The sequence below is a fragment of the Festucalex cinctus genome, chromosome 12 (assembly GCF_051991245.1).
Source record: "Festucalex cinctus isolate MCC-2025b chromosome 12, RoL_Fcin_1.0, whole genome shotgun sequence".
NCBI classification, from domain to species: domain Eukaryota; kingdom Metazoa; phylum Chordata; class Actinopteri; order Syngnathiformes; family Syngnathidae; genus Festucalex; species Festucalex cinctus.
This window is the reverse complement of record NC_135422.1, coordinates 12693860-12838038: the sequence shown is the minus strand read 5'-3', so window position 1 is coordinate 12838038 and position 144179 is coordinate 12693860. Positions and strand designations below refer to the sequence as shown.

The following is a 144179-nucleotide window of genomic DNA, read 5'->3' as shown; positions in this document are numbered from 1 at the left end:
AGCAATATTTTTGAAATATACATACATGTATGTTTTTCAGGTGCCTGAGTGTCTGTAACAGAAAAATAGATATGACAAATAAAATGTCTCGTAAAAAGTGAACTGTAAACCGTATATTTTATTACCTAAAAACACATCACAAAATGATAGAATAAATGTGAAAAAAAATTAATTCCTAAATTGTCTGGATTGACCCTATACTCTCAGGCAGCGTCAGCCATTTCTCAACAAAGGCCCAGAAACGCCAACATTGTGTGGAGGAGTCATACGCCCACTGGATTTCTATAACAATAGTGCCTGTTTAGGCAACGATAATGTGGGTGGATTATGCGTGGGATCTGTGGTCACTCCTCTCACCTCTCAAGGTGGATAGTTAACTCTGCACCGCACAGCTTTGCGGCAAGACGCTACAAGCGTTGTTGTCTTTATGCTCTAAATTTGGCGACCGTGTCTGCCTCAAAATAAACTTTAGCTATACATTGGGCGCCACAAAACGGAAATCATAAATCACACAGTCAGTTTTTTTTTATTTTTTATTTTTTTATTGTACAATGCGTCCCCTTGATGATGGTGAGTTCAGCTCGGGTTATGTGGCTTCCAGAGGGGCTGATGTGTACTGTAGTTCAATAAGACCACTGCTTAAAATAGCAAAGCCAACTGCATCCCTGTGAGAATCATTACATAATATAGCCACACCTTACGAGTTGAATTAGTTGTGGCTGCGTAGGCCTACATGGCCGACTTGCTTTGCAGCTAATCAAATCTTTGACATAGCAGAAGAAAAAAACTGAATTGTTGGAGCCTAAGTCAGAGATCAAAGTGCAAAAAGTACATTTATATGGAACAACAAACAGACTTGGTGTAAAGTTGGCCAGGGTGATCAGAGATCACCACTGCAAATTGTGTCATCCATGGAAGATGCATTTTCTGGGTGTAAGCATAGCTACTAGCTAGCAAGCTAACTACATATTGTAGTGGTAGAAATGTGTAGTAATAACTAACCAACCGCTGATGTAAATGAAGCGGCTCAAATTGTAATGTAGCTAATGCCTGAGCAAGTGTTTTAATCATCCCTAAAAAAATCTGGAACAATGAAATTGTGAAAAACAATTTGTTATAAGTACAGTACTTCATTCTACTAGTTTTCAAAACCATAATTTATTTAGAAATAAATCTCTTCATCCACTTAACAGGGACTTTAACATCAGTTGTTGTCATTAAAATAAAATATCAATTCATTTTATTTTTTATTTTTTATTTTTTTTTAGCATGTTACACAGTTTTGAAAACAAAATAAACAAGATGGAAGGGTAAAATGGAGCAGGACTCTTTGGTTATTTTGGCCTGTTTGGGTTTGAACTCAAACACAGTCCCCAAATGTGCGAGGTACTTTGTGAATGAAACGCCACAACACAGAGGTGTGCTAAACTATTTACTGACTCTTGCGGTTCGAGGTTTCAGTAGACCTTGGCGGCATATCAACAAAAAGCAAACTGAGGCACCTGGACCCAAAACATCCTGTACCTTCTCTCAGATCTGTTTTTCCTGTTCATTAAGTATCTGACAAAATTCCCTAACCCACTTGACCAAATTGCACATGTAAAAATCAGGAAAAGAGGCTCTTCCTTTATTTTCAGTGTGTTTGTTGCTCATCCAAGGACGTCCCAGAATAAACTGGGATGAGGACACAGGAAGAGGAGGAGGTTCGTCCTTTTGGTTTGGGTTTTTGGTAGCTGTCTTCCAAGCCAGACTTGATATTTACAGCAGAAGGTGGCAGTTTGGATGCAAAAAAACATGCAGGGTACTGTCAGTAATGTGGGCATTTGCCACAGCAGGTTGCTCTGTGACACAGCACGTCCCCACCGATGTTTTCAGTTCTTACTCGAGAGACCGGTTTGTTTTGACCACCATTTTTGGACAAAATAAATGTAGGGGAAAAAAAGAACTCAGGCTAAAATCAGCTGTTTGGCGAAGAAACAAGGCAGACTCCGCCAAGTGTAAATTATAACTGTAAATTCAAAAATAAAGTCGATGACAACCAATGTGTGGAAAAATGAAACATCACTAACACTTAAAGATGAGCCAACAGCAAATTAAAAAAGACAACAACATAAAAAAAACTGCCCCCTTGCAAAAGTTGGGAGGTGTTGTTTTCAGAGCTTCAGGAGTGAAGGGATTGCATCTCTGCTGGGTGTGACCATCGTCAAATGTTGCCTCCATGCAAAAGCAGCCATTTATCTGCATGTTGGAAACCTTTTCACCCAAAATAGTGCATACAGGTCATTATTTTATTTATGTATTTATTTATTTATTTATTTATTTATTTATTTATTTATTTCCCCAGAGGTCGCCTTACTCACCTGTGCAAATGTATATGAAAAAAGGTGTTAATGCTATAATAACATGCAATGGATATAACAAGTCTACTTACCTCTGTTCAAATGCCTGGTTTTGGGATATAAATAAAATTACATCAAGATAAACTGTTTTCAAACTTTTTCAAACAATATTATGCCCTATAACCGCAAAGCCCATAATACAAATGAAAGAAGAGGGGAAGTAAAACTAGCCAACTGACAAAAAATGTGGTAGCAAAAGTGTGCACACCTTCATAACTGGGGATGTAGCTGTGTTCAGAATGAACTAACCACATTCAAAATTTAGTTCAATAGGAGTCAGCAGCACACACCAGTCACCATTTAAAGTGCCTCCCATAAACCCCAAATAAAGTTCACGTTTATTTAACGTGTGGATAAAGAATATATGCCACTGAGTGTTTACCTGTCTTCCTGTGGTTCGCCACAATTTTTGTTCAATTCTCTGTTGCTTATTGTTAGCCGGTCTATGATGTTATTATATGTTAGCATTCATTCTGAGGCAAACCTCAATTTTATTTTTGTTATACTTTTTGTTATACTTGTTATACTATACTATTGTGTGCTTCTATTACTTATACTGAATATACTTACTGTATATTGTATATATTTTATAATATATTTATGATATGAACTACCACAGACAATTTCGTTGTGTGTTTTCCCAAACTTGGCCAATCAAGGCGATTCTCATTCTGATACATGATTGTAAATTTGTGAAACTGAGCCCCTTGATTTTGCGAAGCTAAACATGATGTGTACTTACTAAATAGTCTGCATGTTCACATCACTCTTGGTGGTCAGCTGTGATAATAAACACTTGCTGGTGGTCTGCACCAAATTAAAAAAAAAAAAAAAAAAAAAAAAAAAAGTCCCCGAAGACAAACTAAAGAGTTTGCCGCGTGTTTCTCATGGCTGTCCGAACGTCACAAAGCCATTGTGCTCTATAATTTGGGTGCAGTGACCACGACGTCGGACCTGTACAAGCGACGCTGGCTCCACATGTAAGACTCTCCCTCCTCAAAACAATAATAACAGTAATGTAGCGGGTCAGGCAATGAATAAAGCACAATGACGGCTTATTGAAAGGGTGATTTCCAGTAGGGCGGGCCGCTGATCTTCTTTGTCTCTAATCTCCCCTTTATAATCCATAATGCAGACGGCGTCCCCAAGTGTATTGGCCTTCGTACCGTTGGCCTCAAACTTGACCCGTTTTTGACATTAGACGGGAATAAAAATGCCACGAATGTCAATTCTTTCAACCGGATATTTGGTTACTTGACTTATCCCACATTGTGAGACTACATGCTGTAAATGTGTGTGTATATATCATAGGAGAGTGTTAGCAGTTTTCAAGAGTGAGCTTAAAACAGTCCTGTGAACTATATGTGTATTCACTAAGGGTGTCACGATTTCGATTTTTTATCGAAATCGATCGAAATTACGTCACGATTTCGAGCATCGAAATAGAAGAGAGGACACACGATTCGATGCCCCCCCCCCCCCCCGCGCCCGCCGCCACCGCCGCCACCGCCACCTCCCAGGAAAGCAAATGAGACGCAGCCATTCAGCTACTAGCTAACGGCACTTGTTAGCTGACTTCTCCTGCAGTCATGATGGCAAGCGCGGACAGACACATCAATGGTGCTTCAAGCCGCTCCCGCTTCTCTCGTCACCAGTTTGGAAACATTTTGCGTTCCCGGTGAGTTATGTCGACAACGTTCACGTTGTCGATAAAAAGACCACAGTTGCAAGATATGCTATGTGCGCGTACTGTACTCGGCCACGGTGTTACGCCCGGCTCGTCAAGGGGAAGGGAAGTAACACAATAACAGAAAATATAGAGTAGATAAACACGGGTCGACTTTAACATCTGAGTAGTTTTAATTGAAATTTCAGGCAGGGGTTTGACAAGGGAGTGAAAGTGGAAGGTGAACAAATAATAACCGCATTTGACAGAACTGACAGAACGGAGGAGAAACAACAATACACGGATACACAATAGCGTCGCGCTGGCACAGTCGTCCAATCGGAGTGTCGCGCTGGCACAGTCGTCCAATCGGAGTGTCGCGCTGGCACAGTCCTCCAATCAGAGTGTCGCGCTGGCGCATTCAAACTGAATGGCCCGAGCCGCCAGCCGTAACAACGGGAAACACGACAAACATGACGGGACATTTACGCAGGCATCACAAAGATTTAGATTTATCAAATTCAACTAGAAGTGGGAAAACAACGGTCCAACCAACTATTTCATCCTCATTTACAGTGAAACTTCCACACACTTCAGCTCGCGCGAAACGCCAGATCCATAGGTCTATTTATAGCAGCAGACCTGCAGCCTTGGAAAACGCTGGATTCAAACATTTAATTAGTGTACTTGAACCACGCTACAGTATGCCCAGCAACTGTAAATGTTGGGATATAGTTTGTTCAGGCTGTATTTGTTCCATGACTTTGGATACAATATATTTTTTGTTGTTGTTGCACATTGCACATTATTTTAAGAGGAACGCACAGCACACTGTTGTAACCAAAAACAGTCAATAGATGGCAGGCACCCACTGTGACTTTTTGTTTTTGTTTTTTTATTTTTTATTTTACACTTCAGTAAGAACAAGACGGTTAACTTTATATTGTAAATAAATTCTTTGAATTTGATCATTCCTGCCTAATGTCAATTATCATATATTACATAAATTTACACAAAAATAATATGGAAATTGCATCACCTATATGTAGCCGATCTTTTGAAATAAGATTTACTGTACAATGAATAGAACCAATGATCATAGACTAGCCTTAGCCTACAGAAGCATATGCCTCTGTGTTATAAAGTGGGGGAGCGGAAAAAAAAAAAAAAAAAAAAAAATCGAAAAAAAAATCGAATCGTGACCCCAAAATCGAAATTTAAATCGAATCGTGGAGTTGGCGAATCGTGACACCCCTAGTATTCACCACATTCACGCTGGTTTCCACAGAAACATACACCTGTTGGTCTTTGAAGGGAGGAGTCTCATGACAGTGAAAGAGTAAAATAGCATAGGAATATAGAATGAAACTCATACAGAGGTCAGAAATCTGGAACTGTAAAAACCAAAGACCTGCAATGTGCAGCATTTAAAAATTTAAACTAGGTGTCAGGCGATTAAAAATTGTAATCGTAATTAATCACATGACTTCAATAGTTAACTCACAATCAAAAATTTTACATGTTTTAAATGTACAATAAAATATTTGTCATACTCTTGTTAACATCCATCCATCCATCCATCCATCCATCCATCCATCCATTTTCTAGACCGCGTATTCCTCACAAGGGTTGCGGGGGATGCTGGCGCCTATCTCAGCTGGCTCTGGGCAGTAGGCGGGGGACACCCTGGACTGGTTGCCAGCTAATCGCAGTCTTGTTAACATAAAATTGAAAAAAAATGTTAAACTAATAGAAATATGGCTGCATATTTCAGTTATTGAGACAGCAATTTCATAATCGTACAATTGAGGTAAAATAAAAAAAATAAAATAAAAAATACCGTACTGTAACAAATGAGGGGCATATTCACTAAGAATGCGCTGCGTCCGGTAATAGCGCGAAATATTGCACCACAACTGCACCCGCAGTCTGCGCCCAGTTACCCACTTATTCACTAAGGATATTGCTCTAATCATATACCGGCGCAAACACGCCCACAAAACTGACAGCTTGGAGCAAATTTGCACCTGATTTACCACACATGGCATTAGATTTGCGCCAAGAACATGGTTGTTATAGTAACAGTTGCGAGAAAGATGACATTATCAGAAAGCAAGGTTGGACCAAGAGTAAGCGTTTATAGCGCCATTAAGATGTACAGAGCAGAGAGGACGACGACGACGTCATTCATTCATAGAGTACTAATTATTGGTGCGATCGTTTTTCAAAAGTATATTCTCAGAGGTTGGCGTGGGCGTACAGTATGCATCTGGCACGTAAAAAAATGATCGTAAAATGCCTCCCTGCCATTGCCAATCAGCCCGGGTTACGTTATGTGTCTTAAAACAAACATAGACAGATTTCCCCCTCCCTCTCTTTTTCTCTCTCTCTCTCCTCTCTGCGTGATCTGCCGTGGATTTTGTGCTGCAAATGGCACGTACTGCTGTCATGATAGAGGTTGGAGCATTTAATACATGCTTTCCAAAAACGATATTTGCGTCACGCAAACTCGGCGTGGCTATTTGCGCTGGCGTAGGTGAATTAGACGCTGCATATCAATGAGTCTCATTTGCATTGGGGTGGGCATATTTTGCGTCAAATGTATGCAAATTACCTAATTTACATACACGCAAATAACACCAGCGCACCGTGACGCAATCTGTTCGGCAGAGCCCTGAGTGATGGATGTCCCCATTTGCGCGTGTTTAGTGAATTAGGCGCTCGCAGGTTGCTCCATTTTTCCTGATTAGCCCGGTGCAAAGCCGACGCAAACCTTTAGTGAATAGACCCCTGAGTGTGATATTGATTTGTGTTGAGGTCATTTTTCTGCCACTAGATGGCATAATTGCATGACAGCTCAGTGGATTAGCTATCTAATCTTCAACGTGAAGTAACTTGTGAAATTCTGCACATTTTCAAAATTGCAAAATACAACTTGACCCTAGTCTCAACAAATATATACATCTATATTCAATTTATTACTGCCAAATTTTGACATGGACGTGTATGCTGTATTGAGACTAGAATTCCCTTAGTAGGCTACAGGCTTTCCAAATAAGGGGCAGTCATTAATTGTCTGTTAAAAAAAATTAGTGGCGTTAAAGGAACTTTAAATTACTCAAAATTAACCCACTAATTTTGACACCCCTAATTGAAATATTGATTCAGGATTAACCATTCATTTATTAATGCTGCACAGGCTAACAAATTTGCATAGATCTGTCAAATAACTCCAGACAAAACCATTATAGGTCCTTGACCCGGGTCAAACCGAATCAGAGAATATAATGCGCGTATGAAAAATGAGCAGCATGTAAGGTTTAAACTGGGATTTAAAACTTCGAAGCAGAGTTTCCGTAGGTTTTATCCCCAAACCCTCTTCATACTCTCTTGCAGAGACTATTTGTGGATTTCCAAACGGACTCTCCAAATGTGGAAGTCTGAGGTCCTGTGGTCAAGGAAGAGTCTAATACAAGTTTGCTTTGCGGTCGATGCCCAGACAGGTTGAGTCAGAGCGTAACTTTAAATACAAAGTCCACCACGATCTGTTCCGTGACGCAGGATGACTTTCTATAGCAATGTTTTAAGTAATAGCAGTATTAATTGTCATTTGTACTGAAGGGGGCATATTATGGAAAATGGACCTTTTAGTATTTGTAAAAAAATAGTTGGGTCTCTGTTGTGTCGGCCCATTAGGGATGTGCATCTCTCCAATAAAAGATGATTGGCTATCTTTATCATAATGGTTTGATCCAGTCAGAAAATAGGCAGACATTATTTTCATTCTTTTCCAAAATAAAAGCAGATGCTTGCAAATGGCTGAAATTCCAAGGACTATTTTAAGTTAACCAATGACTCTAAACCATTAATCAATTATCAAAATAGTTTATTCATTTGAAAATCAATTAGTTGTTGATTAATTAATTCATTATTCCACCTCTACTATATTGTATGATCACTTCCTTGTGAAACAAATCAAAGATGTATGTGGTTGGGCACCATTTGCATGAGGGAGATGATACAGCAACCGTTTATTCATGTTGAGAAATAGGCAATCTTAAAAAAAAAGTTTAAATGAAGTTTTCTCTCTCAATGTTCTCAAAGTGTTTGTCTACTAAAGGGTTAAAGTGGAAGTCAACCTGAAACATTTCTTGACGATGATATGTTATATGTGACCTTACTAGTCTAAACATAACAATCCGATTAATATTACATTTGTGGAATATGAATTATGAAGCAAAATCCAGCCGTTTTTAATCCATCTCTGGGGGCGGCCATTTTGCCACTTGCTGTCAACTGAAGATGACATCAGTGTTGCTCAGGCTCAGTCAACGACCTATCACAGCTCTCACATTGACGTCATCTTCAGTCAACAGCAAGTGGCAAAATTGCCACCCCGTGAGTTGGATAAAAACAGCTGGATTTTGCTGCTTAACTCATATTCCACTAACACAATATTAACCAAGATACCATATTTAGACTAGTGGGGATGCATAGAACATATTATTGTCCAAAAAAGAAAATTTTGGAGTTGACTTCCCCTTTTAATAATTTTCCATTGACAGAAATTGGCATCTCACTATTTGTCAGCTAGTACCAGTAACTAACGTAGCATTCTACAGCTACACTCAGCGCTCCTTCTTGTCAAATGAAATCAAATGTCACATCAGAACGAAATGGAGTCCATTGTTCACAAAAAAAAGTTGCCAGCTAGACCGTTAGCTGCAAGCGTGAGAAGCAGTCTACATCTTTACTCAGTGCACCTTGTTAAACATCACAAACAGATGGATTTGCGTACACGTGACGATCTTTCGTGCCATTTAAGTGGTTGTATCTTGACGGCATGCCGATAAACAAACGTGGTTACTTCAAAGTCCATGGGAAAATTCGGCTCCTTTTTGCAGTATGGGTGCAAATCTATCTTTAACAAACTGGGATGTTTATTTTATTAAAAAGATTAAGGGGTGCAGCGTGTCGTGCGTCGATGTCATTTAAAGCGGGTTTCAAATAAGCGGGATGGCAAATGCCCTAAAATGCCCAAATTTGAGGCTTGACACCTCCACAAAGCATTGGGTGGCTGCGTCCACCTCTTTTTACAAGGACCCTTTGGCGTGATTAAAAGAGTGAAAAAAGAGGGAGTCAGGTGGCGCTAGAAGGCAGATGGAGATTTTTAACTTGCATGGACGGCTCATTAAAAGTTTCCAGACGGAAAAGTAAATGAATCTAAGCCAACATTGGCTTCTTCTGACCATTTGAGCCAGCGTTGCCACGGCGACTTTGCCAAGCCAAAACCAGGTACCACAAAGGTCTTTCCCTTCAAAAGGAGCGTATTTTGTAAAATTTTTAGGTCTTGGTGGTGCCAAATGCATATGTCTCCTTTGATATATATAATTTCAGTATTTTTTATTTTTTTTTTACAGTTGGAATATCACCAATTACATGAATGTTATTTTACCAGAATAACAGAATTTAATATTTAGAAAATACAATTAGTTATATCATTAAGATTAATTTAATATACTGTAATAGAAATATTTTTGAGAGGAAAAAAGTGTACACGAATAAAGCTGTATTATGAGAAAGAAGTCAAAATACTCGGAAATGTGGAAAACATTTTACCAGAATGAAGTCATATTAAAAAAAATCATTTTATAACCTAGTAAGTTTTATTGTACTTGTACTTTATTCTGGTACTTGTGTAACTATTACACAAGTACCAGAATAAAGACATAATATCCAGAAAAAAAGTAACATTTAAGAAAAATAATGTGTACAAGTATAAAATTGTAATTATTATGGGAAAGTTTTTGCGTGTCGTATTGTTGCACGAATAAAATTGAAATATGCGAAGATAATGTAATAAAGTACAATACGGAATATTACAAGAATAATGTAAGTAAATGTAAATGTAATGTAAGTAGTAATCTGTAGAAAATAATCACGTTAAGAGGAAAAAAAGTTAAAATGGGCAAAAAGTGGCGATTTTTACCGTATTAAAGTTGTATTATCACAAGTAACATTGAATTATTACATCAATAAAATCACGAGTTCAATAATAGTTGTAATATTACAAGAATAATATCAAAGTATTATGGGAATAATTATAATACATTACAAGAAAAAGTCTTTTCCACAAATATGTTATAATATTCAGAAAATAATAACTTGTAAGGGTACAAAAGTTCTGTCTTTGATCACAGTGCAGGAGGGTTTGTTCACAGACGCATTTTCAGAAATTGTCAGGTAACTAAATGTGAAATGTAAATTCACACTCGATGGTGCAAGCATTCCAGAGACCAAACATTTGGAAACAAACATTAAATTAAAGAGTCTTTTTTTTTTCCTGTATTCTATGTCCAAGTTTTTATTCACCACAGGGAGGCCCCAAGTACTCAGTAAACAGGTGTCACGTAATGCTTCAAATGATCATAACAGGTTACTCAAAGGTGTAATCTGTTTCCATAGCAACGGAGGTGCCATTCACTTTCACTTCCAAATCCCCTGAAGCCCCTCACTCGCTTGATTGTGCGCTGCAATCTCATATTTGACCTCTGCAGGGCGCCGTGCTTTGCCCCAGTGAAATCAAGCTAATTACATCCCAACTAGGCAAAGCTATATTTCCCCCCTTTATTATCCCTCTCAAATTCGGCAACCGCGAAACACCCTTTTCCTAATTAAAGGTCGGAAAAGTGCCAGAACCTAATATTACCTGCAACAACCTAACATTTTTTTTTTTTTTGCTGTATTCTGCAATAAAAAAAAATTAAAAAAAAGGCGGCCTGTTTTTCAGGCCTCTCCCAGTCAAATAAGACACAGTGTGTCTGCTTTAAATCAACAATATGGCATTCAAGTAAGGGCTTTTAAATCATTTGATGACACACTAGCATGTAATTAGGAGAGCCGCTCCTGTGTTGTTGCTATGGTGATTCCTAATGACCTACTTTTAGCGGTCTGTTGATGGCGAACCAGCCTGGACCACCAGTAGTTTGTGTTAGTGCTAACTTCAATGCTAATTTTTATTGTTCAGGCTCATTGGTCCCAGTGCTCCCTCTCTTGGGGGCTGATCGGGCTTTCTCATTGGGCCTGGCAGACCACCCTGGGTGTGGGTATCTCAACTGGACACCCTGGCCCATGCTTCCCCCTTCAGGACGGCCGAGACCGAGTACATCTGTCCTTATTTGCCACAATAATTCCGGACACTAGACTGAAGGTCTAACATTCGTGCATTTAAGATATCTCTGTAGACACGCCTACAGTATAGGATTTAATTGCATGCTGTGGAGGCTACTCACAGTGACACAGCCTGCATGATTATGACACTTTCTCGCACTGTCCTCTCTCCCGCATTCTCAAGATCCTATTGGTGTTCATCTACTGACTCCCACCATACACTCTTCTTTCTTTTTTCTCATGAAGAGTTGTTCAGGTGAGGTAATTCTGCCTCAGTAAAATATTTGTGGCTCGAAAGCCAGCCAGTAATATAATGGTTTTTTTAAATGGACAAATTTATTTATTTATTTTTAATTTTGCCAAGATTATTTATTTATTTTTTATTTGTTTGTTTGTTTGTTTGTTTGTCTGTTTAGTTATAGTTATAGTTTTACTAGGGGTGGGACGATACGGGTAAACCACGATTCGATACTGTGACGATATTTGGCTCACGATATCGATAATATCACGATACACAATATCTACGATTTTGTCATGTTGTTTGTACAAGCAGCACAAATTAGCACCACTGGAAGTTAAGCCGAGGTACACTTGTTAAGTACATTTCTGGTTTGTTTTATTTCCTTTTATTACCATATTCCCATTATTTCCATGGAAAGTTTCCAACTTTGAAAATTCGCAAAATTGTGCAAACTTTAGTAGGAACACGGCTTGAACTATGGCAACAGCGACAAAAAATTAATCAGTTGAAAAATTTGACCTGACAAATAAACTAATCAGTAAAATCGATGAATCGCAAGCCATACAACAACATAAGCATACGTTTACAACAGTAGCGGGATCACGATCCACAGAGCACATACAAAAAAAAACTCTTACAAGGTAGTCCCTACATCGCGGCCAAAGACACATTTAAAACAATTTATGGCCTTCAACATGTTGCTTTGAGTAATTTACTGCCATAGTTTTCATTAGGCGACAAGTTGAGCGTATATGACGCAGTGTTCCAGAGCTCTGGGTTGTTGTTTTTTTGGGGCCGTTTGGACAATGGAAAGCTGTTTTTAGGATGCGGCAGTGATTCGCGGCGCCATCCCCGCGAGCGGTTTTGTGATTTATCGCCATGCGAGGGTTTGACATATGAACATTAAAACTAAGCAAGAAGTGAAACGAGTGACGACAAATGGATTAATTGGAAGACGAAGTGTCTTTTTCTTTCACACATCCTGAACACTACGCATCCACTCCTGAAATAAGCTTTAAGTGTGGCTGCTGTGCAGCCACAAAGTGTACGTCAGTGCACAATCGTCTATTCGTTTCATGGAACTTTTTGATGGAAGCCTTGATGCTGTAGTCAAAATAGAATGGTAATTGTATGCTCAAACAAATGATTACAGCCCCCAAAAAATTTACCGGTCTGATTGCCTGAAATAACTTCTAGGAACTCGTTTTTTTCCCCTTGACTAGAATAGTCAAAGCCTTTATTAGTCCTGCTTTGGGAAAATTATGGTTTTACAGAAGAAAGTGTGCAAAATGCAGTACACAAGGACTTCAGACTTGCATGAAATCTGCTGTCACAAAATCAAATATTACCTTGAATAAAGAGCCACATGCTGCTTCACCACATCTAGACACTGACATTATCTGATCACATTTAGCAGCCTGTTCTTATAAAATTTTCATGACGAAACAACAAAGACAGTTTCCCTTAGCATCATGAAATGTGGTAGTCGTCTGTCATGCATAGTCCTCCAGAAAAGTCTCAAGATCCTGTGGCAAAAATCCACAAGGATGTGTTGTTGATATGTTATGAAGGGTCCATGTTCAGAAAATCACAAGGAGTCGACCGTTTCGGCTGTTTAATTTCAAAGAGGGACAGGTCCTAGGAATGTTGTAAATTCAACCTTCGAAGCCAGATTCACTCAGCAACATGAAATTCGGTAGACGTCTCTCATGAGTAGAACCACAAAAAAAGTCTCAAGAACTCAGGCCTGAAAAGACACTAGATGTTTGCCATTTCTGTTTAAAGAAGCCATTATTCAGTCATTTTAGTGCTTTTGAGGGGGTTTTCAAAACAAGCTAGTATTTAGACAATTCTGCCACTGAAGCCGGTTTCACTTGGCAATGTGATATTTTATTTACATCAATCACCATTAGACACACAAGACCCAAAAGTCTCAAGAACCCGTCTCAAAAGGAACAGGAAGTCAGCAATTTGGGTTAGAAGCTTCTACGGCAATTGTGGCCATTTCCAGGGGTTGTTCCAAGATTCACCACTCATAAACAAAATGAAGGCCCTGATTCCAATTCACATAGTAACATGACATTTGGTTGTCTATCATGAGTAAACATACCAAAAAAGTCTCAAGAAGCCATGCCAAAAATGCACATGAAATCTGCCATCTTACTTTGAAGCAGCCATTTTAGGGTCGTTTTTTCCCAGGTGTTTTACAAAGACAGACTTGTAAAACTTTAGAAAAATTCATCCCCTGAAGCCAGTCTCACTTAGCAACATGGAATTTGGTTGGCATGTCTATAATGAGTAGACTCATGAGTAGACAAAAAAAAGTTTTAACAAACCATGCCTGAAAACATACCGGAAGTTGTCCATTTTGGTCATAGCCGCCGACCGTTTATGACCCACAGACCATATGTTCCCTACCACTCTCATGCGGAATGTGACTTTTAGTTTAAACGTTATTGTGACTCCAAGTGATTGATATCAAGGGGGGCCCTTTTTCTCATTTAAACTCGCAAGAGACAGTGTTAAAATGTCTAATTATGCTCGCCATGTTTTAATGTTCTACAACGTTCCCATGGCTCATTCGGCACTCTGTAATCAAGTCGCACGAGACGCAGCGTCACCGATAGAAGGCGGCAAGAACACAAGTCGTTGGCAGACCTTTCATTACGGGCCCTATTCACACGGCATACAACAAGGAGACGTTTTTATGGAACTTATTTTCATCACCTGCACATTACCACGCATCCCTTAGAATTACCAGAGGGCCTACTTTTGATTTATGACGAGACTTCCATTTGATTCATAATTATTTACTTGCATATTGCGCAGTAAATGACAGTAGGGCTTACTATCATTATAGGGTGTGCAACAATGCAGCAATCCTAGCCGCCCCAAGTATTTTTATTTTTTTTTAACATAATGGGAAAAATACAGGACTCTTGCTTGTGTGCCTTTATTTAACAGAAAACTCATATTTCTTTTCCAACAACAATGTTCTAAATCACACAGATGACAAAAGAAAAATATTTTTATGTGTTTTTGACCACTTGTTGCTAGGCAGAATTCAACTGAACAGTGTTTCCCAGCCTTTATTGAGCCATGGCGCATTTTTGACATTTTCAGCCTCCCTAAACACAACCAAACTAAAAGTATACAATACCGAAATAATGGTGGTGTCTTCTCAAATTGCTCACAAATGTACTTACTGAGTCTAAAAAATGTGCCTGTGGTACGCAAATCTATTATTTTGCTATGTGAATGGCAACATACAGTGCCCGTATCTTAAATTTTGCTTACAAGTGAAAGCAAAAAATCAGCCCTTGTATCTTGAACAACTTTAAGTCGGGTCACTTTAAGGCATCACTAGATATAGCGTCACCTGCAGCGGAGGTACAACATTTTACTACGTATTTCCCTCGTCCACCCAATAAGTTTTGCCTTACTCAGCAGTTCTTCTTGGTTCCATTTCCAGTAGCCTACTTTTGTATTGGTTGATGACACGAGGTGATATACCACACCATAAGGCCATTGTATTGTATTTAAAATAGGTAAGTGGACCTAATTAGAAGAAAGTGGCGTAAACATGCTGCTGTGCCAGAAAAGAGCTCCAAGTGAAAAAAAAAAAAAAAAACCTTCATTAAAAATAAGAGCATTAGCTACTCGCGATACAGATCATTTCACTAATGCTACTTAATTTGTTTAGGAAAGTATTCATGGCGTCATAAGCACTTAACCTAAAAATATTATGTGCAGCATATGAAAACAACATTAGCTGGAGATGAATAGACTGCACAATCTAATGGGGGACAAAAATGCTACGTTAGCATCTCTTGATTGCTGCAAACTATGTAGCTGTAACTTGCTACGTTAGCTTCTCACGCTAACCATTATTCGCTGACTGGCTAGCAGTCATATGCTAAGTAAGCCAGTGCTTCTCAATTATTTTTTGTGACACCCACGACCCCCCCAACATTTTCATAAATATATACACACAGGTTGTACATAAGCAGACAAGTCCAGGCATAAGAGGATGTTTTTTTTTTTTTTTTTTTTTTGGTCACCCCATGTTTGCGTCTTGCTTAGCAACTAGCAAGATAGCCGCCACAAGTGTCACATGTACACTGTATGTAGCCTACTCTGTGAGCAGAGTGGGTGTAGATTGCTTTGTTAGCTAGCTGCAACGTGTTTGTCACTTATGTGTGGTCTTCTATATTAGCTTCTTGCCCTAGCCGCCGACTGCCTCGCTGCCATATGCTTGCCACTGCTAGTTTACCGTCTCACACAAGCCACTAATGTATTTTTACACTTGTGTGACCCTCAGAAATATAATTTATTGTACAGTGAAAAAAATGTTTGAAGGTGGTTGTATTTCCATGTATGGCGACCACGACTACATGTGTGCATGTGTGCTCAGGGACAGCAGGGAGAGTGTGTTGTGGTTTCGGCTCCTTGGCGCCGCCAGAATTTCCCAAAACCCCACCGAGATGTAGAGTAAAAGCTGCCATCAAAGACTAGAGTAAAAAAAAAAAAAAGATGTTTGATCATCCTTTCTTGGGGTATTTCCCGCCATACCGTCTGTGCTGTATCTATAGAATTTGTGACTGCGGCCCATCCGAAGGGTTAGTGCTACCTTAGCATTATTGCTAATTGACATTCTCCTTGTTTCCTGGCGACTGCTGACTGACTGAAAAATGCGTCACGAAGGACATAGCGGGGCAATTTGTGGCTTGAGCTGCAGTTATGATGCATAGCGTGGTTTCATGTGGTCATTTTTTTACTAACTGTCCCCAGAAAGCTTCTTTCAGGGAGCTACCTGTTTGTGTGTGCGACACATGGATGGCTAAATGAAAAATGCTATTCCATGTTAACGCAAAATCTATATAAGTTAGCCAGTTGCTAGCAGATTGTTAGTGCAAGAAATTAACAGCAATCTACAGATAAGTGAAGAGCATATGGCTGATAGCCTGTTAATGATTAGCTTTAGGTCGGCTTGCATGAGAAGGTAACATAGCCGCTAGCAGTTAGCTAGTTGGCAGATAGCTGCCCACTAGCTGGCTATTTTTACTGTCTGTCGCCTACAAAACTAAATTATCACTGGAAGATACAAAACCATTTTGATACTATATAAACTATCGGATGTCGCCTTTTTGAAATCAGTGAACTGCTCCAGAGAACACAAAATTGTGCATATTTATGCAAGAAATCAGCTAGCCAGTCGTCTGATAATAGCTTGTGACTAGGGTGAGAAGCTAAAAAGAGTGAAAAGCGTATGGCAGCTAGCATGAGAAGCTACTGTATTAATGTACGTACGAATGACAAGCATTCGTATGTTAGCAAATCGGCACAATATACCATGCTAGTGACAAGCATATGGCAGCTAGCCAGTCAGTGATCAGCTAACTAGGCTAGCTTGATAAGCTAACACAGTACTCAACATACAGTACATGCAACAAGCATATTTTTTTTCTATTTTGGTACTCTAGGAACAACATGGTAACACAAGTATACTGTACACATGCTTTTGTTTTTTTTAATATACAAATACAACATGTAAACAGATATATGCCACAGTCCAGACATATTTCTTTCAATTTAGAAAAGCACACAACAGAATATTTATAACCCAACACCAAAGCATGCTCTGAGCGTGTGATGTGTGCGTCCACTCCGCACTAAAGTGACCACCGAGGCGACACTCCTGCACCCGTGGGTGTGTGTCGGCATGTGAGGAAATGAGGAAACAACAAAGTAGACATTTTGTCATGTTACATCCACGTTCCAAAATGGACTTATGTTTTCCCCTTCAAAACTAAACTTTCTCTAAAATGTATGCAATATTGTAGGCCTTGTTTGATTTTACAACTTTATCAGCATGTTCATGGCCAAAAGCATCTTTAATTTTTAAGAAAAAAAACAAAAACTTATTTTAATGCTTACAGGGTTTTTTTACGTACATTAATTCCTATCATTAGTATAAAATATCTATTTTTTCAGCCCCTCAAGTTCCAGTTTGCACAATGCGCATATTATAAAACAACCTAAAACATGATATTGAAAAATATATATTTGCAGTGCCACTTTTTTTTTTCCCTTCTATTGCTGATAGTACAGTCTTTCTAAACTCTGGTAAGAAGGGATTCAGCAAGCATGGGCAATGCATTGTATAAATAACTAGTTTCAAAATACAAAAAAAAAGCTAGCATTGCACAAAATACAATGACAAAAGCTCGCCTTGCATTTTTATTTATTTTCCTGAAGGGTGGCACATTCCCATTTCCCAGTACTAAAGTACAACGCAAAGGACGCCGCAGACTGCACTCGTCAATTAGACAACCGCCGTCGGTCAACCTAAAGACCAAAGGCAATTTTCAAAAGCATGTGGCCATTCGTGTCACACATGCACCACTCTGATGCTGTATATATTAAGAGCATGGGGTCCGTGTGGTGTTTATCCACGCCGTGTATTAATGTGCGTTTACGGCCTAAAAGGGACAAGACAATTACGGGTTTGAAGAGAGAGTAATGTAAACAGGCTGTTGGCTAATGGCTGTTGGCTTATGATTGTACATCTTGTGCACTGGAGATGAAGTCAGAGGCATTTTTTTGTCTTTCAAATTTAAGTAAAAGGCATATCATTAAGTTAGAGGACACTTGGATATATTTGTCTATTTCATCGCTCAGGAAAACCATAATGTCTTTTATTTTTTTCGGTGAACGTTGTCAGCATTCTACAGTATCTCATAGGGATGTAACGATATCCAAACGTCACGATACGATATTATCACGATATGAAGGTCACAATACGATAATTATCACGATATTGTGGGGGCATTGGCGATTTAAAAAATATCCATCCATCCATCCATTTTCTTGACCGCTTATTCCTCACAAGGGTCGCGGGGGGTGCTGGCGCCTATCTCAGCTGGCTCTGGGCAGTAGGCGGGGGACACCCTGGACTGGTTGCCAGCCAATCGCAGGGCACACAGAGATGAACAACCATCCACACTCACAAGCACACCTAGTGACAATACGGTGCGCCCAATTAACCTGCCATGCATGTCTTTGGAATGTGGGAGGAGACCGGAGTACCCGGAGAAGACCCACGCGGGCACGGGGAGAACATGCAAACTCCACCCAGGAAGGCCGGAGCCTGGACTCGAACCGGAGTCCTCAGAACTGGGAGGCGGACGTGCTAACCACTCGGCCACCGTGCCGCCCTTAAGAAATATCACAATACTGTAAAAAAGAGAGCTCATACTAAAAAAAGCAAATTATTGTGCTTTTGTACATAACAGCAATGCATATAAACCACCTACAATCTCAAATAACAATATTAAGGCACTTACTTGATAATGCAAGCACACATTGATCGCTTCACAAGAGAATTAGGTTCCCCTTCTTCTGACAATTAGCATAGATTTTAAACATAGAAGGCCAAAACATCCCGAATGAAAATTAAATTGTACTAATAAAATAGCCACTAGAAGGTGCTAGAACTGCACAAATGGAAATCAACCTGACTTTTTTTAAACAGATGTGTTTAAATATTGTGAACATGACGACGACGATATTGTGGCAGTTTTAATATCACAATATCACAATATTGCCCTTATCGTGACATCCCTAGTATCTTACTAAAGTGAGTACACGCCTCACATTTTTGTAAATATTTTATTATTGACTATGGGCTTGGCCACTACGCTGCATCAATCCTTTTTTTTCCCCTAATTATTTGCCATGAGGTACCAAAATGGACTTCCAGGACCAGTAAGTGTGAGGGCAAGAGCTACAAATTTACCTGTTAACACGAATAGGGAACGAGAATTTTGGCCTCACTCCGAGCTGTAATATTAATATATACAGGTTGCATCTCAGTATAGTGCTTGCGTGGGTTTTCTACGGGTACTCCGGTTTCCTCCCACATTCCAAAGACATGCTTGACAAGTTAACTGAACTCTCTAAATTGTCTGTAGGTGTGGTTGTTCGTCTATATGTGCCCTGCAATTGGCTGGCAACCAGTTCAGGGTGTACCCCGCCTACTGCCCGAAGCCATCTGGGATAGGCTCCAGCACCCCCGCGACCCTTGTGAGGAAAAGCGGCTCAGAAAATGGATAGATGGATGATCTTTATTGCAGAAAAGTGCCAGAAGTAACCATTTGATTCCATTTGAGGTTCTTCATTAAAGTCAACACAAATAGCGAATCAGGAATTTGACAGCAAATCAGGAGCTCTAATAATAATATTATTGAATAGAATGTAAAGCACTAAACAGTGTGTGCATCATGATGTAATGCCTTTTCTCGCTTCATTTCTGCCTTTTACTAAAAATTGACAAAGAAATAGTTTGCTACTTGTGATTGTGTCTTAATATGTCTTATGTATTTTTTTTTGTTCTGTCATCAATTTGTAAACATGTTATTAAAGTTGCTCTATAGATAGAGTTATTATAATGAAAATAATATTTAAAATGGGAAAAAATGGAAGTCTGCTGGCCTCGTTTGTATTTGCCTTCATTTCTTTATCTTCCTGTTTCAGTGTGAGCGTCATGTAGGCCACGGCCAGCAAAATGTGATGGGGCCTCTCATGGGGCTACAACCATTACAGTCAGTTGAGCATTTAATAAAGGTGGCGCACCATTAGATTAGTACTTCCTCAACAGAGCTATCTTGCGCTCGGGATTCAAAGCATCCTCCAGGGGATGCTTGGGGAAAATCTGCACACCAATCCTGATTGAGATTAATAACCATTTTAGTCATTCATGCGCATTAGTATGCCATGAGTCTATTATATTCATTTATTTGTATTTTGTTATTATTCTATCTTACTTGAGTTTGATTTGGTATATTTTTTGTTTTTGTTATTTAAGTATTGGCCTGAGTTGATGTAAACCCTCAAGAGGGCGCCATCCACCTCCTTTCTGCCCACAAGGCGCTGCGCCATGCTTATAACTGCAGTCAGAAAGTCTCTCAGGCCAGGAAGTGCAGACACCCTTCTGTGTCATCCCTGTCTAGACACAGGCGGATGACTTTTCTCGGGTCCAGCTCAAAACGTGCAGTGACGTCCATTTCAAAACATGTTAATAAGCAGAGTACATATTTATCAACCTTAAAGACCAGTTGGAGCATTTTCATCTTTTCTAATACTGTACCATACCATACGATTGACATGTAGTGTCCGATGTGTTATGAGTGATCAAAAAAAAAAATTGCTGACAAATTTCCCCACTCTTACCATGTTTCATTACATTTACTTTACAGCTAAAATCATTCAAAAAAAGGAAACAAGGTGGACGGCAAAATGGGCAACATAGAGCCCAGAGAGTTAATATTAACAGTGATTCGAGAAAATAGGATGGCACAACAAATGCGGCCGTGTTAGCGCGACGATCGTCCGCGACGTGATGCAGCTCGCCATCTGCTGCTCTCACTTGCCAACTGGAAGGTGTCAGCGAGGCGTGCGCACCTGACGCTCAAGCTGTTCTGATAGGCCAGATAATACACGCCAGTGGTCATTTTATTAGGTTCAACTGCTTATCAGTAGCAAATAAAAAGTAATGGCTCTATACCATGAAACCCGATTACATTTTAGTAAAAATTGGGATTATTTTTCAAGATTATAATTTTACTGTGGTAAAAGGCCAGTTGTTCCAAGATAGCAGGCTAAGCAACATCCATCCATCCATTTTCTTGACCGCTTATTCCTCACAAGGGTCGCGGGGGGTGCTGGCGCCCATCTCAGCTGGCTCTGGGCAGTAGGCTAAGCAACAATTAACTAAATTGTCACACAATGGGTCACCAAGACTTCATTCGTATGGTGGTAGCCGCGATATTGTGAGTGAACCGTGTGATCGTTTCTGCTGTTTGGGCCACGGGAGCTCATGTATGGTAAATTTTGCTGATGAGAAAAGGAATGAAGTTGCTTGTGACATTAAGAACTGGCTGTGTTGGGCTTGCCAAAGGAGGCCAATTTAAAAGTAACACAAGGAAGGAAGTTAGTGGTGACTGTTTTGACCATATTCTTCACTCTTTTGGACCTACTCACTGAAGTACGTACATATTTATCATTAAAGTCAGGGGGGGTGACCTCCTTTAAGATTTTCTTTTCCCAACCCAAAAAAAAAAAAGTGAGCTGTCAAAGTTGTCCAGACAGCTATGGTGGCGCTAGCTAGCTGGCAAACATACCGCACCATTAGTTGTGCTTCCTGTCTAAAATCACCCTCAGCTTTACTAATGAAACACTGTATTACCAATATTAAGTGCTAAACTTGTAACTGGGAATAAAAAAAAATAATAATTATGGAAAATGTTCAAGCTTACATATCATTATCATTGTATCATAATCACTGGAGTCATGTGGATACCCTGTCATGAAAGCTTGGCAGCACTGTGGTATATTCAATTCATGGCCAGGGTTGCATTTTGTTTTATTTCACCTTTTATTTTATGTTATAGTTCATTTTAGTTCATGTTTGTGTTGTTATGAATGAAACGGACGTTTGTTTTGTACATCCCAGTAATTATCATTATGGCCCGACCAACTTTGATAACATGGATCTTTGGCTCATTGAAAAAATTCTTTCGGATTTGTAATTGAGCACCCCTTCTGTATATGAATGAACACTTTTGCACATATTTAACGTCATTAAATTGAGCAGTATACAGGTTCGTAATGCAGCTCGCCACTTGTGCACAAATTTGCCAATATAATGACAGAAATCGCGTGTGAGCACATAAAAGCCAAAGCGGCTTAAACGTCGGTCAAGCTGTGACTCATGAATAAGACATGTCCTTTTCTCTTGTTTCATCCCCTGATAGAGGCGCCAATGAGTGGGTGCCTTTGTTCCAACGCTGACCACACTGAACAATGAATAAATGCCTTCTCCCGATAGTGCTCTTTTATGAACTGCGTTTCACCTCGTGTGAGTCACCAAATTGGCAGCTTTGCAATCGCTCCAGCACTTTCAAGGCCTCCTCCAGTAAGCTACCAGCGTCCAGACCCCCTAATGCAGCGACACCGGGTACCACCAAGTACTTTGAGGATCACTGCAAATAAGCACAACTTGGGGAAAACACAATACCTTGCTATCTCCACCACCGACCACCATTTGGCTTGGCCGATGCTGAGGGTCTTTTTGAGGCGCTAATCCAATGCGCAGTAGTCTCACAGTGCTCAAGGCAGACGCCTCAAGACGTAGGGGAAACATATCGCTGATGTCACCACCCCCTCGGGCCACTGCGGAAGAGGCCGCTGGCATACACCCGTCTTCATAACAAACATGCCCGAGGGAGAGGGGGCACATGATAGTTCATACTGTAACATCCAGAGAGAATTTGCATTGCTTTGCTGTTTGCACATTTTTGTTATTAAATCAGTACAGGCAGCTTATAACCATGTGTGGCTGTAAACATCTGGCCGAAAGATCCAAGTCTGTTGTAGAGGAAGTCACGTGATCCTATCAATGACAATAGTGTAAAAGTCAAAATATATGCACAATAATAAGATACTGCTTGTCAAATACTAAATACTATACAATACTAAATAAAGTGCTTGTTCAATTGAAACAATGTCAAGTAGACTTGGACAAACAAGAATTCATCTGATGGGAACAATGACAGTGACGTGTAACTTGTAAATAGTGAGCTCATTTATTGTATTATTTAGTTTTTAATAACATATATATACTTACATACACTTTATAAACACATAAACTCTTTGTAAACACAGATTAAGATGAGAGAAATCAAATAGTGTTTATATTTCTTTCCTTTATTCAGCAACTTCGGCCTCCTCATTCAGTGTCATTTATACAGAACTGCATTTAACGACTTTGTGAAGGTGCACAATTTGATGAATGCCACTAATACCATTGTAAATATGTTTCTACAAGCAGCATTGAAGCACAGAAATGCAATAAAATAAATGTTAGTAGGATAGAGCAGGTTCGTAGGACAAGTAGGTTGGGGGCGTCTTTCAGAGTAGGATGAAAGGAAGGGTAGAGTGGGATTGAGCAAATCAGCTGGTATGATTTTAATGTAGCGGGGAGGTTGGATTAGGGTAGATTATACAAGCAGGTAAGTAGATATAATATAGGGGGAGTGTAAAGTATGTAGATTTAACAAGTAAGTAGAACAAGTCGAAGGCAAGGTTTAATATAGTAGGGGTGTTTTGTGGTGTATAGTACGTAGTGTAAATAGGTCGGTGGGTGGAGTGTAATATAGTAGGTATGGAATAGGGTTGGGTAGAATTGGTAGGATATAAAATAAAAAGTGTAGTATGTACAGTAAAATAGAGTCTGCAGATAGGGCAAGTAGGTTGATCAATTAACAGCTATGCAGGAGGAGTATGCATTGTAAACAAGCAGACAAGTAGGGTATAAAATATTTGATATGTTAGAGTGGGTATGTCGGTAAATACGGTATGATATAGCCGGAAAGTAGGACAAGTTGGTCAGGAGAAAAATATGGTAGGTAGAGTTAGCTGCTAGTGTATAATTGGGTAGGGTGTAATATGTTATAGGTAGGTACAGTACAGTAGGGCAGGATAGGCCTGGTAGATAAGACAAGTAGGTAGGAGGAAAAAAAAACAAAAACTAAAATACTTTCCTGCGCAACTAAAATCTAATGTGAAACTTAACAAAAAGCTTTAAAGTTCCGCACAGACATAACATTTAAAGACACTGTTGATCTTTACGCGATACCTCCCATTCGTAAACATTAGCTCGATTGCTACATTGATTGTAGGTTATCACTTCTCGCGTCCGCAGTCGGTGCACAGGATGTTGTCACGCTGGGTGAGAAAGCCTCGGCCCACCAGGGACACGGAGCACTGCCCGCACGTGAAGCACTCGCTGTGCCACTGACGCTCCTCGAATGAGATATATTTGGCCCCAGCCAGACCTGCACAAAAAAAAAAAAAAAAAAAAAAAAAATGTTTGAGTCATTCCAGATTTGGGCATTTTTTTCCAAGCTAACAAATTGATTATTTCACAATATACATTAATAATTGTGCCCACAGATGTACATTCTAAAATGAATGAGAGGTAAATGAATGATCTCTTACTGGTGATGGGCTTGGTGCAGCCCACGCACTTCTTGGCGTAGAGGTCGCTGAAGCATTCCAGGCAGTAAGGGTAGTTTTCCCTGGAGGTGAAACGTTGGCCCGACAGCTGCTTCCTGCAGCCGATGCACAGGAAGCACTCGCGGTGCCACGGCTTGTCCTGGTATGTCACGCCGCCCGTAGTGATGGCCTGGTGAATACCATGCACTCTCGTGACTATTCCAGTATGGTATGAAATCACAACAAACATTCTTCTTCTTCTTCTTCTTCTTCTTCTTCTTCATTCATCTTCATTATTCTCACTTGTAGTAGATAGTATTACGTACAATCTTGTCGCGAAAAATCTCAAAAGCAGAATACCATGCACTGTCGTAAGCCCAAACAGCAACACACTAATTCGTGAATTCACCATTTGTTAAGAATTCACTCTATTATTAGTATTAAAAATAGTTAGCATATGATTCACTGTTGTGCATATTTGAATGTGAACCTCTAGGCCAGGGGTGTCAAACTCACGTTAGCTTAGGGGCCGCATGGAGGAAAATATATTATCAAGTGGGCCGCATCGGAAAAATAACGGTATATAACTTAAAAACAATTGCTGTCATTTATACGCAGATTTTCGTAGACCAGACCTAAATTACGGAGCTCAATTGTAATCATATTGTTCCGAAAAATAACACAAATGCAAATAGAACACAGCAACACTTTGCCGGTATACATTCTGGACGTGTGAAATCGACCTGTTTTGCATATATATTGTTCCCAGAATGCACTGCATGGCGCAGTTAATGATGTTATAAGGACGTTTATCCTTGTCATATCTATTTGTGTTACCAGTAATTGAATTTGTGTCGTATTTAACACATTTATGTTGGTGTATGATTACAAAAAAAAAATAATAATAATTAAACAAACTGTAGTTAAAGTTGTGTGTAAAATAATGACATCCCGGACGACGATTCCCTGGACAAGTTGTATTGGTCATCTGAGGACTGCTTGTGAAATTACAAAGTTATATGTTTTGATTGTGGCTGGCTGATTAATTAGTCGGACATTACAATTTTTTTTTTTTTTTTTTTTTTTAACTTAACAAAATTATCTCGCGGGCCGGATTAAACCCATTTGCGGGCCGTATGTTTGACACCCCTGCTCTAGGCATTTGTCTTCGTATTTGAAATAAATAGGGGGATCGTACACACAGTGTTGCTGGGGGGGCGTATATGTAGCAGAATACCATGCAGTGTCGTGACTATTTCAATGTAAAACTCCGCTCAGCCATTTATCTTCTTCACAATAGAGAACAAGATCATACACAAGCTTTTTTGACAAAAACGATTGCATGTCTATGGTGAAAGTCCAGTCATTGATTTTCGTATAATGCAGTAGATAGGATTGCACACAGTACTATTGTAAAAAGCGCAGCTGCGGCATACCATGCACAATCATGACCATTCCAATATAAAAAGCCTTGTGGCATTATTTACAGTCAGGAAAATTAGTTGGATATTACACAAGGTTGCTGCAAAAAGGGTGACAATAGCATAACATGCAGTCATGACTTCCTCTGTAATACTCCAAATATGCATTTGACAGTATGTAGAGTTATTCTAAAAAATATATATATATATATATATATATTTTTAAATCAGTATTTTAAAATGGTTTTTGAATATACAGTTATACAGTATTATTTTTTTTCCGGGATTTTTTTTTTTAAAGCTAAGACTAAAACCAATAAAAAACTAAATTAAAACAAACATTAAAAAAAAATAAAAAAAATAGCAAACCCTCTCTGAAATCTAATTAAAACTAACTGGAATAAAAACACACTATAACAAAAAAAAGAAAAAAACTTTAACGAAAGAACAACCACTGTCATGACTTTTCCTCTATAATACTATAATATGTATATTTCTTCTAAAAACAAAACAAAAAAAAAATACAATATTTGAAAATATTTTTTGAATATACAGTATTTTTTGTTGTTTTTTTTTCTGGGATTTTTAAAGGCAAACACTAAAAATAATGGGGAAAAAAACTATATTAAAACAAAGCATTTTTGAAAAAATAAAAACTAGCAAACCCTCTCTAAAAGCTCATTAAAACTAATTGAAATAAAAACCCACTATATAACAAAAGAAAATAAATAAATAAAAGAAAGTCTTCACTATTGATAGTAATACTCCAGGAAGATATTTGTCAACAAAATATCATAACACCATTGGTTGTTCAGATAGCAACATATCATGCACTGTCCTAACTCCGAACGACAGCACGCTGAGCTCACCTTCTTACAAGCACAGCACTGGTAGGCAAACTGCTTCTCGAAGCAGCCCACGCAGTAGTAGCCGTCATCTTTGGGGATGAAGGACTTGGTTCCGATGGGCTGCTGGCAGCGGTGGCACAGGAAGCACGTCTCATGCCAACTGTTGCCCTTGTACTCCATTTTGCGGGAACCTGACACGGGGCAATGAGAGCGGCTCAAAATAGTTTCGCCTGGAGTGAGCTAACGCTAGTGTTTGTGTTGGAGGGGATTTGGCACATAGCTCTACTGTATTATATCCGAGCGGGTAGACATATTTTGCGTGCAAGGCCGTTGGATGGACGGTAAAATAGCGCAATGTAATCAGAACCCCGGACTGTGTCGGGAGGTACGCATACCTGGCATGACCGTCTTCTTGCAGGTGGCGCACTTGGATGAGTAGTCGTGGGCGTAGCACTCGGTGCACAGCATCAGATCATCCTTGGCGGCGAAGGCCTTCTCCACCAGGGAGCGGCTGCACTTGGCGCAATTGAAGCACTCCTCGTGCCAATGACGGTCCTTATAGGACAGGTCCTAGTCACAGCATTGGGCAGATGAGTAAGCGCATGTCATACTTTGTGCTATTTTTTGGGACTATAAACAAGTTCAAGTTACTGCCAGTGGTTGACTGCAACATTTCATGAAGTGTAATGGGAGTCACTATTTGGCAAGCAGTAGGTTATGTTGACAATTTACATGTTTATAGTTCATTACCACTACATCAATCAAAAGACTTTTAATGTATGAATTCTTCATGGTCTCACTATTTGGCAGGCAGTACATCTGTGATCAGTCAGACTCACTGTCCCTACTTTGGAAAGTGGTATTTCCCTCTTAGTGATCCTAATTATTTTTAATTGCAGATTATATCATAATCGCTTTAGTACGTAATAGATTAGTCTCACATTTCACTCTCATTGTTCCTAATGTGTTTTAATGGAGAATGAAGTCGCACAGGATTACTATTTGGCAAGTGGTAGCACTGTTCGTGATGACTTCCTGATGGTGAATTGAGAATGGCATCACTATTCTGTATAGTTCACGCTCACTCTTGCTAATAACTGCTAATGGGGATTCAAGTTAAGTGAGACCACTATTTGGCAAGTAGTTGTTCACGGCCACTGTTCCGAGTTTGTCTTTTAACAGTGGGGTCACTATTTGGCAACTGCAATGATTTGTTCTTTGATCCCATTTGGTAACTAGCATAAGGTATTCTCATTTTTTGGCAAGTTGTAGGTCAGGCTGACTGTCCTTATTTAATCACATAGTCTCACTATTTGGCAAGTAATATGTTATATTTGCTGTTCCTTTTTAATGACCGAGTCTGTTTGCATTTGGAAAATTTTACTTTAGTCAAGAGACTGCTAATATTCTATTACATCACAATAACATCACTACTTGGCAGCAAGCAGTTGTCCACTCACACTGTTCATAATGACCTCTGATGTAGAATTTAATTATTATTTGTATTTATTTGGCAGTTTTATTGTCTCTTAAATTAATGCTAATGTCCATGGATGCCTGCAGCAGTTAAAGTCACAGGGGACTCACAATTTAGCAAGTCATACTTTATTCTTACTGTTCTTATCCAATGATTTATGGCTGTGTATTAAAGATAGTATATTATAAATATATACTGTAGGTCATATTATGGGGAATTGAGTTTTAATTGTTAATGTGGATAAAGATCCAGAGCCACTTTAGAGCAGAATCACTAGCAAGTAACGGCGATAATGACTTGTAAGGGTGAATTGTTAAATATAAATGCAAACAGTTTTTGCAACATTTTTTACTTTGATTTAATGGACATTGTGCTGCTCCATCTTGATTGTGTTTTTACCACCCGGGGGCAGTATAATGCTACACATACGAAGCTCTGATGTAACGAAGACTGTCGAATTAAGCTTCAATGACATAAATCGCAAAGCATAAACAATATATGCCTGTGAGTATTATTGTTTGTGCATCTTTTGTGGTCAAACATAAACGTTTATAGCTACCGCAATATTGATGCTAGTTTTGTCAGTACACGTTTCGCATTATTTTAGCGTTAAGCTAGCAGACTTTTCGGAACAAAGTTACTGTATGTGGATTGATTAAATACACAATGTGTGATTGTTTATGTTTTGTTTACGATAAATTGTAATCAGGAGGGGCAAAAAAACCAAACTCTTCGCCAAGTGCCAAAATTGCACACGGCACTCTCAGAAATGTTTACTCAAAAATCAAATTTTTTGCTTACAATGCAGAGCGAAAAAAGTTCGAAGCATTTACATGCCGAGTTCTTACCTTGCAGTTGGCGCCAATGGGCTTGGTGCAGCTCTGGCAGCAGTTGGCAAACAGGCTCTCGTAGCACTTGGTACAGTACTGTGTGTCCTCTTTCATGATGTACTTCTTCCCCAGCAGGGAGTCTTTGCAGTAATGGCAGTCGAAGCGCTGTTGGGTGGACATGGTTGTTTCTGATTGTTGGCCTCAGCAAGAATGAGGATGAGACGTGCCGAGTACAGGCGGTATGGAAAAAAGGGGTGAGGAACGGATTAAGGGGTATCCACCGGGCCAAGGGGTGTCTTCTATAAATACTGCCTCTCTTATTAGCTATAATCTCCGGGGGAGGGCAGAAGTGCGCCGCTGCATCATTCGGCACCTTTTAAGGGAGACCATGTCCAGCTCATCACTAAGCCTTTTCAACTGCGGGCCAGAAAAGAAGGCCTGGAGGTTTGGAAAGCCGTTTGAGAAGTTATTCCGTATCCTTGGTAGCCATCTTGAGGTCCATGTATAAGTACGCTGTTTGTCATCAACTGTAAGACAATTGGGTGCAGTAGTGGAACCACTTTCTTAATGGTAACGTTTTTTTTCCTCACAGTCCAAGTGGAAGGCAGAAAAAACGTAACTAGTAACTATTAATGCGCCGAATTGTCTTACTAGTGAGGAAAGAGCATATTTGTACATGAACCTTAAGATGGAAATCAAGGGTCCTGTTTCCATACAAACTGGCAAATCTTCTTTTTGGTGCTGGAGCAAGTTACCGTGTTTGGGAATTTGGCAGACTGCGACTCGCTGGTCGTTCCAGTGGACCGAGGGCGTTTTCTATTACACGCTCTCAGTGCAACTAACAGTTTGGTGACAGAAAGTCGACTAGACTTTATACCAGGTGGAAACAGGTCTAAGTTGTGGCGCAGGTGCTGTTGCGCAATCCAGGGAGATTCTTATGACATTAGCGTGCAACGAACCCTCGCATCATTGTTGAAATCAATTCATTGAATGAATAATTATTATTATTATCACCTTGAATATTTGTTTAACGCACACCCCTGACTGTGGCACAGCTGATGTAGTGCGTGGGAGGGGTGTTGTCACGCACAGATGCACGATCGGGATTGGAAGGCGGTGCATTGAGAAAGGAACGGTCAGGTTGGGGATAGATACATGAAGCCTGGCGACATATTTAAGTCTCCAGAGGTTATCGCCAGCTCATTCTGTCACCACACTGGCACAAATCAGTGACAATCCGGTGATCCGGTCATGCACTTTTCTGTATAGTGCAGAGATGTCTTAGTGCGAGATGAGAGTGTGCCATGAGAAGAGCCGCTCTGATTGGCGACGAATGGGGTCAGCTGTGTTCACACCCACAGTATCACACACCGCCCTTTTTATGACGGCTTGGTGAAATTACTAACACCGGGTCTAACACGCCTCAGTGCAGATTTACACTGGATTTCCACTGGTCACAAAAATAGAGCCCAGAAGAAGACGCTTGCAGTAATAGCTGCAGAAATGTTTTTTGCAGAGGATCAAGAATATATGCAAATGTGAGTATTGTCTGTGTGCATGTGTTGCTACCATTTGTGTCCAAATATCAATTGTTTAAAGGTTGAGAAATAGTGCCGTATTTATGCTTCTTTCATTAGCCTATCTATGTTGATTCCTGTTATGTGTTAGGATTAAGCTAGCGGACTTTCATAAGGCAAAGTAAGTGTGGGTTAGTTAAATACACAAAAGATAATTCTATTGGAATATGTTGTTTTGTAGTATGGCTGTGCAATTAATTGAAATTCAAATACAATTTATTATTACACTCCACAATTACAAAATTGGCAAAGTCATAAACAAAAACAAAAGATTATTAATACTAATTGTTAGTTGTTTAAATTTGTCTATTTGTAGCCTTTTTAAAAAAAATAAAAAATAAATAAATCTAATTTAATAAATCACGCTTGGTCCAAAAGGAACTTGCATAATTGTAGTGTTCCAAATAAATGTATTTGTCTTAATTTTTATTTTTATTTTATTTTTTTTACATATTTTAACATTTTCTTGTTTTTGTACCAAAAAAACTAATCATGATTTCCTTTATTACCAAATTAATTATGATTAATATTTTCTTCCTAATCTACGTAAACTTCCACTGTTGGTGGAAATATTTTTTTGCTTCTAAGTCAAAGCAAAAGAGCTGGCCAAGCAACCGCTTATATCTTAAAAAACTCCTCAATTGGGTCATTCATAAGTTGAGGCACTCAACGTGTAGTGCATGTGCTTGTCTGTCATAGCGACGTATCAACAAAGTCAAATCCTCCTTTTTTTGTGTGTGTGCGGCATCAACAAGTGATTGACAGTCGGCAAATTACTTTTCAGTCTTGTACTAATGTGCTCCTATCGTTTTTCCTAACGGATCAACGGGGGCAGACATCTTCATAAAAATAGCCCCGGGAAGACCACCGGCCTGGCTCACGGGCTAATCCTCCAACACACACACATACATGCGCGCGCACCCCCACACATATAAACACACACACATGGAGAGGTCAGTGACAGGGACGCTCCCCTGCCAACTATCTCCTGTCGACATGTAACATTCCCTTGGTGTGCGTTAAACAAGACGTCTCGAAGGAATAATTTACACTGACCGTGATTTGACTCGATTTTCCATTTTGTAAGAAGATTACACAAAGAGTCGGATTAAAGTGCAACTGTACTCGAGTCCAGTGGATGACAATAAAAAAAAAAAAGTAAAGCCCTTAAAGTGTCAGCACCTCGGAAGACTTCAACAAATTGCATTCCATTTTTTTTTATCCCTGTTATGAAGCTTAGATTTTTTTTTTAGCATCACTGACAGACGACAGGTGCTTCAACATTGTACACAACACCAAAATGAAAATGAAAAAACATGGTGATCTCGCATGTTCTTAATCCTCTCATTTTGATTGGCGAGGGTCAGATTGTGGTCTTAAATAGGCCTTTTTATTTGCCGCCGGACCTTGGTGGCGCTCTTATCTGAATGTGCTCAGGTTTTGTCAATCCGAGGTTGTTTGAAGCATTTACACCGACGACCCCCTTTCAAGTCGACGACTTGTGGGAGAGAGAGCGCCCGTCGGACACGTCAGCGCGGCACAAAGGCCTCGCCGACAGCTGGTTGGCATGGCGATGACATCCTAAGTGGCATCCATTAGACGGGGGCCCGCTAATGACACAAACGCGCCACCCCCCCTCCGGGTACAAATGGTGCTCCAACAAATAGGACAAGCAACGGTTATGGGTTGGGAGGTTGGTTTTGGGCGGGGGGGTTGGCGAAAGAACTTTGCACCTCTTCAGGGAGGACCAATCAGGGAGTCTCACCTCCCACTGGGTCTGACCCATTTTCCCGCATTTTTCAACAAATCCATAGAAAGATAAAGCATGTTGGAAATCAACCACAAATGTAAAGGTGCTTATCTACGGCACTTTTCGCAACGTATAGCACGGGCCGGGTAGGGTGCAGAACGGAGCAGGCATTACTCAGACATCACAACATGGCATTAATTACAGAATTCCTCCATATTCTCCTTCATTCTGTTTTCACTGTATAACTCCACCAAAATCTCTTGCTATTTTATATATATATTTTTTTTTGCTATTATTTTCCAACCAAGAAAAAAGCCTGGTGAGCCACCAATATGGGCCAATATCACAATATCAATTAGTGCTGTCTCTATCGAATATTTTTAGAATCGATAATGTATTGCTTATTCAATCGATTAATCGACTAATCGGATTTATTTTAATTTTGCATTATATTAGCTATATTTAGCAGTAAAAAGTTAATATTTTGTCTATAATTAATGTGGTAACTTCATTATTTTTCATGTACAATTAATATCTTTAAAAAGTAATTTTTCTACTTGCTGTTGACTGATAATGGCATCACCTGTGCTGAGGAAGTACGTAACGACCAATCGTAGCTCAGTTTACTGACCAAACCCAGAAAACAGGTGAGCCATGATTGGCCGTTACCTACTTCCTCAGCACAGGTGATGTCATCATCAGTCGACAGCAAGTAGGAAAATTACTTTTTAAAGGTATTAATTGTACATGAAAAATAATGACGTTTTCAAATTAATTCTGGACAAAATATTCACTTTTCACTGCTGAAAATTTTTCAATAAGTCAAGTATCCCTTTAACCAGCGATTGGTGTTCATTTAGTACTTGGTTTTCATATAGTCATTTAAAAAAAAGGGAGGGTGGGGTACTATATTACCGGTTCAGTCGTTGTTTTAAAAACAGATGTTTGCAAATGTCTTGTTTTGATTAAAAGCAGAAGATAATGAGTCTTCTTTCATGAATGACTACGGAATCAGTGAACAATTTTCATTATTTTCACGATTTTAAATGAAAAAAAATTGCTCCAAACAATTACTCGATTATTAATTTGATAATCAATTACTTGTCAATCAATTAATTTTGAGCGCTAATATTGATTTTTTTTATTTATTTTTTCTTAATATTGTGCGGCCCTAAAGTGGGTCAGCAATAGTGAGATAAAGAAGTTGATAGGACGGTAGTTTGGTCAAGCGACAGATCCAGAAAGCGAAGTTGGTTGGTCCAATCGATGTATGGACGGATGGCTTGATAGGGTAACCAATATACAAAGGATAACTAGGTTGATCAATAAATGGGTAGATGAAATTTTTTGATGGTTGAAATAACAGATGGACGGAAATAGAGAGGAATAAGTGGCAAGAAGATTAAATGATGTGAATTAATTTCAAATGCAGACAATTGGGAAGCGATGGAGTCTGTGGACTCTCTAATGCAGAGGAACTTTGTGGCTTGGGGTTTAAAATGACATTTTAGAATAAGTTTGAGTTTTTTTCATATTTGAGTGTAGTTAGTCAGGTGCGCAGACAAAAGTATGACTGGACAGATGTCTAAATCGGTTCCAGGTTAGCTGGTCACGAGATTTGTCACCATATATACTGTCAGCCAATCGGTCCTTACTGGGATGCACAGCTTTTTACTATACTGTATATGTACCGTATATAAGTATATATATTTTTATGTGTTGATAGGGTTACAGTACAGATCATGTTAAGGGAGTCTCGCTGACAATTCCTTGACTCTTGCCGATTGGGGGGAGCCTCTTACACCGTCAACCGAGCTTCCCTATTAATCCTCGAATAGAACCAAGGGATTAATGACATCACTGAACCCACTATCACACACACATGCACCCACACACGTAGGCAGAGGTGGCAGTACAGATACTGCAAAAAGGTGGAAGTACAGTGGTATTTGTAACTTTTTTTAGTGGAAAAAAGTACATTTTCATAAACAGATTAATTATATCTCCATTTGTTTCAATGGAGGAAGCTAATCTGGGATACGAGTGATGAATTAAAGTCCTAAATTAAGATTCTACTGTACTCAAGTACCTTTACAAACTGACTTACCTGTCGGTACAGTAACCAAGTATTTGTACTTCATTACTTGCCGCCAGCGCGCGGAGGATCGAGATGCAAATAGCAACGTGTTTGCGAGGGTCAGGGCGTAACTAACAACAGGCGGCGGGCGGATTGAGGCGTAACCACCACAACGCGCTCTCCTCTCCATCATCAATCACTTATCTGGCCTTTTCTCAAGCTATTTATACCGGGCCCACACGCATTATATTGCACTCAATGTGCCTCTGCGTGTAAACTACACTTGAGCTGCACTACATCATCTTCGGGCAGTGTCGTTGCAAATAAATGGGCAAATGCTCCACTCACTGTTAAGATAGGTAGGTACACTTGTTCGGAAAGCATTTATCACATGATTGATTTTCATGTACTAGTACTTTCTTTGTCCACACTAGTAAGATTGTGGTGCTTTGAGATGCAAGTTTAATTTGCTCTATTTCCTCACTTATTGGAACGGAAATGCTATAAATCATTGCAGCCCTCCACCATGTCAAAATTATGTGCAATGATAAAAAATGCACTCTATTGTATTGTGCTTTATATTTTAAAAAAAAATACAGTAACGACATTATTAAATCGAATTATAAGGAATTAATTGAATCGTGCTGCCCGCCTGCTTTGGCCACTTGGGGGCAGTATAAGAAAGTCAATATATACATGGATCACCTGTCATGAAAGCCATCCACTGTTTCACTTCTTTATTTTTTTTCTTTGACACTAGTTGACATCTAGAGTTCAAATACAACATTTGGCAAAATACAGTGATTTGGCAAAAATTAAGAAAAAAAGAAAATAACTCCACTGACCCATTTCAAATGGGCCAAACGCTTGACACACACGTTGATCCCACGTACGATGTTTGTGTGCATGTGTGTGTGTTGTTTTTAGGACAGAGATACGGAATGGCATCCCTCTGCGAGAGCGACACATTCGCGCGGAGGCTGCACAAGTTTGGCAAAACAAGAGCGAGACAAGCAGGCCAACGCAACAAACACGCTTGAGCAATTAAGTCGTAAAAACTCGGTAAAGGTACCACGACACTTGCATCAATTTCAGGAGAGTGCGACACCAACTCTTAAAAAATATACACAACACATCCTTTCTCATCCCTCTTGTGTCACATGACATTGTTTTTCTTTTCTTTTTACATAAGTACAAGTTTCACTATGGCACTCCATAGGAAAAAAGATTCTTTCCAGCAGTGGTGAGCAGTTTGATACAAATACAGATAATATCGATACTGACGTTGATATTGTTATCAGTAAGAATAAGATGGATTTTACAGGTTTTTTTTAAAAAATCAAATGTACATTAGGCCAATTTTTCCATAAATTCAAGGATTTCATACTTTGGTAATCTATTCGCTAGTTGTTTTGTTATTGTGTTTTAAAACCAGAAAAGAACTGCATGAAAAGTATTTGTATTGAATTTCTACTGCAAATACTATACTATAAATGTTAATGATAATCTTTTTTATTTTTTTTTAATGTGGAAAAATAGTGCATTGAATGGTGAAATTGTATTCATTGTATTTTAATATATGTTTTAAATATATTTATTTACTACTTTAATAGTGAAAACAAGTGTTTTTTATATATATATTATTTATTTTTAAAATTCAGACAGGAGAATAAATAAGGAAAATTAGTTTTCTTGCTTTTCTATCAGCTTTGCTTAAAATGTCTTCAATTTAGCTATAAAATTCTAATTTTGCCATTGAGTGACGCATCAACCTTAAATATCCGAAAGGAGCATTATTAGTATTGGTACAGTATTTGTCGGTATTGGCAATACCAGCCCTGCATTTATTTCTTATTAAACGGAAACCAAATATTGCACACCACTACTTTCCAGTGTATGGCAGAAGATAGAAATTATTTTGCATAAAAGGCTGGCTTTGCACAATAAAGGTAGGGGCTCCTCAGTTTATGAGCAAGTTCACTTCAGAACGTGCCGTAGTCTATCACACAGTAGTAAAGTCAGAATTACAGTTAGTACTTGTAATAAAAACACCTGTGAATCATAAATATAAAACAATATAATTAAAAAACAGAAGGTACAGTGTTAATCATGTATTCTTACGCACAACACTTCAAAACATCGTATGCAAGAAGAACTTGTCATTTGTGTGCAAAAATAATATCAATACTGGGGATAGGCATTGGGATCAAGTAAGGATCCAGTCTCTTTTCTAAAAAAAAAAAAAAAAAAAAAGAAAAAGAAAAAGTGAGATGGAAGTATTGAAATGGGACATCAGAGCATTTAGAGTCTTGTATCCATATTTTTTTTAAAAAAAAAGGACTCACTCTCAATTGGTTTGTGAGAGAGAACATCCTGACGTCAGGAATGGGAAATTGGGCGACATCCACGTAGACCGATGTGTGATAACAGCCATCACATTTGGAAAAAGGATCCAAGAATTTGTCCACTTGTGTTACCGTCTAATTCAGCCAAGACTCGATTGTTGGACGTCTCTGAATCTGCCAACAATCATCAATGTTCAAGCGTTCCAACATTTACCATCACACATCTTAGAGTGAGGTTCAAAATTGGGCCGAATTTCAGTGCTGTTCAAAGGAGCTTTCCGGTACAAAAAAAAAAGTGCAGAAAGTTGTTCACATTTCTTGCTCTTGTGAATGTACACTTGCCACAATATTAGACACCCCTGAACCATCTAATATGAGAAATGTGCTTAAAAGTCTGCTTTGACAAACATTAAGTACAAATGCATCATCATTATGTGACTGCTGAAACGCTTGTCAAATCTGTTGCTAACCAAAACAGCAGCACCTACCAAAGCCCGTAAACAGTATTAAAAGTGATCTCGTGTTATATGCATTCGTATCTTTTCGAAGGCAGACAGTGCAGCACGTCTGGAAACACTGAGCATCTGTCTGTACTGTACGTCTGTCTGCTTGTGCGCTAAAATACGGGGAGACACAGAAATAAAAGTCACATGTTGGACTGTCATACCATAAAGCACATAGCAGCAAAACTTTCAAATAAACCGTAAAAATGATCATAATAATAATAAATATACACAAATAAATGTGTATTTGGAATGCTAGAAAAATTAGATACTGTAAAGCAGAACTCATAGATGACAGCATCCAGTCCCCGCCAAGGGATCACCTAGTCACACAAAAACGTCATTATAACTCAACACGTCAGTGACTACAGCCAGAAGTGTTGACAGCTTTTTTTTTTTTTTTTCCATTTTCTTTGGCTTTTCTTTTTAGCGAGGCATATTCCAGAAGAAGGCCTCAATGTTACAAGTAGGGATATCCAAACATCACGATACGATAATTATCACGATATTGTGGGGAGGTTTGGCGATATATAAAATAAAAAGCTCACGATACTGTGTAAAAACTCACAATATTGCCCAAAAATAATTCAGTTATTTGTTAAAAAAAAAACTCATATTGGGAGGAAAAAGCACAATATTATGTTTTTGTACATAACAGTAGTAATAGACAAATATGTTTGGCCATGTTTTTGTCATGTGCTCCTATTGACGAATATATGACTATGTAGTTCACAATGTTGTGTTCAGCTGAAGTAATGTAGTAAATTTCATGTACTTTTTTTTTTAATGGAGATGTTGTAAAAATGTTTGCTGGTATGACTGTTTTATATGAGAAATAAACACTGCAGTGGCCAAAGCATTCCTAATTCAAATTAAACTTCTCTAATTAGAGTTATGCAGCAAAATCCAGCCGCTTTTATCCATCTCAGGGGGCGGCCATTTTGCCACTTGCTGTCGACTGAAGATGACATCAGAGTTGCTCAGGTCATGGCCAATCACAGTTCACCCGTTTTCTGAAGCTGAGCTGTGATTAGTTGATTTCTGAGACCTGAGCAACTGTGATGTGACTCGACGGCAAGTGGCAAAATGGCCACCCTCTAATATTGATTAAAAACTGCTTCATTTTGCTGCAGAAAACCATATTTTCACTAGTGGGGCTGCATAGAACATATTATTGTCAAGAATTTTTGTGGAGGTTGACTTCACCTTTCATATCGCAATATCACGATATTGCCCCTAACATGACATCCCTTGTTACAAGAAGAATGTCCACTGGCCACGAATGTTAGCAATTAGCCGTCAACCTACTATTTTTTTCTCAACTTTTTTACCCTTGTCTAATAGTCTAGGCATGACTGCTAAAAATGTGATTTTCAGTGAATTAACAGTGCAGAATTTCCAGATAGTAAGCAATGGCATTTTTAGGGGCCTTTACATGGCATCAAATTCTGATGATCATTTTGAGGATTTGCCATGAAAAATATGCTGCAAGTGGGTATGACTTTCAAAATCAGTACAGGTCCAAAAAGCGTAAGGATTGCAGATAAATAACGTCAAATGTGTTAATAGGTATCACCTTGCGGGGACAACAAAAAAAAAAAAAGGAAAAATAAGGCTTATTAAAAATTGGCTCAGGTTAAATAAAACTGGTCACTAAATCAATTAAAAAAGAAAAGTGCAAGCTCTGGGGAGGGATTTTGATGACGCCAGTGAATGAAAGTCATAAAGCCTTCACCATGAACACAAGCTGGCTCAGCCCCAGAACCACTTGTCCAAGTTCTTGACCGTCTTGTACTCCCTGTGCCTGCGCAGGTAGTCGCAGGCCAGGCACGTGTGCTCAGCCCAGAAGAGCGCCATCTTCACCTTAAAGTGGCGCCGCCACTCAAAGTACCTGAGGTACATCTCCTCGTTCTTGTCCAGGAGCAGCAGGTAGTCGGCCAGCTCCTTGGGCGAGGTAAAGTCATCCACGTGGATGAAGGCGTCGCCCTGGACGAAGTTCTCGTAGTTCTGCCGCGACGGGCCCAGCACCACCGGCACGGTGCCCACGGCCAGCGGGTTGTAGAACTTCTCGGTGATGTAGTCCTTGTGGATGGAGTTCTCGAATGCCAGGTAGAACTTGCAGCTGGCGATGGTGGGGAAGTAATCCTGGTCGGCGATGTACTCGCCGAAAGCCTGGCCGTACGCGTGCACCTCGATGTGCTTATACAGTTCGTTGTAGTACTTGACGCGCACGTGCTCCTGGTTCCAGTTGCTCACGATCCAGCAGATCAGCTTGTTCTTGCTGGGCGGGACAAAGTCGTCCTCGCTCTCAGTGGCCACCACGGAGCCGTAAGGCACTTCGATGTCGGCGTCCTGCCGGTAGTTGAGCGTCAGGTTGAAGAGGTTCTCGATGCCGGCCAGTTGCGACGAGTGCGACGGCGACTCCAGGTTCATCCAGATCCACTTCTGGAAGGACGGCCGCTGCGGCGGCGGCAGGTTGGACAAGTCGGAGCAGATGTCGCGGTGGTGGATGAGGACGCCGTCGGACTTGTTGTAAAAGTTGCGGTCGGCCGTGACGAAGCAGCCGTCGATGTTGAAGAGCGAAGCGCACACGTTCAGGTCGTACGTCTGTCCGAAGGGCCAGAGCCAGATGAGCACCGTGGTGGTGTTGCGCTCGCTCTTGGCGTAGAAGACGCCCTTGACGCGCTCGCTGGACGCCGTGGACTCCGCGGGACCCGACAGCCAGCCGGTGGACGGCTTAAAATACATCAGGAAGAGAGTCACGAAACATCCTAGGATGAAGGTGCCCAAAAAAAGCGGTCGTAGGATCCTGTGGACGGGTGCCGATGACATTACTCTGTCCTGACAGGAGAACAGAAAATGATTACAGTCATGCAAATCGATTACACAAGGTCCTCGGGTTACAATGGTCCCGACATGCGAGGTTTCCAGATGCCAAACTGTACTCAAGAACTAAAACACGTTGACCAAGACCTGGTACGAACAGCGGAGAAGAAATGCAAATAATTGATATAATTTGGGGCGTCCACAGTTCCAATTTAAATGTGACGTTTTTACGTTGCTGTTTGTAAACACAATATTCAAAATTGACCGGAAAAAACGCCGAGGTTAGCAGCCAACTAAAAACAAGCGTGAAACCCACCAATCAGGAAATCTTACACGTCTGCGGAAACAGCCCACCAATCAGGAGCACTCTCTGCCCAGAATCGTCCCGCACAGGCCTAAACAAATCCTTTGGGCTACCTTTAAAGTGGAGATCAACCCCCTCAAAATATCTTGACAATAATATGTTATGCAGGCCCACTAGTCTACATATGATATTCTGATTAATATTGCATTAGTGGAATATGAATTAAAGAGCAAAATCCTGCTGTTATTATCATTATCAGAGGGCGGCCATTTTGCCACTTGCTGTCAAGTGAAAATGACATCACAGTTGCTCAGGTCTCAGGCAACAACTAATCAGAGCTCAGCTTCAGAAAACAGGTGAGCTGTGATTGATCGTTACCTGAGCAAATGTGATGTCATCTTCAGTCGCTAGCATGTGGCCCCTGAGATGAATAAAAACTGCATAGCTCATATTCCCACAAATATAACATTAATCAGAATATTATGTTTAGACTAGTGAGGTCATATATAATATTATTGTCAAGAAATGTTTATGTTAGACGTCCTCCTTAATAGTGAGCTTTATTGGTGCCGCCCACCACGCACAATGCTCCCCACATTTCTTTCTCTGAAGTAAAAAAAAAAAAAAAAAAAAAAAAAAAAAAACACCATTTGAATTTAGAATGCTTTTCTCCGTATCTCTGCAACCAAACCAAAGGGCCCGCGGACCGATGGTTGGGAACCACTCGACTGTTAAAGTTACACCAGGCACCTAATTACGTCCTCTGGCTTCTAAAGGAAAAAGGACATCCTGACAACCAACCTTGTGGATTTGACTTGCAGCTGGAATCCAAGCGAAGCAGACGTTCCTACACGGAATCGTCGTTTACAGGTGGCAGCGTCTTGGCTGTTGCGCAGAATAAAAGCGACAATCCAACGGGCTGTGTTGTGTCTTGAACAGGTCCTCTTAATGCCTCCGGACACCCAGAACAAGCACAAAGAGAGATTAAATGATGGGAAATTTGAATGTATATAAAATGTATATATATATATATATATATGTATATATATATATATATATATTGCACTTAAAACACTGTTTAAGGGTATTGTGGGAGCATGCTGCCATCTTTAGGCTGAAGTGGAGATGCATGTTGGCATGTTGGTAGAAGTGTAGAAGCATGAACAGGTGGCTTCATTCTGGTACAAAAAAAAAAAAAAAAAAAAGGCCACTCCATACACAATATCGGTAGTGACAGCATGAAGAAGTTTTTTATTTGTTGCACCGGACCTACTCCTTCCTGGATGTACCGACTGGATATGTGAGGATTATGTTGTTTGATTTTTCTAAGTGCATTTGACACTATTCAACCTGCTCAAACATAAACTGGAAGGATTGGGGGTGGAGTCAACATTCATGACATGGATACACAGCTACCTTATGGACTGGTCTCAGTCAGTATGTGAAGCTGGGCAACAACATTACCTCGGACTCTGTTGTGAGCAACGTTGGTGTTCCACAGGGAACTGTGCTTGCCCCTTTTCCTTTTCACTCTTTACACGGCTGATATCAAACACCACTCGGACACCTGCCATTTTCAAAAGTACTCAGATGACACAGCCATTGTGGCTTGTACAGGGACTCGATCGCTGCCGTCTATGACTGGAGCACTAAGAACTCAATTATTCTGAATATAAGCCAGACCAAAGAAATGATTATTAATTTTGGTAAGAATAAGCACATCTTTCAGCCAATCAACATATATGGACAGGACGTGGAACGTGTACATACATACAAATATCACTTGGATGACAAACTGGACTGGAACATCAGAGCACCTTTATAAAAAAGGGTCAGACTAGGTTCTTTTTTTTTTCTGCGAATCCTGAAGTCCTTTGATGTGAGTAATTTGATGTTGACTGTTTTATGTTGCTCTGCTGTCTGTCTGCTCAAAGGAGCAATAGATCTGAAAATATATTATATAATAATCAGCACTGATGTAAACTGTCGGGTTTTTGCACATTGAGTACTTTCGAGATGTTTGCTATCTATCTATCTATCTATCTATCTATCTATCTATATATCTATCTACAGCCAGTCTCACAATCGGACTTGACAAAATTCAGTTCACATCACTCACAGCATTTTATGATTTATTTATTCGAACATTTATGACATTATTTATCTTTATAATTGACATCTACATAAAAGGAATAGCTCTTCAAAACTTTACCAAAGCCCAGCCTCCCCTGCCTGGGGTCCTGTTTGCACCCCCCCCCACCACACCTCCTCCTCCTCCTCCTCACTTCGACGCGCATGAGTATAGTGGCGATGTTGCGCTATAGTCAGTGCTTTATTGTGTTGAAATATTTGGGCCGTGCACGGTTGGCTGGAGACGCGAGGCGAGCCGCATGCACAGCACCACAATTATAGCACCACGCTGCTGCTGCCGCCGCACTCCGCACCGAATCGCGTCACGACCGCACCGGCTCGCACCTCCGATGCGCAGCTGAAGGTCATCCGCGGCCGACCGACGCGATGCTCCCGCCACCCGATCGGCGTTCGGCGCAATTCGGCCGCCTTGGCCAAACGTTGGACGTGCGCGAAAAGCGCCATCGCTCACATCAAAAACGGCGTTTTAGGACCGCAAACGAGCTCGCTATTATTTTATGCATGCATTGATGCGGTGGATGGGGGGGGGGGGGGTGAATAAAGGAATTCGACTCACCATCTCGAGAGACCTTCCAGTCATTGCAATCGCATGACGACGATGTGTTTGGAATCATCCACCGTCGTGTGAGCGTCACCGCATCCGCAGCAGCCCGCATCCATCCTTTTTTTTTTTTTTTTTTTTTTTTCTGTGCGTGTGTGCGCGTCTTGTAACGGCGTGCAATGCGTACTGGAAGCTGCAGTGCGAACAGATAATTTACATGTTTGGGAAAAAAAGTAATTAAAGAAATTCGGTGCATGTGCATGCACCGTGTATGTGTGCTGCTGTGCTGTGACGTGCAGGCTCGCTAAATTGTTCCGTTCATCGCCACTGCGGGGCTCCACTGTGCGCATATGCGTGCGTGTTTGTATATGTACAGGCTCTCCACCTCGTTCTGTTTAACACAAAATCGGGCGTTCTAAAAAGCGTGTGTAGACTTGCTATAGCCACCATTTTCTGACACACTTTATCATTAAGATGATCTGTTGGATTCATCCTTTGGTAACAGGTTGAGCCATGTCATTTTGGCCTCGGAAAAAAAAACCCATAAGCTCTGCCTCGGACAATAAAATGTATTTGATTCAGTTTTCCACCAATAAATAGCTACAACGGTCTCAGACAGTAAATAGTTGCTGAGGTTCTCTTTTCATGTGCTGCGGTAAAACCCATGAGTGCATTTTGTAACTTTTTATGCTTTTCTGTCACATCTGAACCTCAGTAAGGAGGAACAAACAGTTGCAGACCCAGCATGTTAGTCTGGACTGTAGCACCAAAAAAACAAAAAACAAAAAAAAACACAATTTACGGGATGACAAAACGCCATCTCAATGTCAAAATACGCGCTTTTAATATAACATTTTTCATAATACATTTCTTAATGAATGTATCAAATGTCAACTATCCTAATCCAACAACAAAAGGTTTGATGCAAAAAACACATAATGTGATTTTTTTTCCAGTGCAAGGAATGTCACAAAACTGCTGAACAAAAATCTCTTCACTCAAAATTTTAATATTATTGAGGTACTATATCTTTGTCCTCATATCATTCCAAATCCGCAAAAAAATTATTAGGCCTTATTATAGTAAAGTGCACTTAAGTCAAGTAGTTAGCTCAAAGCTAAGCTTAGTTCAAGTCAGTGTTTCTCAATTCCGGTCCTCCGGGCCCCCTATCCAGCCTGTTTTCCATGTCTCCCAATTCCCAATGCAGCTGATTCCAATGACAGCTAATCAGCAAGCTCTGGAGAAGCCTGATAACGATCCTCACCTGCGTTGGAATTGGGAGATATGGAAAACAGGCTGGATAGGGGGCCCTGAGGACCGGAATTGAGAAGCACTGGTTCAAGTCAAGGCATCAATATTGTTGCGCAACAGGGATTGAAAATCACAGGCTGAGCCCGACTCACCGATAAGCAGAGCGACATCAGAAGGCCAAAGCTAGAGTCCAGGGAGGGTTATTAAGAGTAAATGTACAACAACACACGGGTGGATATGTAACACAAACCACTAACCAGTAACCCAATAACAGGTCGGGCAGCTCACCTGGAAGTTCAAATGTTTGAAACGACTGCCGAGTAAGCTGAGCCACAGCAAGGACAGCGTGCACCAATGGCGGTGGAGCAAGAGAAAATGAACAAAGGGGCTAATTGACACTGACGATTTAATAAAAACATCAACAACAACAAAAACACCTTTATACATGGTTGTTGTTGTTTTTTGTTTCTTTTTTAAAAGTCTTACTATAAGTAGTCGTTTAATTAAAAAAAAAAACAACAACAACAAAAACACCTTACTATCAGGCGGGGTACACCCTGGACTGGTTGCCAACCAATCACAGGGCACACAGAGACGAACAACCATCCACACTCACACGCACACCTAGGGACAATTGGGAGCGCCCAATTAACCTGCCATGCATGTTTTTGGAATGTGGGAGGAGACAGGAGTTCCCGGAGAAAACCCACGGCTATAAATAGTCGTTTAATTAAAAAAACAAAAAACAAAAAAACATTACAATACATGGTCGTTTTTGTTTCTTTTTTTAACCATCTTACTATAAGTAGTCGTTTAATTAAAAAAAAACAAAAAAAAACTTACTATACATGGTTGTTTTTTTGTTTCTTTTTTTAAACATCTTACTATAAGTAGTTGTTTAATTAAAAAAACAACAACACCTTACTATACATGTTTTTTTTTTTTTTAACATCTCACTAAACTTGGTCGTTTAAAAAAAAAAAAAAAAAAGCACCTTATTATACATGTTTTTTTTTGTTTTTTTACTAAGTAGTCGTAAAGTAAAAAAACAAACAAACAAAAAACCTTACTGTACATGGTTGTTTTTTGTTTCTTTTTTTAAACGTCTTACTATAAGTAGTCGTTTAAAAAAAAAAAAACACCTTACTATACATGTTTTTTTTTAAGACCTTTACTCAACTTGGTCGTTTAAAAAGAGAGAGAGAAAAAAAACGCCTTACTATAAGCAGTCGTTTGATAAAAATAAATAAATAAATAAAACTTACTATACATGGTCGTTTTTTTTCTTTTTTAAACGTCTTACTAAGTAGTCGTTTAATTAAAAAAAAAAAAAACCTTAATAAACATGGTTGTTTTTTGTTTCTTTTTTTAAACGTCTTACTATAAGTAGTCGTTTAATTAAAAAAAAAAAAAAACACCTTACTATACATGGTCGTTTTTTTCTTGCCACTATACTTACTATACTATTATACTATTACTATAAGTAGTTGTTTAAAAAAACAAAAAACAAAACCTTACTATACATGTTTTTTTTTTTAACACCTTACTAAACTTGGTCGTTTAAAAAGAGAGAGAAAAAAAACGCCTTACTATAAGTAGTTGTTTAAAAAAAAACAACCTTACTATACGTTTTTTTTTTAACACCTTACTAAACTTGGTCGTTTAAAAAGAGAAAAAAAAAGCCTTACTATAAGTAGTAATAAAATAACTAAATAAATAACTAAATAAATAAATAAATAAATAATTGTTTTTTATTCTTTTTTTAAACGTCTTACTAAGTAGTCGTTTAAAAAAAAAAACCTTACTATACATGGTTGTTTTTTGTTTCTTTTTTAAACATCTTACTATAAGTAGTTTAATTAAAAAAACAAAACAAAAACACCTCACTACACATGGTTGTTGTGGTTTTTTTAAACACCTTACTAAACTTAAAAAAAAAAGTAAGTTAATTAAAAACAAACAAAAACAAAAAAAACTCACTATACATGTTTTTTTTTAACACCTTACTAAACTTGGTCGTTTAAAAAGAAGTAGTTGTTTTTTTTGTTTGTTTGTTTTTAAACGTCTTACTATAAGTATTCATTTCATTAAGAAAAAAAGAAACGTCTTACTATACATGGTTGTTGTTTTTTTAAACACCTTACTAAAGTTGATCGTTTAAAAAAAAAAAAAAAAACGCCTTACTATACATGGTCATTAAAAAAAAAAAAATAAATAAAAAAGACGCCTTATGATAAATGGTCATCTTTTTTAAAATGCTTTACTATACATGGTCAAAGAAAAAAAATACAACTTACTTGACAAGTTTTTTTTTGTTTTTGTTTTTTTTTAACAGACATTACTATATTATTTATGTGTTTAGTTTGGCAGTGAACTCCAACTGAGGTGTCATTCAACTAAACTAAAAAAATAACATACGCCACACGCCATTCAGCATGCTTTCACAACGCTAAATAGAAGTGAACCTCATCATAGCAGCATAGTAGACGCTGTTGCGTAACACTGTGTCATAAGCAATTGGCCCACTGGCATCAACTTATAAGTGGCTGCCAGTCTCGTTTCTTTAATGTCGCGCCACCAAGGAGGAAAGCGGGCGGAACGCGTCTATGAGCCAACACAATTACATAAACATTTGCTAAAGTTGTTAATAGTTTCCTGCCGCTAGCTGGAAGAAGCAAAAGTGGTCAAGGATAGACACAGCCGCTGGTGCACTTTCAGTCGCTTTATTGAACAAATGGTAACAAAAGAAACACATACTGTAAGCACATTCAGACTTGAACTCACGGATTGGCTAAACAACAGCCAACCGCACTCTCATTCGCTGACTCACTCAACAAAGTCACACATACATAGCACAGTGTAGAAGGTGGGGATGGTGACCCCAAGTGGACAAAATAATAACTGCACCTCACATGCACATTTTGTACAACTCTTTAACATTATTTAATTATTGTTATTCACTGACTTCCAAGTATTTATTCAACTACCAAAACTCAACTTTGAATATACAGTAAGTTATGGGATTCATCTATCACTAGGGGTAAGACAATGAAGCTTCATGAAACACTTGCAATATATATATATATTTTTTTGTTGACTTCTCTAGATGATGATTTGGGTTTAAATATAAAAGCTAGTGAAATGAAACTTGATTATATTTCCATTGTATCTTTAAACCAAGTGTGCCATAAAAAAATATCACAATCGCTTCATGAAGCTTCATTTGTCCATCACTACTAGTTAGTTATCTCAGTGATAAATGAGGGAATACTGTAAAGGGACTATGTATAGCGTCTATAGTTCACCAATAAATTCACCTGCTCAAAATCTCTATATTGTACAGTACATAACAAAAAATCTTTTTTTTTTTCATCCTCCATTATTCCGAAGAACTCCAAATGCAGGTAAAAGTACAACTTTGTCACCGCCTTGTGGAATCTTGATGTTCCGTTTAATTCACTGTTGGGTGTTTTACCTGTGTTGATGGCGGTCTTTGAATGCACCTCATGCACAGTCTCTCTCAGGTGAACTGAAAGTGGACGTTTTTTGTTTTTTTTCATACTTTATTACAATTTGTGTGTGAATTCTGAAAGCATTTTATGACTTACACTATTTGTGTAAAGTGCCAGTGCACATATTTATTTGCCCATGTGCGATGACGTCACATCAGTTAATGCTTGTGTGTCATTTAAGCTCGTATGTTAGCTATGTAACTGATGAGGCTCATGAGGTTTGTGTTGTAAAACTGAACTAGTAAATAGTTTATTATGAAACATGAGTTCATGATTACGTACGTGCTAGATGCGTGGTGTTGATTAGGGCTGCGTTTAAAAACAATTGAATAATTGATATAGAATCAATTATTTTATTATCTCTTTTTCCCCCCCATAAATTAACAAAAAATAATAATTTTCAAGGCCATTTTTTTTAGTATCTTACTATTTTATTGAAATTTACTGTTCAAACAAAAGACCTGACTTATTGCACTTTATGACAATTTAGATTATTTTTAATTTATATATTACAATTATTGAGTTTGAATTATGAAAATGCTTATCTCATCAATGCTGATGTCACACTTAAGTGATTATGACACGTGTTATTTTAATTAATAAATAAAACATTTAATCAGTCATTGCCGCCTCAAAATTTAGTTTGGAATTTAATGGGTTTTTTTTTTTTTTATCATGTCCTTGTTCAAGAGTTTTGTCCCCATCTTGTGGCATCTCTATGCAATTACAACCCCCTTTTTAGGTCAACAACTCACAGTTTTTTTTTGCTATTCCAAGCAGGGCTCGGGGCCCGATTTCAAAGCTGTTCTTCGTTTGCATATTGCTGTCAATCAAGTCACTCGCGCCGTCTCCGGCGCTCGCCGCCAAATATGGCGGCCCACTTGCGCGTGATCTCCAAGTAGATGGCGGGCTTGTTGGGCAAGTAGTCCAAGTAGAGCGCGGGGCCGCTCTTGGGCACGGCCATCTCGATCTGCGTGCCCTCGTGCCACTCGTTGAAGGACGTGACGGACAGCAGGTCGGGCTTGGCCTCCAGCGCGGCGCTCAGCGAGCTCTCGTAGTATTTGCCGTTGATGCGGTTGCGGGTGTTCTGGAAGTTCCACGGGCGCACGCCCGTGTCCACGTAGCCCGGCCCCACGCTGGGCACGAAGAGGAGGCCGTTGTCGCGGCAGAAGGCCCGCACGGCGTCCCAGTTGCGCTGCGTGGAGCCGTAGGTGAAGCCGTTGGTGGCGAAGTAGGTGTAGAGGCCGTCGAAGCCGGCGAGCAGCGCCTCGCGCTGCTGCTTCTCCTCCACCAGCAGGGCCAGGAAGATGGCGTCGTGCGGCGTGTCGCGGATGCCGCCGCTCTCCGTGCGCCGCAGCAGACGGGCCCACTGATCCGTGTTCAGCAGGTACGAGTCGTAAACGTAGAAGAGGGGGAGGAGTTTGCCCGTGTCCGTGCGGTGGCGGAAGAAGGCCGGGTGCTGGCCGTACCTGAGGAGGGGAGTAAAGTGAGCAAAATGGCAGAAAGTGCGTCTCGTTCCGTTTTGAGAGGTTACGCGTGACGTCATGAAAAAGGAGGTTGGACTTACTTGTCGATGATGTATTTGACGTTGGCGTACATGTTGACTTCATCTCTTCCTTTGTACGGCTCGATGTGGAAAGCCACCTGTGAAACGTTACATTTGGCACATTTTGCATTCAGATGGTTTTTATACAGACTTGCTAAACTGGTGTTTAGAAATGAAGTGCAGGTTTGATGTAAATTAACGATGGTTGCGAAGGGGTTAAAATAAAAATTTTTCACAATAGTTTTTATTTCATTTTGACTTTTTTTCTAAATTCAGTTAGTTTTAATTAGTTTTTCAAGTGGCTTTTATTTGTACTAATTTAAATGTCGTTTTAGTTTAGTTTGTTTTTTAATGTAATTTTTATTAGTTTCATTTCATTTTTATTAGTTTTTTTAATGAGTAATTGTCATTTTATTAATTTATCTTACAGTATTTTTTCAAAAATGTATGTTTTAATTTAGTTTGTTTTTTAATTTAATTTTGTTAGTTTTAGTTTTTTTTTTAATGAGTATTTGTCATTTTATTAATTTATCTTACAGTATTTTTTCAAAAATGTCTTCATTTTAATTCAGTTTGGTTTTTTAATTTAATTTTTATTAGTTTTAGGTTTTTTTTTTAATGAGTATTTGTTGTTTTATTAATTTATCTTACAGTGTTTTTTCAAAAATGTCTGTTTTCAATTTGTTTGTTTTTTTTAATTTAATTTTTCTTAGTTTTAGTTTTTTTTAAACAATGAGTATTTGTTGTTTTATTAATTTATCTTATTTTCTCAAAAATATTTTCGTTTTAGTTTAATTTTAATTTGTTTGTTATTCATCAAATGCTTGATTTAAAAAAAAAAAATAAATAAAGAAAAAAAAAAGGTCACCAGGTATTGTGTAATAAAGTCAACTATAATTTTCAAATTTTCTTTGACCTTCATTTGTACAGCAGTTCCAAACTAAATATATAACAAACAAATCTAAAAATTATAATTAGTTTAAAGTTTTACTTATTTTTATAAATGCAAGATGGAGTCTCAGTTATTTTTTTTTAAAGCTATTATATTTTTATTATTTTATTTTGTTAATGTTTATTCATCTAATTTCAGTTTTGCTGTTAGTTTTCATGAAATATAAGAACTTTGGTGGAACATTTCCAGTTTCTGATCATTTCCACTCAAAAGCTGAAGAATTTTGTAAATATTCCATATTGAAAGAATTCAATTATAATTGTAATTTTTGAATTTTGTCATTTGAATTTTATAAATATTCCATATTGAAAGAATTCAATTATAATTGTAAACGTTTGATTTAGTCCTAAGCAGACATCTGTGCACAATAATACAATAAAAAGTAAAACATCTCAACAGACATTTTAGAGTACTTATTTTAAACATTGAACAATCGAGCGTGTGCATTTTTGCCAAACCAGAAAAAATCCAGTTAAATTCGGAAGGATTTTGCTCAAATATATTTTCCATGACCATATTCAAGTTCCCAATTAACAGCCAACCTTCCATTTTGTAAATTCACGGCTTATTCCCAAATCAAGTTTCCTCCTTTGACAATCCAGCTGACAAAACAACAAGCAAACTGCGTCGCCGCCATGTTGTTACTTTGATGTCGTAGCGTTGCGCCACGTCCAGCAGCAGCGGCACGATGTCATCGACCGGCTCGCCGTTGTCATCCTTGGTATGAGGCGGGTACCAGGAAACGGCGATCACACCTAAAACCACGAGAAACGGCTCATGAATGGGCGAGTAGCGTTACCAGTCCTGTCATGACCCTTTCCCGCTTACCAATGGCGGCCGTGCGCAGCTGCTGCATGTGCGCCTCCATGACGGCCGGGTCCCTGGAGCTGTACGCGCCCAGCGCCGGGTAGAAGTTGGCCCCGATGTCATCGGGCGGGCTGTGTCTGCCTTGCGGGTACCTCTGAGCCACCTTGGGGTCCCAGTGGGGCATCTGCGGGTGGTCCCAGTGGATGTACTTGCTGTCAAAGCTGGGGTTGCCATACCAGATGTAGTAGAATGCGTGAAGGTAGTAGTTTGGCGGCGGGAACTTGCTCAGCGCCGCCGCCAATTTCTCGTCCGCTTCCGGCCGAGCGGCCTCGCTCCTCCCGGCTCGGACGTCCGTCCCCTTGGCGTCGTCCTTCCGGTCCGGCGAGGGCTCCTTCCCGTCGGTGAACGCGGTGTCCTCCGGGGCGAGCGACTTGAGCGCGACGGTCACGATGAGCACGAGCAGGAGAAGAGCCAGCAAGGCCACACATGACTTGCGCCGGAAGCGGGCCATTCTTCATTGTGGAGACGGCAAATCTGGGAGAAAAAGACACAACAAATAGCCAAATATAATAAAAACAACAAAAAAATTACTAACATTTCAGCTTCTTTTTGCCATTTTTAGCCACATACAGTCATAACCTGTAAATTAACACATTGTTTAATGTGTTTTGCTTCTTTTTCTTCAATAACTATAAATATGTCAATAAAAGGTCAATTTAATATTTTTTAAATATTTTCACAAGTTGATATATTGTTCTGTCACCACATAATTTATAACTATGAATAATTCAACAATTTAAAATGCTGAAATCAGCTTGAAAATAAATCTATTAATAAATATAATAAGTTTCTTGTACTGTAAGAGAAATGGAAAACTCATTCAGCAGGAGCCGTGCAGCATTTTGTCTCCTCAAGGTCAAACGTCTGGATGTTTTTACACAGGGATAAGTGAAAATAGTTTACATTACAATACATTTGAATAAGTGTGTTGTGTTAAAATTGATTGCTGTAATGCTTTTGGTGCGGAAATAAGTGGTCAGGCAGCCATGATGGTAAATGCCTGCAGATTCATTTACGCCTGTAAGACAACCAAGTTAGGTTAGTTCATTTTTAATTGAGTAACTTATGGCTTTAAGACCTTAGAAGGCTTAGAAGAATAATTGTGATAAAACGATGTAATCATAGTTGCTTGTTTTTGTAAAATACAAACTTTTATTGTGTGGTAGGTAACATATGGGCAGATCATGTGGACCATTGGCATGGCAACATTTTCGAACTATTACAATGATTTTTTTTAATTAAATGATTTCAATAAATAAATAAATTTGCGATTGAACATTAATTTAAGGGTGGCGTTGTGTTGACTTTAATGTTGAACAATGAAAATCTGGGCTCGCCATTGGTCACGCAGTACGTGGGGGCGGGGTTAAGGCTGGCATTGCGTGAAACACAATCGCCCCAAAACGAGCCAAACGTTACCGTTGCCGAAATAAGCTGTAAAACTGGATACAATTATGGATCGTTGACGTACTGTCATGACAGCAAGTTACAATCTATTAACACACATGAGAACCGTTTTAAATTGGTAAAAAAATTTCTTTTATTCTCAAATCTCCTTAAAAGCCAAGCTAGAGCACAATATTCGTTGCTAGGATATTCGTTGCTAGGATATTCGTTGAATGACACGCACCAAATCGGTCAGTTAATTATAATAACAGTGAGTTAATGGTTAATTTCGCTCACCAGGATTTCACCTCTTACCTGCATTGATGAACTTCGGACTAGTCGACAGACTGCTACGCCACAATATGTTCTGTCCCGAGCTCCTCCTGGCGTACTTCTTAACGAGATAAACTTGAACACATTAACACTTAAAGTCAATTGCACGTAACAGTAATTATTTGCTATACCAGCTGTATATAATGTTGCAAACACTGCACTTCACTTCCGTCAAGTCCACTTTGAGAGCATCCCAGATGTATAAACATACTGGATTCGGATGATGAGTGGAAACTGAGGCATCCATTTTGGATATAAATCGGCGCCAGTGAAGCTATTTCCGGTATGGAGATCTAAACACTGCCCCCTCCGTCCAGAGCTTGCACGACATCAATATGTAGTTGACTTTTTTTTTTTTTCTTTTTTTTTTTTAAGCATATGTAATATTTTTTTCAATTTGTAATCGATTGTTAATATTTGACTCATTAAGACACAATAAAATGAATTGAAATATACAGTGGGAGGAACACATTGGAATTTCTGCATAAAAATGGTCAGAAATGGTAGTTTGCTCATTTAGATGACCAGTCTACAACACACAATTAAGATGTCATATTTTTATAGATCATAAGTAAACATTCATAGACCAGATAGCAAAAAATAAGCCAACTCTTATTACAGATTTAAACTAAGCCAGATGTTGCAGATCAAGTGTGCACAACAGTCAGGATGAATTTTGGACAAATTTTAAAAACTAAAAAGAATATTTTAACGCCAATGTATTTTTATTTTTTTTCAGTAAGTAGTAGTAGTAAGAATAATGATAATAATAATAATAACAATAATAATGTCTGAACTAAAATATTTACACATTCCAGCATTCATAGTAATTGAATGAATATCGCATCATTTCAAAAACCATTTTGTGCTTCTGTGGACTTTCTACATGTATTATTACACCAAAAGTTGGACAGTACAGCAAAATATTAAAACAACAAGCAACAACTGAGTTTCCATCCATTTATTGACTTTCAAACTTGTACAAATTGCAAAACTGGGTTAACACCGCACTCATTTCATGTCGTCATCGTTATTAGGAAATAAATTAAAAAGTAAAGCATGTGAATAAAAAGGGAAAAACAAACAAAAACAACCACAGATAGTAGAATGCCCCAAAGAGCTGAGAGATATACTGTAGTACGCTGCATCTAAACACCAGGTGGCGTCACAATCACAATAGCAATGCCAGGTCAGGTGGCAGCCGCTGCCCACTCCCGCTCTGCCAGTCATCATACTCCAAAAAGATGGGAGGAGGAGGAGGAGTGGGATGGATGGCCAATATTTGGCTTGAAAGCTTCCAAAAGACCAGCGCGTATGATTCATTTAGTATTCGGTTTCAACACTTGACAGGAATCCACAAGCTGTTTGAAGCACTTATCATAGAAAAAGCATGGACATGCCACACACGCTATTCAAAATAATCAAGTAAAAATACTGACCATCAGTGAAAAACTCAATGAATTTGTTAACAAGTCATGATCCACCATTTAATAAAAAAAAAAAAGAAAAAAAAAAAAAAGGATTACGAGTGGGGAAATGATCTTGATATGACAAACAATAAATACATTGGAACCTCCAAAGTTGAATTGACCACAATTTCATTTGGATCTTTTTTGTCGTGTTATGTTTGACGGTTTTAACGCTACGTCGGCGGTTCAACATTTGGAAATGGAGGCACAGTGGAATCCACGTTTGGAGGAAGGGAAGTTCAACCTTTCATAAATACCGGTCGGTCCCTTCACATTCTTTGCAACTCACCAGGGGGCGACGTCGCTAGCGCTTCAAATCGATGTACTGGAATACACGCGTACATACCGTAGCACGTTCACACGCTAAACGGGAGACGTTCACTCAGCAAAACGACACCAATTTGACTTCTTTTGTCATCAAGAAAATAAAAAATATGGATTTTATCTCCTCCACACACACACAATAATGTGAGTTAATACTATCAAAGTATTAACAGGCAAATAATAGAAATGTAAATAAAGACGATTGGTCACAGCAAATGTATGAACGCGTACACATTAACAAATGAGCTGTCGAAGGAAAGAATTGAGTTTGATGCAGTGGAACCTCTTACGGGGAACAAATAAGAAACTTCAATTCTGTTAACTAATCTTCAGCTTTTTTTTTATTTATTTTTTTATTTGTGAATAAACCATCATACCTGAAAAGTAATTCAACTGACTGTCACGCAGTGTCAGCATCCGTCTGCTCAGTACAAAATGAGAGTCAAGTGATCAAATATCGATTTCATAACATTTACCAATGTAACCGGGCTAATGTGAATACATTTCACAACATTCTCTGATCATATATTATGGGAACACTTGCTGTGAAATTTGAACTTTGGAGGTTCCACTGTAAGGAGATTTTGTGTATTGTTTGGTGAGAGAGGGTGTAGCATTACTGCGTGTGCATGTGTGTGTGTGGGAGGAGGGTCCAAGGCTGCACGTTCACCTCTTCTTGGGGGCCTGAGTGGTGCGGGAGGGTGTGACAGGCCGACCGGAATTGACCCCCCCGTACTGATATTTGGCCTTCTTCTCGGAGGGCTTTAAGATCTGCAAACAAGAAAAATTAACAATCACATATTATGAACATGACACTGCAGTGGGTGTTTTTGCTACATTATGGGGCCCATATTCCCAGTTTAACTATCATTGGAGGGACCGGCTCGGCAAGGCCACTTTTTGAGGGTCAATACTTGGTTTTAGAGTTTGAGGTTAGGGTAAGGGGCTAGGAAGTACATTATGTCAAATGGATGTCCCCACTAATATAGCAAGACAAACGTGTGTGTGTGTGTTTACCTGGAAGGAGCACATGAGCGACTCGTCCACGCTCATCATGCCGCCGGCGTTGTCGAACTCCCCACAGTAGTTGGGCGCCGAAAACAGCGTGACCAGTTGGCGTTTGGCAAAGAACTCGTATCCGTCCTCCACAACCTGCCGGAGGAGACGCGGGCGCCATCGATATCGAGGCCCGCCCAACGGCTAGAACGCGCTACGACGTGGCGCTCACCTGGTGGGCTCTGCAGATGAGGTCCAAGTCGTGGCGGTTGAGGAACTTGCTGACCACGTCGGCGCCGAAGGTGAAGGAGACGCCGCGGTCGTTCTCACCCCAGCCTTGCACGTCCTTGTCCGGGTCGGACCAAAGTAGGTCGCAGAGCAGGCCTGGGGACCGGAAAACACACATATTCAAACACACACACAAAAAAAAAAAGTTTAGAGTATACAGAAGGCTTTCTGACCTTAAGAGGTCGCTTAAAGCAATGGTTGTTATTACAAAAAACGTCCAACAGGTGGCAGCAGAGTATAAGACATCAACCATGTTGACTTCGGTGTTTGCTGATGCTTATAAGTGTTGTCTTTCCTTGTGTATGAAATGTGCTCTACAAATACATAAATGTTGCAACAAACTCTTTTCCCCAGTGTTTTCAACGGGTTTGCGAATAATGATTAAACTTAGCTACACTTTAATGCTAATTGCTGCAAAATGGAAACAGATTGAAATATACTTTTTTTTCTAGTGAAAGAAGAGACTAATCTTGTTATAAAAACATGTTCCATGTTTTTATAACAATAGAACACAATATTCTGCGGGCCTTGCAAAATCAGTCAAAATCCAATAAAACGAAGGGGGTTGCTTCAGTGAAAATGGCTGCGAGTGAATGAGTTAAAATAGTTGTACAGTATATTATTGGCTTAATTAGCTGTAAATAATGATTATTCAAATTTGAAAAATATTTACTTTTATCAGTTCATTAGGTTTGCATTTTAGTGTTCATTCAATAAAAGTCTGAAGGAACTTTGTAAACCTCTATTCAAATGTGAAGGAGAATCGCAAACCTGTATCAGGCACATCGGTTGGCCTCATAATCCTGCGAATCTGCTCCATTGACTGCAAATCGGGGGAAAGTCCTGGAAGGTAAAAAACAACAAAGATTTTCAGTTTTGTTTTGCTTTGCTTTATTTTAGTTGCTTCGTCATACTTGTGCGCCAATTAACCGACCTCCATGGCAGCAGAAGATCTTCTCGTCGATGATGGCGGCGATGGGCAGGCAGTTGAAGCAGTCGGTGAAGGTCTTCCACAGCTTGATGTTGAACCTGCGCTTACCTGGGGAGCGCATATACAAAATGTTATTTGTGTCAGTGCGAGTGAGTTCAGACGCGCAGGTACTGGCTGTTTCGCGTCAACGCACACTCGTCGTAGAAGCCGTAGATGCGGTTGATGGAGGCGCACTCGTGGTTGCCCCTGAGCAGGAAGAAGTTCTCCGGGTACTTGATCTTGTAGGCCAGCAGCAGGCAGATGGTCTCCAGCGACTGCTTGCCACGGTCCACGTAGTCGCCAAGGAACAGGTAGTTGGCCTCCGGGGGGAAGCCGCCGTACTCGAACAGGCGCAGCAGGTCCGTGTACTGCCCGTGGATGTCACCTGGCGACAGCACAGGACACATTTTAACCGGTAGTCGGGCCCGACCGATTAATCGGACGATTATTGGCCTTCAAACAATCGGCTGATTATTTTCCCCTTAAAATGTTATCGAAGAAAACCGAAGTTTCACATCTAATGTATATTTAAATACAAAATATGCTTTGTTTTTAAAACGTCGCTAGGCTAGCGCTAACAGGAAGTTAGCAAATGCTAGCAGGAAGTTAGCATCGACTTCAGAAGTGTTTCTCCTTCAAATAACGAATATCCACACACAAATCTTGTGCGAACACATACACACAGATGAGATAACATTACGCAAAGGTACAAATTCTTCGCAATGTATGAAAAAGTAGTTATTTTAATAGAATTCAATCTCAACGTTTTTCTGTACTCACTTTAAGTGTGTACCCCAATGGATGCACGGCACCACAGTGACCCCAAGAGGCCAAAACGCACCGGAACAGTCAGTATTTCTTGTTCTTATTGTTTTTTCAGTTGCTATTATTTTTGTTTATTCTATTCTTATTTCACTTATTGTTTTTATTTTGACATTCTCCTTTCAAGTTATATTACACTAGAAAGTTTATATTTCAAGGATTCAAGACTTTCTTTTCTCACATTTCAAGAATGCAAACATCCACAGTTTTTTTTTTTTTTTTTTTGTCTTAACACACATTTCCACATGACATGGCACGAAATTGTAATTATTATTTTTTTGTGTGTTTGTTACATTTGGACACAAAAAGGGACATGGGCGCTTTCCTGGGCCCTCATTCTTTTTTTAAATTCCAAGTAAGAGCTGTTCTCATTCAGACTAAAAGCTCCACGCCGAAGGTCGTCCCAGTAATAACAGGCTGCGTTGCGGTCGACACGTGTGCCAGGGCCTTTCCGGCAAACCATCAAGTCGTGCCACCGATCCACCCAAAAAAAAAATAACTAATAACAGGCCTGGTTTTACCGTGACTGCATACGGATCCCGATGGTCAAAATTGCGACTTGCGTGACTTCTTCTATGACGCGGCGCCCGACGATATCGCGGTGACCAAAGCGAAAACCGCCGCTGGCACCCAAACGAGACATGACTGCAATGCAGCGTCTCATTTTGGCCTTCTTCGTATTGCGCATAAAAACACAAGCAAAGTGCAAATGAATGATTGCAGATGCGATAAAGAATGTGTTGGCGTTGGTCTTGGATGCTTTTTTCAACGTCAAATTGTGCAAATGAATGATTGAGGAAGTGTTCAAAGAATGTTTTGCTGATCTTCTGGGGCATTTGCTTCGCCTCTAAATTGGCGCTGTGGCGGCAGATAACCACACAAGCGAAATAAGTTTGGACTGGGAGCAGCTGGGGCTGATGAGTAGCTTGATATATTTGCAAGTGCAACAAGTTGATTTGGTCTAGTGCTGTAACTATCGAGTATTTTTAGAATCAATGAATCTATCCATTATTCAATTGATTAATCGGATTCATTTCAATTTTATGTTAAAGTGTATTACAAAAACATTTTTTCCCCCACTGGCTACTGTTTATTAACCAGTGATTGGTGTTTATTTTGTACTTTGTATTCGTACAATAATTAAATTTAAAAAAAAGGGGGGGGGGGGGATGGGTGAATTGATGTTCGGTCATTGTTTTCCAAAGAAAAAACAGATGTTTGTCTTATTTTGATTAAACACAGTAGATACCGGTAATCAGTCTTTTTTCATGAAGGACTACGGACAGGATTTGGACAATTTTAAATGAAAAAATTGCTCCAAATGATTAAAATAAATTTAAAATATGCAAATGTCTTATTTCATGAAGAAATCTGTTAACAATTACTGTTGATATGCTGAAATCAGAAGATTTTTGACTATGTTAAATAAATAAAAAAAAGAGGCTCAAATTATTCGATTACTTTGATCATCGATTAATCAATTAATTTTGACAGCACGAATTTGGTTCGATGCACTCACCTCTTTTTTTTTTTTTTTTTTTTTAAATCAAAACCGATTTTCTGATTCCAACTGTTTTTGTTACACCCCTAACCCAAACAAATAAAATGTGATTTGTGGTTCAACAAACAGCTAACTCTTAAGTCAATGCTAACGCAGTACCCAAGTCAAAATAACAGTAAATATGACACAGAAACCTCGCATGACCACTGTAAACGGAGATGCCATTTTAAAGCTGCTCGCCGCAACATCAAGTGACTTCACGTAGATTTACCAAACCGTTAAAAAAGTTTGAAAATGAACATTTGTATCGACTTTATCGTATGTCTTGTTTCTTCATTGTAACTGATGAGATGCAACACTCAAGAAAGGTCAAAAGCTGTCTAAAATGCACGGCTCGCTTGAGGGCCTCTATTCCATGTTATAGAATGACGAGAAGACATTGTATGCTGTGTTCCTTAGCAAGCACAGAGTGACCCAGGCGGGCGTTCTGCGATGCAGTGTGGTTATATAAGACAACTCCGAGCTGCAGCACAAGAAATAGACCGTGTGCGTGTGTGTGTACAGAGTGGGAGTTCCCCAGTGGCGCAGCCCTCAAGACTCACAATGCTGCTTTCTGCCTGAGCAGCACACCAACAACATCGAAGTCATCTCATTTCTGGCTATTTGGGAGGAGGTTCATATAAAGCCAGCTCTGCGATTCCCAAAGTGCGGTACGGGGACCACGAGTGGTTACGCGGGCTTCCTCTAGTGGTGCGCAAAAGAATCGCACAGTTTAAAACAAAACGGCAGGTGCTCAACAACAACACACAAAAAAAAAAAAAAAAAAAAAAAAAAATTACGCGCATTTTCCTGTTAACTCATTCACTGCCTTTGACAAGTATACTTGTCAATTGTATTTTTTAGAGCGGTGCTAAATGGGGGCGAATCTGAGCATGCTCCACTGTAAATATCAAACTTGGAAACAACTTTACTGATGCCCAACCACCGGTAGATGACATCATTGCCCCATTTTATAGGAAATAAACAGAGTTTCAGAGTCCATGGGAGAAATGGCTGTATTTTGGCAAACCTACATTTTTCTGCTGTCAATTATAAAAGAACGGGACGGGACAAAAAGTAGGGAGTCTATTCTGTTATTTGGTAGATTCGGTTTATATATAATTATTGAATGTAATATCACGTGAGTATTGGAAATGTAAAAATTTTCTATAATGACTGGCAGTGAATGAGTTTTAAGTGTCCCGACTAAAACCACATCGTTTTGTTGGTTCCGCTATCGTGTTTGCGCAATGTTGCCACAAGAGTCGTTCCTGTTTTTTTTGTGTTTTTTTTAAATGTTATTTACAATCATAAAATCCTACAAATCACGTTAATATTTTTAAAGATTTTTAATATTTTTAAAGAACAATTTAAGACCTTTTTATCCCCAATTAAGGCCTTATTTTTACATTCAAGAATTCAACGCCTTTTTAAGACTTTTTATGGATCTTTTGTAACCCTGTGAAAACTGGTGAAAAAAATTACAATTAGTTTTCATTAATTCTGTATTAATTAACCCATTCAATCCCAAAAATGTGTAAAAACCTTTTTTTAATACGTTGTCCTTCCCTCCCAAAAATGTGTTTTTTTTTTAAATATATATATATATATATATATATATATATATATATATATTAATTCAAGAGGATAGAGAAGGTTTTGATGCAGCTTCTGACATGATGAGGTGGTTCAAAGCAATGGTAGTTGTATTAAAAAAAATAAAAATAAATTAAAAAAAAATTAAATAAACGGCCAGCAGGTGGCAGCAGAGTATAAGGGAGCTCTTTTGTAAGTGTTTTCACCAGGAATGTGAATATTGATGAAACTTAGCTATATTCTAAAACTAATTGATGAAAAATGATGGTGAAAGAAGAGACTAACCTTCTTTTCTCATGTTTTTATAGCATTAGAACACAATATTGTGTGGGCCTTGCAAAATCAGTCAAAATCTTCAGTGAAAATGGCTGGGAATGAATGAATGTGATCATCAATTTATAACAAACAAATGTGGAAAAAAAAAAGAGAAAATGTAGACATGTTATTATTTTTAATTAAATTAACAATAAACAATTATTTTACATAAAATTTTAAACCTCATCAACAAATGACCCGGCCCATCTGTCCATTTAAAAAAAATCCAATGTAGCCCGTAAGTGATGACGTTCCGCCCACTCCTGTCCTACTAATGCACGGCGTTGGCAGAGGTGTGCGCGATCTGTCGGATGCTTGCGAGCAGACAAGATGGAGGAAGGGAGAGCCGGAACACTGACCACAGATCTTGAGCGGAGCCTCCAGCTCCAGCAGGATGGGCTGGCTGAGGAAGATCTCGCGGGATTTGATGCACAGCCCGCGTACCTCCGCCTCCGTCATCTGCACGATCTTGCCCGGGCGACATCCCCTCACTGGAGTACAAACACATACAACACAGTCATTTGATTGACCTCCATTGTTTCATGAAAAGAAACATAACTCGCTTTCCTGACAACCAACACTTATAGATCATAAACAACATGGAGTGTTTTTGCCGTCTGTTCATTCATCACAGCAGTGGCACGCACTGAGAAATAAATCACATTAAAGTGTGCCAAGGACATTTTATACGATGCCAAAGCAGCTTGGTGCACTCTCGGCAAAAAATGTCTCTCTCTTGGGAACAGCAAGCGTCTCTCTGTGTTAAAGGCCCAGTATGCCGGTTTCACTCAGGAAAATGCACTTTTTAAATACAGGATGTACACACTTTAACTTTCTCTCAGTCTACACATCTGTGTCTATGTTAATCTTTGGTGGTGATTTCGTCCTAAACCCCCACACCCCCAGCCTGTATTTTGTCATGTTGTGATTGTTTTGTAAACAGCGGGACATTTCTGTGGAAAGACAATGTTTACACCCCTCCAGCCAATTGCAGAGCAGGGGGTGGCGTGTCTCAAACGGGGCCGAGCGAACGTGTCGGCTGCGTGACGTCACTCCCGCGGCAATTTGAAAGCACGCACGGATTATTATTTTTCTTCACTCACTCATTCACACACGTAAGCTTCTGTGAGTGAGTGAGTGAGTGAGTGAGGGTTAAAAAGTGCATTTTCCTGAGTGAATCCGGCAGACTGCGCCTAGAACATGAAATGATACTAATCCTACACCTCTACCTTTTCTTTTTTTACACCCCTTCTTGCTTTGCAATCTGGTCCTCCCACTATAAAAAATGCAGTCTGCTGATCTTACTTGCTTGGTCTTCTTTTTCAGCGCTTCATTTCGCCATCACTAGCCCAAACATTCAGAATATGTTGCCAACACTGGTTAAGCTGTGACACTATATTAGCCATAGCGCTTCTGTTTACGTTTTATTTTAAATACTACTAGTGTTTCAAAGACGTATTTCGATGTTTGTTTGTTTGTTTTTTATGCTAGAGCATACAGAAGGCTTTGATGCAGTCTTTGAACTTAAGAGAATGGTTGAAGCAATGGTAGTTATTACAAAAAGGGCCAGCAGGTGGCAGCAGAATATAAGAGATCAACTAGGGCCATGTTGCAATAAGCTGTTTTCTCCAGTTTTAAACTGTGACTAATGATGAAACTTAGCTAGATCCTAATGCTAATTGCTGCAAAACGGAAACAGATAGAAATATATTTTTTCCTGATGAAAGAAGAGACTCTCATCTTTGTTTTGGCATGTTCCATGTTTTTATAGCAATAGAACACTATATTCTGTGGCACTTGCAAAATCAGTCAAAATCCAACAGCAGGGAGCAAAAATGGCTGGGAATGAATGAGTTAATAGTTGACATGGTCGTGAGTCGTCGACTAATCTTGGCAACCCTATAGTCGATTGACAATAATTCTATTGAACATGTACTGTGTTCTTTTATGGTGTACTGTGTTCTTTTATGTTTCGAAGTGGATACCGATATAGCTGCTTATCTTCGGTTTCAAAACAAAATGAAAACTTGGTCAAAAGATGCAGAAATGAGTGAAGCGAAGCAGGAACTATGCCAGGTGCATGACTCGGTCTGGCGATTGGCCAATCAGAACCGTTCACGGCAAAATAGCGCTAGCAGGAGAGTTGAATATCTTTTATGAGTACTGTTCTTTTATGTTTATGTTTAAATATCTTTTTGGTGCGTTTATTATGTTCACAACTACTGGTTTATAAAGCTTCCGACGTTCGTAGCTTAAACAACGAGTCGTTTCCAGGGAGTAAAAGTAATACCAGCTAAGCCAAATTGGAGTTCTTGGACATTTCCACAAAAACGTAGCTGCCACTCCTACTCGCAACAACGTTATATCCAACATTCGTCATTGTAGTCATATTAACAACGTGATACATAAAAGAGAAAGTGGGCTTGAACGTCGTAAAGTACACGACGAAGCTAAAGGGTTGGTGAATGTAGGCGTTTACCGCCCGACTGTTTATAAACACTGAGAGCGCTCCAGATAGCGAGAAGCTAACGAGCTAGCCAGTTAGCCCCGCTGCTATTTTGGCGACGTAAAAAAAAAACAAAAAAAAAAACGATGCGGCTGCTCCCGAGGTTTCAGGAACAAACCCGCGGGGAAGGTGATGCAAACCGGGGCGGCGAATTCGCGAGCGCTCTGTGTGTGTTTCTACTCACCTTCCAGAAGGCGAGAAATGAGGCTATCCACGTTCAATTCGCCCTCCGCCATCTTCACGCTCTGATGGGAGTAGTACTGGACTAGAGAGCAAGAAACAGTACGTCCGGTGTACACTTGGGGGCGCTATTATCACCGGATGAGGCAACACAACAACTACTTATAACCACATGGCAATTTTTCCTTTAAAAAGACTTTAAAATACATGCCAATGTTTAGTCATTACCTAACCTATGTCATAATTTAAACGACAAATTTTGCTTTTAAGATAAAAAAAAAAAAAACATGCTAGTGTAGTGATTAGAACATAATTCACCCACGGAACGTTGGGACGAAGGGGGAGTTTGTTGGGATGAAAGGATGAAAGGATGAAAGGATAAAAGAACAAAATGTTGGTAGGTCTGTGAGCCTCGCGCAGAGTGTGTTGTTGTTGTTAAACGCTGAGAAGCTGATATCAATAAATCGCCGGTCTTTGGCTCCGGGCTTCAACACTCTGCCTCCGACTCCCGTCACTGCTCGCTACACTAGCATTATATTTATTAAATCATGGCTGAATACGTACATCATAAAATTAACCTACAGCCATGGCTTTCTTTCGACGTAAAAATCAGGCTTGAAAATGAAAGGGCCTGACATTCTATAATCTTATAAGCAAAATATTGGGTGAGCAGAAATACTGCACTTCCTGCATTCAAAGTTTGTGTTTGTCAAATTTACATAGTGCCAAATTATGTAGTGTGTGACCAACCCAAAGTAAACAGGAGGCAGAAAAAAAGTAATGTAGTGTACAAAAAAAAATCTGCAAAATAGTGGGATTGTAAATCTGGAACCCGCAATGAATTTACTGTCATAACAATTGAAGTTTAACCAGCTATTAATCGGGCCATTTGTATCGTACTTTTAATTGGAAAAAAAAATCATAATCTTTCATGATTGGATATATTATACAATACAAAGGAAGTACAGAAATTGGAATAGAAGACAAAAAATAAGGACTTATATATATTTTTTTAATTACTATTACACAAAATTTGTAAACAAATGTTCATTTAAAAGACAAGTGCAAAACAAAAATAAAATTAAATCATAAAATCATATAAACACTAGTGAAATAATATAAATGAGTAAAATAATCTATATGCATTCAAATATTTGTATCTTGTTTCTACACAACACTGAGCAGTTAGACCTGCTACAACATTTAAATAATTGAAATTCAACATTTAAATAAAATTTACACTACATTACACATTTTCAATAACACCAAACAAAACAAAAAATCTCCCTTTACTAACAATAACAAATACAAAAAAACCTGAAGTGGGCTCAAATGCCACATTTGATTTTTAAATTGGAAAGATGGTAAAAACTAAATATGTGAGCTATTCTAATTCTATTATTTATGACAAATTTAATTGTAATTTATTGATCAATTATTTAACAAAATAAACATTTTCTTAATATATGTAATGATTTTTATTTACAATAAATCAACAAACCAACCATTTATTCAATGAGATAAATGAATAACACTTCAATAATTAAAAAAAAAAAAAAAAAAAGGAATAAATACATTTCAATTGACTACTGTGATTTTAGGTGTGAAATGGCAAAATGAATGCAACACATACTGTACAGTATTACAGGACAGTTTGCCAAGCCCTACTTTAAAACAAAGAGGCCTTCATTTGCATTTGCACTGTTGTTGCTGTGGTCATGCTCCTCTTGTTCCTCTTGGCTCTGCAGGAGAGCACCAGCCAGGTGAGGGCCCAGCCCAGCAGGAGGCCGGAGACGGCGATCACCGCCGCCAACCATACCGGGACACCCTCGGGCTTCAGAGTTGAGGGCCGACTGGCTGCACTGTTCACTTTTGTGAAGATGTAAGGATGCTCCTGCAATGTACAAGACACTGTCTCTGTCAAGTCTACACACCTGTGTTCTCAAAACTTTTTTTTTTTCAATAAAGTTGTCACAATTGTGGAAAATTTGAGAACTTATTTATCTTGGTCTATTATTATTTATTATGTTTTTTTTAAAGGAGCAGAAAGAAGACAAGTCGTATATCACAAAAACCTGGCATTAGAACACGGGTGTGTAGACTTTTGAAATAAACCATAAAAGTGCCTCAGTTTCTTACCTCTGTGGGACACTTGATGCCATCTCTGCCACTTGTGAAATTGTTGTAATTCTGCTTTTTGCCCACAGGCTCTAACTGGGGAGAAAGCAGTACTTTCACATTGCTGAATTTGTTTGTTGTTTAATCTGCATTTCGACTAGCGTGAATAATATGAGCACTTCTGCTTTTATTAGCAGATGAGCTTCCTTTTTCCACTTGAATCAGGCGTCCCCTCACTCACCATGTTATTCCACGTGGCCACGGCCATGACAGCATGTCCCCGTTCGCTGAAGTGGAAACAGTCCTCGGTGAAGTAGGTGATGTCGGGACGGCCGTCCTGATCAGTTGAGAGCAAATGAAAAAAACAGCAAAAACGTGTACTTGTTTAAATGAGACGTACTTAACCTGAGACAAAGTGTATATAGATGCAGTGAAGTGATTTATAAAAGTCTTGCTTAGCTTTATTGGTAGCATTTTGTTGGTACACTTTCCTATTAAAAAAAAATTAAAAAAAATGTTCTCACCAACATATTTGAATCATTGTAATTATTATTATCAAATTAAGTTGTGTTTCTCACCCTGTTACTACAGCATGCTCGCCATCCCGGAAGAGGAAAAAGTTAGCTACTCTTTTCTTTCATCAGGAAAAAAAAAATTCTGTTTCCATTTTTGTAGCAATTAGCATTAGAATATAGCTAAGTTTTATCAATATTCACATTCCTGGTGAAAACAACTGAGAAAAAGAGCTTGTTGCAACATGGCCCTTGCTGATATCTTATACTCTGCTGCTACCTGCTGGCCGTGTTTTTAATAACTACCATTGCTTTAAGCCACCGCTTCATGTCAGTCGCTGCTTCAAAACCTTCTGTATGCTCTCGCATTTAAAAAAAATAATTAAAATACGTGTAAACACGTTTCTGGGAGTGAATGACAAAGTATTAAAAACGTTTTTACATGTTTTTGGGCTTAAATTGAATTTGAATTTAAAGGTGCACAATTGATGGTTGAACTGGACTAATCAAATTTTGTGATGATTTATTCCCTGGTTTTCTTGAAAACTTAGCTCTAAATGCTAAAATAAAAAATGTTGTTTTTTTTCCCCACTAAAATAAAATTGTTGGTGCCTCTGTACATAAGTAGAACTAGTGAAGATGTGTAAAAAGACTGATAAAAGTAGAAGCCCTTTCAGTAATCCTACATAAGTTTTTTTTTTTTTTGTTTTTTTTCTGTCAACTATGTTCACAATACGCATGGTTCATGTTATTACCTCACTCAGTATGTTTTTTTTTTAACATTATGTTGTCATCCAGAGGTTAAAAAAAATGTTACAAACCTATTTTAACAAAGTAAGATATAGAAAATACAGATAATCTATTTTCAAAAAACTAACAAGTCACCAGGAAAAAAAAAATCTAATGAAGTTCATGTACCTGAAAAATCTACTTTGGGTCAAATGTACTGTGGAGGCGACTTACAGCATTCAAAGGGATAATGGAGTTTTTGAAGAAGGGCTGCACCACCACGGCAAAGTCTTCCCTGTCGTCATAGCGACTACTGTACGCCACTCTCTCAGTCTCAATCTGGAGGAGAAAAGACAAATAAACCATTTTGACTTGCCAAACTTCCCTCATCCATTTTTACATATTTCTCGCCCTCATTACAGCCAGGAATTGCTCTGGAAGCAATGCAACCTCCAAAATGAGTCATTCATCATCATTTGTGACTCACGAAATACAAACAGATCTCACCTGTACTTCTCGATTGATCCTTTTGGCTTCAGCCAGCTCCAGAGAATCATCTCCTGGTAGCAAGAAGCACGGGCATGACAATCTGAAGACGACGAATCGAAACAAAGAGGGCGCACGCTTAGCCCAATGATTTTGATATATAATACAGAGCGGTTGATCTGATGAGCGTACGGTTGTAACACTTTGCACCCGAGACTGTCCCTCTTAACCCGACGCAGGCCTTCGATCTGCAGGATCTCCACAATGTTGACGATAGTCCTGGGAACCTAAAGCGCACTATTGTTAGCTACGACATGTTTTAGCATAGCATGTTGATTTAGCATCTTAGCTCACCTCTTCGTACAGCATGTCCAAGCTGGTCATCAAGTGATGGCTGAAGTTCTGAGGCGACAACGAGGCCTGTGGATAAGACTTTTGTTTATTTGAATGGTCTTGGTGAAGCAGCATTTGGCTCGAGGTTGGTGGTGGTGTTTTTATTTCCACGCCCTGTTCTAGGAATATCTGTAAGCAATTCTGTTTGACCAAGATAAGTAATGCTCCACCATCCAAAATAGATATTTTTTTTTTCATGTATTCAGTCTTTGCCCAATGCTTTACTCAATTACAATCTCACACCTTGGCCACCAGAGGGCACTATAATGCTTACATAATAAATATACAAATTAGACCGTCTCTTCTAATGGAAGGAATACGTTGCGTTTTCCAGTCTTCACAACAACAATAAACTAGCTTCTCATGATATGTTGAATGCAGATGGAGACTGAACGGGAGGAGGGCAGGGTGGGGCGGTTGTTTTGAGAAGGCGACAGAACAGAAGCATTCAGTGGACGCTGTCTGCTCACGTCTCACTGTGGCACAATCAAAACATTGGAGGCGAACGATTCACAAAAGCGCCATTATTCCGATCGGGTGCTTCAGTGAGCGATATCATCTCACAGCACCAATGAGCTGTGCAAATAAAAAAGGAGGGGGAAGATGGGAGCATGGGGGGAAGAAGAGGGTAATTCCTATGATGACGTCTGTTTAAAAAAAAAAAAACTCACCCGGTCGTTGCAGAATTGACACAGGTCATTGCCGCCAATGAAGAGAGTCACCAGCTTCCAGTCGTTGGCAAAATCCACTTTGTGGTTCTATTAAGAAAGATAAAAGATTAGAATAAATTAAAAAAAAAAAACTTCTACTTTTAAATAACTAAAGTTATAATTTATTTTTTATTTTTTTTAAATAATACATAGAATTTTTATCTATCTTTTAATAAATATTAGTTATATTAATTCAAAAGTGTACATTGTTTGCAAATGTAATTTTTAATGGTGTCAATTATTTCAAATAATTGCCTATTAAACCATATTTTTTTTAAATATGAAACTTCAAACTACATTGTGATCTTTTGCGTGTCAACCATCATTTTAATTTTAAATATTCTTAATAATTTTTTTATATCAATTATACCAATATAATAAAATAACTAAATATTCATCATCTAAAAACTAAATTATATTTTTTAATATTTGAATTGAACATTTTTAAATGTATTTTAAAATGAAACATTTTTAAAATATTAATCTCCATTATTGTGTTTATTGTGATTTTTTTTAAACACATTTTAATATATATATATTTTTAAATGTATTTCACCAATATACTGTATATATTTTTACTGTGTAATATCAAACTCACAGTGTTGTTTTTCATCACTTCAATCAGGCGTCTGACTTGTCCTGGAATTCCCCTGTATTTAAGACAATTTTATCATTACAATGTAAGCAATACATAAATGAATAAACAAACAAACTAAAGCTAAACTCACGCGACTTTGGCTCCCGATACAGACATGTTGAAGCCGCTCTTTCTCTTCCCTTGACCTTTTGACGCTCCTTTAAGGTCTGGGTTGAACTTCCTGAGAATGTCTGGGGGACAAAAGTGCAACATGGGTTTAGCTCTCCTTCCTAGCGGTGTTATTGTTGCATTTTAAAGCAGGATTTGGGTATCTTACTAGCTAATGTAGTAACAGTCTCCAAGCTTTTATCGCCTCCAATGCTATAGGGGAAGAAGGCGGGAAAAAAGTAAATTAAAGCGATGAACAGGTGTGAATCTATATATTTATGACAGCAGGGGGCGCCATTCTTTATAATCCTTTTGTCTTTTTGAGCGTGAGTTCTTCAGACTTTTTTGTGAAACTACTTGTGCTGGTACCAAATTTCATGAAACGGAATTATCTACATCTCTGAGTAGTTCATCTTTGGATGACTGGAAAAAGACAAAATGGCCGTTTCAAAGTACTGTAAAATGGCTGGCAGTGTTTGGGTTTGTAAATGAAATAGCAACATTAAGTCTCACCTCCATGATACTCCTCTATATTCAGTTCTGAGCTGCAGTAGATTCTTTGCCTTAGCACCAAAGCCGGCCTAAAACACACACATAAAAGAAAACAAAAAACATTTGTTTTGACATTTTAAATGGTTTGTTTGGTCATACTCGTTAGCAAACTTACTGTTACGGAGTCCCCCAAAGCGGCCACTACCTTGATGTCAGCTGGCCGGACCCTATGAGCTAACACAACGAGCACAATTTGACATGCTGCTGACCATGTTGCAGCTTCGGGTTGGTACCTGAAGTGGGCGCAGAGTCAGACGGTCTCGTGTTAAGACACGAGAAGTCGCTACCCCAGTTCTGCAAAACAACACAGCACTTTTGAACCATTTAGGCCTTATTGGATGAAGGTGGAAGATTCAAAGAAATCAGACAAAAACATGTTTGCGTTAACACAGCTAACATGGCTAAAAATAAAGCCCAGAGAGTTAAACAGATAGTTGAACATTAGATTGCGTGTAAATAAATACAAACAACATACATTAACAGGTGCAGGAGTTGGAGGAGGACCTGGAAATGTGTAGTTGCTGTTGAGAGCCGTTCTAAAATAGGGTGCCGTCTAAAAATGGTGAAAGGAAAGACATTGAAATCATAAAAGTATTGACACACATATTAAATTTTAGTCTGAACATATCCAATCAATTTCCTCAAATAGTGTCATTATAAAAATAGTTTACAGTCGTACTGACAACTTCTCTTTCCCAATATCCATTGTAGCACTCATGTCGGAAGAAATTCTGATATGTTATTACCTCAGAAGGACACTTAAGATCAATCCCGGCCATGAAGTCTTGTGTAAAAGTCTTGTTTCCCACCGGCTCGAGCTGCATGAAACGACAGGGACTAAAAAATAAAAATGAAATCAAATCAAATCAAATCAACTCAACTCGAATCCTACCATGTTGTTCCAGAGGGCTCGCGCCATCAGCGTGTGAGCTTTCTGGCTCAGGTGAAAACAGTCGGGCGAAAAGAACGAGCGATCGGGCTTCCCGTCCTGAAAATCAAAAGCGTTATGATTGATGATGATGATGATGATGAAGAATATTATTACAGCAGATGACAGCTCCTACTGGCAAGGTGGGAAGGAAAACCTCCCTGAAGAAAGGCTGCAGGACGACGGTGAAGTCGTCGCGGGTGTCGTAGCGCCCCGAGTCCACCAGCTGTTGCATTGCATGCTGGGAAAAAGAGTTCTTAGTTTAAATATTTGTTTGAAGGTTTATTGACCCAAAAAAATGTTAGTTCAATTTCTTGCTTTGGAAGTCCAAGTACCAAAGAGAATCACTGGCATCAGTGTACTTCACATTGCGTCCAGCACTGACCTGATAAGCTCGGTTGATTTCTTGCGTCTTTTGAAGTTCCACTGAGCCATCTTTCGGCTTCAACACGCACGGGCAAACTATCCTGAAAACACAACAAAACCATACGAGATCTCAGTAAATCTCTTCAAGTTTCAATTCCATGACTCTTTTGCGTTTTCCTTGTGGCACCACCACTGAAGAACACCAGGAAACGCGTTGATAATCATAGAACAGGAAAAGCTACTTTGAGCATGTTTCCATGTCAGGTTTTGCAAAATTTCCTCAAAATCAGTTCAAACCATCATTGTGTGTGAAATCAGCAAATATTGTGAAATTAGATGTTTGTTTGTTTGTTTGTTTGTTTGTTTGGTGACACCACCACAGTTTTTGTGGGACTGGCTTAAATAATAATTCCAAGAACAGTTTTTAGCACTACGAGTGCAAAAATATGAAAGAAAGAAAAAACAGTTATATATCACTGTAAAAATAATGACATTTTATAAAAATTTTCAAATGTACAAGTGGGGAAAATTATAAAATTAATATATATGTAAACCAGTATAACAATTTCTTTAGCTGGATAAAGAACATTTGAAAACATGTGTATAATCTGGGTATAGACATTGCTGTAAAAAAAAAAAAAAAAATATATATATATATAGTTTTTTATACACTGTATACAGGTATATACAGTATCATAATTGTAACAACATGTAACAATATCCAAACATCACAATACGATATTATTCCTCCACATATTGACTCGGTTCACAAGCATATTACATTCATCTGACCATTAGCGTGGATTTTGAACATATAAGGGCCAAAACATGCCTTGTCAAAATTAAACTGCACAAAAAAACTAGCCACTAGAGGGTGCTAGAACTGCTCAAATGGAAATCCACTCGACTTTAACAGATGTGCTGCTTTTAATATCGCGATATCACGATATTGCCGTTGTCGTTACATCCCTATGTATGAGTGGATCAGATATGTTTCGAATATCAACAAATATCTCTTTAAATCAATCAAACATCAACACTTACCTGACAAACCAGGTGGGGCATCCCAGCGTATTATCTTTATGCAGAGCCCGCAGCGATATAATGTTCAACAACTCCACCAGGTTGACGAGCGCACGTGGCACCTAAACGGCCATAAAATGGCGCTTTAAAATTGCCAGTGGGTGATAATGAAGTTTGTCTTGTGTGCGAGTTGTCGTGTTGTGTTGACGAGTTGTACCTCTTTGTGGAGTATGTCCAGAGCTCGACGGATGCGTTTGGCCACATTTTCCGGTGAGAAGATCACCTGTGATGGGGATGGATGCCAAGGGTTGTCAGGGGCCTCTCATACACACCACTAAAATGCTGTTATGTACACTTCTGAATTCCTCTCTCACACACACTACTGAAATACACTCATATTAAAATCAAATGGGCTTTCAGTAGTTTCACAACACAGTGTGATAGTATATTATTAGCGAATGTTACATCTTAGTCTTTGTAGTGTGCTACGGCATTTCAGTAGTAATTGTGAGCGTTTCAGTTATGTTTGTGTATGTGAGTACAGAAAAATTTGAAAGGTTTCAGTTGTGTATACGTGTTAAGATGTTAATGGCATGAGAGTATTTCAGTGGGGTGTGAGAGAATTTCAGTTGAGCCTGAGTATTTTAGTAGTATGTGTGAGGCTATTTAAGTCTGAACAAAAAATTGTCAGTACTAGTGTGTTTCAGTAATGTGTGAGAATAATTCAGTACTGTGTATGAGAGAATTTTAGGTGTAATGGGTGTCAGAATGTGTCATTAGTGCATAAGAGAGCATTTCAATAGTGTGTGTTTGAGTTGTGTGTACGCAAAACATATTGCGTGAGAGCATATGAGTAGTGTGTATGAGGGTGCTTTTAAGCGTGAGATTGCAAGTTTGTAAGAATGTTTTGAGGAGTGAGTGTGAGACTGTTTCAGTCGTGTAAGAGCATTCAGTAGAGTGTGTGCGAGAGTTTCTGTTGGATGTAAGCCAAATCATTTTAGTAGGGTGTGAGAACGTAGCAGTAGTGTGTATGAGAGCATTTATTTCATGAGAGTGTTTCAGTAGTGAGTGTGAGACTGTTTCAGTGGTGTGAGTGCATTTCAGTAGTTTGTGTAAAATATTTTAGTAGAGTGTGAGCAACTCGTCAATGTCTGAGAGCATTTCGGTAGTGTTTTTCGTATAGTGTGAGAGTGTTTCAGTAGTGTGTGTGAGTGTTTCCGTTTGTTAGCTAAAACATTTTAGTAGTGTGTGAGAGCATTTCAGTATCGTATGCGAGTAGGTATGTCATCATGTCAGTGGTGTTTGAGTTTTTTAGTAGTGTGGGCGTGAGAGTATTTCCATTGTTTGTGTGAGAGGTAGATGTGATGACTCCTCATCCACACAATTTTGTAAAGTATACATGAATGAATACTCACAGTGTCTGAGCAGAAGTCGCATATGTCATTGCCCCCGATAAACATGGTGATCACTTTCCAGTCATTGTGGAAATCGATTCTCTGCACTCAGCAAGAAAAAAATAAGAGTTCAATATGAGAGCACTAAATGACATGTACACTCCCAGACTTAGATAGCATTACATTACACTACATATTCAACATGAAACTGAAAGTTGTGGTTTGTTTATAATGAATAAACTTTTAAATGAAGTCCTATGTAACATGGGGTCATGGCTGTGTACATGCTAGCTGCATGAGCCTCTTTTAGGAGCTTTGGCGCCATCTTGTGGCATCTTTATGCAACTACAAACTAATTTGGGGTCATTTACTCAAAGACTTTTGCTATTGGTGACAGGGCAGGTCAACTAAATTCACTCCTGTAAATTATTAAGTATTTAGCTAAGGAAAATACATTTTTTAAGTACACAATAATATAGATCACAGGAAATTATTTTTAAAATGCAACAACGATACATAGCAAGAATAGCTCTAGGACTGGTTCCTAATAAATATTACCGTGTCGTTTTTCATGATGTCCACTAAGGTGCGCACTTGTTCAACGACATCACTGTCAACAAAAAATAGCTTCATTGGAAAATACAATACAATGGGATGTACGGTAAGTCCTGCAAATAGGTTATATACTGTAGTTTATTAATGTGTATATTTGAGAGAGACATACGGACCCACTCTTGGCTCCGGCCACGGCCTGGTTGAGGAAGGCTGCGGGCGAGTCCTGCTTGCCGATTCCCTGAGAGAAGCCAGTCAGGGAGGGGTTGAATTCCCTCAGGATGTCTGCACAATAATAATAATAATAATGATAATAATAATATACATTTATAACGAAAACAAAGTGAAAATTCTCTGAATTAGAGTTACGTACTTGGCAGAGTGGTGACCGTAGTAATGTTTTCATCACCTCCAATGCTGAAAGACAAATTATGACAATTATGCTTCAAATGAAAGATGAAATATAATATCCGGGCATTTGTTACCTCCAGGATAGTCCTCTGTATTCGTTTATGACCAGCAGAATGTTGTCTGACTTTGCACCTACACCATTACCTGCCTTCACAAAAACATGCACAATATATTGGTTATTTCAGAATTGTTTTGTTCCACCATTCAGCATGAAATTTAATTACATTTATATATATATATATATATATATATATATATATATATATATATGTGTGTATTTATTTATTTTTTTAAATACATATTTAGAATAATTGTAAAGTATTTGTTCAGCAATATTTTCAAAATACTGTATACATTATTCTGGTGCCTGAGTGTTTGTAACACGGTTGTGCCAAACAGCCAAATATGATATAACAAAGAAAATATTTTTTTAAAAGTGTAATGATGATGGTTGATCTGAATTAATCAAATCATATGAAGTCCTGCTTAAAATATATATCTAAAAATAATAAATAAATGATTTAATAAATAATCCTAAATAATGTCCTCCAATTCTGGAATGACTGTCCCATATCTAATAATAGTTATTGATTTATTGATTTTAGACTAGAAACAGAAAAAATAAATAAATAAATAAATAAATAAATAAATAAACGCTAGTCGCTGCACTTACCGTCAGAGAGTCGCCGACTGCAGCCACCACCTTCACGTCAGCTGGTCTCAGCTCATGAACTACGTCACAGTCAAATGACAGCCAAATCTCAATGTTTGGGTCATATAGACATTTATGTAAAATATCATATTTGGTACCTGAGTTTGGTGTTGTTGCAGACGGCTGGCGGTCCTTGCAGGGGATCTCAGTGCCCATGACCTACAAAACATTTAGTCCAGAGGCGTCGACTTGAAGGAGGCATTTATTTTTCTCAAGCGAATTAATATTAGAGAGAAACCAACCACAAAAAATAAAAAATAAATAATCATATTGCATGCGTTATTTACTCTTAACAAATTCTAAAAAAAAAACCGTTTTAATTAAAAATAAATGCATTTTAATAAAAATAAAAAAATTAAATGAATTCAAAATTAATTAAATATAAAAAAATTAAATAAAAAATAAATAAATTTTGAATTGAAATCAATCATAATCAAAAAGAATAATCTGTTATCATTATGGAAGTTCAATAATTACCAAATCTGTTTGCCAAATAGCTCTGCTGCTTCCCTTGGGGGAGTTCACCGCTGTCCTCAGGAAGGGTCGCTCCTTAATATTATAACATAGGAAAGTGATGTAACATTTATAATCCGTTATTGGAGGAATTTTATTCATTGAATTTATTTATTTTGTCTTGTTTTGTGCCCTCACCTGAGTTGGACATGGGATTGTCACGTCCTCTGATGGGACAGAAGATGGCTGAAGCTGAAAGAAGACGAATGATTGCACCTCAATGCAAAAACATATTGCGTATGTAATCTATTTTTCTTCACTTATCAGATCATTTGGTAGGCACATTATTATCTATAGACCCACAAAAAAATCTCATACCTAAAAAAGACATAATGAATTGAGCTATTTTGTTTTGGTTTTTAACTAGCAAGGTCAAGATGATACTGTTACCATTTCTGTCCACAACAGCAGAGCCAGTTTGCTTGGCGTGTCCTCCTAAACGCAAAGATGAATCATATTTATCTGAATGCATTTCAGACTGTCTCCATTGCATACTTACCGGATGCGACGTCTCCTCCGGGATGAGTGGTACTGGCTGCAGCACGGCAGTCACGTTCTGATGCCACTTCACGCGTGCCAACACGCTCCTTAGCGAATCCTAGGAGTAATCATAAAAAATATCAAATAAATTGATGGGATGTTCGATTTGGAAAAAGTACATGATTAGGGAATGGTTTTCTTCTTACCTGCATTTTTTGCAAAAGAGTGGCCTCGCTTAGTTTTGTATTTTCAGGTTTTGTGCATGTGCTAAAAATAAGGCAGATTTATATATACAAAATATAATAATAAAAATAAGAATACATTTTTAAAAATATATATTTTTAGGTTTTTAGTTTTAATTTTGGTGGTAGGAGGGCAAGAAATGTACTTGTCTTTTGGTTGATTGGAGCTGAAGACCACAACATGAAGTAAAGTCTGATGCAACTGTGAAAAGCAATATTTATTGGACATGATTCAAATACATAAGATGCATAACAATTGTACTTATATGGACTTAAAGGGATACTTGACTCATTGAGCCATTTTCAGCAGTAAAAAGTTAATATTTTGTTGATAATTGATGTAGTAACTTCATTATTTTTCATGTACTGAGGATGACATCACCTGTTCTGATGATGACATCACCTGTGCTGAGGAAGTAGGTAACGACCAATCATGGCTCACCTGTTTTCTGGATTTGGTTAGCAAACTGCCATGATTGGTCGTTACCTACTTCCTCAGCACAGGTGATGTCATCATCAGTCGACGGCAAACAGAACAATTACTGAATTTGATAACTTCATTATTTTTCATGTACAATTAATACCTTTAAAAAGTCATTTTTCTACATGCCGTTGACTGATGATGACATCACCTGTGCTGAGGAAGTAGGTAACGGCCAATCAGCAAGTATGTAGAAAAATTACTTTTCAAAAGTATTAATTGTACATGAAAAATAATAATGAAGTTATCAAATTCATTCTGGACAAAAATTAACTTTTAAAATATATTAACTTATATTAAAATATTAACTTTTCACTGCTGAAAATTGTTCACTGAGTCAAGTGTTCCTTTTAAAACAAACAAACAAACAAAAAATAGAATACAATGTAGGGCAGGGGTGGCGAGATCCGGTCCTCGAGGGCCGCAGTCCTGCTGGTTTTGGATATTTCCCTTCTTCAACACAGCTGATTCATGATCAGCTCATCAGCAAGCTCTGCAGAAACCTGATAACGAGCCTGTTAATTGGAATCAGCTGCACTTCGAGTAGGGAAAACTGCAAAACCTGCAGGACACCGGCCCTCGAGGACCGCAGTTTGCCACCCCTGATGTAGGGCAATACCTGTTCTTGTAATAGCTGCAGAGCTGCTTCAACTTCCCGCATGATGTCATCAACCTGCAGCACAATAACATCATCAAATAGAATTAGATCCTAAATTGAGCCAGCCACAACAAAAGCAAGCTAACTCAACTTTTATTTTCCACTTATTTGTGGAACATGAAAAAATGGTATTTGTGTCGAGGTCGTCATAAAACTGAATCACACTTCTGCAAAAGTATAAGTACAGTGGCTCCATTATGTAATATATTTTGCTGCCATTATGAAGTAAAACAAATCATACGTGTGGTGAAGTGGCGCACGTGTGTGGCGTGGAGACAAACAGCAGCACCAACTTCCAGCCCGAAACCTGCAAACATTTACAGTAGTTCTATGATATCAAAAGAGGGGCGGGGCGCTTTTGGGTTGTGTACCTGATGGGACAGGATGTGAGCAAGCTCCTCTGCTTCTTGCTGCAAACTCCTGCAACACGTTCATTGTTAATTCATAATGATAATATTATTTGCGCGTGTGTGCGCGTGCGCGCGTTACCAGGGTTGCGACGAGATTTCCACATTCCCAGTGACCACCGCTGGGTTGAACATGGACACCAGTTCTGTTCATGAAACAGCAAATAGCATTGACTTTTGTTTTGGTAAATTTTGTACTTTTTTTTTTTGGGCACTTTAAGAAAAAGTACTAGTTATTTCAATGTAAGTAATAATAATAATAATAATAATAATAATAATAATAATAATACATTATTATTATTATACTTGTTTTTAGCTTTAGTAAATTAACACTTTCCAATGCCGTTAGATTTTGAGTTGTGTTGTCATGAATGGGTCATGCCAGGGTTATGTTTGGGTCATGCCAGGGTTATGTTTGGGTCATGCCAGGGTTATGTTTGGGTCATGACTGTGCTTTGTTCGGGGTCTGATGCAATCAGCATGTAACAGCAACTAGTTTCAACTGGTAATACGTTATGTGATGTCAGAAGCTATGTGATGTCAGGAATCTTTAATCTCTTTATCTAGTCAACAGCCAAACAGATAATTCCACGTCAGTCCTGTTTCCCACATGTCTAGCCACAACCAATCAGATCGATTCACTGTCTATATCAGCTGTCTGAGAAGTGTGTGTTTTTTTCAGATTATTACTTCTGTACCACTGTTCCTCTGTGCAACTCTCGTTTCTCGTCTAGTCAAATTTGTTCCACGCCTCTCGATGTGAATAAATAGTTAAAATCTTATTTGTGTCTGCGTTTTTGGGATCCAACTCCAGAACATAACATGTATTATTTTATTTTATTTTATTAGTATTGTAAATTAACCATTGGCAAGTAGCCTCATTTTCTATTGATTTTTTTTCATTTGGTTATGAAATGTAAATTTGTTTGGGCAAAAAGATGTGTTTTACTTGTAAAGGTTTTTAAATCTTATTTCGTGTTGTTTTTTAATTTTATCTTCTAATTGTGTTGCTATCATTCACTATACATTTCCAATTTTATAATTCTGGTATAAGACTTTTTTTTTTTTTTTTTTTTCCCCCACTTACCAGCCACTTGACTGCCAATCTTTGCCGTTACATCCCTACAGATACAAAACAGGGTGCTGTAAGTGAGACTGCTTCTTTTTTTTCTTTTTTTTTAAGTAAACAAATGAGTTCGAGTGGTTAAAGAATGACCAAACGCTCATTTAATGATCTTCATTCCACATGTGTACCTGCCAGAGAGCGACGTGCTCAGCCAATAAACCGCTGAGACATCAGCAGGTCGGATGGCGTGAACTGCGATGAGGGAGAGCAAAATTGAACACATTCAAAAAGTGTTTAAAAATCTCAACATGGGGGGGGGGAATGAAAGTTGCGTAATAGCTGCCTACCTGAAGAAGCAGTAAATGGGGCAAGTGATGGTTGTGGGTAGCATAGAAATGGCATAGGACTGTCTGTCTGTGACACATTATATGCATTATTATTATTATTATTATTATTATTATTATTATCATCATCATTATTATATACAGAATGGCTAAATAAATACTGCAAAAAATAGGGATAGGCGAGTACCATAAGAGGTATCAGTATCAGGCCGGTACCGACCTTATTTTAAGGTATTGGGTACTCATGGAGGCTGCCAATATCATCCACCAATACTAAGAAAAAAATTGACATTGAGTAAGTACCTTCCGGTGTGTCTTGCTTGATAGTTGATTGTATCCAATGTCAATTGTGACAGTGTCTAAATATGATAGGAATACAAAATAATTCATTATTGAAACAATTTTTTAAAGATTTTTGAGTGTCTTACCCGTGAGCAAAAGTGTGCTAATGAGAAGCAGCCGAGTGAGGAGCGTAAACGTAGATCCGGACATGATAGCAGACTAAATGATTTACCTTCCGTACTGAGTGAGGCCGTTGGCTACGCCTGCCGTCCTCTTTATAAGGTCGGCCCCCTCCCCGCTCTTCAACATGACGGTGAGGACAAACGGAGGGTTCGAGTCGCATTAAAATGCTTGTAGAGGGATGCAGGTGACATAGTAAGGATGCCAACAATGTTGCCATGTATACTCAAATACACCAGAATATGTAGGGTTTATCTAGTGGTCAATTATTACACACGGTCTGTCACTAACTTTTTTTACACTAAATGGCTACTAATAAAAAAATTAAAAAAATTAATTAAAATACAGTGGCTTAGCAGGCAATAAAGTTCATGTAAGGGCCAATAAAAATATTGGATGATGAGTTAATTAAAATATATTGAACATAAGTGAAATAAAAATAGTACCATCCTATATAAATATAATTTTTCAAATGCAATTATTAAAGTCCCTGTAAAAATGTCATCTAAATTTGCCACACAATGGAGGAGTGTCTTTTGCAAACAACCCTATCTAATTTGAATGATTAAAAAGTATATGAAATGAGGATTCAAAAGTAAGAAAAAATTTAAGCCATTGGATAAGAGTTTCGACAAATTTTAAATAGATACCACAACCTTTCAATTGCTGTATCGTGATACTGTACAGTTAAAATACAGCAATGTCACCGTATAACGTGCTCATGTATGAGATTGTAGAGTGATTTGCATATTCTTGTTTGATATTGTGATGTCGCTGTATCTTGCAACAGGAAAGATATCACAATAATCTATACTATAACTTGCAAAATACAAGCGAGACGATTGTCTAGAAGTTTTATAAAGATATGTATCATACATAATTTTTTTACAATCATGTAAACAGTATCGAGATACAAGTTAAATATTGCAATAACCAAATTATTTAATGTTTCTATTGTATGTTGTTTTTCGTAAAAATATCAATTATCCTGCAATTGCTGTGTTGTGATAAAGGAAAAAATATTGCAATATAATTTATTCAATACATCAAATTATTTTTTCGGTAAAAATAAATAAATAAATAAATAAAAAAAACTAATTTTTTTGCCCCTGCGGTTGTCATGACATGCAGTATATTTCTAATAAATTCAAAAAATATGAGCTGCCCCATTCTTCTAAACAACATTATGGCGCGTGTGGACATAATGATAGTAACCAAAGAGATATGATTACATTTCATGACGAATAATAAAAGTCATTTGGGTGGAAATGTACGATATTCTCAGTCAACAAGCTAACAAAGAGGGTTTGCTCCAGCTTCAGTAAAGCCGAACAAACAGGTCCCAACTCTCAAAATCTGTTTAATAGGTTGATGTTTAACTTTCAACTTGTCTTTGGCATATTTCGACAGCTTGCATAATCGGTGTCTTAACGACTGGCAATTCAGTCAAACGGCAAAACTCCTGCAGGGTTTTGGAGATGGTGATGATATGATATGTTTTATGGCATACTCAGATTGTTAGCTGATAGCTCGACCCTTGGAATGAACCAGGAAATTGAGTTTATCTTCATGGCTTGTAATCAGATTAGTATGAAGCAGCAAAAAGAAGAAAAAAAAAATCAACCAGTCGTAAAGTTGATTTTTTTTACATTTCTTTTTTATATTTTTGTATTTTTTTATTTGTTTAATTAATTCATGTTTTTTATATTCAGTTATTTATTATTTAAATATTTTATTGTTGTTTTTATTTTCTAATTTGTATATATTTTCCTTTACAATAGTTTCTGGGTTATTAATTTACTTATGAAATATATCTTATATGTAGATATTTTCTATTTATTGTTTAAATAATTTTGTAGTTTTTATATTTTCTTTTTCTATTGCGCAGTATTATTTATGATTCAAATTGTGTTATTTGATGTTTTTATTTCAATTTTTGTCAAATCATTTTTATTTATATAGCGCCTTCAAACAACCTTAGCTGTCAAAAAGCGCATTACAGAAATTATATATTTTTATATGTAATATATTTATTTGATCACCGTTTTGTATAAATGTGTAAATGCTTTAATCTTAAGTTTCATATTTCTTTTTTTTATTTTGTTGTAAATGTTTCAGTATTTTAGTTTTTTTTTTTTTATCTGTTCACATTATTGTTTCAATTGCTTCACTGTTTTAATTGTACGTTATTAACTTTTTGTGTTAATTATATTTTATTTTCATTATTCATGATTTATTCTTGTGTTTTATTATTACGTTACATTTTATAGTACAGTGGTCAGTGGTGTACATATACGCCAACCTTTAATTTCGTTACATCTGTTAGAAGTTACCATTCGTCTTTGCACATTGCTGCCCCCTGCCGTAGTATCATCACATTGCACCGGCAGCACTTGCGCGCTGTGCTGACGTCATGACCGGATGTTGACAATGTGCACTGCCGGACACAACATTAGGAACAGCTGAAGAGCAACAACAAAGCCACCGATATTCGCGACCTCTGTCCGTGTAAAACGCAACTCAATCCACCCTGACATCGTTTCGAAGAGGACTTTTGGACCTTGCGAGCACGCCGGAGACGCCGGTAAGAAGTCGACAGTGGGCTAAAAAGCCACGAAAACCGTTTTTCTTCTCCCCCCCCATACTGCTGATGTCGTTTTTTGTTGTCTGTTAGCGCAAGCGGCTAGTGCGGCGTTAGCTTCCTGCGCTTCCTGTGATTAGACGCGCAAGAGTAGATCGGTAGGTGAATAGGGTTTCATATTTAAGGTTTAATACGTGGATGAGATAGATGGTGTATCATCTAGTAGGTAGAGCATCATTTGAGTGTACGGTACAAATTGTAGTGCTATATAATGAGGTTTGGTAGAGTCGGACTGGTGGGAATATTATATAGTATGTTGGATATAGTAAGTACTAATATATTAGTAACCATAAATTTAAACACAACATTCAATTCTTTGCCTAAAAAATGGTTTTAGTTTCTCTAGTGTTCACATGATGTAAATAAAATTTAATGTTATACTGTAGCAGGGAAATCTTCATGGTTCGTGTGGTTTGATGTTCAAGTATTCGACGCTTGAAAAAATGTCAACCAGATGTGACGTGTTGGCTTTTGTTAAAGGAGTCAGAATGGGCCGCATCTTCCTGGACCACATCGGCGGAACGCGCCTGTTCTCGTGCGCCAACTGTGACACCATCCTGACCAACCGCTCCGAGCTCATCTCCACCCGATTTACAGGCGCCACCGGCAGAGCCTTCCTCTTCAACAAGGTACCGCGACACATGCGCGCTTGGAATACAGTGGGGCAAATAGGTAAGGTGTCATTCATACATACATGCGTCCAGGTGGTGAACCTCCAGTACAGCGAGGTTCAGGACCGCGTGATGCTGACGGGCCGACACATGGTGCGAGACGTCAGCTGCAAGAACTGCAACAGCAAGCTGGGCTGGATCTACGAGTTCGCCACTGAGGACAGCCAGCGCTACAAGGAGGGCCGGGTCATCCTTGAGAGGGCGCTGGTCCGGGAGAGCGAGGGCTTCGAGGAGCACGTGCCCTCGGATAACTCTTGAGCACGCCGCGCCAGGCCGCTTCTTCGCCGCCGCCATGCCTGTTGACTCAGCAACTTCACAGAAAAGAAACATTAGGGGTAGGTTTTTCCACTCCGTTTCCTTGATCGGCGGTGCGGAAAATGAACACTTGCTTTAGACGACGCCTCCAGTTGCTGCAGTGTGCTTCATTTGGACTCGATGGCAAGCGACCAATTTTTTTTTTTGAGAAGGGAGAATTGCTTTCTTTCTGAACTTCTGTTTCCGCATCTGGTGCGCTCTATTTGTACACCAACATATTATTTTATTTCTTTAGATTATCTTTACTGCGAGCAGAGGAACATACTCTAAATATTTCCATACCCGCCGTATGTAGCTGGTTTCATTGTATCCAGCAAAATTAGACCAACCGTTGGAGTTAGCGTAACATGCTAGTGCTCTATTATGACTCAGCGACTTCAAGAACCGACGAATCAAACACAAAATCGGCCGAATTCTCAACAACCAATCGATTATTATTATCTAACACGTCACCTGCCTTGATTCCAGCGCTGACTTTCATTTTATTAGCGCAATTCAATGGAAAGCGCTTTTTGACGTCAGTGTAGCTAAAGGTGATTGTTAGCCTTTCGCTGGGTTTAATTACGCTGCATTCGTCTCGCTTTTACGTTGCTAACCGGTCACCATGGAGCGTGCGCCGATACGCAAGACCGTTAATAAACTGGTGGCATTTTCCACCGGTACCCTTAATTTGTAAACGCGCGTTTGTCGTTTTAGTTGAGCTTACGATAAATATTCAAGCGCTAGCAAAGCGTATCAACTTTTCATGGCTCATCCGTGTTGGACGTGAAGCCCAATAAGCCCGCCTTTTGTAAAAATAATAATACATGGTGTCTTGAAATACAAGTTTGTTACGTGTCATCGTAACTGAAAACACTCTATATTATTGATCTAAACAATAAAATTGCATAAATTGAATGTAAAACACCAATCGAAGCTGGTGTTGCTTCTGGTGTAGCCATATTGGCCACCAGGAGGCAGTATTGTAGAATACAGACACAAAATTTGAAGTTTTTCTTTGACTACTACTTATAAGTTGCTGTGATAATTTTTATGATCATTTTTCATAGAGGGTTATATAATAATATAGTGGTATTATCTGTTTACATGTGTTTTCTTCCATTTGTGTTCAAATGTCTTTTGTTGAACGAGTTGTAAAACCACAATTATCAATGCTAACCATTATCGTAAGCTAGGTCACTCCTGTCTCTAGGCACAACTGTTTTTGGGGATGATTTTGGAAAATAAATATATAAGAGTCATAATAATTGTTGCTATTAGTTGATATTTTGAATATTTACAGACAGTTCCAATGTTTTTATTTGCTCTCTGAGTTCTTCAATTGATGTGTGCATTTTCATTATTGAGGACTGGGGTAAAAAGTTTTACTTGTGATTTAAATATATTTCTGTGTTGTACTTCGTCCCACGTGTGGTTTTGTACCCTGCATTCATCACTCAAATGGTATTTGTAAACGTTTTGACATTTATATCACCTCATCTGCTGCATTAGTGTTTTTTTTTTCCCCACTTCAAAACTGGCTAGCTCACACAGACACATTTTCATAAATTGTTAATTTCACACTTAGTTGTGTGTCTGCCCACCTATTATTTGTACAAAATTATCCCCCCCCCCAAAAAAAGTCCATTTTAACACCTTTCAGCATTTTTGGGGATATGGGCGCCTTTCGGCCAGTAGGTGGCAGTGAAGCATCACGACCTGTTCCAGACTTGATCCTAGGCAGGCCTGATGTGGATGTGACGCACTCCACAGGGTAGAATTAGAAGAGTCACTGCAAAATGTATGCCAGTCATGTTGCTCCCTGGAGCCAAAGAAAATGAATGGGAAAAATGATTTTCAATCCTCCCACTTCTAATCATCATCATAGGGAAGAGGTTTGTTTGGGATTTTAAATAGGGTCTTAGGATGATTCATTCTGAATCCGCCCACTTCATGTCGTAGGAGTTATTAATAGTCTTCATTGTGTGAGGGGAAACGACATCACCTTATGACAATATGCGCTCTGTTTGGGTCAAATTTTATTTATTTTATGTATTTATTTTGCATCGTATTTGAGAGCAATACAAATTCAAATAGCATAAATGTCTCTTTTAACCTGAAATTTGATTACTTTTCCTAAAGTGACCTTACATTTACCAAAATGTGATTGTTTTGCATGCAATGCTAAATCATCATTACTATCCTATCAAAAAAAAAAAAACAAGCAGTGTAAAACATACACCATAACCTCAGGATTAATTTCCCATTTCCCCATTAATGTTTCAAAGTTGACCTGGAACATACTACCTGTGTGTGGAAAATGAACAGTATGTAAGGAGACTCCATGTTTCATCCCCAGAGAGTGAGTGAGCTCCTGCTTTATAATTCATTGCAGTCCTTTTTCTCTTTGTCCCCACATAACCTCAACAAAGCATGTGGTGTGATAAGCATAATGGCTGGCTAAGCATGTTGGGCCCATTAGCGTTTACTGGCCTAAGAACAACCCAAACAATAACAATGACCGGATTTTTTGTAAAATGAAGTCCAGTGTCCCTACTGTGAAACAAGGAGGAGACTCAAAACATTGGACTATTCTGAAATGGCGCTCATTAGCCCTGACCTAAATATTGAACATCTGTGGAAGGATTATTTGGAGGGGGCTTTCGAATACTCAGCAGGTCTGAAGCCCCCACAAAATATTGCTAGTGACACCACTTGTAGAAGTGTATTAATAGTGGAGGACGTGCATTGTAAAGTGACGTGCCGCGTGATGACACATCTTTGCCTTAGTCAAATTTGAGCTTGTATCCAAATGCAGAGGATGATCCTGCCAAAAAAAAAAAAAAAAGATCCAGACATTTCAATTGGACCCTTAATTGGCACATGATTCATCGTCCCCGAGGGGATATTTTAGCTTATCGTTGACTCCTGGGGATGTCAACATCGTAGCCCCTTTTCCATTCCCTTAGCAAGACGTGCACGCACGCACACACAAAGCAGTGACATTCTGTCAGCGGGGAGAAAATAGCATGCTTTCCATTGACATCACTCCACATCCCGTTGCTAGACGACAGCGGAGACAACATTTGTTACTATGGTGACTGCACTTCACCTTCAAAGCTCCTGACCTTTTTTTTTTTTCTTGCCTGCGGTCGGGGAGGGAGGGGGATGAGACTCGAGCTGTTGTGTAACAAAATTCTCTCACTCCATGCAAAGTTAGGGCTGAGAAAGTGACATGAATAATCATTAAATACGAAAATCAAATAAATAGTCATGACATTATATAGTGCATAAAATCAAAACCATAATTTTAAAAAGCTACATTCATAGGAAAAACTTTTTTTTTTTTTACTTCTGCTACAAAGTTACTTTGTCATGACATTAATATTTAGTTGATTTTATTTTATTAATTTGTTTGTATTTAATGATTATTCATGTTACTTTATCAGCACTAAATAACGTTCTAAAAACGTACAAGATATAATTTACTTTAAAATAAATCAATAAAAATACCTAATAAAAATAAAATAAAGAGTGATTTAATTCGTTCAGTGGCCATGCTCATAACTAAAAACACTAAACTCTAATAATCTTTTCCCAATAAATGAATTGTCGAGTCAATCTGGTCCAGACGTGCCTTGGCCACATGGGGGCAGTATAAAACAGACAGACAGACGGATATGCTGTGTTCGTCGAGGCGTTGAATCCCACTTGAGTTCTAGCCAGAACAAGTGTGCACTAGATTCCATTCCTAGAACTCTAGTGGGATTCATAGTAACTCCACAACACTTCTTTTAGTTCACCAACACAGCACTAAGTCAATTTACGCATAGGATAAGACTCCCACTTCTACAAGAATTTTTTAGTTAAAAAAAAAAAAAAAAAGTGCGTTAGCACAAAATACATTAAATGAATATATAAATATAAGCAATAAATCTTTTATGTGTTAAAGTGGCCAGAGAAAACTAAAATACAGTAAAACGACTCACCCTCCATTTATGCGACAGCGAATGCTCAAGTAATTCGCCTCACTTCCTGCGTCTTAATCTTCTCAACATCCCGTCGAGGCTGCTCCGTTCTCCTGCAATGATCGAGTGTCACCCCCCAAAAAACTTTGAAGCCAAAGAAAAAGCAAAACAAGTACATACAAACACACAAATAGAGACTTTTGAATGGAGTCAGAGTTCATTTAATCTGGTATTCTTTCCTCCCCCCCTCAACTCAATCAACGCCTATGTTTACCTGAGGGTTGTCAATTTAAGAGGTCCAGCACCACAATTAAGTGAAAACAAATAACATAGAATAATAATAACAAAGACATGTAATACATTTAAGCTTATTTAACATGTTTCATGTCGATTCAATCACAGTGACTGGAAAGCACAGAGGCTCCAAACGTGATCTTTGCAACAGACAATCAGCGTATTTCCTCACATGGTGGCGCTACCTTGAATTGACTATGTGCCCCAATTCATTTGAGGACATACAAGTCTTGCTTGATTGTGCTGAAAAGATTGTTTGTTGCCATATTGGCGGTCTGCTGATTTGCTCAAGTTTTGCTACAGAAAGCTGCTGTTTTGGGCAAAAAACAAAAAGAGGACACATTTCCCATACAGTGGAACCTTTTTCCTGATTAATTATTATTATTAATCCGTTGCAGAAAGTCTGACTAAAACCAAATCGTACAAAAACCAAAGCAATTGTTTCCATACGGAATCATGGAAATCTAATGAATCAGACACCCACAAATAGGGGGGGGAAAAAAAAAAAACATTTCTGAGAGTACGCCTATAGTTTTCGCACAGAAAACTGTGGAATAAATGTACAGGACTAACAAAGCGGAGAAATGAACACTGAACATACTTTTAAGACTTGATGTCGTATGGAAGACCGCAAGGAGCCATTTTTGTTCCTTGCTAAAATCTATTTCTTAAATTCTATTTAATTTGAATTAATCTAGTTTCTCACGGCCTCTATAACCGACATTCAGATGAAAAATACTCTGCGCTTGAGTACATTGAAATTGTTAATAGATTGCGTGCTTTTATTTTGAAGGTCTGAGTTTTAACAATGAAGGAGTCATACTAACCGCTAAGCTAATGTAAAAATTGTTCCGAAACAAGGGAATAAGTGCTTGCATGATGCAGTACACTTTTCACAAAAGGAAAATAACCAAAGCATCCATTATCTGAACATGAACAACAAATTAGGTAATAAGTGCATGGAGAGAAAATACACAGCTACACAGTAAACATACGCAGGAACACACCTGAATACCTGCGGAAATGAATTAGTATGTTATATTACCACATACGTCAACTGAGAGGAGGGGCTTATGAGGTTAGATACTGTATATTCTAAATATATACTTTTTTTTTTTAAATCAGCAATGTTCTTTATTTGCACAATAAAGGGCTGAATTTGGATTTTGAGCTCTACGCAGTAAATTACACCTTTTTTTTTCTTTTCTTTTTTGTCAATTCAGCTTCGCTAAAGGACCATACAACCACTTCAAAAATAATTCCATTGTAAAATGTGTGTTTACATTGTGATATAATTCATTACCGCAATTCTCGCTTTTTACCCCAAATACTTTCAGTTTTATCCACATAAATAGTCCTTTTACTGCGCCGTGCACATTTTTTGTGCATGTCTTAACAGTCGTCGATCATCGGCCAGAATCGGGATGCAACCTGATTTATTATGCAATTAGCGATTCCGACAGGGCCACCGCCACTCAAAAAGGTTTCACTTCGCACCCTGACGAAAACTAGGGCATAGGAAAACCAAGGTTCCACTGTATTTTGAAATCCCGAAATGTGGCATGCACGAAGCGTGTTCAGAGTGCCATCTTGCCCTTCCTTGACACAACAAATGTGGCTTTCCTCTCAGCTGCCATTTGATAATTGACTTGAGCCGGCGCATCAGTGTCACACACAGAAGTGGGTCTTAAAGGACTTTTTCAGGGATTACTACTTCGGGGGGGGGGGACAGTTTTCCACTCCAAGTCTGGTGGTCCTCCTGCGCCACCACTGTGGCGGGAGGGTCATGTTGTCCCAACATCCCCCCACCCCTCCAAAACATTCCCAATAAGGACTTTGCTTTGAGTCTAAAGCAAAAAAACAAAAAGAAACTCAGCTTCTAATCTCAACGAACCCTCATCAGTGGCTATTTACTTTCTGGTTCACCTTTGGCTTTTGTACTTGTACAAACAAGCAGATTTTTCCCATCCCTGGGAAAAATCCATTCCTATGCTTTGTATAAAAGCGAAATTCTACCCACGTAGGAGGTATTTGGAAAATACATTTAGATGAGTCCTTGTAGAGAATGTGCAGGTTGTATGGCTTCGCTCCATCGTGGATGACACCGGGGAAATACGCAAGACAATACAAAAAAAATAAACGTACAGAGACGATGTGGCGATAATACAGATTGTAGCTCGACACGTACACTTCACAGTAAACCTACCAGTGGCGTGAGCACAGCGACAACTCGGGTGGATGACCCCAGCGTAGAGCAGCCCACCGCCTAAGGTCAGTAAAAGCGGATACAATTTGTTAGCAGGCGACTTCTTACTTCAGGGAGAACGACAGAAAACGTTACCGAAAAACCTCCGGGTTCACAAGAAAGCCCGTTTCAGTGTATTCACACAAGTTTTCTTACCATTTAGGCAGTTTGTCCACACAGCTTGAAACCGATCACTTTTGAAACCAGGCCCCAGAGTGGAAAGATTTCAAAACCCGCCCCTTACGTTCCAATGTGGACACCATAGCAGAATAGCTACTTCTGGCGTGACTGCGCACGAACCGCCAGTCTGTCAACAACAATGGCGGCTAGCCGTGTCTTCGTCGTTTTGCGCAACCTCCTTAGCTAGTTTCTGCTTTTATATGTTACTGGATAGCCGATATGCCATACATGCCCGTGCAAGCCGTTGAAGTGACAGGGCAGGCATCTTACTCCTCCCATCTCGCGAGCAGACTACTGTTTCAACTACTTTGAAGACCCCTTTTCTTTTATCGCTCAGTTGCTAGACCCCTGTTGTTTCTACTAAGTACTGTCTCAAATAATCTCTAATTTCCATACTATAGGATCTTATGTCGAGAAACGTTTCTTGGGAGGAGTAATATGGCGGCCTCAAAACCGGCTATTCAGATCAGTGGTTCGTCTTCTTCGCTGATTTTTCTACTACGCTTTCTGTCAACTCCCTGTGGCAGCGCTATAGCACCACTCCAGACTTGGCATATATATTACAGCCGTTAAACGTCCGAGGCGTCTTCTTTTGGATACTCGCATGTCTTGAGACGGTTCTGTCTGTACAAGATTCGTTTGAGGAACTTTGCTTCAGTGTAAACAGGGCCTCAGTCTACACTTGTTTTATCGCTGCCCTCAGTCTCCTCTCACTAAAAATATGGAGGTCATCTTTCTGGATTGTTGTAATTTGTTGGCATGTTTCTTGTCCGGCAGATTGTTCAGTAGGAAGGTTGTAATTTCCTGCTGTCCTATTTCCAATTGGAAAATAGACCAAAACTGAGCAAGTACTGAGCACTGGAGAGGTCTGCACCAATTTATTTGGTGCTAATTAAATTCGCCATCCTGCAAAAAAATTGTCTGGTGCGGTTTGTGGTTGGCGGAGGTACTAAAAAAAGACAAAATCTTAAGATTCCCTTTAGAAAGAAGGACAAAAAGCCTCACTGCGTCTTCCCGTCCAGCATCTTGTCGTGCCCGTTGGCCGCCACGGAGGTCCAATAGCGATGGCAGGCCAACTCGAGCAGCTCCAGCCCACCCGCCACCTTCTGCTGGGCCACGTACACGCCCACCACCACCGCCAAGTACAACCTGACGGGAACCCACAGCCACAGGCTGGCGAAGCACAGCGCGATGAAGCCGGTCCAGTAGAGCAGCGAGGCCGCTTTGATGAGCGCCACGCGCAGCTCCGACTTGCACGGCGGCACCCGCGCCACGCCCTCCCGATCGAAGGCCCGCGGCTGGCCCGAATAGAAGTCCCGCAGGCGCGACTCCTTTTCGGCCCAGCGCGCGCGGCACCACGACTCCAGCTCGGCGGACGGCGCGGGCAAGGTGGCGACGGGGTAGCGCCGCACGTGGAAGTGGATCTCGCGCGGGAAGAGGCCCAGCATGAGGTGGCGCTCGGTCTGGGGGATGTTCTTGGGGTAAGCCACCGTGATGTCATGCACCGCATCCAGGTTGTCTCCTGGGAACGCAGGCAACATTAACAAACCTTTCTTTTAGAATAGGCTCCATACAAACGTGGACAAAATTGTTGGTAACACTCATTAAACTCATTCAAACCCAAAAACGTATAAATACGTTTTTTTAAATGCTTTGTCCTTCACTCCCAAAAACGTTTTTTTTGTTTTTGTTTTTTTTGTTTGTTTTAATGCTAAAGCATATAGGAGGCTTTGATACAGCCTCTGACATGAAGAGGTCACTTAAAGCATTGGTAGTTATTACAAAAAAAACGGCCAGCAAGTGGCAGCAGAGTATAAGAGATCAGCCAGGGCCATGTTACAACAAGTTATTTTTGCCAGTGTTTTCAACAGGTTTGTAAATAATGATGAAACATAGTTATATTCTAGTGCTAATTGCTACAAAACGGAAACATATACAAATATACTTTTCTTCCTGGTGAAAGAAGAGACTCAAATCAAACAATATTCTGTGGACCTTGCAACATCAGTCAAAATCCAGTCCAACAGCTGGGCGCAAAGGGGGTTGCTTCGGTGATAATGGCTGGGAGTGAATGAGTTAAAGTTAAACTCCCTCCTTTAATTTCCTCTGGTCCACATTTAGGGTGTTACAAAGCGTGTCACCAAACAGCACAGTGACTAATTGTCACGCTTTAAATAGCCACACAGACAGCGGTCCATCAAAACCACCATATCTTTAAGTGGTTATAACACAAAAAAAGGGGGACTTATTTAGGCAATGACATCACACGCACTATTTGAAACACCTGCTTGGATGGGTAATGCCCGGCTAGAGGTAGTAGTTGAAAAGTTTGGAGGAACACCAGAATGATGACCTCATCTGGAAATAATAGAAACTGTCGGCATCGCTCTGGGAATTGGACAAATAAGCAGGTAGGGGCTACCTGCTTCTGATCACATTCAAGTACGAGCTGAAATTCGCTCAAAGTGGCTCCTTCAAACTAAAAAGTAAATTTAAAAGATATGTTATATGTGACCTCACTAGTCTAAACATGCCATTTTGATTAATATTACATTTGTGGAATATGAGTGATGCAGAAAAATCTAGCAGTTTTTGCCACTTGCTGTCGACTGAAGATGACGCCACAGTTGCGTAACGACCAATCACAGCTCACCTGTTTTCTAAAGCTGAGCTGTGATTGGTTGTTAACTGAGACCTAAGCAACTGTGATGTCATTCTTACTCGACAGCTTTTGATCTTGACAAAAACTGCTGGATTTTGCTGCTTAATTCATATTCCACTAACGCAATAATAACCAGAATACCGTATTTGGTGGGGCTGCATAGAACATATTGTCAAGAATTTTTGGGGGGGTTGACTTCCTCTTTAATCAATCCCAAGTAGCTCATTTTAAGCAGGGGCGCGGTCTTGCATCACTAACCTTTTCGCAATCGCTCCACAATAAAAGTGAAGCCAGTGGTGCGCGGATGCAGCACGTGTTGGTATTTCGGCAGATGGTTCTGCGCGGCAAATTCATCGCTGCGCACTCTCGTGTTCTCTGCGGGGAAAACAAAGAAAAGTTGACAGAAAACTGCACGCTATGGCCATAAAAACAAGAGGACACTTAAGCTACTGTACACAAACAAATTGTACTACACTATTTAGATTAACAAAACACTCGTCACGACAATAACAGTGGTGACAGGCGGGGGTTAACGATGTTCCAGCTGACACCAACACACATTTGTGTAACGGAGACTCTGAAGAGAGAGTGCGAGGGAGGACATAAACATAAAGACAGATGATTGTTTATTAACCAAACATTTCCCGGGGAACTAACTATAGGGTGACTCATTAGTCATGTTATGTAACACCAGTAGGTCCTTCGGGCAGGACAAATGAGACGAGAGACAGTTCATCTGCACTTGGAGCTTGTGGTTCTCTTAAAACGTATGAAGCGTCGCTCCTGTACAATAAAGGTTTTATGTTTCTGTGAATTAAGGAGAAGGCACAATGGCTCTGAATAAAGTATTGTTTAAAATACACCAAATAAGAGGACATGTGCTGTTGTACCATCAAAAGCTACAGCTAAAGCTTCTGCTCAATTATGATGTCAGCTGAATGGACCTCATGAGATGACATCATAACATCCAAAGAGAAATTTAGCATCCCCCCTCACCTCATAAAAGAAACCGAGCGGGGGGCTTTGCTCGGCTTAAGGGACAGCTTTGAGGCAGCGGTGTCATTTGACATCAGAGCATTTTGGGAGCGTGATGACAAGCATTTGGTTATGTGTTAGCACTGTTGAACCGTGTTTGCATAGCGGTGTCGGCGCAAACGGCCGGGGCAGGTGAAGTGTGGGCGATAATAGGGGCTGGGCGATATGGACTTAAAATAAAATCTTACAATTTATTCCCATTTTTTTTTTCAGCATAATTTTCCCTTTGTATATAGATAAAATATTCAAAACAAGTTTAGAATTTCAAAAAACATATTTTTTGTATTTTTATATGTATTTATTAGTGCTGACACTATTATTTTTAGAATTGATTAATCTAGCGACTTTTCAATCGATTAATCGATTAATCGGATTCATTTTACAAAATACAAAAAGCATTCCCCCCCGATTGATTTTTTGGGGAGGAATCTATTGCCGCTTTAGTACTGTGGTCAAAAGCCATGTCTCGTAAATGTATTGCTTTGGTTCTCAACAACTATAGTGGGGTTTCCATCCACCCATTTGTATTCAAATTTTCAAGAATTGCAAAAAAGAAACTGAATGGCAATGCCAGAAATTCAAAAAATTGCACAAAATTCGCAAAAAAAACAAAAAAATTACATTAAAATTACACTTGGTGGCGGGGTGGATTTTGAAGCGTATCGAAAAAGGAAAATGTGCATTTTGGCTATGCAAATAAGCGACTACAAGACCGGATATACGTCGCACTTTTTTACCGGGCACTACGTCACACGTACGTTTGTAGTCACGGAAAAAATGGCGGGCGACAGAGTAAGATATGTTTGGGAGATCGAAAAACACAATTCTTTTTAGAATTAATTAAAGGAAAAAAAAACAATGCAATTTTAGATCAGTAATCTGTCCATTTGTGAGTTGTGTTGCGGATTTTCATTACTCGTAGCAAGGCACTGTCTATCCCCAGTAAATGTAATATAATAAGGATCATTTTACTTAATGTTTTATTTTCCTTTTTAAACACGCACTAAATATAGCTAAAATACCTAAATGACAAACGGTCACCAAAGCGGTGGCGGTGGCTCACCGGTGAGGTCGGTGCCCTCCGGGAAGAGCAGCAGCTGCAGAGGTTCTCTGATGTCACAGAAGTAGTCCAGCATATTCCCCAAGTGCTCCTTGTCCTTCTCCCAGCGCCGATGGATGAAGACGAAGCAGGCCACCTGCATGGCCCAGCCTGGAGAGCATGAGCAGTTTTATCTTATCGGAACCCATTCAAAAAGTGCACATTTTGAAGGGTGGACCTACCGAAGCCGGGCACAGCCTTGAGCGCGGCCTTGAGACATATCTTCTCCAGGCGCAGGTAGCTGTAGCGCAGCAGGCAGCACCAAAGGAACATCCAGTCCAGGCGCGTGCGGTGATTCATGATGATGACGCTGCGCTCACCGGGGACGAAGGCGTCGCCCGTGATCACCACTTTTACGCCGAACACCAGCTCCAGCAGGGACTGTTTGGGAGGGAGACAAAATTACTTCCTTGATAATTGAATACATACAGATACATATTATTACATACACGGCGCTCATATCTCAAATCAAAACACAATTAGATATGTGTGAGCAAATTTGGGGTCTGATGTGTTTGATATGCTAGGAGTTCAGCAACTAGTAGCAAGTAAATTTGGGGTTTGTATTTTATTTTATTTTTTTTTCGATGACTATTTTTGAGATTAAAGGGGAAGTCGACATTAAACATTTCTTGACAATAATATGTTATATATGACCTCACGATGAGTTATGCAACAAAATCCAGACACTTTTATCCATCTCAGGGGGCGGCCATTTTGCCACATGCTGTCGACTGAAGAGGACATCACAGCTGCTCAATTAACGACCAAACACAGCTCACCTGTTTTCTGGAGATGAGCTGTGATTGGTTGTTACCTGAGACCTGAGCAATTGTGATGTCATTTTCACTCGACGCCAGTTGTCAAAATGGCCGCCATCCGATATTGATAAAAACTGCTGGATTTTGCTACTTAACTCATATTCCGCGAACTAAATATTAACCAGAATACCATATTTATATTAGTGGGCCGCAAGGACCATGTTATTGTCAAGAAATGTTTTTGGGGTTGACTTCCCCTTTAAAAACCAAGCTGAACTGAGGATGAGAGCAAATCCAGGCCTTTCGTTAAAAAAAAAATGTAAAAAAAATTCAAGACTATTCATCTCGAATGAGTCACAAGTAGGTCAAGTGAGATCTGAGCAGACGTACGCACCACAGGCAGGGTGAGCCAGGTAGCCACGATGCGATCGGTAATCCAGCGGTACCAGGCGGGGGACAGCAGCATGAGGGGTAAGACCGGACCCAGCATGAAGATGCTCCCGAAGAAACTGGCCAGGAACAGGGTCAGTACAAAGAACAAGCCCCGCACCGACACAGCCATCTATGAAGACAAAAACACACACACACACACACACATACGCAAATGTATGTATACCTGTACCTCCATTAGCTTCAATGCCTTAAGTCAAACATCCACAGAAGTTTCTCATGCTCCACGAAACACATGATTGATTACGGACACTCAACGCCATTCTGTTGCTCTTCCGACGTATTTTCCCACAAACAGTGGAAAATCCAGTGCGGACATTCCTCAATTGGAATGTAAATAGGGGGACTGTTCTGACTGGGGCTAAGAAATTGTAAATATATCAGTGCAGTAGCTTAAAAAAAAACAAACTGAGCCAATCAATGATATAGTTTTGTTTTTTTTTGACTGTCAAAGAAAATTTACTAAACAACAACATAACAAACAGTACTATCTTTTGAAATGGTTAACAACCCACTAAATTGACACACGATTTCAATCAGACATCATATGGTACCATGCAGAAGGATTATCAAAATTGGCTCTGATCGGACATTGGGGCCATTTTGGGGCAAAAAAAAAAAAAAAAGAAAATCAGTGATCACATTGTTTGTGCATCCCTCGTCCTTATCTTTCACAATTTTTGACAAATGGAAACTTCCAGAGCACTGTACTAATCTGTGTTGCTAGGTTGAAAAAAAAAAGAGGTTATTTCTTTTCTCACTAGTTAACAACAAGCCTAATTGACTCATGGGCTCAATCAAACATCATATTCTGTATTTTAGGCTCTCTTGTGAGACAAGGAGCTCATATACAAGAGGGCCCTAATGAGGTCCATAGTTAGAATGACAGGATGTAGCTGAAAAGTTTGGAGTGAACCTCTGATGGGATTTTTTTTTTAATTGCTAATGCTCGCTATCCTAACAATAAATACCATAAGACTGAATTTTCCAAGTTCTGGAGGTTAACTAAAGTGATTGTGTAATGGATGCCCAGAAGATCAAGTCTTTCACCCACACAGGTGCAGAATGTCTCCTACTCTCCTGTATCCAAAATGGTTGTTTTTTCTTATGTTGTCTTAGCCACACCGACAGAGGAATGTGACATAACCTAAACAATGTTTTACTATCTTCCTATGCGTGACTCCACATTCTTAACAAGTCAGTGTGAAAAATGGTGTCATCGATAAAGAACGGTGCAAACTGCCCAGCTACAGACTGTCACAGCGATCCTACGGACTCACTCAAGTCACCTGTTTCAGACGCCTACATCGATTTACCTCTTTTAAATTCCCACTATAAACCCAGAACAAATCAAAGATAGAAAAACACTAAACACTCAATTATCATGCAAAGTCGCAACACGAGCCCAAACCCCTGCAAGGACGACATGAAATCAACACAGGGTCCTTTGACAGCTGCGTCATAGCAGTAGTTGCCACATAGCAGAAACACCACATGGACATTAGATCCCTAAGGGATGAGATGGGGGGGGGGGGGGGGGGGGGGGGGGGGGGGGCTGTGATCCTTGTGAAATTGAAACCAAGAAACAGAACCTGCGATTGTTACGCAACGCGAGTCATTGCTAAGTGCCCATGACAATCCCTTGGCATCTCACTGGCATGGGAGAGGTCATTTTACACTTTTGGAACATGTGCTTTACTCAACATTGTCTGCCATTTTGTTTTGAAGTGGACATTTTAAGGGTAAATGGGTCATTTGCCTTGAAAGACTCGGGATTTATAAGATTCAGTCCTTGAAACCGGTTTTACTTGTTATGCTTGTCATCCCTCTTGGAACATGTGCTACCAACATGATTCCTAAACGCAGGCCCCTCTTGTGCCAATTTCTACATTTCTGTCCAGACTAGGGTTGTGTTTAAAAAAAATCGATTCGGCAATATATCGCGATACTACATCGCACAATACTCGAATCGATTCAATAGGCGGCTGAATCGACTTTTAAACTTCCATTTTTAATGGAAAAATATTCAACAAAACGTCTTACTTCGGGTTAGGGTTCACACCTTAAGCATAGAAGAATGTTATACGAACGGAACATTAAGCCTTAATATTTTATTTTAATGCCGTCAAGCATGAAACAGATTACCACCTGTATAAGACTGAAGTTTCAGATAAATAAATAATACATTTTCATACAAATCTTACACTCTACAAGTTTACTGATTAGCATTTTCTAAATTTGAATGGAAAAAAATCGCAACAATCGACTTATAAATTCGTATCGGGATTAATCGGTATCGAATCGAATCGTGATCTGTAAATCGTGATATGAATCGAATCGTCAGGTACTAGGCAATTCACACCCCTAGTCCAGACCTAAAATTGTTCCCCTGAAATAAGGTTCATTTACCAGCATGAAATTTGAAGAATTCTGCCGCTTTAGTCAGAAGCAGCCATTTTAGGATATTTTCCATGTGTACTGATGAACTCCTTGTGATTGTGTTCAATCGCTACCAAATTTGAAACATGTACACTGGACAGTTGGCTGACGCTAAATCCCAAGGAAAGCGAGTTTTAGTCAAAGGGTGTGTCATAATTTGACGACTCGCTCTAAAACATGAAACTAAGTCAGCTCTGAATGGCCACATCTTTATCAAACGTCCCGTGTAATGAAGAGATCCATAGGAGCACCTTACATGGAATAACTTGTTGCATTCTGATTTCACCTCAGAAAAGAAAACTGTTTCTTAAAGCATTACCAGATTGATCTTAGAAGCTGATTTGCGATAGGTTTATTTGGGGTAAACCACACCTAAAAAGCGCCACAACCATATATAAATGCATAACTTGCAAGTGTGCCGCCTATTAAATGTTTAAAATAACCTTGGCCAGTCGTAAACGCAGAAGCGCTGCCAGTCAATTATTGCCGAGCGTAGGTGAAAAGGGCCTGCAGAGTGTTGAATTGATAAGGCCTTGCTGACGCGCTGAGTCAAGAGCCGACGCTACTGGGACTTATTTCATCTAGCAGGTGCGCATTGCAGCTCGCACCTTTCCACCTCAATTATCGCCATGGCTGCACACACACATACACACGCACAGATATGAGAACTCTGTCTGGACTACACACACAAACACACATCCAAAGCAGCATGACGCAGCGAGACTCGTGTGGCAAGTGAAACCTGAAGGTTTATTAAGGAAAAAATAAGCTGCATGCAAGCAATACTTACATTATTGATGGAAAATGTGAGGCCTGGACAATTAGCGTTCACATCTGAGCACACATTTATAGAGTTACATTTGGAATACCACCAAATAATAAAACCTTAATTTAAAAAAATAAATAAATAAATATATATATATATATATAAACGCTCAATCTGTGTCAAATGATGTAAGACAAGGTCCCACTGTATTAAACATCCCAAAATGTGTTCGTAATCAAGTTATGATAAACTAGAGAAGAATAGGAGAAAAAATGGCTTTAAAGAAAAAAACAAAAAAAACAAAAACAGGGACGGTAAGATATGAAAAAAAAAAAAAAAAAAATCTCACTTTGCTTGATTGAAAAAGCACTCAACTAGTCTTAAACCATCCTACCATACAAAGCAGCTAAGTGACCACTGGCAGGTCCCCAATCAAAAGTCAATTTTTGCCCTCAAAGGTTGCACCTAAAAGGCTGAACGTGTCAGTGCTGACGTGCGCCACATGTGTCATGCTTGAGACGCCCTTGTGGTGCGTCAGCTGACGCAAATGTCAACTCTGCTTCAAATAGCTGGAGGATGCAACATGTGGTTCCAAATGCTACATTTAATATAGTTAACTGTCAGGCCTTGTTTGATTTGACTAACCCTTCAAATTGTCCAGCAGCGTTTTAGGCAACACACAAGATAACACTTCAATTCAATTTTGCTTCTTTGATTGTTCTACAGCATATTAACCCTTGAGATTTAATAACATGACAAGAATGTCAAAAATGCCTATTGAGAAGTATAATTAGAGTTAATGATGAGCTTTGAACAATAAAGTCAACTTTCTGCCAACTAGTAGGGAGGGTGAGACAAGTCGAGAGGATAAAGCACCGATACCAGGTATCAGTATTGGGCCTATACCTACCGGCCATTTCAAGGTATCGAGTAATTGTGAAGGTTGCTGATAGCGGAAAAAAAGTAGTATCAAACATTGTTAGTAAATAAAGTATCTGCCAAGTGAATTCAAAGATTGAGTTATAATTACGTTATGCCTTTGAATATAACCTCTAAAAAATAAATAAATTACAGAACAGCTCGGTGTGTTAACTTGCCAAGCAAGCAGGTGTCGAGGCCACCAACCGTCCATGTACTGCCAAGCTGATGCTAATGTAAATAAGCCATTACTAAAACTATATCAGCTAACGGCAAGCTTGAAAAGATGAGAGCTTGCAAAAAAAAATAAAAAATAAAACTAATTTTTACAATGACTTAAGTAATCAATATATGCATGCAGTATTTTTTTGTATTTAGGTTTATTTTGTGGGGTTTTAATTTTTGCATCTAATAAACAAAAAAACATGTTTTTAAGTCAAGAAAAACACTAAATGTTTGACACTAGAAAATGAGAAAAATAGTTTTGGTCAGATCAAATGTGTCTAAATCATGTATTTTTTTATTTTTAATCTGAAAAAAACTTTGTTTCCCCTCAGTTTTTTGGGGTGTTATATTTATTTATTTTTTATCACATTGAAAAACCGATTCCAATAATCCATCCATCCATCCATTTTCTTGACCGCTTATTCCTCACAAGGGTCGCGGGGGGTGCTGGCGCCTATCTCAGCTGGCTCTGGGCAGTAGGCGGGGGACACCCTGGACTGGTTGCCAGCCAATCGCAGCGATTCCAATAAATCACCGCCAAAGACACATACATCTAAGACATCACAACATGCAAAAACATCTGCCAGCCACCGTGCTAATATGGCGTAAGACTGTTTGATTAATCAATGGTATTGGTTAATTCCAATGTAATTTTCAGGACTGATTTTTTTTTTTTTTTAAATTGATCTTTATTAAGGCTTCATTAGTTCTGATTTTATCCCAGCTGATGTGTGCTGCTGTTAGAGGAACTATTTCACAAATGCACAGTATATGTAAAAAAAAAAAAAAGAAGAAAAAAAAGTGAGCATTTAACGCATGGGTATTTCATTTTTATTTAATTATTATATAATTAGTTTGTAATTTTTCTATCTTCAGGCTAAGTTTTAACGTTAGAAAACAGCCTGGTGGTGGAGGGGAGTTTTGGAGCAGGTGCACAGGGCGTGATTCCTTAACAAAAAAAAACAAAAAAAAGTAGCCTGTGTTGAAGGAAATCTTGGGTGGGGTTGTTGCTAAATTGTAAAACGATGTTCCTCAAATAGTGAATTAAACTTTTGACGACAACAATACGCAAAGTGACTCGATCAACGTCATCCGAATCGCATCCGCACTTTAGTATAATGTGCCCAGCCCACCACCAAGTGTTGCTTCAGTATCTGGCCTCAGCCTGAATGCTAAGCTAACTAGGCGAATTCAACTAAAAAGAAATGCATTAGTTTCACTGCTCAGATAACGGGTCCGACGACTGGCACCCAGCATGTACGTCAAGCTGTCAGGCGTGAACAAACTCACCTTCTGACGTGGTTTTCAAAAACAAAGTTGTAGCTCGGATGAGTCCGTCCAACTGCTTCCCTGCGACATAGCAACCTGCTGGGCTAACTGATGCTAACCGGCGAACACCCCCTTTGAATCGTAGGGTGGCTGATTTGCGGGTGATAAACAGCCGAACCCCGTTTCCTCGGTGGGTTCCTTGGTAGCTTTGGGTTAAAGAGAAGCTGAAATAAACATTGTAGCAGTGTCACCTCGTTGCTAACACGAGCGCTCAACTTGCTACCTTGTAACTGTAATTGCGGCCGGATTTCTACAGGGGGTGCTGTTTCTTCCATACTCACAAGAGGATTACCTAGTAAACAGAGCGCTCAATTTAACAAATGTAAAAACAATAAACCCCGCGACCCTTGTGAGGAATAAGCGGTCAAGAAAATGGATGGATGGATGAAAAACAATAAACACACATTACAGTCTGTTATTTAAGCCACTTTATTTATCAGTCATCACATATCAATATATCATACATTTCCATTTTATACACGCATGGTATGTTCCACTTTGATATTGACCCAGGCCAAAAATCCTCAGAATTCTTGGCTATTTCAATTTATAAACTACAGATATTTTTATAATGTATTAATATCCTGTCTGTCATTCATAAATTGATGATTAGTCCTTAATGTTTCAGAGTAAAGAAGAAGTCTGGACCTCTGTATGACTTGTGTTCCTTATGTATGATCAAGATTGTCCCATGTACCTTCAAGAAAAACAGATGGTTGTTTCTACGGGCGCTTGTGAAAAAGTGGCGGACACGCAGACAGTTCTCAGGACTGTTTCAATCTCCCCGTTACCTCTGTCACCACTGACTTATACCATACAGTACATGACTTTTACTGTTTCGAGACTCCCCCGTGACCTTTCACAGACCACCAAACGTTTCTTTGGAAACCTGTGCAAATTGGTGGTAGCACATTAGACGTTTGTCAGAAGTGTTTCAAGCTCACACTTGAACAGACTTACAGTTTGATAAACACTTATTACAAATATGCTCATATTACCTTTAATAATGTTACGAATAACGGTTGTATGTTATTATTAAAACAATAATTAGATTAATTCATGTGAAGACACTGACCATGTTAATGATTTCCCACAACAATTATGAGACAGAAAAATGTAAAAATAAAACACTTCATTTCTATTAATCTCTGGTGTTTACATTTTAAAACTGCTCCGTTTTCGCGGTGCCCTAAGTCTCCTCTGGGATAAAATGTGTCCTCTTATGCAGAGAAGTAAATACAGTACAGGAGAATCTCAGTTACCTTCATTGTTATTGTAGGTTCATGATGTGTTCAGTCAGGGTTTTTCGCTGCACTTTTGTGACATGGAATCCTGTACATTGCAGTGGAAAAGTGACGTGAAAACACTTTTACATTTTTGAATAGTCATCTCAGTATTATATATTAGTTCATACGTACTGTATATAGTTGCCCTTAGGCTGAAAAGCCTACGTGTTGATTTAAATAGGCAGCTTATGTCCTCGCCACTGTAATCCGTCTTACCTCGAGACTATAGAGGGGTGCACGAAGGGACATGGGCGAGATAAATGCACCGATATAGTAGTACATTGCAAAACTACAAAGAGACGCTTTATAAGGGAAGAGTGGTATCGCAGGTGCAAGGCCTGGGGACGAGAAGAGGAAGCACGGCGGTAAGACGAGAAGACTTAAAGAGGTCGTGAAAGGGAAGAATGTTAAATATAACAAACGATTTTCTCCTTCTTCTCAATGTAAGAAAACAAGTTCAAAGTGCTATCAATAGACTCAAAGGAGACGAGAGGCGATGCCCAAAAAAAGTCACTCTTTTCTTTCCCACGTTGACTTATGTAACAGGCACGTCCAGTCCAACTTGAACTCATGCGCCTCTTCTGCACTTAATCTAGAAATTTGATTAAATGGAGAGGGAACAAAATTACATAAACTTTATTATTTATTTTTTTTGTGGCACAAAAGCATATGATGAAATGTATTACGGCTAGATGATCCAACAGGAAATCATGTAAAGTGGATACAACATCTGTTCCAGTGTTAGGAAGTGGGATGTTATTAGCTGTGATGCTTTTGGCTGCATGCTACATATACAGTACTTGTATAAGTTACACACAGTAATGGCATTAAACTACAATGACGTAAAACCAGTATTGATGTTTTCGGATACATGCTATAAATGTTAGCATCGGCACAGTAACAAGACTGTGTACGTAAAAAACTCCACCAGAAAATATTGATCGAACACCACACAATTGCACCACATTTGGTTCATTCCACTGCACTGTATGGGTCATTAGAGGACATTTTAAATAAAAATTTAAAAATTAATACATTTTAACTGGGCAGTATCTTATTTTGAAATGACTTGGTCAGAACCATCAAAAAGCCGAAAACCGGTCATAATAATGCCTAAGGGTTTTTAACTGCCATGTGCTTCTCACTGGTGAGTGTGAGTGGCCACCCTAACTCTAGTACTCATACTAGGCTAGCTCTAGCTCTTATGCTTTCCACTACCTCTGCCACTTGCTAGCGAGCTAACATTGAGTTAAACAGAGAAAAACACTGCCTTTCTCGCAGATTGGTTAGCCACCTAGCTAGCATTAGAAGCTAATAATACTTCATACTGTCAACCTGACTTTAATTGCTACTCATTTTGACAGTGTTAACCTGAAGTTAACGTAGCATTCTTCTGTAAGTGTTTCACTGATAGAGCTTCTCGTTCATTCTTGGAATTCTTTCCAATGGAAACAATGTTATCCTAGAGTGTCGACCGAGTTTGACCTGACAGCCAGTCGACAATACTCGTGACTGGTTGTCCACATTAAAATGTCTTCTTTGAACACCTACACACACACACACACGCACGCACACCAGTGCTTGCGTAACATTAGTCCATGAGTTCCCTTGTAATAAGTCATGGAGAATGAGAACAGTTATCTGATGTACACTTTCTACACTCATTTTAGAGCTTTTCGCAAACCTTTTAAAACCACATATCGTCTTCCATATCCTGACCGTGTTCCCATGCTTCCCCTAGTTAGAGAAGCAATAGAGTTTTCATCTTTCATAACATGATGCTAGAGAAGAAGCGGGAAAAAGAAAAAAAGTTATTTATAATTTGTCTGGAACCGGTCCAGACAGGGTAAATATGTGGCACTGTGAATAACATGGAGATAGACACAGAACACAGAGATGTGAACAAGTGATGGAAATCACATTTGTGATCATCTGTCTGTATGCAGCCAGGCAGACCAATTCCTGTGTGTTTTTAATTTACATACGTGTGTGTATTTTTGTTAATGTTAGTTTTTCCTGTTGCTTTGATTTAACTCTGGACACTGCAGTCTCATACCCCATAGTCTCCACTTTGTGGCAGCACACCATTTTCTCAATGCCATTAGTCTCCTCTGATTTATTTTATTTTATTTTATTTTTATTATTAGGTTATGTTAGCTTACCTTGTTGCATTGATTTAGCTCTGGAAGCTGCACTACTTATAATCTACACTTTGCTGCAGCTGTCTGATTTCCTGCGCCGTTTCTGACAAAAGAAAAAAAAAAGTCAAGCAAAATTGATTTATAATTAAATGTATGCGTGAGTTTTTAACTTGGTGAAACCTCAAAATCCCAATTTACATACTGTGTTATTCGTGTTCCTCCCTCAGGTAATTTAATGTCCAAACTGGTTCAAATCTTCAGAATGGAACTGATGATGATGATAAAAACGACTTTGATGTCTACCTCAAGACTCCAACATAGCCTTTTAAAGCAGAGTGTGTGTCATTTGTTTCTTCGACCCACCGCAACACCGCTCTACTGTTACACATGACGTCAGCATGTAGTGATGTGTTCGTGCGTGCGTGTGTGCGTGTTGTGAGTAAAAGAGTCAGGCTGACGGACAGGCTGAAAAGAGAGCGAGCACTTAGTCAAACAAGACTTTTCCATGACCTTGCTCCCTGTGGCATGCACTCCGTGATAGACTGAGGCCTTATCACTTTGTACAGGTCATTCCAGGCTTGGTGCACATTTTGATCACCAACATTTTTGGGAAATGAAGCATTCATTTTCAATATATGTTTATGTTAATTCATGCAGCTGAAATCATCAATTGTACGCTTTTAATTCGATATTTTGTTCCGTCAATTGTCATATTTTGCTGTGTTTGGTGTAGCCCTGTCAGAGATGCCACGGCACCTAAAAGCACATTTCAAAAATACTACTGAATAAATACTTTACAATTAAATAAAATTACATTTTATGTGACTACTAGTTTGATATTCTCTAACTACAGTAACAGAATTGCAAATTAATGCTGATCGTTTTTTGCTCAACAGTATATGCTAGCTGTGTTAGCTTATATGCTAACAGGTCAAGAACAGATTTAACTACATTATAAAAACAGGTATTTATGTGTTGTACGGATAATATGAGTAACAGGGCTGTATTGGTTTGAGTGACACACTCAGAACAATGAAAATAAATTAAAAAAGGACTTACCGCACATCTACTCAAGGTCAAAGCAATTACCTTCATGATGTCATTTCTGCTAAGTAATGTGACTCACTTTTTGTTCTCTTCCTCAAGTTTGCCAAACAGGTTTTAACACCAGTGTTGTATTTTGTTGAAAGACATAACTTCATAACATAACTACTATTTAAAATATGCCGGTGATAAAACAGATTTTTTTTAAAGGTGGTAATTAATAATTCACTTGTACTATACCTATAATTTCACTTGTCCTAGCACAACTATATTTTACACAGCAAGTGCAGTATTTCTGCATTTTGTGCATTGACTATTTAATAACCATTTGGTGATTAGCTACATGGCTAGCAGCTAGCTAGCACAAGACGCTAACAGCAGTCCAATAAAATATTGGCAAATGTACACGACAGTCACTTCTACTGTACAGGAAGTGGTTGTTTTTCCCTGCAAATCCCCTCAGTTCCCGTCCATGAGTCCTTTTCCGTGCAGCCCAATTTTTTAGGAGTCTTGTATCGTTCGTTGTGATTGTGCTTATGGGAAGCGCGCCAGGGGATATTTATGTCTCACTCTCAAGCCAAATGACACCATGTCAGCACAGTGTAAATTGTAGTTTGCCAATGTTGAGCACAATAATAAACACTTAATATAGCTGTATTCCAAGACAATTTTCAGTTCAGCCTGTCATAACGAGAAGAATCTTGAGCATTGCAATATGCTTTATGGTGGACTTCCTCCATTTGTCCATTCATATTTTATTTAATACAACCCCCTCCGTTTCACAGGCAAAAATCAAAGAGTCCTTGTTTGAATAATGGGACACAATTGTCAGTCACATGATCAAATATTTCTGTTCATGTGAAAAAATGTGTTTTGTCATAATTAATGCTAACTTCTAAGTTGTGTAATCTAATGTCAAACTTCAATGTTTCAGTATATACAGTGAGGAATTGTCCTCACATTTCCATTACTTTTGATGGGGAGTGCATGACCAAGAGTATGTAGGCCACACAAATACCACACACTTGGGTTAGCAAATTCAAGTTTATTTACAGCCTCTGTAACAGTCAGAGAAAAAACAAAACAGTGGTCTCAATACAATGACAAAAACAAAACAAGTATGGCAGCTATTCTCCCTGAGCTTTACAAAAACAACCTGCTCGGTTACAGACATAGGAAAAAGACAAAAGATAGACATCCTGTACAGAGCCCTAATGCCACACGAATGACAAGTCAGAAGAACAAGTGGACCAAAACAACATTACTTTTTGACGTTGAAGGTGGAACGTGTTGAATTGACCTACATATCAAAGCTACGTGAGACAAAAAGAATGACTGCTTCCAAAGAAACAATGTTTGAATAGAAAGGAGCGTTCACTTGCGACAGGATCCATTATACGTCCAACGTTGCTAGCTTGATGCAGGGGAGGGAGAGAAAAAATAAAATAAAAATCATAATTTGTACACTGTCAAGTCATAAGTCTTCCCACGGCAAGCAAATACCATCCGGTTAGCACGTTAGCTTCCTTTCCTTCGCTTATTTGCTAAACTGCCACAGTGAAGCGCACTAGTAAGACTACGAGCGCATAGATGTTAACTAAAGCACTTTCCCTCACGAGCTGGCATGCCAAAGTTGTGCTCACTGGTAAAAGATGAAAAACTTTCTTTTCTACGACTACTTCCACTTTTCACCTACTATGCAATTAAACCTTAGTAAACTGCTTCACTGGGTAAAAATAAGACCCAACTCGCAGGCATGCGTCACACATTAATATGGACCCTGCTAGTAGCACCAATATGCCGACTAATAGTTCACTAGCATCACTAGTAACATGTCCCACTACTAGTTCGCTCAAGTTGTCCTACTAGTGTGCATAAAGTAGAGGAAGGCAGTGGAAAAAAATGATAGTATGGTCAAAGCTATTGTATAAATGTTCAAATGCATATCGATCATTTAGTGGATAATCTTTGTCCTCTTGTCAAATAATTCAGTGTACTACCAGGATGACTAATAGAACCATTGTACTACTATTAGTGCCACTTCTGGCCTACCACTATGCACTTAAACCTTACTAGTAATACCACTAGGCCTAACTAGAAGACCAATGTGATGCACTACCTTATAGTAGTTGCACCAAATCTCATACTGGTAATTTTGGATCACTGACTAGTCTAGTGTGTAGAAACTTATAGTGGTGGAAAGCAATAGTGTGTTAAAAAATAAAAAGGTACTAGCATATCATTCTACTAGTGCGCTAAATTTTGACTTTAGTGGAGGAGAGAGTATCAACTAAAGGATCACGCCCATTGTATGCTCTTTGTCATCACTATTAGGATAAGTAAATCCAACTGAGGGAAAACTCTGCACTAGCTGACATCTATAAGTTAGCGAGTTAGCCGAGTGACTTACAAAAATCTAGTTAACATCTAGCGCTTTACTAACAGTACGAAAATGTTAACTTTCGCCAGAGTTTGACACATTCAACACCCACGACGACAAACAAAACGGCTAAACCTTCTCGCGCAAAGAAACACTTAACAGCAATCCAGAGGGTGAACACAGCTGTAGGGTAAAGAGAAAGTTCTGCTTTTTGAGCTATTTCGCGGCCCCGATGCGAGTGCAAGTCCCCACAACCCAGTCTTTTCTCAAGTGTGTGAACGGCGTCCCATCGAGTGGCAGTGCGACAAAAAGGGGATATTGCTTCTTTTGGGTGGCGTCAGTCGGAACGGTTTAAGGTGCAGCGTGACCAGTGCGTGAACGGGCACGTGGACATCGGAAGCTACGATGCAGGCCCCCTAGTGCTGGGAGTTCGCCGTCGCCTGTCCGTTTTGGACGCCGCCGTGGTTGTTGGGCTCCACATCATCATCATCGTCGTCGTCCTCCTCCTCCTCGCTGACAAGGAACTCCTCGGGAGGCCAGCGCAGCTCGCCGCTCTCCACCTCCCCGTCCGTGGGCTCCACCACGATGGAGGGCAGACGGTCTTTGAGCTTGCAGCAGCGCTCAAAGTCGGATGGGTCGGGGAAAATCTGCCGAGGACATGCCAACGTCAAAACACGTCATGCGACAAGCAGAGACAGTCCTCCAATAAATACCACCGCATTGGTCGTTTTCAAAACAGTGTCAAATTATGACCGAGTGTTACGTATTTTAGTTTAACAACCTCTTAGCAGTCATGTTAAATAGCGCAAAAGTCAAGAGTAAAAATAAACACAGATTGGTACTGGACGGTTAGCTCAGTAAGACTTTTGCACAGAAGTTCGAATCTCCATTTTGTGTTTTTTCGCTATTAACTCATTCACTGCCATTGATGGAAAAAGACGTCAATGATGCATTTTTGCTGGGCTGGCAGTGAATGTGTTAAACATAGCCTCTAGAGGTCACTAAACTACAATACGCAACACTTGGTCGTATTTTCGTGTATGGTAAAACGACCAATATTGTCATTATTGTTGGAGGACTTGTTGTACAAGCAGAGTAATTGGATATTCATGGTCGCGGATCCATCACTCTCCTGTGCCGCAAAATCGCAACCAGCAAATTACATCAGTGACAAATTAACATGTCCAACAGACTTTGCGCTGAAAACGCTGCATCGTGTTTAATCTGAAGTGCTTAGCAGGCGACAGGGGCGACATGCCAAGCAGCTCACAGCTAGTTATGAACTCATCCGGTACAGCACGGAAGATTATACAAGAGCATAATAATCGATGTAAACTGGCCTTTGAGAGTGAAACGACACTCTATTAAAAGTCAGCATTCGGTGTTGAATATTTCATTTGAGTTGGGAGGGAAAAAAAAAAAAAAAAAGCTTGAGGACAGAACATGGAAATAAAGTTGAGTCGTCAAATGTTTGGCCAAAGCTCCGGACAGCTGAGATTTTTTGGAATTTAACAACCTCCAACTTTTCTACGTTCTCAGGAACCCGGTGAATAAGCCCAAGGGGGCGGAGGGAAAGAAAACCTCCAGGTCCAAGAACAGCATTTTTGTTTGGATAAAGTGGATGAATATTTTTAGACCTGCATATTTCACTCAGAGACGTTTGAGGGTGGTGGGTCAGCGTCTGGGCAACGTGCCGAGTGGAAAGTAAGCATTAGATGAGACGAGGACGAGAGACAGAGACAGAGACAGAGACAGAGACAGAGACAGAGACAGAGACAGAGACAGAGACAGAGACAGAGACAGAGACAGAGAGAGAGAGAGAGAGAGAGAGACAGAGACAGAGAGAGAGAGAGAGAGCGAGAGCGAGAGCGAGAGCGAGAGCGAGAGCGAGAGCGAGAGCGAGAGCGAGAGCGAGAGCGAGAGCGAGAGAGCGAGAGCGAGAGCGAGAGCGAGAGCGAGAGAGCGAGAGCGAGAGCGAGAGAGCGAGAGAGAGGATGCAGCTGTGGCCAAGCCTCCAGGAATTCCATCAAACGCATGAGAAGACAGCAAATATGTCTTCTTCTGATGCGGACTGTGAGAATTTATCAGGTTAGGAAAACACAAGTCCATCATTGGGAGTTTATTCTCACAAAATAAAAAAAAATAAAAAACCCAGTTGGGCGGGGGTTGGAAAACGAATGACTTTGCCTTCGGACACGCGTCACAACTCGTTTCACTTACAGCGGCAGGAAGCGACGACAGACAGCGCATCAGTTGCTATTTTGGGATTGTTGTGTACCAACAGGACCAAACCACTGCGCTGTTTGATATGCTGTTTGAGAAAGTCATTGTTGCAAATGCTTAAACATTTACTCTTGTGCGTCAAATTAAAAATATACAAGGGCTCCTTGGTTTACGACAGAGTTCCGTTTCTAAGGCGGTGACATAACTCCAAGTCGGAACACGCGGTTATACATCATTAACTTACACTAGCGCAGTAGTTGTATACTGTACAGTATATATATGAAATGAAATAAATAATGGCCAAGTGATGTCATGCTCACAGACTAACAATCTTCTTGACAATTTTCATGAATGTTTTTCTTTTTCTTTGAAGGTGCCATTTTTCAAGGATATTGGCCCTTTCCAGGGGCCGTACCTGAATGAAATCTTCCAAAGGAATTTACCTAATCACAACCACACGTTTTTTTTTTTGACATTTTATGGTTACTTTTTGAACAATAGCTGTTTTTCCACCAACAAGCCCAGGAACTTTGAGTTCTGGGTAAAGGGAGTTCTTGGTTGTAAAACTTCAACAGGGAATTTAGAATTGTTTCCACAGCGTCTTCGAGTTCTCTGTAATTAATTCAAATGAGTTTGGGTCCAGCCGTACTTGGAAGTACTTGGATTCCCTCTGGGGAATTTAATTACCCTGGTAATTGTTGTTGGTGGAAAAACGCCTAAACTGAATTTTACCAAGGTAAACTTAAAAGTTCTCCAAAAGTTCCAACGGTGGAAAAACGCCTATTTTCTTTCTTGCTTTTTCTTATTTCAATTTTCTGACTTTTGGGCAATTTTGTGGTAATTTTAGGGATTACTTCTGTTTTTTTGACATTTTATGGTTACTTTTTGAACATTTAATTTCCTGCCTTTTCTTAAATGTTCTGATTTTTTTTGTCAATTTTTTTGGACATTTTCTGGTAGTTTTAGGGAGCTCGTCTTTTATTTTTGGATACGTTAGTTACTTTTTAAATATTTTGTTTTTTGCCTTTTTCTTTTTAATTCTGACTGTTGGGCAGTTTGATGGACATTTTATAGTAATTTTCTGATTTTCACTTCCTTTTTGGATGTTCTGGTCACTTTTTGGACATTTTTAGGTAATTTTTAAAACCATTTAATCTATCTTGTCTTTTTCTGACAGCTTAAAAAATGGATCACTAATTCATTTAAAGAAAATGTTACGTCATAACTAAAAAATATATAAAACTATTTCTGCTATGTTTTTTTAGAGCTACACAGTGAGCCACAGGAGAGGGACTAAAGAGCAACAGATGGCTCCAGAGCCGCAGATTGCAGACCCCTGTACTAGTCAGGTGGGCCAAGGATGTGAGCAGTGTCTTTGAATCCCATGTTACATGGCAACCAAAGAATTCCAAACTCTAATTCCAAACTGCTAATTACATAAGTCCGACCAAAGCTGACGTCAGAATTGGCACCTTAGACTTTTTGGTTCAGAGACACTCTGGAAACCTTGAGGCAAAAAGCCAACGTGTGGTGGGGTTAAAGAGTACACACTTTAGCACCCCCCTTTGCACCAGTTTCCCTGGCATCCGCTCCAGCCTCCCCTCAGACGGGGACGAGGCAGCTGGTGTGCGAAAAAGGCAAGAGGAAGTCGGCCTCTTCCTCTGGGTCAAGCTACATCCTCCAAGACAAGATGGGCATCGCTCGCCAAACAGCGGATGCAAAGTTGGTGTTCCAAATCATAAACGCTCCGTCACAATCCCTCTGCGTCTATGCTGGGTGTGAAATGTGACGGTGGCACAGCAGCTGCGTGTTTGGATGACCTTGTTGAGCTGACAGTGAAACAAAGCTGCTGGAAGGCGCTTGTCAAGACCACCTGATGGTCGATTGTGTCTGGCATCGCCCGAATTTGCGATGAATTTCCGGGCAAAGCTATTCCGCCTCACGGAAACCTCTGATTTCTTATTTTCGTATAAAATGACACGTCTCTGTGTTGGATTGTGACTGCAGTCAGAATGTTCACACCATATTTAGCTCCCTGCCACGCATGAAATGAAGAGGTATTGTTTGGATGATTCACAGTGGTGCGCAAACGCCACATAACATTTCCAACGGAACTCTGACAGTTTCAAAAACAGACTTTTCTATTCTTTTTGGCCTTTCGTTCACACACAAGCATATTTTCCTTTTGGCTTTAAAAACGGAGCCTTTGGGAAACATCCTCAGACAATACAATACAATAGTATTTTTTGGCCTTTGACAGTCTTGCATTCCCAAACTTGGCCTTTCTTATAATGTTTTCAACATTTACCACTGACAAAAATCAGAGGGATCGTTTTGATAGTCTTTTGTTCACAGCAGAGTGTTAGGGACCTAGCCTAGCCTACTTTTGTCTCAATTCACCTCCTCAACTCCATTTTTTTTTTTTTTTTTTTTAATGCAGTACAGTAGATGAGTTTTTCTTTATTGAATAACTGCCTCCCCAAGAAAAATTTAAAAATAAAATAAAATCCACAAACTCGTGCATTGTGTTTTTCTCACTCATTTAAAACGCTTGACAAATTTACTCCAGCAAAATTCTAAAGGTTTAACATCACAGGATTAACAAGCAGCCAAATATGTGTGGCTACCATAACACATTTTGACATTCCATGTTTTCAGTCTATCGATTTGCGGAAAAAAGGAAATTGTTAAACTGGAAATGTGGCTAGCAAACATGAGAAAGAAAAAAAAAATAGTGCTTTTTTATTTTATATTTTATTTTATTTTTTATTTTACCAATAGCGGAACAGTCCTAACAACGGTCTGTTTATGGTTTAGTGTTATACATGCTACATTTGTACAAAATTTGTGGGATTTAACATATCTACTGCATGTGTGTTAGAAAACGTACCTGGAACGAAAGTCTGTCCTTGGTGGGACTCAGCCTCATGTCCTCCATGGGGGTGCTGTTGATCATCACCTCAGTCATATCTCGTACAGGCACAATTGCTGAACTGCGGGAAAGAAGAGAGAGAGAGAAAAAAAAGGGGGGGGGGGGTTGTTGTCAAATGCGGTGGGGAGGACAATACAATACAATAGTATTTTTTGGCCTTTGACAGTCTTGCATTCCCAAACTTGGCCTTTCTTATAATGTTTTCAACATTTACCACTGACAAAAATCAGAGGGATCGTTAATTGTCTAATTTAAATATGCACTGGTAAAAACCAGTGCATATTTAAATTAGTGCTGTCAAACGATTAAAATTTTTAATCTGATTAATCACACTTTTTAATTTTGATTAAACACGATGAATCAGCTAAATTACTTGCGTATTCGGTAATATAAAATAAATTAAAAAATACTTAATATTTGTACATGAACGCATTTTATTATCTGAATGTCATTTGCAAATATTGATTAATTAAATGCATGTACGCAATTGCATGCATGCGTGTATTGCGCAAAACGTAACAGCATCATATCAATTGGTTGCAATTCAGCAATTAATTAATTAAACACAAATTACTTTTGTTTTATCTAAAGTCCCGTCGGGGTGTTTTTTAAAGCGAAATTTACCACAGAGCACACCAACTAGAGTCACCCCGCTCATTTTGGAACAACAGGCGTAGGAAATGCCCTGCATTGACCTAATCACTGACCTGCGCAGCAGCCTTCAATGTAACCATCCGCGGTTACATTCAAGGCTCAAGTGCAGCCAAAAAAAAAAAAAAAGTGCGATTAATATGCGTTAATACATGATTAATGCGACATTTTTCTGTGATTAATTAATCTATTAACGCTTTAACTTTGACAGCCCTAATTTAAATAAAACTTATATTTAAGCTATACACGCCCACTCCACAGATTTAAATGCTTGTTACACTCTTGCTAAAAATATAAAAAATTTGCCAAAAATTTCCAAGTTTTCCATATAAAAGTATACCAATTCATTTTCCAAAGATATGTGAATGATGGATTTACTGACGTGATCATAAAGAGCATTGATTCTGAGTGTGCGTTCAAATAACATTTTGTTGCCAACTGTTGCATTTGCCTGCACTGAGTCAGGAAAATGGGCTTTTGTATTCGCTGCCTCTCCTACATGGATTCTGCTACAAAAGGGGGTAGTGGGGGACTCATCTCAGTGAATAACTTTAAATCCAGACAGAGCGCTCGAGAGCCTCCTTAACATGTAACTGTTTTAATCTAACTTGCATATCATTTTACATTGTGTTCAAACTGTAACGTATTACCTCTTGGCCAGGACTCCCTTGAAAAAGAGGTTTTCAGTCTGCAGATAAGTGACAACAGAGGCTGATTTTAAAAACTTTTTGTTCTAACTGCCCATAGAAAACACAAAATGCAAAAGTTTTTTGTACAGGTTAAAACAATTTTAGAAACTGCAGAACTGCACACTGTTGTTGCTCTTCACCACAGTCATTGTGAGAGTGCACTGGGGAGGGGCGGGCTGGGTTGTGGGTTGTGGCATTTGACTGGGAAAGGAACTCGGTGCACTCTTGTTCCTGCAAAGCTTGACCAAACTTTCTAAGTAGCATGAGGTTGCCTGTAAGTTCAATCTAGGTTGTTACCATTTTACGACGACGACAGGCGGCGGCGGGGCCCGCGCACAGTCTCGGGATGCGATGCTCGGCGGCCTTCTCACGCCGTCTATTTAAAGCACCGTGGTCGGCAGCCACCACGAGTTTGCACTTTTGTATGCTTTACTGGCTGCACTAAAAGGAAAAGCTGTGACAAGATGCTCAACATGAGCCGACCGAGATTTGGCTTGACCCACTTTTAAATCTCAGACGTGTTTGAGGCAATAAGCAGAGGATGGTGATTAACACGTGATTTGCTAAGTACAATTATGTAAACACTTGTTACGCGAAATCAATTTGCCACAATCTAAAGCATTCTAGTCCCATTAGAATATTTTTCTTTAGAATAACCACTTAATTACCAATGCTGATTAAATGCCCAGAGGACACACTGTTGAAACATTATTACATCATGAAACATCTCCTAAAGGAATGTGTGAGCACAGGTCTGGCTTGTGTCGAACACACTTCGTGAACACATACTCTTTTGCAAGAGGTCAGAAGAGCTACAGGGCCAAAAGTATATGGACAATGGCAGAGCTTTAACATGCTTGGCCTTATATATGCCACTACTAAGGTTTTGATTCAAGTGTGCTGGATGCTCAGCTTTAAGAACCATCACAAAAACATGACATTTCACGTAGAGTACTTTCTTTTTTGCCAATTATGAATATAACAATCATTAATGCTACAGTATATGTTGCAAAACCTGTTGAATTAAAGCTGAATGTTTACACATATCAAATACATTAAAATTGTGTGTGTGTTGGGGTGTTAAGGCAAAGTACAAAAAAAAAAAAAAAAAAGTCGCACCAATTACTTCTCAAACCATGGCATTGTTTCCATATTGGCATGTTCCAACCACAAGCCCACATGGACCAAAATATCACAAACCACTGTCCTGTTTCACATTATAACATTTCACACTTAACGCCGCTTGGTCACAAGAAACATGATTCAGCAGAAAGTACAATGAGGCAATGATTGATTGCAATAATATACAGAATCTTTCACAGCTAAGCAAAACCCATCAAATGTTATGTGCATCCAATCATATAAAATCCACAACAGAGCTTGGACTTGCACTGTGCCTCCTATTTCTTAAAAGTAGTGTTTCAATCAATCATCACTATACAGACATGAATTAAAAAAAAAAAAATATATATATATATATATATATATATATGTGTTAATAGTTTCATCGTAAGACTTAAACTGATTCCTTCTCAGGACGCAACCATGGAAATCTAACTTGATTGAATCAGATATCACAACAAATCACTGCCCCAAAAAGTCTAAAAGATAGTAAACAAACCACCTGCACGGCACCCCAATGGCTAATGAACCCGAACCCGAGTAGCGTAGGACCTGAGGGCACACACACTTAAGCTCCAAATTGCCTCCCTCCAGACTAAAAAGAGCCCACTCAAATTAGCAGTTCTTGTGGGGGGGGGGGCAGTAGCATCACATGACATGAGTAACTAAGTGGCAGCTGATTAACCCCTAAAGCAAAGAAAAAAAAAAAAGCCAACTGCTTTTTAATTACTTTTTCCAGTCCCAATTACACACTCAGTTTTACTCGCTTATGGAAAGTCTGACATCACAGGGAGAGTGCAACGTTGTTGTGAAAGAGCGAGTATCATCCAGTTGAGTCACTGTGAAGTCATGTCGGTGGCATGATGCGGCACGGCACCGTCCTGGCTACACAGTGTGGTTCAGCTCGGTCACGTGACTTGCCTCACAGGCATATGTACTTCTATATATGCACACATTGACCGCAATCACGTTAGCAGCACATAATTTACTCCAAAGTTTTACTTGACAGCGGTTAACATTTTACCTTTGATAATCCTCCATTCGCACTTCTTTAAACGAGAGACCTGTCCCACATCCACATTTTATCAAGTACCTCTGGAATTACTTGGTTTTCTTATTAATTGGTTATGAAACATTACACCATCCTCATCACAACAGTAGACAGACACTTTTCCTAAGAACAAAACAAAAAAAACAAAAAACATTTAGGCACAGCTCTAACCCTGTCACATTGATTGGACTCTACCTACGTAGGTCAACTCAGTCATAAGTAGGGGTGTAAATTGTCTACATGACGATTAGATCCGTATCACGATTCATAGGTCACGATTCGATACAGATTAATCCCGATATGAATTTACAAGTGGATTGTTGCGATTTTTTTACTCAAATTTAGAAAATACCATTCAGTAAACTTATACATGTACACTAAGTTTTGTATGAAAATGTATTATTCATTGATCTGAAATTTCAGTCTTATAACTGTAAGCCACTGTATTTAACAAACAGGTTGTAACATTTTTCATGTTTGAACAGCGTTGAAATAAAATATTAAGGCTTAATGTTCCATTAATATAACATTCTTCCATTCTTAAGGTGTGAAATTTAAACGTTTTGTTGAACATTTTTCCATCAAAAATGGATGTTAAAAAAATCGATTCAGCTGCCTATTGAATCGATTCGAGAATTGCGTGCTGTAGTATCGCGATATATTGCCGAATCTATTTTTTTTAACACCCCTAGTCATAAGTATAGGATTTCACACTTTTTCTACTCGCAATGTAAAATGTCAAATGAAAACTGTTTTGGGGTAATTCCTATGGGTTCACATGCTTTAGCTTGCAACTGGAGGGGACTTCTTTCTACACCTTTATGGACAGTCAATGTTAAAAAGCACGAGAATTAAAAAAGCGCGACAGTCAACTGTCCTTTTCCCCATAGAGTAGTTTCCACTTCTTCAACGCATTGCTGTATATCACACGTCAAAGTGTCAGGTCCTGAGGAAGTAACGCTTTCGTGGATGAGGCTACCTGTGGCACTTGATATCATGAAATGTAGTCTCATCCAGATTTAACTAACAGTGTAGACCACCTTTCTGTGTGTTAAATGTTTACCATTCGGGAGAGGTTTTTTCAATTTTTATTTTGAATCCAGACATACTTAGGTTAATGTTTTTCATTTCATTGATCAATCTTACAATGAATCAAAAAGTTGAACATTTCATTCATCGAGGTCTCAAATGTGTTGTTCATAAGTGTTCCCTTTATTTTTGTTTGAGCTACTTCTACCAACAATAATAAAAGTAATGGAGGCTCATCACGGTGGATGTCATTCCATCCGTGAGTGGGATGCAGAGGAGGGCCAGGCAGGCATGCAAAAAGAAGGGATGGGGTGGTGGTGGTGGTGGAGGAGGGATGCTGAGGGAAGTGCGACAGTGACGACCTGAGAAGCGGGAAGAAAGATAAACACTCGAGCCTTGCCAGTCATATTTCTGCTCGGGGATCGTATAAACATCCTGCTTGGCTAAGAATAACAGAACATTGGGCTAATAAAACAGAACTGGGGCACAATGAGGAGGAAGCGTGTGTGTGTGCGCGCTCGCAAATAAGTCCACCTGGTAGGGAAACACCATCACGGCTGTATGGGAAGCCATTCTATAAGTAACCAAGCTGTAAATGAATTACATAAAATCTACAGTATATATACACAGTAGCATACACGACGGTGAAAGCTCTCAACGATGACTACGTGCGTACAGACAGTGACTTAAACTGGCCCTGGTGCAGGTAAAATCCTCTACATCTTGAGCCAGGTAGGATATAGGCCAGCAGGCAGAAGGCTAGTGGGTCACACATGTCAAGAATACACAAACTATACTGTACAGTTGTCTACTGATTGTTTTTAAAACAATGTACCAAACCAAGATTTTAGGCATACCAATGGGGTATATGCCACAGAAGAGGCGGGACGTGATTTTGCACATCAGTTTATTTCCGGTCCAGGTTGCGAACGCGCAACCCAGGGGCACAAAGTCGGAAGCACAAGTATTTTTGACGCAGCCCACACGTCGCAAACCGAACCGGAAACAAACTGTTGTGCAAAAAACAGTCCCGCCTCTTCCGTAGCATATACCCCATACACCTGTAGCGAATAGCGATTAGACATTTATGCGGTTTGACCATAATAAGCAGATCCCTGATGGTAACCATGACTATGACATGATCCTGCGATGAAAACGAGAGCTTAAGTCTCATAAGATTGGTTGACCTTCAAAATAACTGCACCCACTTACTGGGCTTTTGTCGGTTGATTACAATAATTAAAAAAAATGAGAAAAAATGTGCAGAAGCCAAGTGGTGTTACAACACAGATAGCTGTTGAGTGTGAACTTCCTGGCGAGGCGACAACCTGCACAACAACGCTCACCAGCAAAAGACCAAAAAGTAGCAACTCGCATATTCTCCCCGGAGACAGGAAGAAGGAGCATACAAAATATCAAGTCTCAAAAACCACAACAACATCCTCAGTGACTTACGGTTACCTGTAGTAAAGAGACAGAGGAAACAAGACAAAGTGTACTAGTACATGGACGTTATGCCAAGAATGTCCAAGAACTGCTTTACAGAAATCTGAAGACTGTTTTGGTAACTACTATGTAGAACTAATTATGTTTTCTTCACCATTATTTACATTTTTGCATACTCATACTACAACTCCATGTTAGTGAGGCATACTGCTAGTGGACACTTTGGTGCTACTAGTGTTAGACACAGACCTAGATTGGAAGCATTTATCCTACTAGTGCACTCAGTTGTCCATGTAGTCTATGTCCTTGCCAGTGAAACAATTCAGTATTAGTGCAACTGGTGGCAACTAGAACAACTAGGCAAAACTAGTAGAACTACAAGTTACTAGTGTAAAGCTGTCCTCCTAGTGTGTATAAATGTCATACAGGAGTCTTCGCATTGATCTGATGTCTAATTTAAGGTCGCACTCGAAGGCCAACAGTGGTATTAGTAGTGGGGGTGAAAAGTTGCTAAGTTGTTGTACAAGTGAATTGAATTGTTTTGTGAAGACAAAGAGCCAACTGGTACATGGACCCCAACAAGATGGATGTCAAAGGCAATGTTTCCCAACCCTGGTCCTCGGGGCACACTATCCAGCCTGTTTTCATTTTCTCCCGATTCCAACGCAGGTGAGGATCATTATCAGGCTTCTCCAGAGCTTGCTAATGAGCTGTCATGGAATCACCTGCCTTGCAAATAGAGACATGGAAAACAGGCTGGATAGTGTGCCCTGAGGACCAGGGTTGAAAAAAAAAAAAACTGGTCAAAGTTAAAAAATAAACGCAATTTCATATTTGTAGGACAAAATTTAAGGGGCTGTAGTAGCGTGAAAACATTTGTTTGGGCTACTAGTGAGGTGATTGGTCTTACAGTGACAACAAAGCACATACTAGTACATGAACATTATGCTGAATATCGATATGGCAAAATGGGTGCATCCTCTTTTGTGACTGCAGTGTACCTGCAGCCATTATACAACTCGAGGTTTGATGGAGAGTGGAGGGGATGGGATGGGATGGGATGGTTTGGGAATGGGGTTATGGAAGGACGCAAACCAAAAAATATTTTCATAGCATAAAAGATAAATGTGAACCCTTTCCAGCTTAGTTCTTACCTATTGCAGAGTAGGCTAATATTTATTTATTTATTTATTTAACTGCCACATTTCTGACGCTCCCCCCACCTTATTCTGACATTTGGGTCAGGAAACGAGTGTGGCCATCGATTTGAATCACCTGGTTAAGATTTATTCGATTAAATTAAGCATTAAATTGACAAAATTCACGTAAAAAAAAGAAAGAAAAAAAAAGACACCCATTAACACTACACAGGCTTAATAAAATACTCGGGAGAAAACTCACCTGAATTAGTCCGAAGAAATACAGACATGTATTCGAAGCGCACCTGCTGCCACTGGGGTTAATTAACTTGCGGCTCTTTGGGTGTTCGATACGTCACATTTAAAACGCCCCAAAACACGTCACAAGAGATTCAAAATACGACAAAATGACACTCAACTGCCAGCCGGGTCGTCTAATCTTGCCTCGTCTCTCCTCGTCTGCTCGACGCCGCCACTCTAGTGTGCACTTTTTATCCGGGAGGCGTGTGTACGTACGTCGCCGTCAAATTCCTCAATGGAGAACGCCCCGCCCCCTTCCCGATGCTACCCAATCGGAGCGCCGGTTAAGTGTAGACGTCACGAAGCCCGTCATACCTAATATTTGTGTTCGTCGAGATCGTGGAGATGTTGCGGCAGGACACTATCGATTTGTCGTCTCCAGTGTGGAGGTGGAGGCGGGGTTGAAGAAATAAACAGTCCCAGCACGTCTGGAATGACGAACGGCCACTTGATGATGATCATGACTGTTTGTGATGCCATAAAGCCATTCATAAATATTTTCTTTTCCCAAGGCATGACATAATTTGTATCATACAGGTGTGACACCTGTCTTTATCTTTAATTCTTTATGAGACGATTTCGCCTTTAAAAGGCAACCGTTCGAAGAGATGCGTTGCGTGTGTGACCTTCATGCTTAAAATAACCTTCACCCCCGCCACCCCCACCCCCCGAAGCGCAGGTGCGCCCGAAATCAGGGAGGAAATGCTATAGTAAACTTCAGCAGTTCTCTACTGCCATCATGTGGTCGTTTTTTATCACGACACGGATGAAGGGCAATTTAAATGGTCACAATTATTCACTTCCGTACTACTCGGGGGCCAAATAGGACCACGCACTTCCTCCTACCTATTGTCATGACAAATATGTGTGTCTGAATGAGTCAATGTCAAGCATTCTAAAGTACTTTTGGCGCCAAATTGTATAGATAAAGTGCTAATTAAGGAGTCCATTTGCCATTTGGTCTCGAGTTATGTAAGGTGGTGAACTATTGTTTGTTTGTTTCATTCATATCATACTCACAATGCTATACAAACAAAATAAATTCAGTGGTAAAATTGAAAATTAGATTAAAAAAAGAACAAAAAAAAGGTCAAATAAACAACATTAGCCACCTTTTCCACAAATATAAGGAAACAGGCATGAAGGGGCAGGAAGAAGCATTTTATCTGATCAAGTACTGCCCCTATTTTATAAACACCAACAGCAACACAAATGTTGAGAACACAAGCCTCGTATTGTTTTAAGCGTTACTTGGACGGAGATGAGGGCTGGCCCACTTGAAATGAAATCAATTGTTAAAAATAATGATAATAAAGTTATAAACGGAAAAAAAACTGTCACCCTATTTCGCATGCAATGACAACACAAATCCACATAGCGTCGCTGTTGTCTGTTAAATCGTCGGAAATGAAAATGCTTCAGGTTTCTTGACAATAGTGCCGCTTTATCGCCACATTGTTAGATTGCAGGCCTGCATAAACAACTGGCATAACGTGAGGCAGCTCGCAGCATGTCCCTTTTTGGCTGCTTTGTGCTTTTATAGACTTTACTGGGAAGGCAAACTTCTTTGTCTTTCTTGTCTGCTGCATTGAAGATATGATGCTAACCAAACTTACACGATGATGCCTTTTAGTCATTCGTTTGAGGCAAATTATTCATTTTTTTTCGCCCCCACCTTTTCTCTCTCTCTCTCTCTCTCTCTCTCTCTCTCTCTCGCTCTCTCTCTCTCTCTCTCTCTCTCTCTCTCTCTCTCTCTCTCTCTCTCTCTCTCTCATGCACACACATCTGTTGCCGTGCCAGGACATGGTCTCTCTCCCTGTCTCTGGCCCTCTCTCGCAGGTGGTCCGTCCGCAGAGCCAGATTGAATATTTCATAGGAGACGAGTGCGCCCCTGGACGCTATCATTGAGGCCACATGTCGGCCCTATGAAATACGTGGCCTGCCAGACCTCCTCCTACGCTACCCCACAGCCGCCATCTTGGCTCCGCCATGGGCCTCCTAATTAAAAGCCAACCAAGGCGAGTGCAGATGTTGGCAGCTGTCTTTAACCACTTACGTGCCAGTCAGTCTTCTATTGGGACTTGTGGCAATTAGTTAACTCAACTCAACTGAACTCAACTTTTTTTTTTTTTAATAAAGCAGATGATTCAAAATGAAATCTGGAAAACTTACCTCTTAGCAGGTGGGTGAAGAGGGCGGGGCGAACAGGACAAATGCCCTCGTAAGTATGCACCTCAACAAGGTGTTTCATGGCCATGTTCGTTGATGATCCTGTTTTAGGGGCATGGTGAATGTGCATCTAGAGATTGAAGGGAATCAACTTGGGAAAACTAATTTCAAAACATGGTTACGGTTTCAAAATTTAAACTACTAATAAAAGCAATTTCACACAGTTCTATGGAAGGTGTGTCCTTTACCTTTGGTAGTTATTTCCTGCTCTAATGTTATGACGCTTTTCCTCAATGCTATCACTGGTACCCATTACAAATTAAATCCAAAAAAGTCTGTTTATTGTCCAACTCGTGTGATTTTACACCATCGAAGAAGGCTGGTAATACCTGAACTGTATTTTCCATTTTTCTTTTATTGAGGTGTTTATTTTAAAGTGTGGTGGGGGAATCCATTTCAGCCCAAAAAGAGAGCATCTTGAAGCCGTTAGGAAACCATTCCAGATCCTAAACAGAGTAGTTGGGAGGTGTGTACATCTCCCTAATTGCATCTTTATGTACAAGCTCCACTACTTCCCAATATCCTCTCTCTGTTCCGGCATTCAGCAGGTGAAAATACACAGATGAGGCTCTGCGCTGCAGCAAAACACTCGTCATCGCGACTGCTTGTTCGTGTTGTTGAGTTCGTGCGCGGGAACAAATGCGTCTACGGGGACAATAACTCTCTCCGAATATATAGCAGGTGAAAGGAGAATTGTCGCTCGCCCAGGGTCCGTATAACGTTTTAACGCGCAAGCTCAATAGGGACCTTGCGTCAATAATGCTGTCAGCACCTCATGTGAGTGCGGGCTCTGCGCCGTGACGTCAACATCCAGCATCCATGGGAGAGAGAGCAATGAAAACACACAAAGGAAGCCCTAATCCCATATATCACACATGCTATTCCAATAGACATACCTTGTTTGGCTACACGGGAAGGGGCAATGTAACAAAAACAGCTTTGTGGTAGCAGTGGTGGTGGTGGTAGATGTAGTGGTAGTGGAGTAATTGGTGGTAGTCGTAGTGAAAGTGGCAGTGGTAGTGATGTAACAGTAATAATGGTAGTGGTAGTGATGGCTGTAGTGCCCATGGTAGTAGTGGTGTTTGCCGTCGTCACCATCGCAGTACTGGCGATAGTACAAAGTACTAGTAGTATGTGCGGAAGTAGTAGTAGTAGTAGTATTGTTCACACAGACATTCAAGAATTCTCCGCTGACCCCATTTGAACTCTTTTGCTCACCAAAACAGCAGTCTTAACCCCCTTGTGAAAGCACTCCTTGACTTCTACTCTCTTGATTTATCGCCACTATCAAAATAACCTTTTCATTTGGTAAATGACTTGCAGCCAAAACCTGAAGCGACTTAAACAGACTTCCTGTATTTCCTTATGTGGCTCATGTTGGCACGAGAGATACAAATGTCTACAAATGAGCCATTGCATCATATAGAGTGCGAAACATCAACATACACTTCTTTACTCTATTTTTGATGGACTAAGTAAATATATGTGTTTGGACAGCAATCATCCGCCTTCTGCATGTAGCTAAAAAACATAAAAGTACGTTTGATTGGGCATGCAAACTTCCTCAGCTTATTTGCATCCGAAATCAAGCATGGAGACATCTATTTGTGTCCATCTCCAGGGCAGCTAAAAATGTTTCAAAGTTAGCCAAGGTTGATCACGAATAGCATTCAGTCATATAAGCATCACGCAGCAGCATTTAAATCTAATTTACAGGCTAAGAAATAACATTGAAGTTTCAGTGCTCTAACCCTTCAAGCAATATATATTTGAACATATGAAGATGACTAATATAGCAATACTCAGGAGCAGGATCGTGTCCACGGAATTAAAGCAAAAAATAAGGTAAAAACTGTTTAATTCTTTACATTCTATCGTAGAGTGCCACTTATTAAAAATATGTTGGGGGTTTTTCTTTCTTGGACATGCCATTAAATTTTCAGCAGAACACATAAAAAGTGAGCTCATCATGCAATTCTAAAAAAAAAAATGATTAAAGCCATTCCGTAGTCCAAGTAAATTTTAAAGCCAAAATTGAGCGGGTAACCTTGACGAGTATCATTCACATTAGATACAATCATCCTGGCCCAGCAGATAGCTCAATGGTGTGGAGCATTATAATGCTTTTAAAAGGTCACGGGGAGCCAACTTCAAGGTTTGTTGTCTCACCACTTGAGTGGAGATGTCTTCAGGGCCTTGCGAGGAGGGTGAGAGGTGAAGGGGTCTCCAGCCATTTTTCACCAGGAAGATGGCCAAACATGTTTGCTCCTGCCAGAGGGACACTGTGTTTTCAGAAGAGTAGCAGTACAAGGAGGAGGAAGAAGAGTATAGTCTGGTGGCCACATGTTGCATTGCTTAAATATGGAGTCGTCTGGAGCAAAAGTCTCTTTTGGTCTTCACTAAGCCTTTTCGTCAACTCTGACCTGCTGGCACTTACTCATACGGTAGTAGTAACTGAGTCCGTCAGTTAGTCACTTCATACATTAGTTAGCAAGGAGCTAATCCTAGCCATAGCTAGGAGGCTTATGGCTAATATGGCCATCTTGAGTTGGCCCTGCCAACCAATCATACTCACTCTTCTTTTTGGAACTACCTTTAGCCTGTGTCCATCCCACTAGTAGTAACTGAGTCTGTCAGTTAATTAGCTAGGAGTTAATGCTAGGCATAGCTTGGAGGCTTATGGCTAATATGGTCATCTTGAATTGGCCCTGCCAACCAATCAAACTCACTCTTCCATTTGGAGCTATCTTTAGCCTGTGTCCATCCCAGTAGTAGCATGAGTCCGTCAGTTAATTAGCTAGGAGCTATGGTAGCTATAGCTAGGAGGCTTATGGGTAATACGGCCATCTTGAGTTAGCCCTGCCAACCAATCAAACTCACTCTTCCATTTGGAACTATCTTTAGCCTGTGTCCATCCCAATAGTAGCATGAGTCCATCAGTTAATTAGCTAGGAACTAATGGTAGCCATGGCTAGGAGGCTTATGGCTAATATGGCCATCTTGAGTTGGCTCTGCCAACCAATCAAACTCACTCTTCCATTTGGAACTACCTTTAGCCTGTGTCCATCCCAGTAGTAGTAAATGAGTCTGTCAGTTAATTCGCTAGGAGCTAATGCTAGCCATAGCTAAGAGGCTTATGGCTAATACGGCCATGTTGAATTGGCCCTGCCAACCAATCAAACTCACTCTTCCATTTGGAACTACCTTCAGCCCGTGACCATCCCAAGATGAGAGGAAGCAGCGGTGCAGGGGGTTTCGGCACTAGTTAGTGAACTTGTCTGTCTCCTGTCAGTCTGCCGTCATGCACACATGCATTCGCGCTCCCAACGAGCCCTCTGTACGCTCGGAACGCACATGTTTTGATTGCTGGCGGCCTTGTCAGGAGTCAAGTAGAGCCTCTTAAAATGTGGCCCCGGGCCAAGGGTCATCCGCTAATGAGTAAAAGCTTCTCCATTGTTGGCAAAGAGGGAGCAGGGAAATGCGCTCGCAAGGCGGTAGGGAGGTGAGCAAGGGGGGAGGCCACGTGTGAAGGGATGGACGGTGGCAGGGGAGAGGTACGGTGAAAGGGCCCCCGACACAGGGGGTGGTGTCAGGAAGTGGTAAGGCAGGAGGTGAGGTCTCAGGTGAGAGGGGGTGAAAATGATAAACTTTTTTTTTTTTTTTTTTTTATGCATGCTTGGGTTTTCTAACACAAATGAAGAAACTTGGTAACAGGATGTCACACTTACAGGTGGAAGGGGTAGGCGGGCGGAGAGACTACTAATAACAATTTTTACTCCTCATTCTCTGTAGAGTTTAAGCCTGTAGATTGATTTGTCAAATCCAATAACATCCATCCATCCATCCATCCATCCATCCATCCATCCATCCATCCATCCGCACTTTCGTCCAGTCCAGTCCAAGAACATGCAACAAAGCAGTTGTGCTTTTTTTTTTTTTTTTTTTTTTTTGTCATCTGAATTCTGTAGATGTTGTCTGGACTTGTCTGCTGGACCACACAGCCTGATGACCCCCAAAATTAAAAGCCTGCTTTGGCTGTTTCAGTATCCAGGTGGTCCTCTTGACACTTCATTATAGTTACATCTACATAAACCAAGTGCTTGAAGGGTTTTTTACTTTAAGTATGGTGTCCAGGCGTCTGGTTTTGCCCAGAGACCTAAATTATGTAAACCGGGGAGTAAAAAATAAAATTGAGTGAAAAATAAAATAAAAATAATGAATACAAACCTGATTGGCCAGTTTCAGGCCAATCTGTGGACGTATCGCATGTCAATCATTACATCAGTAGCCTACCACTGATTTCTAAATTTTGACAAAAAAAAAAAGAAGAAGAAGATGTGCCACATACAGGGATAATATTGATCTACTTAGATTTTAATATTTCGAATGAATAAATATCGGTCATTATTTAAAACAAACAAACAAAAAAAACAACTTATTATAATATAATGATAAAAATAAACAAATTGCATTCATGACTTACACCATTTGGCCAAAAATTTATTTTCTGGAACACTTTTAACTCTTAATCTCCTCGCCCCCAAAACACCACGAGTGTTTGCATGCGTGTGTGTGTGTGTGTTTGCATTAGCAATGGTGGGCTGTTTGAAGGTACTCTCCGGGAAGCCTATTTTCCCCCTGTGCATTAGATGAGCTCATCCAGATGTCACCACGATTCCCCCGCGCAGAACGCCTTCTTCTATGTTTAGACAAGAAGAGAGAAGGACCATGTTCCAATTAGAGATGACTAAACAGTTGATGTAAAGGAAACTAAAGCTAACATTTACAAGCCGTGGAAAACTCCACTTGTGACGGATTGCCTTTAAATTCTGCATCCCAGAGTGCACTGGGTCAGCCATTAGCGTTGGAAATAATGGTATCGGCATGTTACTTGTTAGTGCTTGTAGATGCTGATATTACTGTTGAAATGCAGTATCGGGGCCCCTCCCAATACCGGTATCGGAGCAACATGATTGAAAATGCCTGGTGCCACATATGAGGAAAATAATTGATAATCTGTTTCCACAGTTGATGACACTCCATGTAGTAGTATGTACCTCATATACTAATTTCTCCTGGTAGTTGAAGCTAAGATTATTTGCAGATCATTGTTGTGCTAACGTGTGCGTTAGCATTAGCAGTTAGCTTCTAAGCGATCACTGCTAAGAATTGTTATACAGTTTCAACATGCCAATCGCTGTTGTCTGGTCCTCCTATTCCGGAGTTGGGTTTGGTCAGTGGTACAGCAATCTCAAAAATCTTTTTTTCTTTTTTATTCTCTTTATTTACATTTTAGCACACCGTGTTGTTAAGCAGTATTCATTAGACATTACATCACACTATACTTTCTTCTTGTGTCATTCTTAGTCGCTTATTGACGTGCAAAACTGAGGGAACAGATTAGTAAATTGAAGATGCAGATTACTCAATTTAGGCTACATATTATTAAACTGAGGTTGCATATTAGTAAACTGGGGTGAAGAATACAAATTGAGGGTAAAAAAAAGTCAACTGAGGGTATTTATTACTAAACGGAGGCTACAGTTAGTAAACTGGTGTACAGATTAGTAAAGTGAGGGTACAGATTAGTAAACTCAGGTCATAGATTAGTAAATGTAAATTGAGTGTACGTATTACTAAATTGAAGGTACATGTTTGTAAATTGATGGTACAGATTACTTAACCAAAGGGACAGATTGGTAAACTGAGGGTTCAGATTGATAAACTGAGGGAACAGATTAGTGAATTTAGGAACAGATTATCAATGAATATTATTTTTTCATACTTTAGCATGAAAGCAGGGGCCTTTGTAAAAATGCCTGTAAGTGACACAGTTTTAACTTCCTTTTCCTGCTTTCTCATCTTGGATTACATTACTAGTGTGACGTCATGATTTTTGAACGTACGCCTCAAAATTTCCGACCTCTGCTACTCGCAAAGAGCCACACTTGAGCTGTGACCTCATTTGGGGCGGTGGAGTGCAAACAATTATCCCATTAGAGCTGCCGCTCACCTTTTTTTTGTGCCCAGGATTCCCACATGTGAAGATGACAAAAAGACAGACGGAGGTGGGGGGCCGGCTAACAACACACCTGGACAGGCCATGAGAGGGCTTCAAAGCCACTCGGCCACCTGTGGAACACAGCCAAAGAGGCTTAAATGCTAAGTGTAGTGACTGGAAGCCTACTTATCTGCATAGACCAAACAAACACTTACAAACACGTATAATCCACACACTCGCACACGCACGCGGAGCGCCATGGTGGGGCTTGGGAACGTGTGGGTGCGGGGCTGCTGTGTAGGAGCTGTTTGAAGCCAGCTGTCTCAACCTGACAGCCTGTTGTTTTAGAGGCCTTCGCTATGGCCGAAGGGGGCCGAGGGGAGAAAAACAACACCAGGAATGTGTACAAGTCAGGACCCAACAGTAAATCCTTCGTCCGCTTCCTTTCTCCCGACGCCCAGCGACGGGAGAGCGGGGCGGCGGGAGAAAGGGGGTCCAAGGGAGGAGGCAGCGGGATGGACGTGGGAGCGCCGTTCTCGGGATTGATTCAAACCTCTCTACCATCTCGGTGGACGTAGTGGTTAATACGTCTGGCTCACAGTTGAGGGGTTCTGAGGTTGAATCTTGGGTCAGGACTCCCCTTATGTGGAGTTTACATGTTCCTCCCATGCTTGCGTACGTTTTCGTCCAGGTATGCCAGGTTCCTCCTGGCCTGTGCCCCAATATGCTGCCACAGCTGTTCATAAATCTGGATTAATAAAATGAGGGTTCTATCTGGAAAGCCACCCATGGGGGAAAAAAAACTGCATAAAGCACTGTCGAAAATGTGACAAAAAAACTATAGTAAAATAAGAAAATGATTACTTCCAATAAGTAAAAAATTTTCATCAAGAAAGAGGTTGAGTTTGGTGAGATCCATTCAGTGCACTTTGCTTTAATTTATTACACAATATTTAGTGACTTTTTATTTTTATTTTTGGACTTGAAAAATAATGTAGATATATTTTAAAAAAACTAAAACTAATATTAAAACTAATAAAACTCAAATTAAGCATTTAAAAAAATATATATAATAAATAAAAAAATTCTTTTTTTTATTTTTGCACTTGAAAAATACTGTTGATATATATTTAAAAAAAAACTAAAACTAACATGAAAACTAATTCAAAATAAGCATTTTCAATGTGAGGAATAAGCGGTCAAGAAAATGGATGGATGGATGGATGGAAAGATAAAAAGATTTCAAAAGAAATTTTTCCATCAAGAAAATTTACCTGTAAGATTTTGAGAAATAATAATTGAAAAATTAACTCAATCACTGCCAGGCCAGTTAAATCAGATCTTTGACGTCTATAGCCGTCAATTGCAGTGAATTAGTTAAAAAAAATAATACAAAAATAAAAAAGAAAGAAAATAATATTAGTCCCATATCAACCACAGCGGTCTTGAAAATAGTATTCTTAAAAACAAGTAATATTGACTTTTTATGTTACATATAGAACTATTTTCTTCAAATACATGTGTTTTCATTTATAGTTGGCTATCTTAGTCTGAGCGTCAAGCAGGGAGATACCATGTTCCATTTGTCAACATCTTTGATATGACCCAGCCAGGGAATTGAACCCACAGTCTCCCAGTCTGAGGGTAGACACGCTACCACTGAGCGGATAGTGCATTTACTGGCAAGAGGAAAAATGATCATAGTAAATATTAAATATTGCACTTTTGTTTGTTTTCAGACTTATATTTTTTCCCATTTATCTTATTACTAGATTCTGCAAAATCTTAAAATAAGACAATTCAACTTATGAAACCCCAGTTCAGGGCCTTTGATGTTGGTTAGTGATATTAAAATGTGGAAAATGTTTGTTTTAAAATTAACTTGTCAAAGCAAAAATAAGCAAAGTTAGGTTACATAAAAAAAAAAAAAAATACATCTTACTTAAGATTTTAGATTTTGCAGTGGCAAATTTTTAAGAAAAAAAAACAAACATTTTGCGTACCTTTTTAGCAAGTAAAAATACATCGACGTCTCACAGATCCGTTTGCGAACCACTGGTGGACAGTATACGTGCATACATGCGTGCGTGTGTGTCATGCCCAGAAAGGCTTGAAGCACAAGCAGTCATTAGGAAGTCAGGCCTTCTGGAGTGTATTATGGGCTGGGTATTGTAAGCCGTACAAGCACAAGCTGTTATCACCATCAGGGCTGACAGGCGAGGAAAAGCTGGAAATAAAATAAGCGTACGAGCGGCCTTTAAACGGCAGACGTTTTCTTGTACGTCGTTGGATACAATCGTCTGTCAATCACGTCAAATGTACGCATGCGGAGACTGGGTGGGCTTGGCAACGCGCGCTTTGCAGCAGCAACGCAAGTATGCAAAAGTAGGCAAACAAACAAGGTCCACCGGAGACCTCATCTGCGATTTGTATCTTCAGCTCCGCAAAAACAGACTTTTCCAGGTTTTGTTTGGCAGGCCGGGAGGCACAGGTTGAGTGGTGAGAAACCAAAAGTGACTGGGCGATGTGGCCTTAAAATAAAACCTCTGATTCTTTTCACAAAAATCAGATTTGCACTTTGCTCATAGAGAGAGAGAGAGAGAGAGAAAAGATCGTTTTAAAGAAATGTTTGTTTTATGGGTTTAGTCCCTGCAGTCTCCCTTTTAATATGTAAAACGCATGCTCTATTGGGTTTAAGTTGGACAACTTTCTCCCAATACCAAAGTCAGTTTCTGTTGTTAATTTATTTTGGGAGGTTCCTCCAGTAAAATAAAATGAATTGAGTTTGGTGAGATCAATTAAGTGCACTTTGCTTTACTTTATTACACAATATTTAGTGACCTTTTTTTTTTTCTTAATTTTTGCACTTGAAAAATACTGTAGATATATACATATATATTTAAAAAAAAACTAAAACTAATATTCAAACTAATAACAATTCAAATTAAGCATTTTCAAAAAATAAAGATATAAACTAAAAAAGACTTTGTTTTTTGCACTTGAAAAATACTGTTGATATATTTAAAAACTAAAATATTATAACTAATAAAATCTCAAATTAAGCATTTAAAAAAAAACAAAGATAAAAACTAAAACAAAAAAATCTAACAAATGTGCACTTAAAAAAACTTATTGAATTTAATATACAAGTCAAAACAAAACAAAAGCAACCCTATAATGAAAAATCCCAAACTATTATAGCTCTAAGATGATTTGACTTGACTTGACTTGGTCTCAATATCACATGGGCACCGTAATTGGTATGATTCGGGCTGTCAGAAATGATGACGACGAGTCCACCACGGGCGCCACGCGTCAAGTCAGTTGAGCTGAGCCTGAAAAATTCTTATCACGTTAAAAGAAGGGAAGCACCACCGCTCTGCGGTCGGTCGGAGTCTGCAGCTGGGACAACAAAGCCGCGACAGGGGAGAGGCTGCTCACTACTCCTCCCTGTTCCTCACCCTCTGTTTAATCACAATTTTTTTTTTGCGAGCCTCTGCGGAGTTGAGCCACTCTCCTGGTGGCCATAAAAACTTTTGAAGCCATGCATCCCTTACCACATCCTGATAGAGTTGGCGTAACCCCACTCTTCTGCACACGCCCTAAAAAAGCTCAGTCAAAGTCTATTTATATCCATTCAAGAAATGACAAAAGAATCCAAAAGTGGCCTTCAACATTGTGACTTTGTTTAATCCCAAATTTTTTTGTGAGCTTCAGTCGAGCTGGGCCACTCTCCCGGAGGCCATAAAACCAAGAAAGCCCTCGCGACATGAAAGAAGAATTCTCGCCATTAACCTGAGAGGCGATGTTTGAATGACCAACGTTACATCGAATACCAACTATAGCTCAGTAAAACACCCACCTGGGGAACATTCCTGCCTTGAAAGGTTTATTTAGTTATCTCTCCGCATGTCCCGCAGGGAAATCTGCTGTTAGGTAAACGGAGCTACGGATACAAACCAGTTGTCAGCGCACAATAGTGGACACATTTCGACCCAATTGTGGAACGTTCCCTGCCAAAAACTGGATGGATGGATCTCCTGGTTTATGGGCTGCTATTTAGTTGACTTCACCAGTTTAAATTGGAATCATTTGAATGGAAAGTAAGGAGGTAAAAGGGTCAATCTCTCATGGAGCAACTCAGTGAGTCTCATAGTTTTGTACAAGTGTACTGTAGCAGTACGCAAAAAAAAAAAGAAAGAAAAAAAAAGTGAGACAAAAAACAGAATTAAACGTTCATTAAAAATTAATTAAGCTATGGCTAAGGTTACAGTTTTTGTATGCCCTAGTTTTCAATATTTTTTTTCAATATATATATTTTTGTATTTTATGTTAATATTTTTGTTGGTGTCTAAATTGCAGACTGGAACAGATTAATTGGATTTACATTGATTTCCTATACAAAATATTGCTTTGGTTTTAGTACGATTCTGTTTTCGTCAGACTTTCTGGAAAGGCTTAATCAAGAAAACTGAGGTTGTTCTAAACAATTAATTTGAACTCATTTTTTTTAGTAATGGACATTTATTTAGGTACAAATTGTATTGATTTTTTTTCTATACTTGGGAGCTAAGAATTGTTTTGTATTGGTGCTTTTTATTTAAAGTTCGAGAACCGCTGGAGTGAAGTACAATATATGCTCCAGTGTGTGTGTCTTTTTACAGAATATGCTCGACTGCATTCATGTGGATAATTATAACTTTATAGAGATTTTTTTTTTCTCCCCTCCCTTCTTTACGACCACATCTGCAGCTGAGGGAAATCGTCCAGGGCCAAACTAGTTTTCTTTCTCTTTCGCTGTTTCCATCCTTTTTTTTTTTTTTTTTTTTTTTTTAATCTTCTTCTCGGACCTGGACCACCAACGTGAGGCGGGACGGGAAGAGTGGCAACTAAAAAAAAAATAAAAATTCACTGAAAAATCTGATTTATTTATTTTTCCTTTTGGGGGTATGCAAACATGTAAGCATACAAAAATGGTTTGCAAAATCGATTAAATAATCAAAAATCAGTCTCCAAAATTGCAGCAGAGTTGGTGCCAGGTTTATAATAGATTTGGATTTTTTTTTTATTGCAGCTAATTTTTATTACATTTGTTAGTTTTCATTAATTTCTATTAAGAGCTTCAATTTAGTTTTATTAGTTTTAGGATTAGCTTTAGTTTTTTTTTTAAAAAGAGTATTTGTGGAGTAGTGCAAAAAAACCTGAACATATTATGTAAGGTAAACTACCGTACAATTCCCAAATGACTGTTTGACCTTTCCTTTGTATGGCTGTACAGTACTACCGACATGAGTCCATTAAATAAACCCCGGAAGCACGTGCATAAAATTGACAGACAAAAATTATAGATAGTTTTTGATAGTTTCGTTGTCGTAAAATGCTGTTTCAGCTATTTTTTTGTAAATACACCCTTGTTTTTCATTTTTATTTCAATGACAATCATGCAAAAATGAAAGTAAAGTCGGCGCACCCCATGTCCCGCACACCCACCAAAAACAAAACAAATGATGGAGTGTCCACAGATCATTCGAGCAGACAAGCAATCCCAAAACAACATTTTTAAAGACAAAAATGTTTCGTGTGACAGCCCGGCGAGTTTGCGACACCGTGTCTTATCGCAACACCCGGGAGGTTTATCTGCCAGAGCGATAAAAACGCTGATGCTAGCAGGCAGGCTGTTGATCCTTTTTCAAAATGCTGACATTTTTTGCCAGTAGACTGTAAAGACCGTTACGTCCGATAGAGACTGGACTCTTCTTTCTATGGTGGATTAGTGGCGACCAGGGTTCTGTATGGCGTCGGAATGCTTTTGGGAAAGACTCAAAACTTAGTTGGACAAATTAAAGGTAAATGCGTCCTCTTTCATCCGGCATGTTTTTAACAGTTCCTCAACGCATCCAATCTCGCAATCAGCCGGTGTCTTCATCTTTTTTTTTTTCTTTAATTTTCAGATGCTTCAATGGGTACACGGGCGACTTATCTCCACAAGGCCTGCAGCCTGCCAAGCGTGGGGTTTCACAGCTCACCGGCCGCTATCTGGAACCCTGGTTCAGCAGATAAGTTGGCATGCAGGTCCGACGCCGGCACGAGATCATACAGTGTTGCCCAGCTTGCGAGATTGGAGATAGCTCAGTGTAGATATGAAGCTAAAACATTATTTGGCTTTTTACAATGCAATCTTTTTTAAGTGACTCAATCATGACGGTAGCACAGTGGTACCATAACTTACAAGTGCCCACAATTAGCTTCAACTTCACCCAGAAAAGTTAGTTTTGGGAAGACAACCTAAAACAAACAAAATTACACATTGTGTATAAGACCAATTCACATTAATTTGCCTCATGAAGTTCCACTCACTTAATTCATAACACCATAAAGACAGGCTAAAATATGACATTGCGATGTACCAACTCCTTTCAGCTCATGGGTGTAGCAATAATTAGCCATTCATCACAAAGGATTAAGAATAGTGTAAATGCCTGAGAGTATTGTTATATAGTCTGTCTTCATGTTTTCTAGCAACATTTGTATTCAGTTATCCGTTGCTCAAAGGATACCAACACCGCTTCATAGATGCTAATTGTTAGCTAGTGTGTCTATAGGGTTACCCAATATTAGCATTTAAGCAGAAGATGGTATATAGTTTCTTTAAATACACATGGTGTCATTCTCTTTGTTTTGTTGACAGTCACCTTCAGCTGAGAGTAACAATAAACATCTTGAAGACTCTTGAAGAATATTTACTAAATATATCTGCCAAACTGCCTCCGAGAATAAAATGGCCACAGCCTCCTGGTGATGGTGGTGCACGCCGTCAAATAAAATCGCGAAACACCTGGCGAAAAAAGTGATGCGTAGCACTCATTTCGTTTCTTAGCCTTCATCTTCTCATTCGGCCGCGTATCCGCTTGCATCCAATAAATGTCATGACCGGTCATGTTTGTTTGGGGTGGGAAGGGAGGGTTGGGGGTTATGTTTTCAATTAAAGGCATCTATTCTACTACGAGACTACTTTCGCGGTAGCTTCCCAGCAGAGTTCCCCTATTCAAGCGGATTAGCGCATGTGAGTCACTTTTTGTCAGTGAGTCACCCGGATGAGATTTTCCGTATTTTCCTGCAACTCAAAGGTTCTCGTTAAGTGTCCGCTTCCTTAATTGACCTGCCTTTGATGGTGCCTGTTAAAGGTTCGGTCTGTGCACTGTCACTTGGCGGGGAGCCTGAACTCACCGCAACCTCATGCAGGCTTCTCATAGTACCCCCCCCCTTTTTTTTTTTTTAATGTTCATTTATGACAAAGGCCTCTAATTCATGACATTAATATGATGACTGCTCCTTTTCGGTGATAGTAAGACCAAAGAAAGGTCACATGCAGGTGAATGACTTTCAACTAAGCCAGCTTTTTATGTTGTTTTCCAGTGAGTCAATGCCAAAACAAGACATTAAAATTCCTTATATATACACTCGTACTTAAAACATGTGGACAAAGTTGGTGCACCTTCAGCATCCCTACTGAGTCAGCGCACCCCATATCCCCTGCACACTCTACTAGTTTGGGATGATTTCACATTTAAAAAAGAAGATATGAAGTTATGTAGAAATAATAAACCAAAACACTATTACTATTATCACGAACATGCTGTGAGCTAATTTAAAATCCAAGTAGTTCAGGACAGACACAGAGGACAGTGCGCTTTCAATCGCTTTGTTGAACAGACAGACAGTAATAAAATAAACACTTAAATTCATAAACAAACTGCTGCGGCCACCACTGACGCCCTGGCACTCGGTACACAGACTGGCTAGCCAGTTAACAGTTAGCCGCTAACCTGAGCTCACAACAGCCAACTTTACACTCTAATTTACTGTGTGACTATGGAAAAAAACAAAATCACAATTGCTTTGTTTGAAAAACATAAGATTTATTTAACTATCAAAGATCAACTTTAAATAGAACTTGAAATAACAACCAGAAATATTAGCAAAAAATATATATAATATAATACAAGTAATGGTAATACAAAACAATAAGTAACCCGTTCTCAAGGTTTCTTTTTTTTTTTTTCTCTGATGTTTTTTTTTTTTTTTTTAGTTTAGTTTTTCCTTGCCCTTTTGTGGTTTGATCAGGGGATGCAGTTGCTATTTGTCAACTGTGGGCATGTGAAGCCCTTTGAGACTTTCGTGTGATTAAGGGCTATATAAATAAACTTGACTTGACTCATACCGGCTGTTCCTGCAATGTTCAACTTGGCCACATGGGTGCAGTGTGGTGCCATGCAAGCATGGGCCACACAATATGAATAGAAGAAGAAAGTTGCGATTAAAAAAAAATATAAAATATAGCTTGTTTTCTACAGCTTAAGAAGAATATATGACTTTAAGTATCATTATATTATCTGTCTGTGTGTAATACTACGGATTCTGAGTGTGAATATTTGTTATTTGAAGAAATATCACTTCCTGAACTCAATTGTAATTTGCTATTAGCATGTCAATGGGATTTTGCATTAGCATTAGTACTGGCAATGTTTCGAAAACAAATGTATTTCTTGGCTTTAAATATAAAATATGTGTTTGTGTTTTTTTTTGTCATGTGTTTTGTGTTGTCTTACAGTAAAGTCCAACTGGGGTGTCATTAAATAGCTTAACGCATGATCAGCGAGGGCAAAATAACACTTTTCATATCCTTGCTATAAGCAGCATAGTACATTCAGGGGGTTTTCAGAATGTAGGAACAAACACATTAGGCACATCAATCGTTTTTCTTCCATTATTATCTTGATATAATGTTATACATATAGACATGTAATGATACTATGATCATGAAAAGCTAAAGACAGGAAGAGGAACATGCAATCTGGACGAGGATGATGAGGGTGTGTTCTCGCATTTTTATTTTTGCTATTCAACCTCAATGACAGAGTGGCATGAAGTTCAAAAGGGTTCAAGCTGGACGCACGCGTGGCCGACATGATGAAAAAGTCAATACGCGCGACAGTAAACAGACACAAAAAAAAAAAAAAAAAATCACGACCACCTGTGCAACGCGCCACAATGGCCTCCTTTGTCAAGGCCTACGTTGTTGATACAAACTCAGTGGCATCGTCAGACTTGGGCCGCACTGTAATTTAGTCCATACATTGACTTTAAGTGTTCGCGTAAGCTTTAGGTATCACCGTATACCGTGCGCGCTCACATATATTTTGGAATCAAAACACACACGCATGATCAAAGCGAGTAGAAATTATAGCCTGCGTCCTAGCTGAGGCCTGGCATACCCGCTCTGGCTCTGAAATAAATGCAGCCACAAATAGAAAACAGGCAAATAAGAAAAAGCAAAGGAACACATGTTGCCCTTGACATACGCAGCTATTGTCTTTCATTCATTTTTATAAGCGTCCTTTATGTTTTAATTCAAGTGAACATCTTTAAACGTTCTCCAGTTTTGCCATGTTGAGGATTGAAATGTCATTCACAAATTTTCATTTGCATTCTCTAGTTAATATTCTCATTATGAAGTTGTGAATTGTGGAAAAGAACCTGTTTTCACATTTTTCTGTGCATTTTTCCCTCATTATTTTTGTAACGTGAAATATGGATGAGTTATCAGTTTTAGTTTTATTGTAATTTTGACATTTCCACTTAATCCACACTTTTTTTTTCATTGCGTTTTGTTAATATTATCACGTTGAATTGTGGAAAAGAGTCGACGTATTTCACGTATTTCTATAATTACATTCTCTAGTTGTTTTTATTAGTATCATGTTGTGAATTTCGAACCACACATTCTCCTGCCGTCGTATTTTAACGACATGCTTCGCAGTAAAGATACCTGCATGCGTGCGTGAATGTTCAAACTTGTTTTTTGTCCCATCGGGCCCTCGCGCACACATCCAGCACGTCGGAGAGGAGATAACGTCTCCACCGCAGACGCGTCGCTATCTGGTTTTGCCTCTTAAACTTTTGATGGAGTGATGTTTTCACTTCTCAAAAAAAGAAGCATCATATTTCCAAGGATTGTCACAATTGATTTTTTTTTTCTCTTCTTCCCGCCCCCGGAGGGAACGTGAAACAAAACCATTCCGGGGATTCCTGGAGTATTATCTGATGTTAGGACCACCGTGCATGAGTGCTAACCTGCAGATTTGTCAAAGTATTCCATCGGTGTCTCATTTATCGTTTTTTTCGAATGTGCACGGGAAATAGCGTGTGTTTGTTTATACAAATGATTAAATCCCCCTTGTTGATGACATAATTGTGGCCAGTATAATTACATTACAGCAAGTTTTTCCTCCCCTACTACAGCCCGACTGACCTCTAAGCTTTAGGAAAGCTGTTGTTTGTTTACAACACTCATAAATTACCGAACGATCCAGTGATAACAATGTGTCCTCTACATAAAAACACGATGTTAATCAGATTTTGTGCAATACATTCCCGCCAGCGTACAATCCCGGGCCTCTGATGAAAGCGGTCAGCAATGTGGGCCATCAGCTCATATTGTTTAATTACATCACACTTGTCTTTGTGAAGGGGATTGTTATGAATCAAATAAAGTGGGTTTATATTTTTGATGAAGACGTACAGTCACAGGAACCCGCACCCTATTCGGACAAAGTCAAAGGAAAATGCCGAACCCCGACGAAATACTCATAGGAATTTGATTACATAATTGTTAGATAGGAATAAGATTGTGGTAATGCTGACTTTGTGGGCATGGCTACTGGATTATCATACTGGATCAGGCCTTACCATATTACACCCATAAAATCACATTTAAAATGCTATAAACGTATAGTAAGGGTGGCTGAGTGGTTAGCACGTCCGCCTCCCAGTGCTGAGGACGCAAGATCAAATCCAGGCTTCGGCCTTCCTGGGTGGAGTTTGCATGCTCTCCCCGTGCCTGCGTGGGTCTTCTTCGGGTAGTCCGGTCTCCTCCCAAATTCCAATGACATGCATGGCAGGTTAATTGGGCGCTCCGAATTGCTTTATCTTTACTTCGTGCAAAATGAGGTCCCCCACAGAGGATCAAGGCCCCCCCTATTGAGGTTGGGGCCCTATGCATAGTGTATGATCTGCGTGTAGGAATGGACAGCAGTTTGACCAAGACATGGAAATAAAAAAACACTTTCCCAGGAGGGATTAATTTCTCTCATATTTGGAAGCTACTGCCATAGCCTCAGCATTTTTGAATCCATAAGGTCCGTGAAATATTTCACATCCACATAAGTTCCCAGTTGGACCAAGATTTTATGATGTTTTTATTTTATTTTATTTTAAATCTATGACAGGTCCAGACCTTACATATTGACTGGGGAAAATTGCTTATAGCAGCAACAACGGATCATGGTGTGACAAAATTATCGAAAAGTTACTACAATGGTGTAGAAACATTTTCTTCACCACAGGACCCAAAACAGGGAAGCAGTACCTTCCAAAATTCGCAGGACAAAATGGCAGAAAATTGACAACCTGCCACCAAGTGCTTTTTTGGCCATTTCTGAGTCGGACCAGGCACCTTGGTGTGGGTGTGTAAAATTTCATGGCCCTACTGGAACCCAAAGTGGACCCGGAACTTTTTGTGTTAATTTGTGATAGATAAATATAGATGATAGATTTAAAAGAAATGATGGAAAAGTTAATGTGGATTTTAAAGATTTCCCTGACATAAACCGTTCAAAAATAATGGGGCATGGTGGCAACTTTAAAATTTTTCCAACTTGCAAGACAAATTGGGTAGGAAAAGCTGCATTTTCTTGCTATCTCTGGGTCCACCAAAAATCTGAGCAATTGAATGTCGACCAACCACTGTGTGAAGACTTTACACATTTGGACTTGACTCATGTGCTTCGCTAGCAGGGTTCCGTGACAAGCTCAATCATCTCTGATGTATTAGGTGGTGGTTGGCTTTGGTTTCGGGGCCGGGTGAAGAGTCAAAGATCCGACAAGGTTGAACTGTGTAGTACAACAACATATGACACGACTGCAACATTCTTTGGCCTCCACCTCACTCGAATTTGGACTTCAACTAAATGATCTTGACTGCGGCCCATCTGCAGAATCACTAATCATCCATCATGTTTTGAGTTGAACTACGAAGCGGGTTGGGCGAACGTCGACGGATATTTGCGTGACGTGTTGCGAGGGGCGGACGTTTGCGCATTTGACCACCCTGTTAGCTTGTTTACAATCTGTAGACGGGGCCTATTAATAGACTCTTGTTCTGGGTACGGACAAATAACAGCTTGTCTTCAAGATGTTACGAGGCACTGTTGTAACATGTATGCCGCGACCCATGATGGGTCTCTCTTGTCAAGGTGTGGTGGTGGTGGGGGAATGTAAATATGCGGTGTCTGAACAAAAGTCTGATCTAAATTAGGCTGGGTGCATTTGCATGCAGGTTGCAGTGGAACAAAGCAATTTGAGAGATGGTTGTAGTAGTGTGTGTGTAGTGGAGTGGAGTGCGGGGAGTGGCGGGGGTGTAGGGTAGTGTGCGTCTGAGCTCGCAGCTGGGAGAGTGGTGTGCGAACCCTGCCAAAGCCTCTGCACATGACTCCCACCACTTGTCAAAAAATCACCATGTGTGCAATAATGTGATTACAGTCTGGTTACTATTATGATTTGAAACAACACACTTGTGTGGAATGGTGATCGGGGGTTGAGGGTTGGGGGGGTGGGGGTATGAGGCTACAGAGCGGGGCGCGTTGGATTCGTTCCCCCCAGCCCCCTCCGTGCCCTGCCGGAGGACACCGAGTGGAGGGGTGATTTTTTCTTGTCGTGGATTTACATGTTGAGGGAATCTTTACATCAAACCCACCCCCATCGTTTCTCCGGTCTCATTCCAGGTTACACAATCAATGGAGTGCACACAAGGGGTTGTCATCACAGGTGCAGCCAGAGATTGGCCGGGATGAAGCTCAACATGTTTTCCACCAGCTCATTTTTTCATGTACCTCTTAATGATTCTTCAAAAAAGTTTGCAAAATCTTGATACTAAATGTCAACCTGTCCTCATCTAAAACTTGTTGTGTGCGTGGTTTCTTGAACTTATTAACCTGACAAAATGATTGACAGGTTACCCCCATAGTGTGGCTTTAAAACACGTCCTGGACCTACTGGACCCAAAAATAAAATTTGGGGGTGGGGGATATCAAAGCAGCTTCTAAAGTTTGTGAATTTACTTTACTGTTGGAGACGTGGTGACTTCTTCCAAAATTATCATATTCACAGGACAAATTTCCAAAAATCTGACCCCATAAAACATGTTCTTGTCATTTATGGATCAGACTGGGGCCCCTGGTGAGGGTCTGGCCCAAAATATTTGGAATGAGTGTTGGGGTATGGTGGCAACTTCCAGAATTTCCATTTTTGTGAGACAAAATGGCCAAAACTTGCCAAGGAAATAAGCCCTTAACTCCTTTATTATTCTCCATGACGTTCATAATTTCTCACTTCTTCATTTTATTCCGTGTGGAACCAAGCCGAGTTTGTCATCGTGTGTGTGCCCCCTTAAGCAGGCCCAAGTTCTCTGCTGCCCCTTGGCTCACTCCTCGAAGCAGTCGGGCGGTTGCCCGAGCGAGGTTGTGACATCACCAATTTGCCAAAAAAGTGAGCGTGGGCCTGTTTCTAATCACGTCCTTTCTTTTCTGGCAGTACGCACGGAACGATGGGAGAAGCAGGGGGATGCCTTGGCAATGTTAGAAGCTGGAAAGGAGCCACATGATGCCAGTTGGGCATGAAGGCAGTGTAACCACTCCATGGCTGGCATGAAATGCCACCCATCTTGGAGAGCGGAGGAAGTAAGCTAACACCTGTTGTGCTGGAGTCAAGGATTTACAGCTTGAGTCATCTACATAATAACTCCCTGGAATCTCAATAAGCTGGAATTCAGATTTGTAAAGCGTTCACGCCGTTTCGCCGATCAATATTAAACTTTGTTATCGAGCACTAGAGCCATGCGCAAAACCCCGAGACCAAGTCCTACCCGTTTTTGTTCCGTCTTGCTTGGAACAACGACTTTTTCACAGAAAAACAGGGTCGCCTCAGTAACGGGGTACAATTTATCCAATAAGAGATTGAGGGCAACAAGACACTAGTCAGACTGCAGTAAATTGGAGACTGTGTAGTATCATATCGCAAGATGGCTAATATTAACATTGATGTGCATTCTTCTATCAGTGTACCTCACCCTCCTCGGCATTCATGCTCTTGTGTGTCTCAACA

At 39.5% G+C, this 144179-nt stretch overlaps 8 protein-coding genes across 14 annotated transcripts; 1 reads left to right on the top strand and 7 right to left on the bottom strand.

Moving 5' to 3' along the window:
* Positions 1-23221: 23221 nt before the first annotated feature.
* On the bottom strand, positions 23222-29374 carry fhl5 (four and a half LIM domains 5). Its single transcript, XM_077538503.1, has 5 exons — positions 29127-29374; positions 27197-27371; positions 26823-26992; positions 24536-24722; positions 23222-24372 (listed from the first exon to the last, which is right to left on the bottom strand). Exons 1-5 carry the CDS (start codon positions 29286-29288, stop codon positions 24221-24223), a joined length of 846 nt encoding a protein of 281 aa, XP_077394629.1. The 5' UTR covers positions 29289-29374; the 3' UTR covers positions 23222-24220.
* A 5860-nt stretch (positions 29375-35234) lies between these two features.
* fut9a (fucosyltransferase 9a) lies at positions 35235-43482 on the bottom strand. Of its 2 annotated transcripts, none has more exons than XM_077539378.1 (3): positions 43198-43482; positions 41292-41442; positions 35235-40201 (listed from the first exon to the last, which is right to left on the bottom strand). In XM_077539378.1, exon 3 carries the CDS (start codon positions 40190-40192, stop codon positions 39113-39115), a length of 1080 nt encoding a protein of 359 aa, XP_077395504.1. In that variant the 5' UTR covers positions 40193-40201; positions 41292-41442; positions 43198-43482; the 3' UTR covers positions 35235-39112. The 2 variants fall into 2 exon arrangements, with proteins under 2 accessions (XP_077395504.1, XP_077395503.1); XM_077539377.1 differs by having other exon boundaries at positions 35235-40196.
* A 3655-nt stretch (positions 43483-47137) lies between these two features.
* Positions 47138-53290, bottom strand: manea (mannosidase, endo-alpha). Of its 2 annotated transcripts, XM_077539857.1 has the most exons (6): positions 53161-53275; positions 53012-53090; positions 51272-51784; positions 51089-51198; positions 49513-49589; positions 47138-49414 (listed from the first exon to the last, which is right to left on the bottom strand). In XM_077539857.1, exons 3-6 carry the CDS (start codon positions 51759-51761, stop codon positions 48781-48783), a joined length of 1311 nt encoding a protein of 436 aa, XP_077395983.1. In that variant the 5' UTR covers positions 51762-51784; positions 53012-53090; positions 53161-53275; the 3' UTR covers positions 47138-48780. The 2 variants fall into 2 exon arrangements, with proteins under 2 accessions (XP_077395983.1, XP_077395982.1); XM_077539856.1 differs by having other exon boundaries at positions 53012-53290.
* Positions 53291-53975: 685 nt separating this feature from the next.
* Positions 53976-64298, bottom strand: LOC144032263 (serine/threonine-protein phosphatase PP1-beta catalytic subunit-like). Its single transcript, XM_077540001.1, has 8 exons — positions 64040-64298; positions 61709-61840; positions 57231-57461; positions 57041-57145; positions 56878-56949; positions 56051-56202; positions 55840-55974; positions 53976-55593 (listed from the first exon to the last, which is right to left on the bottom strand). Exons 1-8 carry the CDS (start codon positions 64089-64091, stop codon positions 55489-55491), a joined length of 984 nt encoding a protein of 327 aa, XP_077396127.1. The 5' UTR covers positions 64092-64298; the 3' UTR covers positions 53976-55488.
* A 767-nt stretch (positions 64299-65065) lies between these two features.
* Positions 65066-83776, bottom strand: plb1 (phospholipase B1). The gene is made up of 42 exons (XM_077539998.1): positions 83655-83776; positions 79861-79927; positions 79702-79765; positions 79535-79569; positions 78530-78593; positions 78412-78460; positions 78282-78347; positions 78002-78055; positions 77048-77103; positions 76866-76926; positions 76679-76777; positions 76570-76614; positions 76318-76371; positions 76144-76215; positions 75765-75825; positions 75628-75686; positions 75029-75102; positions 74917-74960; positions 74720-74828; positions 74550-74601; positions 74013-74093; positions 72815-72880; positions 72619-72719; positions 71594-71675; positions 71345-71449; positions 71173-71268; positions 71027-71098; positions 70756-70833; positions 70514-70574; positions 70396-70454; positions 70242-70309; positions 69898-69941; positions 69712-69811; positions 69582-69633; positions 68945-69031; positions 68235-68300; positions 68073-68167; positions 67902-67983; positions 67629-67733; positions 66395-66490; positions 66175-66249; positions 65066-65929 (listed from the first exon to the last, which is right to left on the bottom strand). Exons 2-42 carry the CDS (start codon positions 79913-79915, stop codon positions 65705-65707), a joined length of 3069 nt encoding a protein of 1022 aa, XP_077396124.1. The 5' UTR covers positions 79916-79927; positions 83655-83776; the 3' UTR covers positions 65066-65704.
* On the top strand, positions 82737-85343 carry LOC144032264 (protein yippee-like 5). 2 transcript variants are annotated; one of them, XM_077540004.1, is made up of 4 exons: positions 82745-82903; positions 82994-83058; positions 83441-83589; positions 83665-85343. In XM_077540004.1, the coding sequence occupies exons 3-4, from the start codon at positions 83449-83451 to the stop codon at positions 83887-83889; spliced, it is 366 nt and encodes a 121-aa protein (XP_077396130.1). In that variant the 5' UTR covers positions 82745-82903; positions 82994-83058; positions 83441-83448; the 3' UTR covers positions 83890-85343. The 2 variants fall into 2 exon arrangements, with proteins under 2 accessions (XP_077396128.1, XP_077396130.1); XM_077540002.1 differs by lacking the exon at positions 82994-83058 and having other exon boundaries at positions 82737-82903.
* Positions 83776-102560, bottom strand: lclat1 (lysocardiolipin acyltransferase 1). Of its 2 annotated transcripts, none has more exons than XM_077539999.1 (9): positions 102258-102560; positions 96564-96731; positions 95591-95789; positions 95373-95519; positions 93533-93649; positions 91618-92134; positions 90394-90453; positions 87915-88006; positions 83776-85747 (listed from the first exon to the last, which is right to left on the bottom strand). In XM_077539999.1, the coding sequence occupies exons 2-8, from the start codon at positions 96729-96731 to the stop codon at positions 87940-87942; spliced, it is 1275 nt and encodes a 424-aa protein (XP_077396125.1). In that variant the 5' UTR covers positions 102258-102560; the 3' UTR covers positions 83776-85747; positions 87915-87939. The 2 variants fall into 2 exon arrangements, with proteins under 2 accessions (XP_077396125.1, XP_077396126.1); XM_077540000.1 differs by lacking the exon at positions 83776-85747 and adding an exon at positions 85871-86752.
* A 5237-nt stretch (positions 102561-107797) lies between these two features.
* Positions 107798-122120, bottom strand: lbh (LBH regulator of WNT signaling pathway). 3 transcript variants are annotated; one of them, XM_077538863.1, is made up of 3 exons: positions 122045-122120; positions 114261-114363; positions 107798-109794 (listed from the first exon to the last, which is right to left on the bottom strand). In XM_077538863.1, the coding sequence occupies exons 2-3, from the start codon at positions 114336-114338 to the stop codon at positions 109564-109566; spliced, it is 309 nt and encodes a 102-aa protein (XP_077394989.1). In that variant the 5' UTR covers positions 114339-114363; positions 122045-122120; the 3' UTR covers positions 107798-109563. The 3 variants fall into 3 exon arrangements, with proteins under 3 accessions (XP_077394989.1, XP_077394988.1, XP_077394987.1); XM_077538862.1 differs by lacking the exon at positions 122045-122120 and adding an exon at positions 121849-121960; XM_077538861.1 differs by lacking the exon at positions 122045-122120 and adding an exon at positions 121692-121934.
* Positions 122121-144179: the final 22059 nt, after the last annotated feature.

Bases quoted from the DNA above. Each gene is read 5' to 3' on its own strand.
- lbh (XM_077538863.1), bottom strand. From the start codon at position 114,338: ATGACTGAGGTGATGATCAACAGCACCCCCATGGAGGACATGAGGCTG. The intron at 109,795-114,260 runs GTACGTTTTCTA...TGTCCTCGGCAG, and splicing joins AGGACAGACTTTCGTTCCAG to ATTTTCCCCGACCCATCCGA.
- LOC144032264 (XM_077540002.1), top strand. From the start codon at position 83,449: ATGGGCCGCATCTTCCTGGACCACATCGGCGGAACGCGCCTGTTCTCG. The intron at 83,590-83,664 runs GTACCGCGACAC...ACATGCGTCCAG, and splicing joins GAGCCTTCCTCTTCAACAAG to GTGGTGAACCTCCAGTACAG.
- fhl5 (XM_077538503.1), bottom strand. From the start codon at position 29,288: ATGTCCACCCAACAGCGCTTCGACTGCCATTACTGCAAAGACTCCCTG. The intron at 26,993-27,196 runs GTATGCGTACCT...GCCCCGTGTCAG, and splicing joins CAAGAAGACGGTCATGCCAG to GTTCCCGCAAAATGGAGTAC. The intron at 24,723-26,822 runs GTGAGCTCAGCG...GGTATTCACCAG, and splicing joins AGTGCTGTGCTTGTAAGAAG to GCCATCACTACGGGCGGCGT.
- LOC144032263 (XM_077540001.1), bottom strand. From the start codon at position 64,091: ATGGCGGAGGGCGAATTGAACGTGGATAGCCTCATTTCTCGCCTTCTG. The intron at 61,841-64,039 runs GTGAGTAGAAAC...TTTGTACTCCAG, and splicing joins CATTTCTCGCCTTCTGGAAG to TGAGGGGATGTCGCCCGGGC. The intron at 55,594-55,839 runs GTAAACACACAC...TCTTGTTTGCAG, and splicing joins CGCTCATGTGCTCCTTCCAG to ATCTTAAAGCCCTCCGAGAA.
- manea (XM_077539856.1), bottom strand. From the start codon at position 51,761: ATGGCCCGCTTCCGGCGCAAGTCATGTGTGGCCTTGCTGGCTCTTCTC. The intron at 49,590-51,088 runs GTAACAACATGG...AACGTTTCACAG, and splicing joins CGCAACGCTACGACATCAAA to GTGGCTTTCCACATCGAGCC. The intron at 49,415-49,512 runs GTAAGTCCAACC...TCCCCTCCTCAG, and splicing joins GTCAAATACATCATCGACAA to GTACGGCCAGCACCCGGCCT.
- plb1 (XM_077539998.1), bottom strand. From the start codon at position 79,915: ATGCCATTTCTATGCTACCCACAACCATCACTTGCCCCATTTACTGCT. The intron at 75,826-76,143 runs GTAATTATTGAA...AATGTTTTGTAG, and splicing joins CTATTTGGCAAACAGATTTG to GTCATGGGCACTGAGATCCC. The intron at 71,099-71,172 runs GTAGGATTCGAG...CGTTTCATGCAG, and splicing joins GAGCCCTCTGGAACAACATG to CTCGAGCCGGTGGGAAACAA.
- lclat1 (XM_077539999.1), bottom strand. From the start codon at position 96,731: ATGGCTGTGTCGGTGCGGGGCTTGTTCTTTGTACTGACCCTGTTCCTG. The intron at 95,790-96,563 runs GTGCGTACGTCT...CCTCCCAAACAG, and splicing joins CCTGGCTCACCCTGCCTGTG to TCCCTGCTGGAGCTGGTGTT. The intron at 93,650-95,372 runs GTGAGCCACCGC...TTTTCCCCGCAG, and splicing joins GGAGGGCACCGACCTCACCG to AGAACACGAGAGTGCGCAGC.
- fut9a (XM_077539377.1), bottom strand. From the start codon at position 43,444: ATGCACATGCACCGAATTTCTTTAATTACTTTTTTTCCCAAACATGTA. The intron at 41,443-43,197 runs GTGAGTCGAATT...GGGTGTCCGGAG, and splicing joins CTGGAAGGTCTCTCGAGATG to GCATTAAGAGGACCTGTTCA. The intron at 40,197-41,291 runs GTTGGTTGTCAG...CTGTCAGGACAG, and splicing joins CTGCAAGTCAAATCCACAAG to AGTAATGTCATCGGCACCCG.